The 125,366-nt window shown below is 41.7% G+C and overlaps 4 protein-coding genes and 2 long non-coding RNA genes across 19 annotated transcripts in view; 4 read left to right on the top strand and 2 right to left on the bottom strand.

Moving 5' to 3' along the window:
- Positions 1-12,516: 12,516 nt before the first annotated feature.
- Positions 12,517-27,942, top strand: klhl14 (kelch-like family member 14). The gene is made up of 9 exons (XM_042102516.1): positions 12,517-12,621; positions 13,485-14,382; positions 18,397-18,518; positions 24,217-24,306; positions 24,510-24,588; positions 25,163-25,353; positions 25,569-25,727; positions 25,814-25,974; positions 26,743-27,942. The coding sequence occupies exons 2-9, from the start codon at positions 13,508-13,510 to the stop codon at positions 26,881-26,883; spliced, it is 1,818 nt and encodes a 605-aa protein (XP_041958450.1). The 5' UTR covers positions 12,517-12,621; positions 13,485-13,507; the 3' UTR covers positions 26,884-27,942.
- A 4,373-nt stretch (positions 27,943-32,315) lies between these two features.
- Positions 32,316-36,030, bottom strand: pak1ip1 (PAK1 interacting protein 1). Its single transcript, XM_042102517.1, has 10 exons — positions 35,766-36,030; positions 35,369-35,531; positions 35,069-35,189; positions 34,883-34,957; positions 34,315-34,367; positions 33,980-34,125; positions 33,751-33,848; positions 33,563-33,662; positions 33,327-33,456; positions 32,316-32,465 (listed from the first exon to the last, which is right to left on the bottom strand). The coding sequence occupies exons 1-10, from the start codon at positions 35,841-35,843 to the stop codon at positions 32,338-32,340; spliced, it is 1,092 nt and encodes a 363-aa protein (XP_041958451.1). The 5' UTR covers positions 35,844-36,030; the 3' UTR covers positions 32,316-32,337.
- An 87-nt stretch (positions 36,031-36,117) lies between these two features.
- On the top strand, positions 36,118-49,853 carry abcd4 (ATP-binding cassette, sub-family D (ALD), member 4). 3 transcript variants are annotated; one of them, XM_042102513.1, is made up of 19 exons: positions 36,124-36,700; positions 36,965-37,083; positions 37,882-38,009; positions 38,225-38,364; positions 41,771-41,887; positions 43,578-43,703; positions 44,244-44,294; positions 44,398-44,492; positions 45,551-45,672; positions 45,950-46,041; positions 46,132-46,221; positions 46,765-46,970; positions 47,204-47,295; positions 47,374-47,410; positions 47,577-47,626; positions 47,853-47,905; positions 48,219-48,295; positions 48,547-48,662; positions 49,641-49,853. In XM_042102513.1, the coding sequence occupies exons 1-19, from the start codon at positions 36,591-36,593 to the stop codon at positions 49,707-49,709; spliced, it is 1,890 nt and encodes a 629-aa protein (XP_041958447.1). In that variant the 5' UTR covers positions 36,124-36,590; the 3' UTR covers positions 49,710-49,853. The 3 variants fall into 3 exon arrangements, with proteins under 3 accessions (XP_041958448.1, XP_041958447.1, XP_041958449.1); XM_042102514.1 differs by lacking the exons at positions 48,547-48,662; positions 49,641-49,853 and adding an exon at positions 48,411-48,432 and having other exon boundaries at positions 36,118-36,700; positions 48,219-48,335; XM_042102515.1 differs by lacking the exons at positions 36,124-36,700; positions 36,965-37,083; positions 37,882-38,009; positions 38,225-38,364; positions 41,771-41,887 and adding an exon at positions 43,193-43,216.
- Positions 49,854-58,951: 9,098 nt separating this feature from the next.
- LOC121678279 (voltage-dependent R-type calcium channel subunit alpha-1E-like) lies at positions 58,952-121,538 on the top strand. Of its 12 annotated transcripts, none has more exons than XM_042057700.1 (51): positions 58,952-59,054; positions 60,265-60,358; positions 71,212-71,666; positions 78,844-79,098; positions 81,125-81,230; positions 81,705-81,844; positions 88,841-88,944; positions 89,444-89,602; positions 90,660-90,850; positions 92,000-92,103; positions 92,358-92,473; positions 94,105-94,158; positions 95,275-95,355; positions 96,113-96,322; positions 96,616-96,728; positions 96,918-97,030; positions 97,208-97,339; positions 97,728-97,797; positions 98,529-98,646; positions 99,047-99,114; positions 99,247-99,311; positions 102,261-102,992; positions 103,244-103,524; positions 104,236-104,277; positions 104,984-105,122; positions 105,429-105,558; positions 105,665-105,724; positions 105,932-106,038; positions 106,412-106,423; positions 106,981-107,077; positions 107,845-108,005; positions 108,715-108,852; positions 109,458-109,659; positions 110,073-110,237; positions 110,666-110,776; positions 110,967-111,047; positions 111,222-111,344; positions 111,455-111,520; positions 111,760-111,851; positions 112,179-112,353; positions 112,667-112,794; positions 113,244-113,340; positions 113,659-113,770; positions 114,468-114,575; positions 114,886-114,986; positions 115,099-115,148; positions 115,403-115,496; positions 117,014-117,100; positions 117,673-117,808; positions 118,457-118,629; positions 119,235-121,538. In XM_042057700.1, the coding sequence occupies exons 3-51, from the start codon at positions 71,224-71,226 to the stop codon at positions 119,844-119,846; spliced, it is 7,254 nt and encodes a 2,417-aa protein (XP_041913634.1). In that variant the 5' UTR covers positions 58,952-59,054; positions 60,265-60,358; positions 71,212-71,223; the 3' UTR covers positions 119,847-121,538. The 12 variants fall into 12 exon arrangements, with proteins under 12 accessions (XP_041913634.1, XP_041913652.1, XP_041913625.1 ...); XM_042057718.1 differs by having other exon boundaries at positions 102,258-102,992; positions 111,225-111,344; positions 113,659-113,764; XM_042057691.1 differs by having other exon boundaries at positions 102,258-102,992; positions 111,225-111,344.
- On the bottom strand, positions 64,795-65,407 carry LOC121679304. Its single transcript, XR_006021332.1, has 3 exons — positions 65,318-65,407; positions 64,939-65,090; positions 64,795-64,842 (listed from the first exon to the last, which is right to left on the bottom strand). It is a non-coding gene; the product is annotated as an uncharacterized LOC121679304 (long non-coding RNA).
- A 3,461-nt stretch (positions 121,539-124,999) lies between the features above and the next one.
- Positions 125,000-125,366, top strand: part of LOC121679282 — a 933-nt gene continuing 566 nt past the window's right edge. The window contains exons 1-2 of the long non-coding RNA XR_006021330.1: positions 125,000-125,120; positions 125,364-125,366. The exon at positions 125,364-125,366 is cut by the window's right edge and continues 52 nt beyond it. This is a non-coding gene — a long non-coding RNA (uncharacterized LOC121679282). The remainder of the gene's footprint in view (positions 125,121-125,363) is intronic.

The following is a 125,366-nucleotide window of genomic DNA, read 5'->3' as shown; positions in this document are numbered from 1 at the left end:
TGGCCTAATCCCCAAGTGTCAGTATCTTAGAATTAAAATGATATTTCCACATAAATATTTAGTTAGTTTCCCTCTTACCTAATAGACCTTAGGTCAAGCCTATTGAGTTCTCTATGGCAGCCATCTTTGATTTGTCAGGTGCAGAAAATGTTCTTTGGACAGAATTTATGTTTTTGTTTTTTTAAATATCATTGGTTTGACATACTAGTAGCTTTTCACAAAATGTTTAATATTTCCTCAAGTGTTAAGAGTGTCCGTTACCTCACATGTCAAGTTAGTGTAAGAAACAAACCATAATACTTAAATGAAATTCACCCAGTAAATTTCAAAGTTGTTCACTGAAAAAAATATTTAGGAACTCTCTGGTTTATTTGGTTCTGGGATTACCCTAAATATATGGGTTAATGACCCAAAATGCTCTTCCTACAATCCAGACAGACCATTTAAAGGAGTGGTGATAATCTTGACTCATGAAGCATTTAGTACTGAGTGACAACTATCGATTACAGTAATTTACTGTAGGAACTCCAGTAATCAGTAATCTCACTCTGACTGAATGGCAGTGGCACACACAGTGTTTTGTGTGTGTATATATATATAACTGCCCAGTCTCTCCCTCAGACTGAGGCAGACCCCACGTCTGTTGGCAAGCCTCGCCACACTTAGCCGCAGCCCGGGCGATGAGACCACTCAGTCAGAGTGGTGCTGCATGGCTGCCCCTCAGCCTGTCAGGAGAAGCCAGCCTTCTGCATCTAACACCACCTCCACGGGCTTCTAACGGTGGCCATGGCTGCATCCGACCTCCAGGTACCCCACCATGGCCCTGAGGGCTGGGCAGGGAGGTCTGTCCTATATGCTCAGGAGTCTCAGGCCATTTGAACAGGGCCCGCTCCTCACTGTAGTTACCAACTCTCTGTGTTGTATGTTGGTTAAGCTGTGTGACTAAATTCACCTGCCGTGTTTAATTAGGAGACCAAGTATGCAAGCACTTGCCAAATCTGAGCACTTATAATGGTACTACCACTAATGGCAACTTTGTCATCTGCAGTAACATTGTTATGTTAGAAACCAAATAGGAAGGAATACGAACATTGACTTTCAAGTAAAACTCTTGTAGTTAGAACTTTGTGTACCTCTTAAAATATATGATGATCATGACATGGTATTTTCTGACCAGGCCCTTTTAACAAGTGTTTTTGACTGAATTCTTTGATTTCAACAGATTACCAGCAACAAATAATGCTGTTGTAATATAGCTAGGCTCTCACGTATCTGCAATAAAACAATAAAAGCCCTGCAGTGAAAATTAAGTTTTTAACCTTGTTAACTTGTCCGTATGGTGTGTGCTATATTTTAAGTCATATCACGAGCGAAATAAGCAGTCACTGCCGAGAATTTCTGCTTTGGATCTACAGTCGACAAATCACAGCCAAAGTATGTGAATTAAACTGCAGTCCTTTATGACTGTTATAAGGATACTGAACTGATCCCGAGTACCTGGGGGTGGAACAATTCTTCATAAAGACAGTTAAGATAGCTGAATTGTCAGCAGTAGAAGCCAGCAGGTGAACAGTGTGTGGAGAGAGGGTGGGGCCAGATAAATCCCAATTTCTGAAATGAGGAAGAAGGTGTAAAGCCATGAGGTTTTTTTTTCAGTCTTGTGGTCTAATATGGTGTGTGTGTTGGGGGGTGGGGATATATATCTTCCATCGTTAAATTGGGCACATGGTGATGAGGTAGAGTGAGCCCTACATAAATCTTCATAACCTTTAATTTTCTGTTATGTTTTCATATAGACCAGGAAATAGTCACCATGCCTCTGAACCACTAACCAAAGCAAATCCCTTTAAACAAACCTTAATTTAATCTGCAATTGGTGCATTGCTACAGAGACACTATTGTGTTTACACGTACACTACTATCCAGGATTATGAGGCTTATCCTAGTTTTGATCATATCCAGGATATGACATTTACATGAACACAGAGAAACCTGGTCATTGACATCCCTGTACTGTATAGGCTACATGATAAATACACCGTGTAAACAGTCAAGCTAACTCTAAATAACAATATTAACACAACTTAATCCTTGAAAAACTAAAGTAACTCATAACTTGTTATTTTTCTTTTAACTGGAAAGCAGAGTTATGTAAACATCACATCTGATGAATTGACTCTCATGATCCTTTGCTAGAAACGTTGAAATAATTAAATAGTTTCAGGGTGTGCATTTGACAGTATTGGCTGCACTGCATTACTAATGCAATGTCGTACTGGTTGTGTCCTTGGTGAACTTTGACATGTGGATTGTAGATGCAGTTAAATGTTGGTGAATGCTTGTTAATTGAATATTGTAAGGGCAACCATTGTGGAAATCGCCATTGGAAAAAAAACTGTGACTATTTGCATAGTTTCCATGTGGTGTCAATATGAAACTGATTATTTAGTAACTATGTTGTACATATATGTCTTTCCTGTTGACCTCAGTTCATTAAATATAAATATTTGAATGGTTATATATTAAATGCATTTAAAAAAAAAAAGGTAAGGTAAGGTAACCAGTTTCTTCAAATTTTTGAGTTCATTCAATTTGTCCAGATTTACAGTGTACTGTTATCCTGGTTACTGCACTCCAACTGTCAGAATCTGGTGTAAGGTGTATTTATGCAAAAGTGGCCTATCCTGTATCCTTTTTTTTTTTTTTTTTAAGAGTCCCTCCCACATAAATGGCCCAGTGCCCATGAGGACGCAGGTCCGAGTTAAGCCTGAGGTCACACCCCACACCCCATCTCTCTCCCACTCATTTCTTGTCTACTCTCCGTTGTCCTTTCAATAGACTAGAAAGAAGCCCAAAAATAACCTGAAACCTGACCTGGCTTATCTGGCTCTCAAAAATGGAATGCTTTAAACATTTGATTTTAGCTGGCATGCTCAATTCTATGTAAACACTTGGTTGTTAGAATAAGAGGATAGAATTACTAAAAACAGCATTAATGTATTTCATTCATGGATCTTTGTTAATAAAGACAATGAGGTGTTTGAAGAAGCATAAAAACACATCTTGAATTTGCTAGAATAAATGAGTTTTGTTTAAACATCATATGGTCAAAAAAGCATCTGAATGGTATTTCTCAAACTAATCCTGTCTGTTTGTCTCTTTTATTAAATGTTTTGTTCTTTAAGTCTGAAAGTAGGTCTTCAGGGTCAAATTGAACTGTTTCCTGGTGTTACATGATAACTTTGTGACATGATACTATTACATGCTACAAGAATTAGACTTTGACTGGAAGAGTGCATAGGAAAATAAGTATATAACAAGTTGCTGGACGTGCCACAAGGGTTATCCAATAAACTATGGTTATCATCTCCCCTCTGCATTGCTGCATGCATCATTACTGTGTTATTTTTCAGTGGGGGGATAATGGTGTCTCTCTTCTGCCATCCCCTGTATCTGGCCATAGAAGGTGTTTTGAAGGATGGGATGTCTGACTGCTATCTTTTACAGGTTGTGCAGCAATCTTTTAAATTAAAACACTTCCCAATCTCATTCATCTGCTTCTCCTGCCTCCAATCAATCCTCAAAATAAATGATAGCAAACCAGTGACTTGGCTGTCATTAAATCTCACAGGAAACATGCATCAAATCCCACAGTATGAACAGAGAGAGGGGTAGCAGGTCCTGGTTTGTCACATATACTGTGTACAGGGCAGGCAGGCTAATCATGATCATGTTTTAGAGAGTATCCATGGTAAGATGTATACAGTGTACCGTATATACTGTACATGGTATCTTTTATGTGTTATGTCTCTTCTCTATCTCTTGGTATGTCACTCACTAACTCAATATAATATTGTTTCTCAAAACAGCTCTTCCTAATGAAATTCATCTAATTCATCATTCTCTTTACTTATGCTGCAACATTTCCCCTCAAACTATGTATCTTGTCCAGAAAGGCTAAGGAAATTAAGGGTTTTGGTTCTGTGTTAACACAGCAGGTTATGGTGAAGGTGTGAAGTTGGGATGTTGTCTGAATGCCAGCCTGTCACACAGTTTTTGCCAATTCTATCATCACAGCTTAATTACTTCAAAGTGACAGGGTGGCTAGCCAAAACTGGATTCAATTTTGTTAATTGCAAAGTATTTGGTATTGGTAATGATTTGTAGGCTATAGTTTATCTACTGGCAGCTTCAGCTAGTACTCAACTAAAACAGTGGAGAAAGTGTGTAAACTCTCAACCAGAGAGAATGTCTTTTAAAGCAGTCTTTCTGAAGCCTTAACATTAATTTAGTTTCTATAACCTTACTGTGTCGAACTATACAATGTTGCATACTGTGTTAAACATTTAGCTCAGTGTTACTAGTGCACATCTCTAATGGGTTTGTTCCATGTTCACGCTTATGTAAACATATTAAACCAAAATGTCCAACATGCCAAAAAAAGGCAGCAGGTTACAAACAAATTCATCATAAAGTAATACATGTTCCCTGTGTTTCCACACTCTTGATTTCCAAGACATTTATCTTAACAGGATAATAATTTGTGAAAGTCTCTGACATTTGTGTCTAGCTAGCCTGATAATAAATCCATGGCTTGGAACAATTTTTAGTTAATTAGAGTCAATCAATCCAAACTTTGCTCACTTACCGGTGTGAATCTAGAGTATAATGAGCAGAAATCAACTCGGTGATTGGAAAACACAAATTGCAGCTGTTAAAAAGACACTATGGTATGTGCAGTCACTGTATGATATCTGGTGAACGCAGAAGTCTGCCAAGCATACCATTCTGTTTAACAGGTATTCGGGTGTCCTTTAGCGGTTGATGAATTTGAAAAAAATGAAGGGGTGAGACAAAGATGAAACTGGTGCTATAGCTTTATTGTCTAATTGCCTTAAAAGCTGTATGAATAATCTATTTATTATGTTTTTAGGAGAGGGATAGGCAAGTGTATTCTGGTTCAAATAGGAAAATTCATGTATTCACCTCACCTACCAGAAATGAAATGCACAACACTGAACCTCCAAGATAAGATAAAAGAGGAGACGGGTGGTGTTCCTATACCTTTGTGTGCATTGCTGTTAGGTTTGGTGGAAAAGCAAATAGGATCTCTCTCAACATTTGATGTAGCATAATGTGAGCTTTTCTCATTTGTCACATGTTAAATGTAATGACACAGACCAAAGAGTGACAGTCACTCTCTCTTTTAGTATATAAGCTCTACTCCAGTCACATCTTCACACATCCCTCTCGACTTCACAAACTTGTGGATATTTTTGTCAATGTTCAGCTCCTTGTGCCCTTTCTACGGTATATGTCACATACAGCTGACTCAACTCACATCTACGAGGCTTATGACACGGTGGGGCATTGCTGTGTCATAAGCTCTCAACTCACAGCCAGAACAGCAAAATCCCGTCTCTAGAGTTCTCAAAATGTAAGGACAGAGTTTGGGATCCCATGCTTGCTATTGTGTTAATTATTGTCAAAGTATCCAAAGGGTGAAGATAATACAAAATGCACTGGTTGGTTCCTCATTTGTTTCAGTTGTCACTGGAGTGAATAATTGGGAGTGCTGACCATATTAGACACAGAGAATTTTTTAAAATGGGGATGCAGGCATCAGAACAAAAGAAAGGGTGGGAAATTAAAGACTTAATGGCTGTGAATTTCAAATTGACATGGGGCAACATGGCTGGCTCATCTCCTCCCAGTGAATATTCTTGAACAGTTTAATACCTCCACCAATTGTGTCCCAGTGTTTCAGAGGCCACTGAGCAGTGCTATTCTCCAAATACCACCCTGTTTTGATGGTACAAAGGGAAGAATTTCTTAATTGATCCTGGTGAGAGTAAATGATTAATTTTAGCATCTTGGTGTGGCATAATTGGATGGTCTTTCGCCATTTCTTTTACTAACACAGTGAGGTATTTATTTGGTGCTCATAAACTGATCCTTTATTTCCAGGCCATATTGAGCTTACCATCGGGGTGGTAGTTTGACTAATAAATTCTCACAATTCTCTCAAGAAATAACCATCAGTCCTGCAACAACAGCTTTACCTTCCCCAGGTGATCGCGCCAGTGCGCCTCTGCCCGCTCCACTGCACCCCCCGCTCCACGGCTGCTGCCAACCCTGAGGGTAGCTTGTGCTAGCACGGCTTGGGAGTGGCACACACACACACACACACACACACAGGGACACAAGCATGAAAATACACACACCTAAAGGCACACAGACCCACATGGCCATATAGACACACAGACACACACACACTGCCATACAAACACATGAAATGGACAGGCAAAGGGATACACACACACACACACACACACACATACGGTCTGCTCCATTCTGCCATCATGCCTCGGTGCTGCCCTGCTGCTCCCTCAGGTGTATGTCACTCCACCATCTCCTTCATCTTCCACAACCGAACACACACACACACACACACACACACACACACACGTTCACTCCAGAGGATAGGCCGCCTGTTCCCTTTTCCACTCTCTCTTCTATCTCTCTCTCTCTCTCTCTCTCTCTATGTCTCTTGCCATCTCTCTCTTTCCTTTTGTCACGAGTGATAATCTGGTCTCAGAACAGCCGGGCCCACCTGGTCTCAGGGACTCAAACATCAGAAGCACAACAGTGGGAGCTGAGCGCTAATCACTTAGCATGCTCGCAATCCCTCAGCAAACTCCTTGTGGCCCTTTAGATTCCCCTTCTGCCTCCACCTTTCTCTCATCCAGTTGTGTGCATCCTCTCCATCACGTTTCAATGAAATGAGTGCCTTGGCTGCATGCTAACAGATGACAAGAACCCCAGTACCATCCGTAGGGCATCAACAAAGTTCTGTTCATTAGTTTGGAAACATTAACAATGAATTGTTGCATCAGAATAGTACCAGGTCTGATTTGGAAATGACATTGGAAATCAAATTAAGCCCAGTAAACAACGGGGTGCCACATAACTTGCAAGTGTCTTGTCACAACTGTGTGATTATCTTGAAAACAGCCATCCTCAAATCTTTGCATTTTTAATTGTCATTCCTTCATAATGTATAATATTGAACAAAAAACAGTTGGACTACCAAAGATATTGTGAATATTCTGCCCAAAACGGAATGATTTATGAAGACCAAATGCAAATGTAAACATGATAAGTAATTCAAATAATCCCTCCTCATACTGGAACAGAAATGTATTTCACAAAGATCATGATGTGATCTTAATTATTTGGAGGTCTTTACTCCTAAAGTTGGCTTAACACCTATTTCACAATGCATCCAGAGAGGGCTCTTCATGTATTTTGCTCTCCAATGTCTTAGTCAACCCTGCATTAACAGGCAGCCCTTTACCTTAGCTCACACTTAACCCAATGTCTACTCTACCTACGTACACATGGATTAAATGTAGCATCTTTTATGTTTTTATTGTTATATTGAAGTAGAGTGAATTTTACACCCTCTCACTGACAAAATTAAAACTTTGAAGTTTGTCGTACCACCACACTTAGTTAAAATATATATATTTTTATAAACAAGATGGTATCACGCACTCTATGATATTAATATGATATGTCCTCTGATCTGTAAACAGCTGGTTATCTTGCTTTGCCATGATAAGAGAAAGTGCTGAGGATTTCCAGTTTGTGAGCACATTTGGGCTGAATCTTTCACACGTCACAAATTGCAGATGGGAAGCAGTGATCTTGAACAGCCGATCACACTTCCGTGACCATCTGACACCTTCCATTTAGGAAAATAATACTTTCTATCTTAGCATACTCCCCACTGCAGCCTGCAGAAAAGGAATTATGCCCGGGAGTTGGCTGTGCTCAACTTCCAGGCTCTTTACTGGGCTATCCTTGTTCTTGTTATTTTGAGAAAGATTTTAACAACCTGTCTGTTTCTTTGCATGATTTTTGACTGCATAATCTCTGTGCGTGGTTCTAAGATCTTTTTCATATTCTATAAACTGAGCTCCTCAATATCTCCAAATGTTAGCCTATTACTGGAGCTTTTTATGATATAACCTTCACAATATAACTATATATACACAGACCAACGGGGTAGATGCCTTCTTGAAGTTATCTCTCTGTAAGACAGAGATAGGAGACAGAGCAATGCACAGCAGCTGACTGGTTGGTTTCTTTACCCATTGATTGGTTGATTGATTAAAATTGATGACGGTACTGACAAGGCACCTGTCACATGGACATCAAGCCCTCATATCGTAAAGGCTCTGCATATGCTGGTTTGTACTCAGACAATCCCCTGGTGTATACATGTAGCCAGTTCTATGACTTCCCCCCACAAGGACTCAGTCTATGTGTAATATGACAGATAAATATGAGTTGGTAGAACAGTTATAGAGAGAGTTGTAAATCACTGTAGTGTGATTCTCTGTCTCAAAGGGTTTAATTAGTCTGGAGATTCTTTTCTTATCTGATGAACCTTCCTGCACTCCTCCCTGTACCACAGAACAACCAGAGTGCCCTACAATTTGAAGTCCATTGGCCTCAGGAGACACAGTTGCTACACGGAGCTTAAAGAGTTGGAGACGGCCACTTCATATAACAAGTGTATCTCAGCAGACTCTTTTGCTGGTATGTGAATTTGAAATAGAAGCTTCTTTTTTAGAGATGAAATCATGATACAAGAAGGAAACTGTTTTCAGTAAGATAACTCAAGGTTAAGTTAATCCCTTTTCACTAATGAAGTGCATAACGTGGAAGTTAACATATGATGAAGTTTTAAGCTAGAGCTAAGGTGTCACAGGTGTGTTCATCTGTCATTTATTTTCACCATATACCAACAAAATTAATTGGCAGTTAATATCTACAATTGCATTGTAGTGGTTTACATTATGAATACATGCAAATTACATACTGTACTGTCGATGAACAAAACTTTACCTTGATATTCAAAATCATTGAAGAATTTAGGATTATGGTGTTGATCCAAGGATTACGCGCAAACAAAAGGGTATAAGCACACAGCCGTGGCTTACTGGTTAGCACTTTGGACTTGTAACCGGAGGGTTGCTGGTTCGAACCCCGACCAGTAGGCATGGCTGAAGTGCCCTTGAGCAAGGCACCTAACCCCTCACTGCTGCCCGAGCACCGCTGTTGTTGCAGGCAGCTCACTGCGCCGGGATTAGTGTGTGCTTCACCTCACTGTGTGTTCACTGTGTGCTGAGTGTGTTTCACTAATTCACGGATTGGGATAAATGCAGAGACCAAATTTCCCTCACGGGATCAAAAGAGTATATATACTTATACTTAGAACAAGCTGTTACCAAGGTACTAATGTAGTATATGGAATAAAGTGCCTGTATTCATTGAACTCTAGTGTTATTTGGAACTTCTATTCCATGTCTTTCACCAGCAGTGGGTGACTGCTGCAAGTCCCTCTCTGTTTAAAGACTTAAAATGCCTTCATTACAACAGCATGGTCATCCCTGGAGATGTCCTCAATTGATGTTTGTTTGTATTCAATCCACAAAGGCCTCAAACAAATTCAATGTGAGTCCAACAAGCACCAACACAACCATTTTGTGTCTCCAGGATGTTGCGAGTCATAAACTCTCTGAGATTTGCCCTTTATGACCTCCTACCATTTCTATAACTCAACCAGGGAAAATCACAATTCACTTATTCAGCAGGTGCTTGTTTTGGCATTAGTATCAATAAAACTAGAGTGTTTTTCTGTTCTGCGTTAATGGTAAAGGCACATTACACGTCTTTGTACAGTACTGTGACAATAATTGTGTCATACAATTAACACACCTGGACCTCATATAACAAAGTTTCCTTATAGAGTTCATTTGCACAGACTGCATTGTCATGATATCATACAGTACCTTTACTTGCCATTGAAATGTCCTCATTTCAAATGCTACATTGAGTATTATTAACCACTGGAAATATTCAGCAACTGAAGAACAATGCCACAGTATGCCTTAAATTTGCAATTGTTATTACGGTTGGTGTATTATCGCCATTATAGATTGTTTTGGAAGTTGCTTGGATAAAAGTATTTCATATACCGGCAAACATTACCAGATTTCTATCCATAAGAGGAAGTTCTCATAATACGAGAGCAATAGTATTAGTTGGGGAATCCTCATTTCACATGGTGTTATGGAGTTCTACTGCAATGCTTTCAGTATATCAGGACATATTAGTGGAAAGTATAGCCTACACAGCTGCAGAGAGAGTCAGAGGGTGTTTCATCAGTGGTTATGTGGATACGATCACAGACCATACAGAAGAAAGATGCATAGGCCTTTGCTGAGATAAAAGATTATGTTCTACTCGTGTTCAGAAGGTTTGATTCATTGCATGTGTTTGCACTTTTGTAAATGAGATATGTGTGATATAAGCCACTAATACAGTCCACTGCTTTAGGTGACATTCATGAGCTATACGGCCAGTTTGAAGCCATCTGAAAAGTTCCAGTTCACGGTGAAAACAGTGAATGTGACTTTATATAAGTGAGCAAATGGTACCACTGAGGCATTTGGGGATGAAAACAACAAAGCTGTCTTTAGATGGGCAACTATGGTATATACCCAAATATACCCTCTGAAAATATACCCACTGAAATATGCCCTCTGAAGTGCCTCGGCATAGCCTATTTCACGTGTTTACATTATATTACGTTAAGCTCCATCCTATATCATGTTAGTCATGTAGTTCTTAAGATCTGCCATATCCCACTCTTATTGTTGGAAAGGTTTTATTCACAGAGACACAGATCTATTACAAAACATATCAAAATGCCATGTCTTTTTCAGGAATATTCCATTTAATTTTTCAGGAATAAATTAAACATAACCTGATCAGTGTAGTTTACTCTGTTTGTGTCATATAATCTCATTTGAAGTAGACAGACACTGCTCAAGAGTTCTGATTTCCAATACTGTGACCTTGTCATTACATGAATGTGAATTGTAAGGCCACAGCAGAAATCAACACTACATGACAAACAAGACCCAGTGTACTAAAATACAAACATGTAAATATGGAAAACTTAAGCACTGTGGAAACCAGGAAAAGATAGATTGTCATTATGAATAGTGCACCTTAAAGTGCAATCAAATTACTCTTTTTTCCAGAGTAAACAGCATTTAACAGAATGCATGCTCGCATACAGCAACTGAACACATACTTTTCACATACTTCCACCGAATCCCTACAAAAAGCTCTTATGCTAAAATACTAAAGCAGCAGGCTGAGCAAGTAGTTGCTCACAAAGTTGTCTCTGAGATACTCAGAGACAAATAGTTGTATATGCATGCAGCTGTATATGTTCCCTGTCTTGAATGGGAGTGCATACCACAGGGGTGAGTTCTTGAAGGAAAGAAAGACAATCCCATGTGTTCTTAACACCACTTTGTTCACTGTATTGTATGGCACACTTAGACTTGGGGTTTTTTTTTGTAAGGGGGGGGGGGGGGGGGGGTCCTGTATTAACAGTGGAATGTATGTGCTAGGGGCTTTAGACTTACTGTAGAGAAGTGTTGCATTTTTGGATAACTTTGACAAGTGTTGCATTGAGTGCTTTAAAATGTCAGACAATCAGACAATGTGTATTTGGAAATGCATCACATTTTCCACAGAGTAGGCTTTTTTTTTTATCCCAGCAGTATAGGCTATCTAGGTTTAATTTCAGAGTCACATAAGACTGACTCACCTATATCTAATGAGATAAATATGCATAAATAATATTACTAAGGCTGCATAAAATATATGTGAAAACTATATGTATATATTATTTGTTAAAATATGGTGTGTTGATGCGCGTCAAAAGTTTGCTGGAAGCACCTTCTTTTTGAAGGACTAGCAAAAGGAGAATGAGAAGAGGGGTTATTTTGGCGATGGAGATTAAGGCTGGGGCTTTTTGTCATTTGTGCGAGACAAGCCATTCATCCATCCAGTTCACAGCCAAAAAAAGGCTGGTCCCAGAAATTAGCAGTTTCAGCTCAGCAGCAAAGTCGTCGGGCTGTGAAGGCAGAGAGAAATTGACTAATTAGCAATGCGCACTAAAACTTGACGGTTCTCTCTATAACAGCGAGGGAAAGACTCGCTTTTCTCCCCTTTCTCTTTTCTTTCTTCCATAGATGTTTGAAATCGCAGTCATTTACGCTCGACAGTTTTTACAATAGCCTTGAGCCATAATTTTGCGAGTCTCTCCAGCATCCATACCCCTGCATGGTCTCTCTCCACCGGCCATGCACGACCGTTTCTCTCCCCAACCGTGGATTTCCTATTACTCTCGTTACGACTCACTGAGCCCCAGGCCCAAGGATAATGATGTGTTGTTTCTTGGTAGCATAATTTGTCACACGTATATTTCTTCTTCTTCTTCTCTTGCAGAAAGCACAGCTCCCTCTCACACACTCACACACTTCTTGTTAATTCTGGAGAACAAATGATCAACGTCAACAAATAACGTGAAATAGTGTCTTTAAGAGTTGGAATCAATGTTTATTTTGAGGCATCGACCATAGTCTTTAAACAAAAAGGATATATTTAAGAAAGGAGAACAAAGGAAAGTCAAGTGAAAATACTGGGGACCTGAAGCTTACTTTCTTTTTTGTCAAGCTCGTAAGTCAGGTAAGTTTGGCTTGTGTTCTGAGGCTAGCTGCTCACATCATTTACTTGTGACAGGCGCTTTGAGAGAATGTGGCGACAGCGAAACTACATTGTAGCAAGCTCGTATCAAGTTTACAATATCAACGATAATATAATGTATCCGTATCATTGTTTTGTCGGATCGATATGATGGTATTTATTTTGCATTTGTCTTATAACAGCAGCGAATTTAATTTTAAGCCGGGCATCCTACAATAGACGCGGATGCACATCTAGGCTACTGTATGACGATACTGAGACAAACTAATTGCTTTTGTATCACCATGCGTTTTTGTGTAGGCTAATAGCCTATCTATATCTCCCCGGACAAGGAATATAGCAAGGATAAAGCAAAACGTGTTATCAAGCTGGAATATGCTCGAATACGGCATATTCCGTATTGCCTACCGTAGCCCTCCTTTTCCTCTCGCCAACTTAAGTTGCGTTATCGTAGCAGCCGCTGCAGTATCTCCTATCATACTTTGTTTTGACAGTAGCCCTTAAACCGCAGCGTCCATTTCAGTGTCGTCTCGACAGAGATAATTAGCACCTAAAGGTCATTAATGATGAGCGTGTGCGTAAAGTCACGACAACGGAATGTAAGTTAACATGAAACCGTGAAAACATTTACAAATTCCGAAAAGCGTTCTGTAGGCACCACTTGGTGGTCCCTAGTCTAACATAGCCCATGCACAATTATTTTATGGTTTGCTTCTTTGAAACTTTGGTAAGGATGAAACAGACCTGAAGTACTGCCTACTTAATTTCTACCAACAATCTGGTGTAGTTGTGCATGTATGATAGCCTACTTATTAGGAGAACTGACACGCATTGTTTATTTCTAGGTGGCGTAAGCAGTCCGGAAGTCATGTCCAGATCGGGTGATAGAACATCCACCTTTGACCCATCTCACAGTGACACCCTGCTGCACGGGCTCAATCTCCTGTGGAGAAAACAGCTTTTCTGTGATGTGACACTCACTGCCCAGGGACAGCAGTTCCACTGCCACAAAGCAGTGCTGGCGTCCTGTTCACAGTATTTCAGGTCTCTGTTCTCCTCTCATATGATCAACAATGAGGGGCTTGCCAGCAAGGATCAAGGCAGCAGTGGAACCCCCTCCTCTTCCCCTGACGACAAGCCATTGCCAAGCGCCCGACCCATCAACAACCTGGTGCTTCAGGGCTGCTCCTCCATTGGACTACGGTTAGTGCTGGAGTACCTTTACACTGCCAATGTTACCCTTTCCCTGGATACCGTGGAGGAGGTGCTCTCGGTCAGCAAGATCCTCAACATCCCACAGATCACCAAGCTTAGTGTGCAGTTCCTCAACGACCAGATATCTGTGCAGAACTATAAGCAGATCTGCAAGATAGCAGCCCTGCACGGGCTGGACGAGACCAAGAAGCTCGCCAACAAGTACCTGGTGGAGGACGTGCTCCTGCTGAACTTTGAGGAGATGTGTGCCATGCTGGACGCCCTGCCTCCCCCAGTGGAGTCCGAGCTGGCTCTCTTCCAGATGTCTGTGCTGTGGCTGGAGCATGACAGGGAGACCCGCATGCACTACGCCCCCGACCTCATGAAGAGGCTGCGCTTCGCCCTGATCCCCGCCCCGGAGCTGGTGGAGCGGGTGCAGTCGGTGGACTTCATGAGGACCGACCCTGTGTGCCAGAAGCTGCTGCTGGACGCCATGAACTACCACCTGATGCCCTTTCGGCAACACTGTCGGCAGACAGTGGCAAGCAGGTGAGCTGGCATGGCTGTGCTTTCACATGCTGTGGGTTGTCAAAGCAGATGCAGTCCACCCTGGACATGAAACAGCCCTGTGTTTAAAATTTAGTAATGTCATTATTTTTGTAATGGCTGTCTAAGTTAGGGTACAAAATTGCACTGATGTATGTGTTGACAAAAAAAATCAAGCACATTTTAGTATATCAGTTACCTTGCCAATTTCAATAGACCACTGATGATATGATACTTGTTCATTAAAGCTTGTGTAAAGAGGTATCTAATCAGTGGTTTAATGCTAGATCAAGGTTCATTTGGAAAGAATGTTGATACAATTTTTGGCTAATTATATGCAAAATGTAACCACTGAACACATAGGGTACTCGGATGTCTTTACACAGAGTAACAGGCAGCATTGGGGAGGGCACTTTAGAAGCATAGCTTTACCAGGTACAGTACCAGTACTCCACACTGAAGAAGTTGAACTACAGCAAAGCTACTTAGGAAAAAGTACTTTGTAAATAATGATAACATTTACAGTGTACATGTGATATGAAAATATTGCAAAATATACACACTAGTGCCTACTTGTTGACAGGTTATCCATAAACCACATGAAATATAACACCCCACTTTTCACAGGAAAGCACAAGGAATGGCAGCTTTAGTTTATATACTGTACAATGTCTATCAGGGAGGCTCCTGTCCTCCAGAGACCTAGAGTCCAGGTGGGGGTATCACATCAAGCAGGACTGGTAACTTGTTAAGATTTTGTAATTGAAGTGGTAGTGGGTGCCTGATGAATGCATGGCATGGGCACGCCATCACAATGGTCAGGATAAAAGAAAAAAGGGGGGGGGGGGCAGGTCGTAGAAGATTCAATTACAGCAGAAAAAAAATACAGCAGTTGTAAAATAGAAATGAAAGATAATACCTTTTCTTTTATGACCCAAAACTGGGTTAATTACTTAAATCACTATTTAAAAGAGAATGTAGCTGAACTACCATCAAGCTACAAAACGTTTTTAAAACAACTTACATGTAGTTCCCTCCAACACTGGTAGCAGTTGATGAGATACTGAAGTAAATTTAATGACTAATTGCCACATTATTTCCTCTCTGACTCTTCAGACATGAGAATTATCAATTAATCCTCTGTTGCTGCCAGTAGTTACAATGCTGTCAAATTATGCTGTCTGTATCAAGCATAGAATAGACATTCATTATTAAGTGGGTAACATTTCTGCAGTTATACCACTCAACTAACAGATTATGATATATATCATGTGGGCTATGTGTTTATGCTATATGCTGAAACTAGCTTTTATGAAGTTAACTTATCTTACACTCTCCAACGTGGACCTCCTAGGATATCAGTAGCTGTGCTCATGTTAACATTGGCTGTACTGGATCTATGGGCTCAGTATAACAATCCTAGTTTCAAAAGTGGTATCAAAGCGCCACGATCCATATACTTCCAGTTTGCCCTACAGTTTCATATTTTTAAGGATGGGAATTGTTTCAGCAGAGAGAGAGGAGTGATGCTATATTGACATGTTGATGTTATTATCTCACTCCTGCTCATTCTTATCTCACTGTTTTGGATAGGCTTGGCTCACTCCATCCCAGATGAAATTCAGTGAGCCTATAACCTGTCAGACATGCATTATTGCTATCATTTGTTTATTTGCTCTAGAATTTTGGCTCAATGTGATATCTAGCCTGTGGAAACGGCCGTGAGGATTTAACGCAGGAGACCCTCGTTAAACTATTTTGGGATGTGTTAAAAAATGCAGTTTATTGTGTTTGTGAGTCAGGGGTCAGACAACTTGTCTGAGACTGCTTGGTCCTTCCGCCAGACAGTCATGGCGTGTCGGTGGAGCGGGGGTAAGGCTTAAGGCAGGCAGGACAGGGGGCAGGATAAGCTCTGCGTGAGTTTAACATGCCCCAGTGGCACCATGAATAAATTAAAATATTTCCCTAATATATGTGGTGTTCTACGCATGTTGTGGGGCCTGCTGTATTGCAACCAATTAGCTCCAACCTTAACTATCCTTTTCACAGAATATACCTGAAATAAAAATAGCAGCACTGACATAACATTTTCAAGAAAGATTTTACAGATGGAAAAGCAAGTAATCCACAATATTTGTACACTTGCCTATGAATCTGCCAAAATGAACATAAGACAACATGTTGTAGTGGACAACACTGGGAGGGATGGCGATTTTGTGAGCAGAAATGATGTAGTGTGTGCTGAACCAGGGCTGCTAATGACATTCAAACGCAGTGTGACAAGTCTGCTTGAGAAATACTCTTGATTTCAAGTACAGTATTTTTGAGAATTCAAAGCGGTTTATCTGTTTATCTCTCATTGTTGTCAGTTGCCTATTTCAAATGTGGTTTGCGTTTATTGCCTATGAATGAGATATCTCCCATATGGTGCGTCTGACTCAGAGAGCAGGACACACATGGGGTGCCTTTTCATTAAGATAGCCCAGACCAGCCCGAGCCTCAGTGTGCGCCCCTCATGATCGTTTTTTAGACTCTTCATGGCTAATTGAATTAATATGTTTCAAGAACACCCCTCCCCCATGGCCGAGTGCCTCAGAGGTTGTTATAGAATGTGGATGTGAAGGGGCCCATTCAGCAGAATTGGATAGCAGTAGATTATGAGATTTTTTAATCCTGAACATTGAATGAATATGGTGATGTGCTGGGGATGTTTCAGATGAATTTGAGGGTGTTGGCTGGAAGATCAGAGGTTTGTCCTTGGTTTCTTAAAACTTTGCAGGGTTCAAAAAATCTCATTTAGGAAAGAAAAGATACTTGGAGCTGCGCTTAAGGCACCTGTATGTGTACTTGTTAACAACAGCGTCCAAGCTTAAAACCCCACTTCAGTATGACCTCAGGGCTCACCATCAGCATGTTTCAAGAAATACTTGTGAGAGATGTTTTGTGATAACTTTGCGATGAAGGACTAATATTATTCCTAGAACATTAAATGCAGCATTTCCCCTAAAACATTTGGAATATCTTATGATAATAATATTTCGCTCCTCAATATCTTGCCTAACTCCCTCTAAAACAATGTTGGATGGATTATTTTAGTTGCACCTACATCCTACTTTTATTGACTTTTATGCTCTCCTGCTAGGACTGGAGAGCATTGTTAAAGTATGTAGTAAGGTTGCTGGCACTAATTTTACTGACCTCCACCATATTTGTGACACCAGAACGACCAGGAAAGCTTATTCGGTTGTTGCGGACCCCAGCCCCCCCGCTGTTTGGGGAGTTTAGACTCCTCCCCTCAGGGCGGAGGTATACAATGCCAAGGTGAAGGAGTAAAAGGTTTAAGAATTAATTTGTCCCCACTGCCATTTCCCTGATTAACAAATAGCGTTAAACTACTATTTATACTTATATTTAACATTGCCTTGTTTATTTATTTGTCTCTGTGTGTGTCTTAAATATTATTTGTCTCTGTATGTGTCTTAAATGTTTTGATGTGTATGTCTTGTAGGATGTTGTATGGCATATTTGTTGGTACTGCTGGCTGTTAAAACCAATTGCCCCTCGGGGACCATAAAGTTACCTTACTGTACTTTACCTTACCTTACTTTACCTTACCTTACTTTACCTTACCTTACAAGGTGATAAACCTCTGTGCCATTCTCTGTGCCTGTTGATTTTAACGATGAACACACATTCATTTTTAATGCAGCATTGTACCAGGTCATGCATTCATTATGATGCCAGCATTGTTGTAATTTTGTGTCTATGTATTGTAGTTTGATAGATAGATAAGCACATTTATGTTTGAACATAGCATACATTAGCAACATATTGTTCTATGAAATGCAACCTTCTCAGAAAAGATCAAGAACAAATGAGTACTATATGGTGATTAGCTGTGTACAGACCAGGAAATTGAAGGGGTGATGTGTACTTTAAGTGGCTTTATGATACCTGGGGGGGGGGGGCAGAGAGGAGTGTGAGAGAACAGGAAGTAAGCATTTCTCTTTTGTACAGAATCCGTTCCAACAAGAGGATGCTCCTGCTGGTGGGAGGCCTGCCGCCGGGTCCCGACCGCCTGCCTAGCAACCTGGTCCAGTACTACGACGATGAGAAGAAAACGTGGAAGATCCTCACAAGTAAGTGGAGCTGGCCCTTCGCCTCAGTGACATGAAAGAAAAAACTCCTTCTGAGAGAAGCGTAGCTACTAAAGTTTTGTGTAGACTCATGCTCACCCACAGGATCCATCCACATCCTGGGGGTAATGATGTAGAACTATCACTTTTAATATAAGTTTTTAATCAGAGCGTGACTTTTACACCACACTGGAGCTCTATGCCTGGGTTCCCTTGTTTTTGCTGATATCTCCCAGCAAGATCCATTTTAATCTAATGATATTGTGAAGATGTATCATCAGAGGATGACATACACACTGTTGTTGAACTGCTCTATTAAAAAGAATGAACACTTGCTCGTGAACATTTGGGCTGGCATTCTTTTCTCAGCCAGAAACTAATTATGGATGCCTGTGTCAAGCCAATTGATTTCCTTCTAAATATTTTGGCTGCATTTTAAAAAATGGAGTCTTGTGGCTTTTGGGAAAATGACTTAAACTGCGGTTATAAATGGATGTGGTTAAATCATTTAGGAGAAACAAGACATTGTCAAAATAAGGAACAGTATCCCCAATAAATGAAATCACTCAAAGTAAATACCTCATGGTTGATGATATATTACCATTTACCAGTTGGTAGCCATGCTGGAATCTGAATTAATATGTACACATATACATAAGCCATGAGAGTATTCATATGTATAAAAACACCCTGCCATCTAATTCAGCATTATATGCATGTGTACATCTCATGTATGTAAGTATTAATGACTGTGCAGCACCAGATTATTACCAGGGATGAAATACCATCTCTTTCCTGTCTTCCTTGACCTTTGGCAGGGCCATTTGTCTGAAAATTGTAAAGGTCAGAAAAATGTTGCCTTTTCTCAGCATATTTGCTGTAATTGATCCAATGTCACTGAGCAAAAAAAGAACACGTGTTTTATAATATTTAACCGTGCACAGTCCTTGTATAAGCACAATTTTAGACGTTAGAGCAGTTCAATTGGCATTCGCTCAGGACAGCAGAGCTGTGGATAGTTAATAGAATATTACAGGAATGTTGAGCAGTCATGTGCATCCAGATTAGTCTCATAGTATATTCCCTGACATAGGATATAATATCAGCTGTAAGCCAACCGTATTACTGTATGTGTGAGTGTAAGATACATGTACTCCTTCCCAAAAGTCAGTCTAGTGTAGCCTGTTATCAGAGATGAAACACACCAAAGACAATTGTCCATCTGTGATATTCCCATGGCCCATGGTACAGACAGCGCGGTTACCATTATCTAACCGTTTGCCCATACATGCATGCAGTGGACAGTGGACATTCCCCCTGACTCTACCGACGGGAAGTAAAAAAGTGCCTTAATGAGAGACAATGATGATATCTCAGAATGGTGAAATGATAATTGCCATTGACCTTGGCTTCTAAGGGGGCCGGGAGTGTGCCAGAGTACACGCGCTCCGTCTGATTATGGAGGCACCCGCAGCCCTGGTCACTGGAGCTGGGCACTCAGGCATACAGGCTTCATTAGGTGTGCGATACATGGGCATCCGTTTGTCTTTTGGGAACATGATGAAAAATGATTCATCTGACCATATCACATTCTTCCACTCCCCAGTGGTCCATTCCTCAACCCTCCCTCTCGCTCCCCCTCCCCCTCTAAGTGATGGTGAGTGAGTGTGTGTATTATAACCTAACCGTGGCTTCTCTCTTCTAAAAATGCTTAAAGAGATTTTGATTTGGAAATTACACATGAGCTATTAACATTTCACTTTCATGACATGATTGATTTTTTTTCTTTACACATTAATGCATACATGCTTCTTTGTAAAGCTACAAGCCTCTGATTGCATTACTCCTTTAGAAGTCAGTGCCAGCAACTGTTTCTCATGAGACATTGGCATTTGGCATTGCCACAATCACCCCTTTTTGAAGTCATGAAGGTTTTGTTCTCTCTCTATGCCAGTTGAAACTGATAGGTGTTGTAATGGCTGTAGCACCTGGTACCTATTTTATTTGGAAAGAAATGGGATATTTATTAAGTGAATAAATGAAAGAGATTATTAGTAGTAGAAGGTCAAATAGAAAGCTTGTGATCCAAAGCACTACATGAATTGCAAAATATGAGTCATATTAGACATGAGTTTTCAGTTCTGCATAGTATGTGTTGAATTGAAATCTGGCCTTTGTGGAGTCTATAACTCGGACACTACATGCTCACATGCCTTTGTAGGCAGACATGCTGTAGTAAGGGATAGATGGAGTTAGTATCCATTCATCTGAACAACATAAAGGTGCAACAGAAAGCTGGCAGATAATTGAACACTCACTACATGCCGGTTGTGGCTATTATGGTGTAAGGACTTAGGGGATACTGTATGAGGTCTCTGTCCCACAAATACTTAAATTCAGTATGATCACAATGGAGAAACAGCCGGGTTGCAAAAGATCTCTGCTTACCTTAAACATTTGTTAGATAGATTTTGTTTAGACAGGTTTTTTTTAGACTGTTGATTGTTCATATCCCCTGACAGCTATACAGTACAAAATCCAAATGGTTGTTATGGTAGAAAATCATTCCCATTGTGAAAAGCACGGGGTGAGTTTTTAACTCTACCTAAGCCACACAATTTGTCAGACTTGGCACACTTTCTCAGAGCAGTCTGTGTTTATTAGTCCATCTAGCCAACCATAACATTGTTGGACTTGTAATGGACTTCAGCAATATTCTTTGATAAGTAAGTCACACATTTAGAATATGAATATTAATGCTAAACCATCTGTGGAATTGCATAAATGGGAAGACAAATCCATTTGCAGCCTTTTGTGGACAGCAGGTTATTGTAGCAGTTATATGTTCATGCTATGCATTTTTGGAGGGACAAAAATTATTTCATTACAACTGTGAGAAAATGCTGATAATTCATAGCCAGTTCAGACATTTAAGTGACCCTTATCGATAAAGGGTCATGATCTTATTAGACTCAATAAGTGCAGTTTAGGATGGATCTCCAGATGGACCTACAGTAATTCAGCCATTACTTGAATTCGTTTAATGTATTCTTTTGTGCCTCTATTCTCTGTGGGTGCAGGCTGCCATCTAGTGTAACCATGGTGCAGTTTTGCACTAGAGTGGAGAGGTACGGAAGAGGTGCTAAATGTGTCCCACGAAAGGCTGCTTAATATATAATATGTCATAGATATGTAATAATATCACATATATATATATTGTAAAGGTCAGAAAAAATAAATATATATGTTGTATGATATATACGATGATTGAACTGATTGAACGATGAGTTATATGACATATATATATGTCGTATAATATATACAATATATATATATATATATGTCATATAACTCATCGTTCAATCATTTTGATATTTTAAATATAGGGTAGTTCTTTTCAGGTCAGTTTTACTGTAGTCCTCTTTTTGCCAATGGGATCTAAAAAGGAACAGTTTTGGAAGTTTTATATTCATCATCACATAGCAAATCTGCTATATAATGTGGTTGCTCTATTTATCAAAATGTTTATGGTTACTTATCACATAATAGATGAATGTATACAGTATAAGTGTAAGTATATATACTCTTTTGATCCTGTGAGGGAAATTTGGTCTCTGCATTTATCTCAATCCGTGAATTAGTGAAACACACTCAGCACACAGTGAACACACAGTGAGGTGAAGCACACACTAATCCCGGCGCAGTGAGCTGCCTGCAACAACAGCGGTGCTCGGGGAGCAGTGAGGGGTTAGGTGCCTTGCTCAAGGGCACTTCAGCCGTGCCTACTGGTCAGGGTTTCGAACCGGTCCTAAGCACTAACCAGTAGGCCACGGCTGCCCATACTAAAATGTACGTAACATGAGAGTATCTACTACTTTACTACAGAGCTACTTTAAATCACTGCAGAAGTATGCACATTGTTTATAATATTGTTGTTATTCTAGCAATAAAACAAAACATGAGCGAGCAAAACACAAATTGTGTTTGGGTTGTAATGATGGATTTCTCTCAGAGGTGAGAAATCTCAAATTCCTGTACACACAGTGATATATGGATGTCTTACTCAGTAAAAAGGCCAAAGGCAGCATGAGCTGGTGTAAATAGTGTAAAGACTTTGTGACTGGTGGTATTTGTGTAGGAAGCAAAAGCATCTGTTCAGTGGCATCTCATCCAGGACTTGAATGGCAGTCCCTGAACACCAGGAGCAAATCTCTGTCAATCACACATGCCTGTGAAGTGCAGCGTAATCTCTCTCTCTCTCTCTCTCTCTCTCTGTCTGTCTTCCTCCTCACACTCTCCCTTACTCATTGTATCACACACATACACACACACATATGCGTGCGCACTCGCACTCGCACACGCACACGCACACACACACATATATACACACACACACACACACACACACACACACACAAACACATACACAAGAGAGACAGACACCCTACCACACGTAGACACACACACACACACACACACACACACACACACACACACACACACTCACGCACACAGACAAAACACCAACCAACACACACACACACACACACACACACACACACACACACAGAAAGAAGATAAAGTTGTATTATCCCTCACACTGAGACCAGTCTCAATGGAGGGCCTGGGCATGTCAGTCAGTGAGTTGAGTTAGATTGCATGGAAGAGGCCAATTGGAAAGGAATGAGATTCAAGGCTGTCTAATTTTACAGCAACTGTGATCCATCAGCCAGTGCTGAGGTGACAGTGGAAATGACTGATAGAGACAGACAGGTGGGCTTTGCCATTCCACTGATTTACACTCAAAAGCACAGAGGCCCTGAGATTTATTGAGTGAGCATGAGCATGTTCATTACGGCCATCTCTCTCCATTTCTGCAGGGAGGAGATGGGAACGGGGGAGGCAGAGTGTGTGTGTGTGTGTGTGGGGGGGGGGACAGGATTGGACAGAAGATGGAACATGAATGGGATAGACAAGTTGCCATCACTACTTTGTGTGTGTGTGTGTGTATGAAAAAACTAGCCTCATTTACCAGGTTAATAGCTATAATACAGACCTTAATGCAGATATATAAAAGCTTCAAAAGCCTGCCAAGCCTTTCAGAGGTGGGTACTGCAGAGGCGAAAACAAAGGGAGATCTGGAGAATTAACATTCTTTTCATAAACATAAACAACTTTTCATTCAAAAGCAGGTCTGTGTCGAAGCATCAGCCACACAGGGAGTGGCCTATGTGAGCAAGAAAAGATAGCAAAAACTTACTGCCATTTTAAGAGACTGTTGCTTGTACACACACACATAACGGATCCGTATACACACACATAACAGAGTTGAAATAATCTACCACAACTCATTCAGATGCTACACAGTGTTTCCCAGATAATTGAATTCCATTTGTGGTGGTTGGTTTGCAGAATTAACTTGAATGCAACAGTTTTTAACAGATTAGCACAGCGTGGTTATGATGCTAACCAGATATAAGCACAATTTAGTACAACCTGGAAAATTATTATGTGGTGGTCAATGTTGATATTGTGGTGGGCCGCCACAGTTAGGTCAATGTATGGGAAACACTGGCTACAATATTGTTATGTCATTGTGTTGCTTTATTTGGAACATTTCAAGCAAACTTGATGAAGTTGTAGCTAATATCAGTTAATCAGTTAATGATTTTTTTTTTTGCTTGTGTCTTTCTTGTTATAGTCATGCCTTACAACAGCGCCCATCACTGTGTGGTAGAGGTAGAGAACTTTCTGCTCCTGCTTGGGGGAGAAGACCAGTGGAACCCTAATGGTGAGGCTCTCAAAACAGCCACTGAAAGAATTCATATAAAATATACACAACACGTATGGTGTCTTTATGTTGCTCTGGATAAATTAGTCTGTCAAATGACTAAATGTGAATATATTTTTCTGCTAAAACCATGAATGAGAGGAGTGAATATAAGGTCCCATAAAAGTTTCTAGTTGCCTAAAGACAGGTGTCTTTTCTCACAGGGAAACACAGTACCAATTTCGTTAGCCGATACGATCCGAGATTCAATAGCTGGATTCAACTTCCTCCCATGCAAGAAAGGTAAATTGGTATCAGTTCATTATACTACAGTCAAGAGATGTTCTTCTTTTGGATAGCTTTCAGCTAGCTCAGTGTTTCTCAAACTTTTTCAGACGAAGGACCACTTAACCAATAAAGAAGAACCACCAGGACCACCTAGCTAAAAAAAGATTAGACCTACTTCAACAGTATATTAGCCTACACTATAGGACTACTCACTGAACCAACTTGCTTATTGTCAGAGGATTCATATGATTAAAACTGGCATAGGCTATCTTACATAGACAGTGTTGCAGAACTGTTTGGATTTACATGCAAGTTGGTTTAATATTGCAAACAACTCATCTATATCATATTTTACCATGTCTGCTCGCAGACCACTTAGGATAGCTTGCGGACCACCAATGGTCCCCGGACCACACTTTGAGAAACACTGAGCTAGCTCACACTAAGCAAATACTGTATATCTTAACATTGATTCCACATACAGAGTTAACAGTTATTAAATGAATGATATAATATGTGAAATAATATAATATTTAGTCTTTCCGAGATGAAGTGATTTAATCAATTTTCTTTTGTTTTTAATTTGTAGAAGAGCTAGCTTTTTTGCCTGCTGCCTGGACAAACACCTGTATGTGATTGGTGGAAGGAATGAATCAGGATACCTGTCCAGTGTGGAATCATACAACTTGGAGACCAACGAGTGGAACTACGTGTCGTCCCTCCCCCAGCCTCTGGCTGCCCACGCCGGGGCGGTGCACAATGGAAAGATCTACATCTCAGGTCAGTCAGACAGCTACCAGATTCTTTGCGACCCATCGGAACCGTGTCATGGTGCGCCGTGGTGATGACAAGTTTCTGTGAGGGAGTTAGATGTATGGGGTCATGAGTTTGTGCCTTAATGATCTTGAATACAGCAATACGACAACATGAATACAGCAGTCGCGTATGCACACTGGGCCCCTGTTTCTGAACCATCACTGCTCCTCTTTTTTCAGGGGGAGTGCACAATGGAGAGTACGTGTCTTGGCTGTACTGTTATGACCCTGTCATGGACGTCTGGGCCAGAAAACAGGATATGAACACAAAGCGAGCAATTCATGTCTTAGCTGGAATGAATGACCGTCTCTACGCTATCGGAGGAAATCACTTGAAAGGTAAGCAGTGGACCTGCATTGGTCTGTTGACAGTGCATGATGTAGTGCAGTGTGGAATGGTTTTGATTCTCCTTTCTTTGACATAGCAGGATTTTCCCACCTTGATGTGATGCTGGTTGAGTGCTACGATCCCAAAGCGGATCAGTGGAACATCCTTCAAACCCCCATTCTGGAGGGCCGCAGTGGCCCCGGCTGTGCTGTTCTTGACGACAGCATTTTCCTGGTTGGGGGCTACAGCTGGAGTATGGTGGGTATAAACACGCACTTCTCATAACTCATAACAACATGATGGGGCAGCTGTGGCCCACTGGTTAGCACTCAGGACCTGTAACCGAAGGGTTGCCGGTTCGAGCTCCGACCAGTGGGAACGGCTGTAGTGCCCTTGAGCATGGCACCTAACCCTCTCTAGCCCTCTAGCTCTAAGTTTACCTCTAGCCATCTATATTAATGGCCTCAATTAAACAGAAAAATATGCTGTCTCTTTATTATGTGTTCTGTGGTAACTGTTAATGTTTAACAGATTTTCAACTTCTACAGTCTAAAAAAAGTTGCCGGTTCGAGCTCCGACCAGTGAACGGTTGTAGTGCCCTTGAGCATGGCACCTAACCCCTCACTGCTCCCCGCTGTTGTTGCAGGCAGCTCACTGCGCCGGGATTAGTGTGTGCTTCACCTCACTGTGTGTTCACTGTGTGCCGAGTGTGTTTCACTAATTCACAGATTGGAATAAATGCAGGGATCAAAAGAGTATACTATATATACATACTCAACACTCTGCTTTTGTCTTTTACTCCATTGTTAAAGGAATCTCATGTTGAAATATGTTGATCACTGAGAGTGGCCTGATCCATTATTAAGATCATAAAACAACACTCTCCTGCCTCTACAATTCTGATTAAAACTTTCGATTGCATTTACAATTGTGTGTTTACAAGGCAGAATCTACCAACCATTCACTCTTGAGAGTGACTAGCAAGAAACCGTGATGGTAATTTTGATCCTGTTTTGTCTTCCGTAGGGGGCGTACAAGTCGTCCACCATCTGCTACAGCCCAGAGAAGGGCACATGGACCGAGCTGGAGGGTGAGGTGGCAGAGCCCCTGGCAGGCCCCACCTGTGCCACGGTCATCCTCCCAGCATGCCTGCCATTCAACAAGTGACAACCTGGAAAGCAGCGCAGAGTTACCATCAAAACTCGTGATGGCAAACAGACCGATCTTTGAAGAAATATAAATAAAACAAAAAAAAAAAAAAGAATTTGAAGAATGATTGGGGAGCTCTTCAGACAATAGGAAGTGTACAAATTATTTTTTTACTGGTTTGACAAGAGCACTTTCTTTATTGCGAGTTGAATGATGAAAAATAATCACTTATAACATGTACAGTGTGTGTGTTCCATCTGTGTTGAGAAACTGCAACTGTACATGTTCATATTCCTTTTTTTTAAATGGAAAGGTTTTTGCCTTATATGTTAAAGCACGCTTACTGTTCAAATGAATTGATATAACTGGCTTTATGTCCATTTGTATTTAGTATTTTTGTGGGAAACATCCCTCTTAAAAATAGTGTTTGATCAGAATATACCATTACTGTGGAGAGAGCATTATGATCATTTTTTTTTTTTTTTTTTTTTTTAGATCATATTAATTTGATCTAAAGTCATTGATGCTTGGTATGTTGTAGACTAGAATACAGCTTTTTAAAACCCATGTGCTTGTACTATTGCTCTATGATGTTTTTTTTAAGCTAAGACAAGATGCTCAGTTCAGAACACTATGGCACAGAGGCGTTAAATTTGATCATAACTGGGTTGTACAATCAAAAAAGTTTACCTCTAGCCATGTATATTAATGGCCTCAATTAAACAGAAAAATATGCTGTCTCTCTTTATTATGTGTTCTGTGGTAACTGTTAATGTTTAACAGATTTTCAACTTCTACAGTCTAAATAAATGAAGCAAAATACTGTAGATGTTTCCCCAGTCAAACAATCAAAATGTGCAAAATACGGTCTTACATGACATAATCAAAAGAGTGAGACTGACAAATTTCAGATTTATTGACATTTTACTCCGGTAACTGTTTTATCATATATGTACAGTACTGTAATGTTACTCGATGCCTAACTGAAGTAGGAGAGTTAAAATTACTTTCATGATTGTAAATATTTCATTTGGTGAAACATTTTTGTGCACTCAACATTGGATTTATTCTCAAATCCTATTCTGTCCTTTGCATTTTAGATTATGAAAATAAAACAAAGCACTTCTGGACCAAACTGGTCTTGTGTATGGGTATGTTACACTGACATCTATACATTTGGGATTTTCATATGGCCATGAGCAATACTGTATATTTTATGAGTGTGAGCTGTCCTCGATTAAAAAAAAAAAGCCACAACCTGCTAGTGTTATTTAAGCTTTTAAAATGGAAAATATTAGAATGGCAAACATTTAGACCTTAATGGGTTCTAATAGCTCCCAAACAGCTGGCTAAGTGGAGAAAAGCTCTCCCAATTTTTTTATTGCATTTCAGCAGTAGAAAAGAGGTCGGTTTGTCTGTACACCTTTAATTGCAGTGATAATGATATCATTTCACATCTACACACATCAAATGTCACCATATTAGGAATGTTTATCAGCTAAATAAATCTAAATGTCTCCAGCATCGTCACCACAAGACTGCTAGATCCAAAGCTTAAAGTGTAAAGCCCATTACAATGACATTAGATAATAGCCCGTCATGTTGAGACAATGGATTTATACCAAGTCCAGTAGGCGGGAAACCATCAGAAACCAGTGGAGGCTTGACTGGATCCTTCAGGCCGATGGAGCTGAAACGCTGATGAAGTCTGCTTTATCCGCTGGCTGAACGGATGCCGTCTTGTCATTAGAGACACATGCAGTGGTCCTCCCACTCTCCAGTTGCCAAATTTTATTTTCAAGCCAGTGAATCAGTCAAGAACAGTACAGTAAATAGTTGTGCTTGTGCTTTGTAGAACAAGGCATAGACATTGTGATTATCTGTAAGACCAGCCTAGAATAAACAGGGAGACACAGCTATGTTTGGAAATGCACCCCTGGGAGAAATCAGTAGTTGTATGTAAATATAGATAGATACAGATGCTCAGGAATGTTCTGTTCTGAAGAAGGGGACCAGGTGTGGGTTTATGATACCTATAGTACCTCAGAATGGTCTACTTTACATGTATGGTCTTCACAGAAGCTTTGTCAGATCTATTTATACTCAAGTCAGGAGATGTTCTTCTTTGGATAGCTTTTGGATAGTTCATATTAAGCAAATATACCTTAACATTTGATTCCTCATACGGAGTTAACAGTTATTAAATGAATGATATGTGTATGAATATACAATGTTTTGTCTTTCTAAGATGAGGTGATCCAATCAATTTTCTTTTGTTTTAATTTGTAGAAGAGCTAGCTTTTTGCCTGCTGCCTGGACAAACACCTGTATGTGATTGGTGGAAGGAATGAATCAGGATACCTGTCCAGTGTGGAATCATACAACTTGGAGACCAACGAGTGGAACTACGTGTCGTCCCTCCCCCAGCCTCTGGCTGCCCACGCCGGGGCGGTGCACAATGGAAAGATCTACATCGAACATTGCGACCCATCAAAAACGACTTGTGAGTGACCGTGTCATTTGCAGCCGTGGTGACAACGAGTTTCTATGAGGGAGTCAGATGGATGTGGTCTTAATGATCTTAGTGCAACAACATGAATACAGTAGCCTGCGTTTGCACGCTGGGCCCCTGTTTCTGAACCATCTCTGCTCCTCCTCTGCTCCTGCTTTACATGAATGGTCTTTGCACCTGTCACATCTATTTAAAACATCTATTTTTAGATCTGTAAAGACATGTTCAGATGAACACATGAAAGGCTGTTATGGTTTTGCCTAAATTACTATAGTATGTGCAGGATAATTGAGCAATTGTGATTTAATACCTGTCTTAAGATGTCTTATGTGAAGAGAAAGTGCTGTATTATTAAGATGAAGCTGTACACTCTAAGAATTCAAAGTACATCTCCACATACTCAAATAAGAAGTATGTTATTAATTTACTGTTATTTTATTTAAAGAATATTGTGCCTCAGCATTAGGCCACTTCAACTTTGATCTTTGACTTGTTGTCAGACCTGAGCAGTTGGAGCTTTATGACTTTGCTGCCCAGGAGGGCTCTAGACACCCTGACAACTGCATTGTTATTGTTCTTTCCCCAGACTCTGAGGAGGGAAACATATTTTTAGGATTATTTTAATATTACGGTTTATGGCTAAAATACCTATTGCCCCTATCAAAGGCTCACACTGAGTTGCAGTCCTGACACCATAAGATACTTACCATAGTACTGTGAATAATTGTTCATGTTAAGATCATATCACAGGTAATGAGAATGAGAACATATTTACTTTTAAGCGCTGGCACTTGTATGATCCACATAGTTCCATTGTAAATTTTTGACTTTACTTCATAACACTATATATAATTTAGGTATAACACTTATATATACCGCATAAGCATATAAAAGGCAAACACAGAGCATAAACACACTCACTTTTGCACACTTCTTTATGAACGAACAAACAATCAAAATCTAATAATGTGAAAAACTTTTCTCCACAGTATTAAAAAATCCAGTCTGTTTAATAAAAGAACAAAAAAGTACAAATATTATCTCACAAAAAAGTACAAATAGGACAAATATTATCTCACTTTGGCCATAGTCAACCAACTGAAGGTCAGATTCAGAGGTTATGGTGCATTTACAGCAGATGGCCAATTTTAATCTCTCACCATACATCCTCCGCTGAGAAACTGGGGAATTTAACTCATTCAAGACCTTGAAAAAAAAAAAGACCTTGTGATGTGCATGTGCGCTCGTGCATTTGTGCGTCCGTGCGTGCATCCGTGCATGCGTGCGTCCGTGCGTGCAGCTTAGCAATTTGCAACACTGACCCAACCTTTGCTGCACTTTTGAACAGTAATGTATTTCAGATACTGGGTGGCAAAGTATGCAAAAAGAGTTTTAAGTAGCAAGAAGCAGCAATTTCCACAAGCAGCCTCCTACAGGCTCTCTATATCGTTATCCTGATACAGGGGAGATGACATTGAGGGAATAAAAAGCAGAATACTCAGGGAAGAAATATATGTTCAACTGAACTCAATACTGATGCATGTACGGGACAACTCACTCACATGCACCTACGATGGAAGAGTGCAGGTCATAAGATGCAAAAACGCATCAAGAGATTTAATGACTAGAGGCCAAAGTGTTGCTGCAGTTACTGTTACAGTGCAGTCTCAGCAAATACTACAGACACTTTACAGAGACTTACACTCACATCAAAAGGATGTTTTTGGCAATAGATTTTTCTGCTCTGTTCTTCGTAGAGCTGTTTTTCTAGCTTGAAGAAGAGAGATGGGGAGTATAAGTATATATACTCTTTTGATCCCGTGAGGGAAATTTGGTCTCTGCATTTATCCCAATCCATGAATTAGTGAAACACACACAGCACACAGTGTACACACAGTGAGGTGAAGCACACACTAATCCCAGCGCAGTGAGCTGCCTGCATCAACAGCGGCGCTCGGGGAGCAGTGAGGGGTTAGGTGCCTTGCTCAAGGGCACTTCAGCCGTGCCTACTGGTCGGGGATCGAACCGGCAACCCTCCGGTTACAAGTCCAAAGTGCTAACCAGTGGGCCACGGCTGGGGAGAAGCTGAATAAGAGAGGAAGCAACTATTCTGGCTTTCTTATCATTTGACTGGAGACCATGAGAAGAGGCGTTGTCTCATCTCATACATCAGCATGGCTACAGTATGATTACCCTTTTTAATTCCTGTTTTTTTTCTTCTTTTTTTTGCCCATGAATCCTGAATGAGGTCTTTACATTTAAGACAATTACATGAAATTGGCACTGGACACCTTGCTTTTAGATGACATTAAAGTTTGGAGAGCTAAAGACCTGATATCCAAACACATCAGGTATTAACTTGAATAGAACATCATTATTTATTGAATCCAATAGAAGTCTCACATAGAATAACAAGAATTTTCATCTAATTGTAGCCTATTTACTTGTGATGACTCAGACTTTAGCATGCAAAATAGCATACATTACATTTACATAACATTTAATGGTCATAATAATGTGATTAAAATAGTTTGCCATTATATTTGTCTAGGTGTAGGATATATTTTATTAGGCCTATGAGGTACAAGTAGAGAAAGGAACATGTTGTTTAATCTGTGCTGCGTCAAAATCTAAGACTATAGCCTAAGCCTAATATGTTCATCTTCCAAACATAACATATCAAATATAAAAACGGTGCAACAATCTAATCTTACAATTATTTATGTCTGTGTGTGGTATATAGCCTACTTTGGATGCTTACATGCAGATGTCAAAGTTTTTCTATTTTCACACCCACAATGCTCACCGTTTTGTTCTTTTGTAAAGAATACAATGCATCACAACATTGATTATGAAGTCAGAGTAGTAATTGTTTAAAGTATTTGTGATAGGAGGGAACACACAGGTATAACTAGACAACAGAGGACAAACTCATTCATGACCTGGTGTAATACAGGATTTTATTGGGTCTTTTTCTTGTTACCACCCTTCTTGACCTTTTTGGTGCTACGCTCTTCTTCAAGAACAACCTCCTCTGTAGCAATCCTGACTCTCTTATTCTTGGAGGGTAAAGGCAGGTCATCTGTGGCTGCAAGACAAACGCCTTGAAATTAATTATTTTTGCCATTTTAAAACATTAAATAACAAAGAGTGGCATCCTGTTCTACAGTGGACTTTCGCTTGATTTTCAATCTGGACTATGGAAATGGTGCTAGAGCATCTATTTTGCCAATAATGTCCACTCAAATGGGTCATTCTGTGTCATATCAGCCAAATCCAGGATTGTGGTTGCCACACTGTCTCAGATTTTGCCTACAAGCTTGTCTACCTAATGTTCAGATCCCAAAACTAAAACCTGTAAAATATTTTTGCTCAATATCAAAGGTTTCCTATTTTTTGACCTAAGGTCAGAGTTATTACACTCAAAAAATGCCTTACCGATATCTTGGAAGCCATATTGGGTATGGCTTGATCATTAAAAGTTTGTACTACATGACCACTGATTTTATTTAAGGTCCTAAATTCAGAACAAGTTCAAAAAGAGGATTTTGAGGGCATTATAAAATCTTTTTTGTACCCACATGGCATCAATCAGTATTTTGTCTGCGAATACAATACTTTATTAATGTCGTGTCAATATTTTAGGTAGTGGTATACTGCTTGTGGAGTCAGTGATTATCTCATTACCTGAGCGAAAGAAGAATTCAGGTAATGCATTGACTGATATTTTGTAGGTCTTGGTCTTAGGACGCATTCACAATCTTGACGTAGTTTGAACAAAATTTAGACAGTGCAGCAGCAACCTCATCTGATTTGACACAGAATTACCTAAAATCAAAGCTAGTAGAGTGACTCCAAATGAAAACATAGGCTTACTAGATGACGCCTTCTTATTCCATTACTCCAGATACTACCTATGCCTGCTGTGAACCTGCAGTGACTACTGTACCTGTAGAAGAGGTCGGCTGAGGACTTTGTTTCTCTGTGGCCTCACTCTCCGCAGTCGGCTTGAACACAGTCAGACAGGTGAGCCTTGCTGTCGTGTTCACCTCCAACAAAAGCTTGGGAGGCTCGGGAAGCTAATGGACAAAAGCGACATGATTATTACCAGACAATGTGGAGTAGGTGAGTGAAAGGAGAGCTGTAAGATTTTTACCAGTCAAACTGCTGTTAAATATATATGACCTTGTCAAGATGCAGTTTCCACAATTTGATGAATCCATCATTTGACGCCGTCACAATAACACAGAAGTCATCCAGCATAAAACAATCCACAGCTTTTACCCTGCAAAAAAAAGTTTTACATCTGACTAAAGTTTCCCTCATCTATTTGAAATAAGTTGATTCTCTAACTTTTAAAAGGACAGCCATACCTATTTTCGTGGGCCTTGAACTCACATGTACACTTCTCTGTTGTGAGGTCAAAGAGGCGGACTGTCTCATCATCACCAGCCACAGCCAGACAAGTGTTCTAGAACACACACAAATCCAGCCAACAAATGTTATAGCGAAAAATCACAACTCTGAAAAAAAACAACATATGGTCATCAAAGAAAACGCCTATTAGTTAGGTCAATCACCAAAAAATATTTTGTAGTGTACCTGTACAAACTTGACAGATGATATTCTTGTGGGATTGGTGATGGTTGCAGTCACTGTGGCAGTGTCAAGGTTGTAAACATCTATCTTATCGCTGGTCACCACCACATATTTATCTCCCTCAAGAGACCACCTAACTATATCAGCATCTAGAAAATAACATTGGACATTACATCTCTACACACTGTGGGCAACAGTAATTCCTATGTGTTTCAGTACAAGTAATATAATCAGTCATTTTTCACACTACATCTATTTATGAAAACACTTTACAATAAATTCACAATTAAACTATTCAAATAATGTATTATGAGAAAACTCATGACAAGTTTCCTTACTCTGCTTGAGGTTTTTGATAAATGCTGATCTTCCATCGGTTAGATTCCATGTTCTATGATTTAAGCATGATTTAAGTAAGACCATCACATGACATTTGGTTCACTGACATTTTCAAACACAATTCATTCTGCACAAAATATAATTTGCAGTGTGTGATAACGGTTGTATCAGCGATTGCAGGCCCAAAAAAGGCCTAAACATAATGATCACATTCATCTAATCTTTCCTAACGATCCGCTAGCTGACCACCCCATAAGCAGGCGTCAAAAAAACGCGTCTCTGTAGGCAGCCTAGGCTCTGAGATCTGCACACAAAAACAATTGCTAACAACAAGTGTTGCCAACCACTCAAAGCCAAAATAAAGCGTTTCAACCAATAACCGACGAGATGCGTGTTCAGGATAGTTTCAATTGCACGGGAGGGAGGGGGAGGGAGTAGCGAGCTAGTTCTCTGTTTTGTTTGAACGTCAGCAGAAGTGATGTTACCCCGCCATTGCTGATACAACCTTTAACAAAACATTAGATGGTAGATAAAAGTATACTAAAGTTCAGATTAAATAAAATGTACCTGAGTGTTTTGTCTGTACCAACTGACAGAGCAAGTTTTCCAGATGGGTGGACCGATAACGAGGACAAGCGGCCCCTAAGGACATTAGTGAGAGGTCAGCTGATCAAGAATGCATAATAATACTGGTCAGGATAATAATTAGGGCTGCAACACCTAATAACACATAGATTCAGGTTCAACACCTACTTGTGTGCTTTTATGGTTTTCAGACACTCCCACTTCTTTGTCCTCCACACGCACATCAGTCCATCCTCTCCTCCACTGAGCAAGTGGGATGAGCCGTAGAACTCCAGACACGAGATGGTACCTGGACATGTCACATATTCATTTCGAGTTTTAGAATGGAACCTTCTCTTAACCTTAGTCACTACATGTTTCAGGGGGACATCTGAACAATAAACCTTACAGTGTAAACCACACAGTGTAAAAACAGATCACCACAAAGAACCAGGCAAGATCTTTCTCCAACTCATATTGTTGACATACCATCATGGTGCAGTAAGGCCCCCTGTTCAATCTTCTTCTTCATGTCATAAAGCTGAATGGTCTCGTCTTTACTGCCTGTGGCAATATACCTGTTGTTAGATGCTACAGCTGACAGGCTAGCTGTGTGTGCGTGATGAGTGAAGTCAGGCGTGGTTGTCCAGTCCTACAACAAAATGTAAACATCCTGATAGTGAGGATAGATAGATACTTCAGCCAGAAATACAGCTTACTTATAGATAGATAGATAGATATATTATCCTTGTTTGGCTAACATACATATTGCTAACGTTAAAAGTGCGTGTTGCCATAATAAAGAGAATGAAAGAACTATCAAATGCAAACACAAATAAACAACAAACAAATAAATACACTGAATATGTTACACTGCTAACGTTACCTCTCCATCTCTGCACACATGATAACCAAATGAAATCTGCTCATAACTTCCAGCAACAACCTCAACTTCAACGCCCATGTTTTGATATCCTTAGCAGCGTGGTTCGCTGTACTATAACTACTAACTCTATCCTTGACTTTAAATCGTGCAGCGAATGCCTTTAAACGAAGTTTTGTCTGCTGTAAATGTGGAACATAACAAACATTTCAGACAGTTTTACTGTGGCACACATGTACAAACAGCAACATGTGAGGAGTCTGCGACCCAGATGAAGTTTCACTTCCGGGTCAAGTTTTCATCAGATTTTGATTTTTGAATTAAGAGTCCTCTTCCGGTAGTTAGTAAGGTTTTGAAGACCTTGCAACTTCAAAATGGATTTTCAGTTAAATGTATGGTTTAATATGTATTTTGTTGAGAATAATCCCTTGAGGACAGTTTAAGTAGCCCATTGCTATTTTAAAGACATCAGTCAGTGGGAGGCGTAATAGCATTCTATTATTTTTGTCAGAGGAATTTGTTTCCCCCAACATCTCTTGACAGCAGCACCACCACCACGGTTGTTGGCGAGTGAGTAAGCGACGGGTGAGAAAGGTGTATGCAAGAAAGAGGTGAAGATAGCAAAGTCCTGCTAATGAAGGCTTCGTTGAATTGTGTTTGCGCGTCAACATGTACTTTATCGCAGAAGTGACATTCTTCGCTTCGACTCACCACTCCTTAAGAAAGTCATGACTTAATTTTTATGTCGCACTGTCACATGGATACACAAACTTTAGACCCAAGACATTCCCACACTGCACTTTTGGTCCTCGTGAACACATTGGTCATATGCCCATGCGTGTAAGCATTAGCCTACCGCATCGTAGTCTTTTTTGCTATTTTTTTGTTTGTTTGTGTTGGAAAATGTCTTCAGGTGGGCAAGCTAAAAGCCATAAGAGGTAGGCCTAATGCAGAAAACACACACATTCATTCATTTGATATGTTAAAGCTACTATTCTTAGATTACAGGTAGTTTCCCCCCATAAGTATTCATGTATTACACATCTATGGAGATTATTTTATCACTGTAATGTACCTTAGCCTACTATAGGAAACATTTCATGACGTTGACATCCAAGTGTTGCACATCCAAGTGTTTTCTAGCCTAAGTCTACTACTTTATTTCGAAATCTCACAAAGCCTATTCTTTTCTTCATTATTAGACCAAAGTTGGACCTAAAATGTCTTCAGAGATTTTGCAGCATCCAAAGGATCCTTTTCCCATGTTGGTCCAGTCAGAATGTCCACATGTTTGTGACCCTGCTTGGTGTTACTCTTTTAGGTAGGTTTTTTGAATCAACCAACACTGTAGAAATACAAACACACATCTATCCTTATAAGTGATTATGCAGTTATTTCTTTATCTAGGATTGTGACTAGTGTGTTGTCCATGGTGCAAATTCGTATGGTCTAAAATGGTAACTCTCATTCTCTACTATTAGTAGGCCTACTGTTGCAGGCGGTTACCTACAGAGCTATACCTATAACACAGTTGAGTTTCAGATAAGAAAGTATTCACCACAGAATGTTTGTCTAAAAGAAGACAATATGCATGATTGATCAAAACAAATGACCATGAAACTGTCCCCTCAACTAAATTGTATCTATTTTTGACTATAGTTTGCATTAGTTGTCATGACAAATGAACAAAAGTTCATTTTATTCAGTTAAATTATGAAACTAGCATATTCTGAACTGATAGCTGAAGAGTTAGTACAAGCCTGGCAGGTTGGATTGGACTGTCTAGCTGTCCTAGGCCGTAATCAGCGAAAGATAGACAAAGATGCCACTTGCCTACTACTGTGAAGGATCACAAGGGCTGGTTTCACTGAGCCTGGTCAAATTGATCCAGTCACTTACAGTTTGTATGGATACTCATTACCTGCATTGTTATCTTATGTAATTTAAGAGGATGTTTCCTGAATGGCGCTTAAACTGAAGTAACCAGCATATCCCCCCTGTAACCTAGTGCTGAGGAGGACATATTTTGGAATCATGATTTTTCTGTAAATGAACTGAGCACACTGTCTTTTATCTACAGTATAACAGTCTAACACAATAAATGATTCCTATGTTTCAGAACAGCTAGTCATTTACCAAGTGGGCATCATCCCCAGTCAGTTCTATAATGTTCTATCAGAAAAGAACTTTGAGACATTTAAATCATTGGCTTTTTTCGCAATTCTGCTGATCCTGATTAACTCATCAGTAAGTTCATTCTCATACTGTTGGCAACTTGGCAAATATTAATGGAGCTATTTTAATTTTTAATTGTGTAATGTTCTTTTTAGTTTTCCGTGGTGAAACCACGTGTTTGGAACTGTTTGTGGAAATAGTGGCAATAACAACACTTTTATATTTGTACGGATGTCTTTCACTTGTCTGAAGTAGCATTAATGGACATCTTTATTTTTTGTCTGCAGTTGAAGAGTCTAGACCAGTATATCTGTAATCGGTTGTATGTAAACTGGAGAAACTCATTAACTGAGTGCCTTCATAAGGAGTATTTCCATGGAAGGGTCTACTACACTCTTAATGTGCTGAGAAAGGATGTCGATAACCCGTAAGTATATGAATAACAATGCAGATGCGCACACACACACATACACACAACCACTCTCACACATACACATCAGTGTTTCCCCTACAATGTATTTAACAGCGGCGCAGCGCCGCCGCTGGATTTTCAGCGCCGCTGCAACATAATATCACGAGATTCACTTAACACACTGTAAAAGCACAACGGCCAACGTCATCTCGAAATTGTTTTCTGAAAGTCTTGAGTAAGTTATGTGCATCAAATCCGCACTTAGCCTCTCATTATTCAGGACATATATGCGGCATGATGTGTCAGGTGATTACAAGCCCAAAGACAAGTCTGCAGCCCATATGGCTAGCCTACGTTCTGAACACGGTTACATTGTTTAGCTATCCGACTGATGGGGTCTTGCTCCGCCACAGTGTAGCCTATGGTGTCATCGTTCACTTGTAGGTTACACAATAAATAGCCTACTTATAGGCCTGGTGACAATAAAAAATGATATTAGTTATATTTCATCACGAAGCTGTTTGTATGCCGTGAATTCGCTTGTAGCCTATGCCATATGTTAAGCTTGAGCAATTCCTCTGATCCAAAGCCTGCTTTGACACATTGACACTAATGTGAAACATGCATCCTCCTCTCCTAGCCTACATCAAATAAAAGAAACCAATTCATGATTACCGAAATGAATTTAACATGGGGGGAAAAACGTTTGTTGCGATTTAGCCTACTGTTGTGATGCGGTTCTTTCTGCTGATTGGATTTACCCCCGTGTCGTCAACTCTGAGAACTCTTGCTCCGGCTGACAATTTTATCCAGAGAGCTGATTTCCCAAAGATGAGCCTCCATCAACATTCAACGACAAATTATTAAAACGTAAGTAATGCAATAGAGTAAACCAATGTGCTACAAGGTGTATGGTCTTAACGTTAATTGTAGCCTAGACTTGTAACGTTAGCGTAGGGCTATATGTAATGTTTGCATGGGAAAGCTAGGCGAACACAGTCTAGGCCTGTTTAAACTGTCTGATAGTTAAAGGAAATATGAGCATATGTTGGCATATACGTATAGCCTAAATTCTGTCCACTTAGCTATAATAGGCTATCACAAACAGACCTTTTCTACGTTTACGGCATTAGACATATAGGAGCCTACATTCTCTTATCAGAAAGACGTGTTCTCATAACTTCAGCGTTCTCTTGACGGTGAGACGAACGGTCGCACTTCAATCAAGTAGCCTAGGTCTTTTTCGAGTTAATTGTGAGTGAGTTGTATGGTAACTGTGGGAGTGATGTAGAAGAAAAGTGAGTATTTACTTTTTTATACGTGGGTTTGTTGTTTTGGGACTGAGAAATAGACTACAAGGAGAGCATCTGGCTACGTGCATGCGTGTCAGCATTAATGCCCCCCCCCCAATTCAATTCAATTCAATTCAATTCAATTCAATTCAATTCAATTCAATTACCAAAGAGCCTTAGAGATGTTCTTTGAAAAGCCCAGAAAAATTAAGTGCTCGCAGATTGGGTGTGGTCTTTGCCATTAAGACAAATTTAAATAAATTGTAAATAATCTTTTTCTGGGTTGTGGCATTTCATTTTTCTTCTATAATTTTTAACCAATAATGTAAAAGAAAGCTGAAAATGCCCCCCCCCCCGCCAAGTAATAGCACCGCTGCTGGAAAAATTTCTAGGGGAAACACTGCACATACACAACCACTCTCGCGCTCACACACTGACTTTTAAGGACTTCACCTGGAGTGTTTCAGATGCTATTGACCGATAATTTCCTCTGAAAGCCAGCAGTTTTAAGTTCTACAGCTCAAGGCTACCTGTACCTAACTAACTAAAATAGAAATGAGTGGGAAAGTCAACACATTTTGACTTACAGTACCCTTAAAGATTGCTAATTGACAACAAATACACATACACAAGAAAAATCTCGGAAACCCTCAATTTGTTGCTTCCCTCTCAAACGTGATTGGATTGTGCAGGCGCCACTGATTGGGACAGCCTATCAGCAATCACCTTCAGCTTTCCGCCAAAGTCAACTCCATGGTCAGATTTAGATAAGACATGAAACCATGGACAAAACAATGGATGAAGATGCAGCAGGTCCATCCCGGGAATGTGCCAACCTGTGGCCCCACCTCGCCAGACTATTTCAATTTTCTGGACAATTTAATGATAGTTTTCGCTTCAACTGTTTCAATTACAAAATGGTATTTTGTATTTGAAATACATATTTTAAATACATGTATTACAGTAGAAATACTGCCCATCCCTGGCAACATGGTAAAAAGATGAAAATGACTTGATTTTACTTCCAATTCATTTTACATTCTCCAAGGTATTAACATTAACATTTTTCATAACTCCATGTAGGACGTTTCTGTACATGAATGTAAGCACTGTGGCAGTAGTAATGCAATATTTAGAAAATGTAGGCTACTCTTGTACTCTTGATACTCAAGTACTTTTAAAAACAAGTACTTCAGTACTTTTACTAGTCAGTAGACATCTGACTGTTGTACTTTTACTAGGGATGTAACGGTATAAAAATTTAACCTCACGGTTATAGTGACCAAAATTATCACTGTTTTCGGTATTATCACGGTATTTCTAAAAGTGTGTTCAGAAAGCACTGATAGGCCTACACAATCTGAAATAGTTTCAAAAAGTGTCCCGTTCACTTTTTTCTTCATGTTTAATTGGCTATGTGCTTATAGCTTAACTTACCCTACCACAACTTGGAGTTTGCTATTTCTGTTATTTGGATGCAATGAGTGAGACCAAAGTAAGCGTTCAAAATAAAACTTTAGGCTACTGTATTCTCTTGATAATGTGAGGGGAATGGATTTAATGTGGACGCGAACATAAAAAGACGCAGAGTGGCTACATGATACAGTGCACATTTTGCGGTGAAAAAGTTACGCCTTTTAAAATCAGGAGTAGCCTAATACGAATCGTAGTTAAAACCATCAATTAGACAACAGAATCAGTAGGGTACCAGTTTTGTTTCATTGTACCAGGCCTACTGTATGTCAAAAGCAGGCTCGGATGAAGCTGGGAAGGATTAAACACAAGGTTTCCACACCGCGGTAATCAACCGTGATAATCATGATATTTGAAATGAAAACGGTAATTGTTATCGTCAACATTTTTATCGCGGTTTACCATTATACCGGTAATCGTTACATCCCTAACTTTTACTTGTACTTGAGTAAAATTTAGCAAAGGGTATCTGTACTTTTACTCAAGTAATGAAGCTGTGTTCTCTGTCCGCCTCTGGAAATGGGCAGTTTAATGCAAGCCATTGAAATGGTCTTTTCCTTTGAGTAAGCTACATTTTAGCTGATACAGTTGGCAATGTCTACTGAGGTAATTATGGCAATTATTTGCACTGAATGCCTGCTCTTAAATCTGTACAGGGACCAGCGGATCAGCCAGGATGCTGAACGTCTGTGTAAGCAAATGAGCACCATTGCCAGCCGAGTCCTCATATCACCCTTCACCCTAGCCTACTACACGTACCAGTGCTACAACAGGTGAGAAACATGACCACTGAGGACTGCACTTCCTGAGAGCGTCATTGAGCAACCATGGTAACTAAGAGACCGTGCGTGATAAGATCTGTCCCTTTGTACCATTTGGCCATGGTAGTCAGAACCAGGGTTTTTGTCATTGTACTGTGATGCTACCACTGCTAATAGCTTTAATAGTTATGGCTTTAATTACAGTGCATTAAAATGCACTGTTCTGTTATCCGAAGTCTTCTTCTTCTTCTTCTTCTTCTTCTTCCCACCAAATTTCTGCGTCTCATTCAGCTTCAACCGTTTAACGTAGAAACTTCGTTCAAACTTTGTAATGTAGGTCTTGAAAAGGACACTTGAGGAATGTATTTTTCACTTTTGTAAACGTTATACTTTTTGAGATATTAACAAAAAACAAGCTTATTTTTCCCCATAGACTTTGCATTAGCACTATGACATCACAATGGACTAATTAACTTGATTTGCACCTGTATCAACTTCCAGCTGCTCAACTAGGTCCCATCAATAGGCCAGTTAAACTGATTGCACCTGTATCAACTGCTTTCTGCTTAACTAGGCCAACTCTCTCTGTGTCTCCATTCTACAAGGATATAAGGCACATTCCATCCAACTTTCTATCCATTCATCCTCTTCAAACCATTCACTCATCCACCCATTTAACTATCCATCAACATCCATTAAACAATCTGCCTATCAACATCCATTCAACTTTCTGTCTATCAACATCCATTACACTATCTACATTCAACTTTTAAACTATATACTCTGTCTCAGGCTTTAAGCATACAATCTGGCTCTCTTAAGACTACTATTTCCTCTGCCCACAACTGTTTCAAAATAAATATCCTCACTACAATAATTCACTATTAAATAATTTAACTATTTAAACTACTCAACTATTTAACTGTTCAGCCATTTCAACTGTCAGTTGTTATTAACTATGACTCCTGCCAACTGTTTCCAAATAAAAGTTTGTTTGGCATTTTATGTTAATATACATGTACAGTATGTTTATATTTTCATGCACTGGTAATTTCCTCGAAATTACATTTTCTAGTTATTATACTGCTTCTACTGAGACATTGATGACTTGTTTTTACTCAAGCTTTAATCTGTTATAACTTTAACTGTATTGTTGCATGGTTTGAAAGTATATACAACAAGAATAGACTTGGTAGACTTGTTAACATGGCCAATAAGATCACTAGGGGGAGTCATGCTCAGCTTTTGGACATTTACAACAGGCAGATTCTTAGGAGGCCTTCCTATTCTGGACAGTCCACAAGGAGTTTGAATTATTGTCATCAGGTCAGCGTTATTAAGGTGTGTAAGACGTGTTTTGTCTCCTTTTACTCCGGAGCTATTGAAATGCTTAATGACAGATAGAAACCTGGATGGAATCCACTACTTTGTACATTTGCACATTTGCATAGTTGCGCAATGCTTGGTTTGTATATTCTATTTCCCAACACACACGTTTGTACTCGGCACACTTGTGTACCCTGGCACTTTCCATTCAGTGTACCTGCTCTATGTTTTAGTGTGTTGTTTTCACAGATTGTGTATATTTTTTGGATGTGAACTCTAGCTGCAAATCACTTTTTTCTTCAAGTGGGACAATAACAGCTTTGAACCTTTAAACCTCCTTGACCAATGCTTCTTGCTCTCTTTCTACATTTCAAAGCACGGGCTGGATTGGCCTGGGCAGCATCTTTGGCTACTTTGTCGTTGGAACCATAGCCAACAAAGTTTTGATGGGGCCCATAGTCTCCACGTTGGTTGAACAAGAGAAGTTAGAGGGGGACTTTAGGTAAGATGTGTTAACAGCTTCATGAGTCTTGATGTCAAATTACACACACACACACACACACATACACACACCACATCACATCATTCAGATAGAATGCTGAATATTATTAGAACTGTGTAGGGATTGTATCAGAACACTCCTGATAATAACATTGTTAGGGTTGTAATGACTCATTATTAAAAACATTTCAGCATATTTATTCTGAACTGCCTCATTAAAGGTGGATTTGTATCCAATCAAATTGGTATCAAGACCCTTTGTATCAGATCAATTATTTCCTTAATTTTGTTCTCTCTCTTACCACTGCTAATTACGCCACAAGCCCTTCTGTATTTCATTTTCTTGTTTGATGTGCTTTTTAAATGATAAAAACCTAGTAAAACCATGACTTAGAGCAGGCATGTGAGGAGGTAGCATGGACCCATTTAGAAATTCTGTTATTAACACTCAACTCATCTTTTCTCCATGCATTATATTGCCATGTGGGTCTTATGTGTTCTTAATCTGTGTGTGTGTGTGTTTGTGTTAATCTCTTTCCAGGTTCAAACATATGCAGATTCGAGTAAATGCAGAATCTATAGCCTTCTACAGGTCAGTATACTATGCCCAGTCAATTCAAATAGGGAAATTGATTAGATGATTGTACAATTCCAGTTGTGTTTGTTTTAAAATGCCATGTGTTATGTGAATAAAGGGCAGGGAAAGTTGAGCACATTCGAACTGACAACAGACTTCAGGCCCTTGTACAGACCCAGAAGAGTCTCATGAACAAGGAACTTTGGCTTTACAGTAAGGCTCCTCCTTCTAATTTGAATTCAAATTTTAATCCTGCATATTTTTAACCTGACTCCGCCAGATGGATTTGCTCCGCATATCCATCTGGGAACTTTTCATTGAAGAACTTTTGGGAAGGGGCGGAAATACTGGTTAGCTGATTGGATAAACCATCTGTCTATGGTTATCGACGGGCCAAATCAACCAATTAGATGAACAAAGTGTTCTTCTAATGCATTCGTTTAACATAGGCCTACAATTAAGTTAGGTAACGCAACTAACGTTAAGATGTTTTAACTTACCATCTGTATGTGACATGAACCTAATCAACAACAATTCCCATCAAGTTTTCACGGTAGGCCCTACACTTCTGAAGAAAGTATATTCCTCCATTATGAACTGGAATCGGCCGTTGAGGATGTCTGTGTCGTTCATTCCTCCCAGCTGCATGGCTGAGACTCATAGCTTAATTCACAGCTTACCCAGGAATACTTTCTAATTTGAATTAGTGCGAAAACTTGCGCGATAGCTATGCTCATCTCATCTGTGGATGCCGTCATGTTGTTCATTGCGTCACACCTCAACCTGCCTCAAAGCCAACGCTGATTGGACGTTCGTTTGGTGAACTGCTCCAAATTCTCTTTAACGAAAAGTTGCCAGACTGATCTGCGAGTGAAACCTTGAAAGCTCGCGAGATCAGGATGGTCTCACGAGGCTAGCATATTTTGTCTGTGATTGTAGATGTCAATCATTTTCTTTTCTTTAATATGGGCTACGTCCAATCAAAAACAGAAGCTTTCATGGTGAAGGCAACAGCGAGAGTTAATGAACAATACTATGATTAAAGACCCTCTGATGACAGTTTAATCCAGTGTGTTAAGCCTGTGTGATCTGCAGAGGAGAGTTGTACTCCTCTGTAGTTGTACTTCTCTGGTGTCTCTGCAGAGCCTGGACTTTAATGTGACTGTGTTTCATTTGTAGCTCTCAGGTCTGTTAACCCGGGCCTTGAGCGCTCATGAATTAGTTCCCTCCACCCACGCCTGTGCCTTTGCTCTATCTTCCACTCCCCACAGTTGGAGTCAACACCTTTGACTACATGGGGAGCATTCTCAGCTACATAGTAATTGCCATCCCTATCTTTACCGGCGTGTATGAAGGGCTTACACCTGGTGAACTCAGTGCCCTCATCAGCAGGGTAGGTATATGGTCGGCTCATGCCCTCATCAGCAGGGTAGGTATATGGTCGGCTCATGGCCTCATCAGCAGGGTAGGTATATGGTCGGCTCATGCCCTCATCAGCAGGGTAGGGATAAGGTCGGCTCATGCTTACAGAAGCACACACAGACAGTCGCGCTTGTCCGTAAAATTGAAATCTCACCAGGAAGTCCTCTCCTTATTATACAGAAGATTTTATTTTTGATGAAAGAAAATGAGTCACATGAATGCTGTCTTTTTCTCTCATTTTTTTCCAGAATGCCTTTGTCTGTATCTACTTGATTAATTGCTTTACACAGCTAATAGATTTGTCTACTACACTCTCTGACGTTGCTGGCTACACTCACAGGTAATGGCTTTTGTGGCATTTTACAATGTGAAGAAGGCTGCCTATTAGCTCACAGCGTGAAGCTCAGACTTGTCTTATTTGTGGTCACAGGATTGGGGAGCTGAGAGAGGTGATGGAGGAGATGGGTAGGAAGCAGTGTGATTATGACCCTGTGTCAGGGGAGACATACGAGTTTGACAGGTACGGCGTGAAACATGTGTCAAAGCCAGGTAGTGCAATACTCATACTATGAAGTGCTTCTCTCTTCCTGGCCTCCACATCAATATATTCTGTCTGTCTTGATGGAATTTTTGCCTTAATCCGAGAAGCACTTGTTCAGGCATGTTGATTTGAAACACTAATTCTTGAACAGCAACATATGTTAATACCATGACTTGGTGCTAAAATGCACTTTGGGCAGATCACAAATGGACAGGGTTAAAAACACACGACACATTGTGATCCAATCATTCAAACCACTTACCAAGGTGGTCTGGGACACATTTGCCCACATACCTTTTGTATTGTAAATGCCAATCCTGATGTCCTGATGTGTCAGCAACAAGGAGACTTCTAGTGGAAGTAACATAGGCAGTAACAAAACCTGAACACAAGTGGCCAGCTGGACAACTTGGAGATTGCGTGATGGATGCAGATGCACAGCAGAAATGTATTTCAGGTGTTCGTTTGTGATCTGAGCCTTCAAGCCCTAGATGTACAGTCATTCCTCCTCTTTACTTCCAGTGCACTTGAGGTGCGAGACGTATCCATGGACACAGCCTTCATCCTGGATAAGCTGAGCTATAAGTCTCCCTTTTCAGAGGAGCTGCTCGTGGAGGACCTCAGCCTGCGGGTCTGCCAAGGTTCCCACCTGCTCGTGGTGGGCAACACAGGCACAGGGAAGAGCTCCTTGCTCCGGGTCCTCAACAGACTCTGGGAAGCAACTAGCGGTGAGGATTACAAATATAGCAGGGCAAGGACTTTATGCTGAAAGTGGGCTGAAAGTGTCGATGTACAGTAGCAGTATGCCTCATTGGATTAAGTGGAATGTCATGTTGAAATCATGTTAGAATATTCCAGCATAGAATATTTTGGTTGCTCAGTCCCTCTTGTAAAATAGTCTTGTTATTGTCATGTGGGAGACGTCTCCTGCAGTTAGTCTGTGTGGGCTCTCGTCTTGCAGGTTCCGTGGAGATGCGGACGTGCTTTGGGCCGAGGGGACTCATGTTTCTGTCTCAGAAGCCCTATCTGACAGATGGGACCCTGAGAGAGCAGGTGAGCTTTGGCTCTGCTGGTTGGCTTTCAAGGTAGGCTGACTGTTCTCTGATGCACTCTAATTTTCCTCCGCAACAGGTGATTTACCCCCTGAAGGACATTTATCCAGTTAAAGGTATTTTTGCTTTTAAGGCTCAGTTGCAATATAAATATTCTGCTCTATGTTGGATTCATGGCTATTTTGTATTCCTTTGTAATGTTGTTTTTGTTTGTGTGTAGTAATAGTATTAATGCACCTTACAAAATATTACATAAAGTGATTTGGTTATGTTTGTGCACAGGAGCCATAGATGATGAAAGAATCACACAATACCTTGAACTGGCTGGAGTGGTAAGGAGTCAGTAACCTTAACAGAACCAGTTGGTCTTTTTTTAATACTGAGTAATGAAGTTCTAAATAGGGTCCTTGCCATGATGAGCTCCCTTAATTGCCCTTGGCTAACATCTCTAGAAGGCGCAGTTTCATTAAATTAAATTAAATTAAATGCCTGCATTCTCATCTGTGTGCAGAGACTGGGGAGATTACTTTGCTCTGAGCCTTTTCATTTCTCTTTCAGTCCAGTCTCCTGAAGCGAACGGGTGGGCTGGATGAAGGAGTGGAATTGAACTGGTAAGAGAAACCCCTACCCCAACCTAGTCTCATCCACCTTGTCGTTGATTATTAGTGTGTATAGGGACCTGTGATAGCCCTATTCCTGTCGGTAATGCTTAACATGAAGAGGTCAGTGGGGAAGAAATAAGCCAGCCAACAAGAAGTATGGGGAAGGAAGGGACAGAAAAGAAAATGATAAGTTGAAAGGCAAATCTCCAACATATTTTTCCCTATTCATTCCAGTAGCACTTAAGTGGTCTTTAATTGGCACCTCTTGCTGGCTCAGCTCTGGCTTATGTCACATATTGTCCATCTTGCAATCTCCACACAGGTATGATGCTTTGTCACCAGGGGAGATGCAGAGGCTTTGCTTCGCACGGCTGTTCTATCTGCAGCCAAAGTATGCAGGTTGGTGTCAGTGGGCTGGATGTTCTTTTGTGATTTGGATGTGCTTTTTGTCATCATTTGCTGGTGTGCAACTGATCAATAAAATTAGCAAAAATGGTTGTCAACTCACACTCAGTATGTGAATGCACGGAATACCAACGTAAACGGTAAACTATGAATCAGTTTTGTGTCCTCAGGCAGTTTTGTCATCAATTTGGTTGGGATGTGTTCCTCTGTGATCGCTATGTGTAAAACTGTTGTGTACTTGTCAGTGTTGGATGAAGCAACCAGTGCTTTGACAGAGGAGGCCGAAGACCAGCTTTACCGCACCTGTAAACAGCTGGGCATGACTCTCATAAGTCTCGGTCATCGGAGAAGTCTTGAAAAGGTACCAGGTCTTATGTATTCTAGTGCAAGAACAAAACAAAAACAATTTGTGTTTCTGAAAAATATTTTTTTCTGAAACTCAAACAAGTCTTAAATCAGGTAAACGTAGATGTAGCAATAAAGCAATGTTAAACTGAGGTGAAGTGAATTGCATTACAGAGCCTAATACAGATTTGATTGCTTGTGTAATCTGGCAGAAGAATCTCGGTCTTCGAAGAGATGCAAAACAGTGGCACTGCCTGATGGTTTTGTTTCTTCTCTATGATAATAATAATAATAATAATAATAAGCTTTATTTTTATAGCACCTTTCATACACAGAATGCAGCTCAAAGTGCTTTACATTTGAAGCATGTAACACAATAATAGTCAGTCAGTCATTATCAATCACTTTTCTTCATTGCTGGGGCCGTTTATGATCCACTCAGCAACATATCAATCGTGATATATGCTGTAGAACATTTGGACTACATCCATTAGATTCCGCACATACCTGCAATCAAAGATTGCGTACCTGTCTCAGAAAGGTTTAACACTTTGCCATACTTTACGAATTATGACCCACCATACCCTCTATCTCCAAGGGTAACTTCTGGGTCTTTTCTGCTGAGGGATTGTTGCAGGACAATAAGCTTGTATTTTTGGCAGCTGACTTCATAGTCTGCAGTCCTTTCTGAAACCATAGTTACAGTGTGAAAAGCCCAGTGGCTTCTCACACACCATTCAGTCACTGCTGATGCAATCTGTAGCTTTGAGTCTTGGTGACCCCGTCAGATGGGTCCTCTCATGATGGAATGGGGTTTGGCTGGAGGTTAGCTTGACCCAGCCGTCTGAGTATCTTGACATGAAAGGAGATATTTGTATCCCCATCCCTTCCATCACCCCATTCCGCGGCTCTTCCGCTAAAGTCAGCTCAGCTCATGAAGCCTGATTGGATATTTGACTTGTTCCTTTATGCAGTTTTCTCCTCTGTCCTACAGTACCACGACCTGATGTTGCGGCTTTGTGGTGGTGGCCGCTGGGAGCTTGCCAAGCTGAAAGAGGATTGACTACATGTACACTGACCCCGCAGACTGCATTCAGTCATAAAAATGCCTTGCAAATATTGCATGGATTTTTTTTCTTGTTTTGATTACAATTATGTTTATGTGATTTACAAATAAAGTTGACCGCTCAATTTCGTAATCTGTTAAGAGTTGTTTGATATGTATCGTTCTTACTTTCAGTGCATACTGAAGAGCGAGAATGTGAGAATGGAGAGTTATTTCTCTACGCCTCTGTGGTAAGCAGTGATGGGCAGTAACGCGTTAGAAGTAACACGTTACCAGAGTGCGAATTACCCCACCATAATTGGGGGGTACTGCTCCTTCACTTCTTCTATGACCATCATGGTCCACTACCATATCAATCCCCATCGTGATCGCCAAGTGCAACATGTGTTGTGCAACACACATACAAGGTGTAAACATGCGACAAACTGATAATTAGTTGGCTACAGAATATCTCATTGTTATTATATCCAAAAGAGAACTGTTTTGATCAACTCTCAAAAGTTAGAAGTTAAGTGCACTGAAATACCATTCTAATTACTAGTAAAAGTAATACCTTTACAAGAAGCCTATTGCTTATTTCATGACATATTGATTTGGTTTATTTTTAGATTTCATGACCTGAGGGGTATTTCACAAAGGCAGAATTAAGACATCCAAGATAAGTGATAAAACGAGGTTTGACATAGCGTAGTCTGGTCATCCTAGCTCAACTCGTTTCACTAATGCCAATCCAGGATGAGTAGGAGCGACTATGTCAAGCCAGGTGTATGTAATTCAGAATGTGTGCGCGTTCTCGTTTCTGCTCCAAAGTGCCCCCGGTTGGAATAAAAAAAGACGCGGAAAATAGCGTCATTCACACAAAGTGAACAACCGCTTTTGATATAGACTAACAATGAAGTAAAGTTATCCTTTTTAGAATGGGGAATCATGGCTATTTCTGTAAAACAGCAGAAGTAGGCGTGGTAGACCAACTGAATGCAAATTTACCCACGTGTAAGTGCTTCCTTGTCTCGGCACACAACATCGTTAAGAAAGCGCTTGCTACTGCAAAGAATGCACATAGTATGATTTACCTTAATATTATAGTTGAAAATACCTTCGAAAACTTGCCCCTCCACTTCCAATCAACTACAGTAGGCTATTCATCAAACGTCTATCAAAATAAGCAAACAATAAGTAGCCTACCTAGGCCTATGTTAATAATTATAAGGTTATCACAATTAAAATAATAACTATATGGTAGTAGGCAGACAATCTGTTTTGTTTTGCGAGCAAATACATTTAGCAAATAGTTTATAAATGGAATAAAGCTCCTTAAAAATGAGCACGGAGGTCTGATGTGAATGACAGCTAGCTGAACCAATAAGACAACATAATTACCATTAGAATTAACTTAGCTTGGCCGTTAGCCTGGTCGGGACCAGGCTAGGTGCAGAGAATAAATCCCCATGGTAACTTATGTGCCATCTCTTTTGTGAAACCAAGTCAAGGCTAAATTCATCCAGGATAACCTAAAAATCCCAGCTTAATCCCTTATCTAGGTTTTGTGAAATACCCCTCTGGAGGTAAGATCCAACCCTCTAATATAGCCTAGCCTACTGTATAAACAGGAACCAATTTTCCATTGGTAGTCAGTGTCAAATCAGCACAATTGCCTAGAGATATGTGAAACCTAAGCAATCTTTAATGTGATTAAGGAGCATATAGCCTACTATGAAAAAACATACTACCACATAAGAACTACAGAGCGGTAACCTACAAGAATCCGATAACAGAATGTAAAAACAATAGACCTACCAACCAATTAAAAACAAATTCAAATACTAACATGTACTATTTAGCCTAGGCTACTTGGCTCTTTATGTTTCCACAGGTTTCACTAATGTTATGTAGGCTTAGCTACATCAGACCCTCTTGTGCATAATAAAAACAACACAGGATCTGTGCCAAACTAATTTCAAAATGGCACAATAATTTATTCAAGATAAAATGAGAAAAATTATCTGACCCCCCCAAAACTGATATTTCTGTCTCTTTGGGGTCTCTTTTCGAACTATGCACGTTACTGTAATCCAGTGGTTCTCAAACTTTTTCTTTCATTCCCCACTTTGATCAAGGGGGCATTCTCGAGCCCCACCTGTCCCTCATCGCTCTAAGAAAGTGGTAGGTCAAGCTTAAAATTGTCAAATTTATTGAAATAATGACAAGTTCTAAATATATCCTCTTCAACGGAGTTAAAATCAGCTGGTGCTGCAGATATAATAATAAACAAATACATAACACACATATTTCTGTTTTCCAGCAACATATTAGGAAGCATAGGCCATTTTACAGCATTGTACAAATTCAATGAAATACCTTGCTGCATTAAATGGATCCATAATCCAGTCATACTGAGCACTGCTGGTTGGGAAATATTTTTTAAATAAACTTTGCAGGGATGTGATGTAGGCCGACTGTTTAATACATGGGATCACAAGAGTGGCTCCCAATCAGACGTTTCAGCGATTTCGCTCAGAAATCTCAAAGGCATAATACTGTCGCGATCGAGGCGCCTGTCCCATGCTCAAGTTTTTTTGGTGAATGCAGTAATCTTATTTGCTAGGTGAGGTAGGTGCTTGTCTTTGCCTTGTAACTGGACATTTAACTCAAATGTATCGCTAAGATATATCAAATATATCGCTAAGATAGGCCAACTTCGTCAAGAAATGTTCATTAGTGAACGTGCTTGCAGATTCAAACATGCGCTCTTCCTCCAAGAAGAGGCGACTCGGAGCTCAAACACGCGCGACAGCACTTTACCTCGGGAAAGCCACCTTGCCTCGCTGTGAAACAGAACAGCCTTTTGGTCAGCTACCATCTCTTCGCAAAGTGCGGAGAATAGACGCGCTTTTAAGGGCCGGGTTTTGATGAAATTCACCACTCTCACAACAACGTTCAAAATCTCATGTAGGTCGGGACTAACTGCTGCCTTGATACGAGCGCTTCCCTGTGAATAACACAGTGCGTCCATTGCGCATCGGGTGCTACCTGGGCCCAGGCTACAGATAAAAAAAAAATAAAAAAAATACTGTTTTTCACGTCAGTTCGCGCCCCACCTGGCATGTCTCCGCGACCCACAGTTTGAGAAACGCTGCTGTAATCCCATTACTTTTTTCAAAAAACGAGTAAAGTAAGGGATTACAATTGCAAAAACAGTAATGAGATTACTTTACTTTCCTGCAAGCTGCCTGCGTTACTGCGTTACTAAACCGTGATTTTGCCATAGACAGTAAAATAATTTGGGATTTTGCTGTATGGATTTTGCTTTGTGAGACTAACTCGTGACAATGACGTAGCTACGCGACATAGATGTAAACTAGGCCTGTCAAACTCGATTCCTTTTAAGGATCCGGGTTATTCTGAGTCACTCACTAAACTGATCCGGGTTGAACGAGTCACTTGAGTCACTTGAGTCAGTATTGCTAAATCGCAAAGAAATTCAGTCCTACGTTCAAGCAGTGCAGTGGGGTGCTTCATTTCGTTAAGTGCCTTCTCATGTTGGATGTGGATCCTCCATGATTTGAAACCAGGTTTTTGCAGTACTTGCATTTAGCCTAAGAGTTTTGGTCTCCTGGTCAAAGTGCATCCACACATTGTTCATCTTTTTGGTGCTCATGTTCAGAAACTTTGATCTTATTGACAGGGAGGGTAGCCTATATTATAATAATTAATTATTTGTTGTTGTTTTGTTAACAATAGAAAATTTGCCTAGGTCTAATGCTACTCTGCTACAATGTTTATTACCACTACTATATACTAATAGTAGGCTACTAGGAATCTATTCTAATAAGTATTATAGGCAGCTAATAGGCCTACTAGGCAACTAATATTATTAGCCTATTAATCATAGCTATACATATATATATATATATATCATGTTAGGTAGCCTAATATAATATCATATATAATATAATATGATATAATATAATATAATATAATATAATATAATATAATATAATATAAAATAGCCTAATATAATAGCATCAAAATCTCCACCCACTCACGGGAAAGAAAGCAGTTTGAGCCAGACTGTTTATTTATTGTCTTAACCTAGCCTAAGCAATTGACTTTCAATGTAGACATAGAAACAGGAACGTAGAAATGCCATGCAGTGACTAAATTATTATTATTGTTATTATTATTATTATTATTATTATTATTACTACTACTACTACTACTACTATTCTCATTAGGCCTATTATTATTATCACCTTGACACGAGTAGAAACTAGGCTACTTGCTCGTCTACAGATCCACTCATGACAATGTAGCCGGCTGATTCGACTGACTCGCACTCATAACAACATAATGTAACCGGTCCGCCCGCGGCTGATCCAAATGACCCAGGTAGGCTAGCCTACTCAAGCAACTCCATACAGAGCTTGCAATGTTTCGGACATTGCAACTGTCTTCGCGACCTAATTGCATTTTAAAGTAGGCTATGCGTGCAGAATATATGTTATTTCAGAAGTGAACGCATGGCTTTTGTTGTGGATTTTCTTTTAACCTTGAGGAGGAGTTACTCGTTCCTCTAAAGATCCACTCATGACAACGTAGCCGGCTGATTCGGCTGACTCGCACTTATAACAACAACGTAACCGGCCCGCTTGGCTGATCCGACTGGCTACTCTCCATACAGAGCTTGCAATGTTTCAGACTGTCTTCGCGACCTAATTGCATTTTAAAGTAGGCTATGCGTGCAGAATATATGTTATTTCAGAAGTGAACGCATGGCTTTTGTTGTGGATTTTCTTTTAACCTTGACGAGGAGTTACTCGCTCCTCTAAAGATCCACTCATGACAACGTAGCCGGCTGATTCGGCTGACTCGCACTCATAACAACGTAACCGGCCCGCCCTGCTGATCCAACTGACCCGGCTAGCCTGAGCAGCTCCATACAGAGCTTGCAATGTTTCGGACTGTCTTCGCGACCTAATTGCATTTTAAAGTAGGCTATGCCTACGTGTAGAACATTGTATGCTATTTCAGAAGTGAAAGAATGGCTTTTGTTGTGGATTTGCTTTTCACCTTGACGAGGAGTTACTCGCTCGTCTACAGATCCACTCATGACAACGTAGCCGGCTGATTCGGCTGACTAGCACTCATAACAACGTAACCGGCCCGCCCTGCTGATCCAACTGACCCGGCTAGCCTGAGCAGCTCCATACAGAGCTTGCAATGTTTCGGACTGTCTTCGCGACCTAATTGCATTTAAAAGTAGGCCTAGGCTATGCCTACGTGTAGAACATTGTATGTTATTTCAGAAGTGAAAGAATGGCTTTTGTTGTGGATTTGCTTTTCACCTTGACGAGGAGTTACTCGCTCGTCTACTGATCCACTCATGACAACGTAGCCGGCTGATTCGGCTGACTCGCACTCATAACGTAACCGCCCGGCCCAGCGATCCGACTAACCCGGGTATACAAAGCAGCTCCATTAAGAGCGTGCAATGTTTCGGACTGTCTGCGCGACCTAATTGCATTTTAATATGCTACATCTATACACCAAATCTAAAGTATGCCTAGGCTACATGCAGAACATTGAATGTTATTTAAGAGGTGAAGAATGGCTTTTGTTGTGGAATTGCTTTTCACTTTGAGGAGGAGCTACTCGCTCGTCTACAGCCACTCATGACAACGTAGCCGTAGCCGACTCGTACTCAATGTAGCCTAACCGGCCGGCTGATCCGACTAACCCGGCTCTGCGGGAAGTTAACCAGTTATCTCAGACTGCCTGCTCACTCAGTCGCTTGAGTTGATTTGTGGAGTTGTGGTTATCCTACTTACGAAATTGTTACATTTTTGGCAGCTATGATGGCTAGTAGGCTAGCTAAATGTTGCAAGAGGTTTGTGTGTGGCGCTGTTTATCGTTTTAGATTGAATTGTAGTAGGACTCAACTGATCCGAGTTAATGATACTAGAGACTCGCGACTCATGGGTTAATTTAAAGATACGGGTGAAAGATCCGAGTGAATCACGACTCAAACAGGCGTAATGTAAACAACAGACACACGTGTGCAAGACATGGAGTGCGGGAGAGAGCGCGAACATGGAGCATTTAATTCATTGCAGTTCAGATTTACGAAAAAAACATTAACGCTGTAGCCTACACTCTGCGTGGGAAGAAAAATGTTGTCTACAGCGAAAAATTCCACCTAAAATCTGAGCAAGCACCTAGCAAGCCGGCACAGGAATGTGAAACTCATTGAGACACCCCCAGATCCCCCGACATGACGGCTGCAGCAACAGGTGAAAATAGACTCAAGAGGACGTCGCTGGTTCCCTGTAGCCTACTGGCCCGTTATAAAAGGAGACAATAATATTTTGTCTGCATTCACTGTGATTTGGAAAATGGACAAAAATATAATGTGGTCTTTGCCGTTTTGTAATGGGGCTGGTGAGTGTTGAAGTCTTCAATAGGCCTGATTCTTTTCCCCTAAACTAAGCATTTACATGAAGCACAGTAGTCTATGCCGATTGAAACACATTCCACTCAGATAGCCATCACTCTTAATTGCAAACAGAAAATGTCTAGCTAGCTGTTTATACCAACGTCATCATTATTGCTAATATTGTGCTAAATGTGGAGTTTGTGGACTAGCCAATGGCTTATATTTGAATGGAGCTGATGAGAGTTGTAGACGCTCTTAAAGTGACAGCGCACCATTTATAAATGAGTTAAACTGCATCAAATTAGTAATATTTCTTAAGAAATATTTTAAACTAAAATGACTGTCATTATTATCATTTAAATAATATATATTACAATATCATTTTATTTGTGCTTTGGGCACCAAAATAGCCAGCAACGGCACTGCACACACACAGTTCAAACATACTCTTCTTTGACATTAGAACAGCCTAAATGTGGCATGCAACAGCATTTTCTGTTTTGGTAAATGCATTAGGCCTACTCCTCTCTGCACTGCAACTGTTAAAAGATGTAAATGTTAATAGAGACTTTGGTTATTTTATTGCTGTATTTTATTTACATCTATTCGAATGAAGGAGTATACACACCAAAACGTTAAGATTGAAACTAATAAAACCAAGTTTTAAAAAAGCGTATAGGTTGTGTATAGCTAGTGTGTTTTTGAAAAGTAACTAAGTAAAGTAATTAGTAAAGTAACTGGATTACTTTCTTGGATAAGTAATCAGTAACTAATTACTTTTTCCAAGTAACTTGACCAACACTGGTGGTAAGAGCTTTATTCACGTATGGGAACCATGACGATAAATAGCATGGACTGTATTGTATGTCAGGCAGTGGAGTTATACAATGCCATGTCTTATGTGTCACAAAAGGGATGGGTTTAGAGGTTTTCCGTGGGCTCAGGTTGTAAAAACTTTTGTGTGTTTGCTAACACCGAACTTGCAAAATTGGCTCAGTATATATACTCTTTTGATCCTGTAAGGGAAATTTGGTCTCTGCATTTATCCTAATCTGTGAATTAGTGAAACACACTCAGCACACAGTGAACACACAGTGAGGTGAAGAACACACTAATCCTGGCGCAGTGAGCTGCCAGCAACAACAGTGGCGCTCGGGGAGCAGTGAGGGGTTAGGTGCCTTGCTCAAGGGCACTTCAGCCGTGCCTACTGGTCAGGGTTCGAGCCGGCAACCCTCCGGTTACAGGTCCGGAGTGCTAACCAGTGGGCCACTGCTGCCCCCGGCTCAGAATGCCCATATAAAATTCAGACAGATGTGATTAACAATAAACAAATAATCATCTTTTCTGAGTTTTAAATGTGCTCAGAAGTATCTAAGAGGCATTATGGATTTGCTCACTGGAAACCATCAAGCTAACTATCCAACAGGTTTGCCTTGCAAACAGCAGCACAGCAGGCTATGGACCCTTTCAAGAGAGTTCCATTATCAGCATCATAGTTGGCCCCACAAGACTTCCTTTTTAACATTCCATATGTTATCTTAATGCAGAGGAAGTAGATTGGGGCCCAAATAGAATGTTCAAGCATTGTTTTTGTTTTTATTGTTGAAAGGGTCTATAGTAAAAGCTATTTGGCTTGAAAAATTATGTAGACTATTTCCATGACATCTATTTAGGTAACATGGTCCTCTAAAAACTAAATATATGTGTCCATATACAGTATGTGTATAAAACCTTCATCCAAGCGATTGTCTAAAGATGTTATATCCTCAATGAAATACAGTTTTATTATCCGAAGAAATACAAAGTAGGAAATCCACATACTGTACTTTTAATACTTCCAAACTTTAAATGATCCTGATAGTGCAACTTTGTGGTGTTCCATTTGTAATTCTTGATAAAAGTGTGTGTACCTAAATAGGTAGATGTAAATGTATTCTTTTGGAATAGGGCACTTAATTTGAGAGACATGGCTGTAGGAATACTAAGTTTGAATGAGACACTTGAAAAAAGATGGTTCATATTTGCCTTTGCAACTTTATCACAATTCATAAGGAGAACCATCTTCAGATCTGCTCATCTAAGTAACAATAACAGTAGCCTGTTGTAGTGTAAAATTAAGTAGAGCTGATGGAAGACAGTTGACAGAGACTTGCTGACTTGTGTGGGAGGGGGCACAGGTTCAGAATTAGCCTACAAACCAGTATAGGGGCCAATCTACCTTCTTGTGACTGGGATACATATAGATGGGGGGGGGTAGATGTAGAAGAGTGGATTATTTTAGGCTTCTGGCATAATCCAGAGCTGAGCCAGCAAGAGGTGCCAATTAAAGACCACTTAAGTGCTACTGGTATGAATGCTCCTATAGGGGAAAATATGTTGGCCATACCAGGCTACTCATCTAGGCTATGTTGTAGATATTTTGATTCATGTATAACTTGTCTAATTGTTACTGGCGTGGGCAAACAATTTAATTTAGATTTGCCAAATGAAAATGTGTAAAAACCCTTAAAGAAAGTAAATAAAACAAACGAACTTTTAACATTAGACACGAAATATATAGGCTACATAAAAGTGCTAAATTAGCCTATAGGCTTAAATTAAAAATCCCCCGGTCAATGAATATTTGTCGCAGTATGCACTCATAATTTCTAGAGCGTTGCCATCACACGTGAAGTGAAAGAGATTGGAGGCGTTTTCATGAATCATTTCTGAGCCTGGTATTTACAATAGCGTGTAGCCGCTTGTCATCCTCGTGCGGCAGGCTACACCTGGCAACTGGCTCGGCACCTCTCACCGGGAGTCCACACTGGCTTATCTCTACTCTTAGAGGCATGTTGTAGGAAGCGAAGAAACATTTCAAGCCCCCGAAGTGTCAGAACGCAAGACGGACGCACTGAATTTACTTTTAGGTAGGCTAATTAATTTACAAATTGACGTGTTCAACGCTACGGGAATGTTTTGGCTGGTGATGTAAATGCTGTCTAGTAGGATGCTTTGGTCTGGGCTGATTGATTGAGTCACTGCGTTCTTGTTGCGTTAGACACCTAAGACAGATGCAGAAATAAACAGACTTGAGGAGCGCCCTCAAGTTTTACAGCGGTCTCATAAATATTGTCCTTCAAAGAACAGCGGTTAAAAAGTAACAAAGATCAGAGGAATGAATGGTTTGGTCTTTAGCCTATATAGCATGTTTTGTGTCGACGCCAGAAGTCGTTGAATAATGATCCTAGTCTAATTGGGGCATTAAAGAGTGGCGACTGTGGAATGCTGTGTTGCAGTTTTAAATTCAGCATTCAGACATTATTTTTCATTATTATTATTTACAAGATATTTGTTTTATTTTCTCCTTGCATGGGTACTTGCGACTCACCCTTGGATTTTGCGACTCACCCTTGTAGCGCAATTGATAATTCTTCATGCTTTACTTAAACCCATACCAGGTTGATGCAGTGGTATAATTGTATCACACTTACAAACTAACTTAGCTTACTTTCATGTGTAAAAGACTGCAGAATAATGTCTGCAATAGAAACGAATGATGACACATAATCACAAACAGCCTGACGTTTGGATCAGTTTGGCTCTGTGGGGGTGTAACTGAACACAAAAAGCTCTGCTTCTCTCCCGAAGGCAATGCAAGGCATATATTTTCACAGTGCCAATCTGGGGACAGAGTGGCGTTTGTAATGATAATGAAGATATCCTCCCCCATGGAATTCGGTTCGTCTTTACTAAGGTTTAGCACATTGAATTCATCCTGAGTGTCACTGTTGAATGCTTGATCTATCACTTCAGAAATAATGGCAGCCACCTGCATATGCTGACATGCATAATTGTGCATTTTGCATTATTCGTTTTGTGGGGGCATAGCATGATTGTGTTTTGATTCTGACAGGCTAATAAACAAGACACCTGTTGTACTTACCTGCTGAATTCTTTCCCTGTGCTTTCCCAAGTGTAAGGGGGGGGGGATCCAGTATTTTCCCCCACTTGATATCAAGTAGTCTACTATACCAAATAGCCTACTCTGTCTGCTGTGGCAGAGTATTCATGCTATTGACAATGTGCTCATGCAACTGACAATGTGTTCCTTAAACCTCGGGCTTGATTGCCTAATAGGTACGACAGTGGTGGGTTACGGCAGCGGTAGACTGGCAATTTCTCTGTCATTCCTCCAGCACACTCTCAGCCAGAAGAGCTCCGCTGATGATGAGTGAGTCACTTTCCCTCTCACCCACTCCTAATAATGCTCCTTTCAGCCACAGGTGAATAGCAATGGCCTTGGTGCCTCTGTCTCACCATCTCCGACATGCTGAAAGCAAGTGCCTCCACTGCTCACCCATGTTGGCACGTTGCATCCATGGCAAATACCATATCAAATCAGATTCACTTCCATGAATGATCAGATCACTCCTTCAGATCACTCCTTCAAAATTGTTTATTTCAGTTCCTTCCACCCCTTTTCTGTCTGACCTCAACTGAAAATATGACATTTTTCATTTTTAATCATTTTTTAATGTCATATTTCAGTGATATTTTAAGTTACTTATCTATCTGATAAATATAACATAATCTTATGTTGCTCAAAATTATCTGAATTTGAAACAAAGACACATTAGAATATTTTAGATCTTACTTCAGAGACAGCCTTATGACTGAGATAACATTGTAAGTGTCTCTTATAAGTGACTTTTTTTGCAAAGAGAAATTATTTGCTTTTCTTAAAAGGCTTTTTACGTTAAAGAAAAGTTCAGATATAGGGAGGTTAGAGTGTTTTGACCAAATGGATTGACAGTTAACATGAAAGCATGTTCTAGTTTGAGGGCACTAAAATACTTTGGGGGGGAAATGAAACATCCTTGAGACTTTCAGCACAGCTTTTCTGTGAACCAGCCAGGCAGTTCAATGTTGAAGCATTGCAAATTGAAAACAGAAATGTCCTCGAATCAGTCGTTGCACAAGTGTCCATTTAAGTGCTGATCTTTTGCATCAGCCATCTAAACGGATAGAAAGACTGAGAAAATAAATGGTGTCATTTTTATTGGCATGTTCTCATCCAAGTTAGAGTTGTGCTAAATTAGGGTTTTAAGGGTTGATAGTCAGGGATTTGAGCTGAGAGTGGTTTGGTGGCAGGAGAGAAGAGTTAAGAGAGCTGTCATGAAGTGTGGAAAACTAGCTGAGAATTGTTGGCTCTTTTGAAATCAGGTCTGGATATTGTTGATAAGGAAAGGAAGTTAAGTGATTTACGTTGAAGGAAGAATATAAGACAATCAAACCATCCATAATAACTTTAATAACTTTGTTCTAAAACATTCTGAAAATAAGTTTTAGAGCCATGTGAAGTCCCAGGCTGGATTATGAACCAGCAGGGCTATGGAGAGACTCGGGCCACGTTCCCTATGAGGCAGCAATCGCTGTGTAGATAGTTAAATAAACTAGAATAAAGGGGCAGAGAAAATTCTGCCTTTAAAATAAATGAATACATTCTTACATTCACTCAGTACATAGAAATATTTTTCCCTGTGGTTTAACACTGTGGTTTGTGGGAAAAACACAAGGTGTTTCATAGGAAAAAAGGATGTTTCTTCGGGACTATTGGGCACTGATCTTGTAGAGTGAACTTTGATGAGTCTTGAAGAGTGACTCTGAGCTCCTCTTGGCATATATTCTGTTTCAAAAGTCCATCCTACCCCCTAAATGTTAACACCCTGACTGGGATGGTTCTCAGAGGCATTCCCCCATACCGATTCTAGGGTTTCTCACACCTCAATTTCTTCCTGGCCCCAAGTTGTCTGAATACCAGAGCAGGAACAATAAGAATACACCATTTGGTACGTGATTGTGCATCATATCACTCTGAGGAATTTCATCGGGCAGGATGAAATCGTACAGGTTGGCAGGTGCACTGAAAGATGTCTCCGCAGCAGAAATGATCACCAGTGATGAGCCTTCCCTTTACCACAGACTCCACTGGGATGCTCTGGCACTCTTTAGAAGACTGGGATGCTCTGGAACTCTTTAGAAGACTGGGATGCTCTGGCACTCTTTAGAAGGCCGTCTGATACATATTTTGCATAGTGGAATAGAGTGGAATAGCATGGTCTATCATGTGAGCTTTTCCTACAACTGTCCAAAGTTGATTTTAAAAGTAGAGTCTGGGGGCCCTAATTTAAACGCTGAGCAAAGTGCAAAGTCAGTCGATGAGCAAAGGTCTTGTACATAAACTAAATCCATCATGTGGCGTGTGAGAGCTTCGGACTGACCCACCAGTGTTTGTGCTTAGGATACTGCTCATGACATTAAATTTGCAAATAGATTTAGCATAGTTATTAAATTATCTTTAGATAGACTTTAAACTTTGTACTTTGCCTGGCATTTGATTTAGGGCCCTGAGTTGAATTATCTCCATTCTATGCCCTCAACAAAAATTAATGGAAATCCTTTCAAATTTCCAATCAGCTAAATGAGTGCTGGTAATGTTATGAGGAGAATGGCATTTTTGGGTGCCTTTAAAGCAACACCAAAGCACTTTTCCTCTGTCGCACGCACACTATTTGTTTATCCAGCACCGGCTTTGGAAATAACAATGTCCACAGACAAGGTAGAGTATGTTGCATGATTTTATGAAAGTATTATGTACAGTATTGCGACATCAGAAGCAAGTCAAATTTGTAATTTCTTATGTCTCATTCCATCAAACTACAGATCCGCTACCCGATGTGGCAAACTTGCATAGTGCGGTTATAGCCGATAGAATGCATAAGTGCCGTTCACCTTGTTACGAGTTGATGAACCACTGAAACGATTTTGGAAACATTATTTTAAGGTACAAAATACTCTTTGGTATTGCTTTGAAGGTTTCAGTAGGTGCTGTTCTGACTGCCAATCTGAAGACTTTTCTGAGTTTTTCCTTTATGCTGGTTGAAAATGTAGATGAGCTACTAATGAGGTTGAATCAGAAGCTGGTCTACTTCAGTAGTAGAATATGGCAGTGTTAAAGGCCATCCAAATGGTCAGGCAGAGGCAGGTTACAGTGTAGGGTGATTGGGGAATCACACATGGCTCCTTTGAAGGCACTAGCAGCTGCGTGAACAGGGTGTGGTTTACAGCTGTGTGATTTAACTGCTTTTTCCTACTGAAGCTGGTCAAGGGGCAAACAACATTATTTCCCCCTGGAGATATTTCCCCCCAAACATACACATGCTAACTGACAGTATACGCACAGGCGAACATGCACACAGACACTCACACAGTACATACAGACACACACACAGTACATACAGACACACACACACAGACACTGACATACTGGCAGGGTATACAAGTTTGCACCGACACACACAATTACACACTAGCTCACCTGCGCGCACACACACACTGAAAAAAAAGTCTTTCAGATTTACATGAAAAAAGCATGGACATAAGTTGCACATTATAAAACCATGTTCTCTTAACCAGATTTAGTCATGTTAAATATACCGATTTTTTTCTTGCTAAACAAACATGATTCATTCATGTTATATAAACATGATTTTATGTAAAAAATAATGCATAAGGAGCCTTTATTTTTACATTCTACATAATTCTACATTATATTATACATGGAAATAAATAATGCATAAGGAGCCTTTATTTTTACATTCTACATAATTACATACATACAGTCTTTTTCAAAACACTTGACAGCAGATCCACTTTTGTCAGGCATTTCATTACATTACATTTGACACATTTTTAACCAAAGCGACTAACATGGTAAACAGTTTACGTTTTAAAGCAATTTTCTCAACAATTTTAGGACAATTTAAAAACGGTAGAGTACAGTAAGAATAAGTGCATCAGTGAGTGCTGTTTTTAAACAGTTGAGTGTCAGTTCAAGACGGGTGGTAAGTGCTAGGATCAGCAAGACTTGTTGTAAGTGGTGCTATGAGAGGAGATGTTCTCTAAAGAGCTGAGTCTGTTTTTCAGGAGCTGGGCTTTCTTAGACAGTGAACTACCCTCTAGCTCCATCACAACTTTCTGGAGCACTTCAAAAACTTAAGTTCTTTTGGGTAGTCAAGGTTTAAATAATACACTAAGCCAAATAACATGGCAGGAGCTAATGCTACGTTGTCCTGGTCCTGCTGTACCTGCTGACCTTCTAGGACAATCCCCATGCCCTCTGGTTTGCTGGTGGCATCATGCCTCACAACATAGATCCCCATCGTGGTTTCCTCGGTGGCTCCTTGATGGCATGAATTCGTCTTCTCGAACCAAGTGTGAGAACTTTATCTTTATATTGATATCTGACCCACTGGCTGGTTATTCTGTTTTTCTGTTTTTGGCAATGTTAGTTTCCAAGCAAAACTCACACACTTTTGGAGGTTTTTTGATAAAATAACCAAACCAGGATCATTTCAATAGCTCAACACAACTAAAACCCCAAATTCAACACAAAATACTACCAAAATGGCGTGGGAAATGAATACTGCACAGTCAAAAGTATTAGCACCCCTTCACAACAAGTGTCTTTCGTACTGATAAAAGCATCTCATTGTTCATCAAAAGCATCAAAAAACCTCTAAGTGTGAATTTTGCTTAAAAACTTTCGCTCAGCATGAAAAATGAAATAATTCTTACTCACCACAAACTCTCACACGGGATTTGCTGGGTCATCGCTGAGGTAAACACAAAGCCCCTTAAGAATGCATTCCCGGCCTGCATTGTCAAGTAGGATAAGAAAATGAAAACATGCATTTTTCTAAAACATATCGTACAACACTAAAATTGCCTTCCCATAAAAGTTTTTCTTACTTGACTCATTTGTGACGAAATGCTCCGTAGATTCTTGCCTATCTGCCCTCCTCTCTTTTCAAACAGCTTCAGAAGTTTGTCAGCAAATCTAGCTGTGAAAGAAACCAGACTGCAGGGGCAGGGGTTGTGATCCGCTTAAATTCTGTGTTGATCTGAAAACAAGAATAAGAACAGACAGAGAAATCGCTTAGTTATCACAGTGATTACTACAGACAACCTGAAAACACCATCTCTAAAGACTTCCACACATCAGGAGATTTTGGAAAGACTTGAGAAAAACTACCAACTCCCATCTTCAGACTACTTTGGGAGTTGCTGGTCTCATCCTAGTCAAAGACAAGTCTCAAGACTGTGATTTCACATTAAACGTATAGCCTACCTCATATACTTCAAAGAGTGCAGGCCATCTTGTCTTGAAGTCGTTGATCATGGGTGTCTTACGTACCACTTATTTTCTCTTGTATGCAAATGTCTTCCCTTCCACCTCCCTGTTGTTCCTCTTCTCAACATCAGAAAGACGTTTCACTCGCACACTCTCGACAACTTTGAACACAGAACAAGCCAAAGCCCTTGGAGTTAATTGACTTTTTTAAGACTTGCAATGACAAAGAGACTGATACCAACAACTGCAGCATCTCGTGTAGATTAATTTCAGACCAAGATATTTGTCTTAGCTTGGAAATTAAGCATTCAACAGCCTCTGAAATCGCGGTTGTCCATGTGTAGTTATAACGTGCATTTTTACAGTGCATAAAAATGCACTGTACTGTTCTTCCTAGGCTTCTTCTTATTACAGTGCATAAAAGTGCACTGTACTGTTCTTCCTAGGCTTCTTATTACATTGCATGAAAATGCACTGTACTGTTCTTCCTAGGCTTCTTATTCTTCTTCTTCTAACGTGTTTAATGCAGCTTCAACCGTTTAACGTAGAAACTTCATTCAAACTATGTTACTGTACGTAGGTCTTACTTAGGACAAGAGTGCTATGTATTTTTCATCTTTGTAACTTTTATACTTTTTAAACTATTAATTAAAAACTATCAAAATGTCCCCATTGACTTAACATTGCCCTTTATGACATTACAGCAATTAGAATCTTCTGCCAGGTGGCCAGGCCACCTGGATCAACTGTCAGTGTCTCAGGCTTTAAGCATACAAACTGGCTCTATTAAGACTACACACCCTGTTCAACTACTTCCTCTGCCAAAAACTTTCAAAATATATAAATAAAACAAATAAAAGTCCCCACTACAATATTTCACTGTTAAACAATTTAACCCTTTAAACTACTGAACTTTTTAACTGTTGAGCCATTGTAACTGTTACTTGTCATCAACTATGACTCCTACCCACTGTAGCTAGTTAGCATGGTTAGCATAGTTTACATGTTAGCATTGCTAGCATTTTTAGCAAAACTGCTAAAAATGATTAGCTAGGTTAGCTAAGTCACATGGTTAGCATAGTTAGCATGTTAACATTGTTAGCATTTTTTAGCAAAACTGCCAAAAATGATTAGCTAAGTAACATGGTTAGCATAGTTAACATAGTTAACATTCTTGCTAAAAATGAATAGTCAAGTTAGCTAAGTCATATGGTTAACATGTTAGCATTCTTAGTATTTTAGCATAACTGCTATAAATCATTAGCTAAGTTAGCTAAGTCACATAGTTAGCATTGTTAACATAGTCAACAGCATTAGCATTATTAACATTTAAAAAAACTGCTAGAAAACATTAGCTAAATTAACTAAGTTAAGTAACTTGGTTAGCATTATTATCTTTGTTAACATAGTTAGTATAACTGCTAGCAAACATTAGAGCCATTCCAACTGTCAGTTATTGTCAACTATCTACCTAAATAATTTAACCATTTAAACTATCCACCTATTTAACTGTTCAGCCATTCCAACCATATTAAACCTCATCTACCTAGCAACCAATATAGTTTGTTTTTACTCTGTATGATATTTTACATCATATTTTAGCATTTTCATGCACTGTATTTCCTTCAGGAAATGCTTTTCTAGTTTTCATTAGCTATCATCAGGTGGAGCAGCAAATTTGGCGCCTTGCTAGAAATAGTGCTACATTTCCCCATAGTAGAAGCTAAGCTACTACCCCATTCAACTAAATTAAAAAAGTTAGCTTCAAAGTTTTAAGTGTAGAGCAACAACAGATTTGAACTACACACATGTTCATACTATACAAACACATAGGCCTACTATAAGCAAGCACATTTCCAGAAACATTAGCCCTAATACTATGATGCATTTTGCACTAACCTAATGTAACGTTTATGTTAGCTAACTGAGCACTAACCTGCAGCACACTAGCTTACTCATGTTACTCGACGTTACTAGCAAATAAAACCATTGCCTTTGTGAGGGAAAATGTGTCTTAAGTACTTGGCAAACATTTTGTAAGATTGAATTACTTTTACCTTATACACAGCTCTCCAAATGAATGATCTTGAAATGGACCAACGGACAGCGCTTCCAACTTCTTGCCGAGGAAAAATGGTGGACACAAAATACTTTAGTAGTTCTGGCATTTTGGCATGCTGCTGAAAGCCAGTGGGCAGAGTCATTAGACAAAACATAATAATTTTCTTTTCGCCTAACATAACTTAAATTCCTACATTTGACATTTCTCAAGATTAAAATAGCTCTACACGATTAATACATGTTTGGAGAAGGAACATAAAATAATCATGTTAAATATAATAAATGCATTTTTGTAAATTCAACAACCCCCATTTCCCCTTTTTTTCAGTGCACATGCATGTGCACACACGCACACTACATGCACAGAGGCGAACACACACAGAAAATGTGGATACAGACGTGCATTTTTCTGTTGTTGCTCACAGGTCACACATCAACACACACACATTATGGTGAAGTTTGGTACATTAATAATTACACATAATTTTGTTATTTTATTACAGTTCAAGCACCTCAGTTAGTTGAGACTATGTATGCTGTTGAATTGCATTGTTAAACAATCCCTGAGTAACCAAGGGAAGAGGATGTAAGCCTTGAGGTGTACAAAGAGTTGCAGGGGAGTTGTAGAGGAGGGAGAAAACCTGGGATGTGTGCTTTATGTACTTTGTGTAGCAGGTGGCAAAACCATGGTGGTCATAGGCCTATCATGTACTGCTATGTGGTATGTACTATCTAGTTTTACCAGCATCTAGTCAGTACCCACCAAAGAATCTTTGGTACCCACTGCCTTTTTTCAAACTCCAGCAACAAACACTCTTATGTCAATACTAATAAGTGTCCACATTTTAAGTCGGTTTAAAAAATACAGAGTATGTTAGACATCCCCATACAAGCTGTCGAGGCCAGCATTTTTGGCTGCTGATAGCTTTAAAGCCAGTATCGCCCCCTGCAGCACACCCACCACCCCCACCCTCCTCTTCTGCTAAGCTTTGCCAAAGTAATGTCAGGAGATTTTTCCAAGTCCACCTAGATACAGCCAGCAGCATGATTTTTCTGTTGCTTGGTTAATGGGAGCCCAATGGGAGGTAATGATTTCTGTTTGCGACTGAACTCCAACTCCAAACAGCTCTATGTAGAGGACAGAGGAGCGATCTGGTCCAAAATCTTTTTCAGCACATTTGCGATGCATCTTGAAGAACAACTGAATAACTTATAATAAACATAAACAAATGTTTGGACTACTTTATTTGAAGAAGCATTTGCTCCAAAGGTACATGTATGCTAAGCACAATTAGCAAGGGACCCAAGAAATACAATGAATACAGTAAGTGCATCCTGCCCTGTAAGTTAACTCTTATGTCTCTATGATGTGACACATGCTCTGTTACTGCACACTTGTTGCCAATATCAGCTGAAAAAGTGAGTCATGCATGCCGCACCACTGTGACTTTCATATTCGTTGTACTTCTAAGAGAACATTATACCATGTCACTCTGGCATATGTTGTCCAAGTGTTTAAATGAAGCTGGATGTAATTTCACTATAATCAAAGTAGGCTACAGTGTGTCTTATAGCACTATGCACAATAATATGCTAAATGTGACATTTAAGGGTTCATATTATGTGTGGGCTCATAGGAGAACCTATAAATTCAACTGTTCAAGAGCCTTCAAAAAGCTCACTAACTATACATACAGTGTGTTTGCACTGAATGAATCAGACAGTGGGCGTCTTGGACTGAGCTGATGTTTGTCAATTGAGGCAAAAAATCCACAGGCATGGTTGTTGACGGAGGTGATTCTTTGTTTCTTGTTGTTTTTTTGCTGAATTATTGTGTTAATATGCATCAGTAGGTCTTGTCCGGGGTTTTAAAACCACACCAAAGTGTTATTCAGGTATGATATTTCTCATTATTCCATCATTTTAATAATTTCATACCTTATTTTGTTCAACATTCAGGTGGGTCTCCAAAAAAAAGAATATCGTGGAAAAGTTCATCCCACCCACCCACACTCTCCTAATTTATTTCAAAAAGTGAATCTTTCATTCTAGATTCATCAGATATAAAGTAAAATATTTCAAGCCATTTTTGGTTTTAATCTTGATGATTACTACCCTGACGAGCCAGACCCACATCAAGATGTAGGGTCTGGGAACTCACCATTCGCAGTGCTCAATCCGAGGGGCGGGATAAACGGTTTTCTTTCAAATTCCCTCTGCACGCAATAGGATAGCTCTACAACTCATGAGTCCCATGCGTTTTCCCGATGCACGATGTGATTGGCCTGATTGAAGTTCAGAACTTGATTTTTTCCAGCTCGCAAGCCAACGGAGAGTTGCTAGACTACCCTGGCTGCAAATTACATTTGCTGTCGCTAGGGTGCGTCTAGATTTCTAGGCTAGATGATTACGGCTTACAGCTCATGAAAACCCGAAATCAGTTTCTCAAAATATTAGAATAAAGAGGTTATAATACAGAAATGTCGACCTTTTGAAAATAAATGAACTAATCTGAATAATCTAAAGTACCGTAGTAGTTCGTTTATACACTCAATACTTGCTCGGGCTGATTTTGCACAAATTACTGCATCATTGTTGCATGGTATGGAGGCAATCAGCCTGTGGCACTGCTGAGGTATTGTGGAAGCCCAGGTTGTTTTGTTAGCAGCCTTAAGGTCATTTGCCTCTTGACAATAAACCATTATTCTCTATGGGGTTCACAGATGAGTTGTCTGGTCAATCAAGCACAGTAATACCATAGTAAGCAAACCAGTTACTAGCAGTTTTGGCACTGGAGGCAGGTGCCGAGTCCTGCTGGAAAAGGAAATCAGGATCTCCATAAAGCTTGTCAGCAGATGGAATCATGAAGAGCTCTAAAATCTCCTGGTAGAAGGCTGGACTTGATAAAACATAGTGGACCAGCACCTGACACCCCAAATCATCACTGACTGTAGAAACATCAAACTGGGCATCAAGCAACTTGGATTCTGTGCCTCTTCACTCTTCCTCCAGACTATTGGGACCTTGATTGGACCCTGATATCCAAATGAAATGCTAAATTTCAGTTTGGACCACTGAACAACGGTCCAGTTCTGTCTCTACTTAGCCCAAGAAAGATGCTCTAACCTTGTCTCTGATTCAAAAGTGGCTTGACACTAGGAATGTAGCCCATTTCCTGGACACGTCTGCACGTGGGGGTTCTTGATGCAGACTCCAGGCTCAATCTACTCTATGTGAAATTCCCCCAAGTTCTTGAATTGGGTTTACTTGACAATTCTCTCAAGGCTGCGGTTGCTTCCACACCTTTTCCTACCACACTTTTCCCTTCCCAGCACTCTGTGAACACCCTGCCCTTTCAGCAATGACCCTCTGTGGCTTACCTTCATTGTGGGGGGTGTCAATGAGTGTCTTCTGGACAACTATCAAGTCTGCAGTCTTTCCCGTGATTGTGGTTGTGTTTACTGAATCAGACTAAGAGATTGAAGGCTCAGGAAACCGACATTTCTGTAATATAACATATTTATTCTAATATTTTGAGAAACAGATTTTGGGGTTTTCATGAGCTGTAGGCCATAATCATCAAGATTGAAATATTTCACTTTATATCTAAAGAATCTAGAATAACAATTCACTTTTTTAAAAAGTAATGTAGGTGGAAAAAATGAACTTTTACCCACCTGCTATGTCTAAATACAACCCTAAGAAGTTCAGTGTTGAAGGTTTAAGGACTCTACTTATAACTTATATCTTACATATCTTCCAATAGAACATGAAAATGAACTACCGGTACTTATTCTAAAACTCTCTTGTCTGTCTTTTATCCTTCTCAGCACCATGGTGTGATGATGCAGTCTGCTAAGATGCATGGTGGGTCAGATGGTGCCCTCTCCCCTCGGCCAGACCCCAGTGGACCGCAGCAGCCTGGAGCCGGGGGCAGCGGGGGCAATGCGGGCAGCGGGGGCACCTTCCACCGTTCCTTCCTGGCCCTGCCCGAGCCCGAGGCCTGGCGGGTGGCTGGACGGCAGGGTCTGACGCCGAACTCGCGGTCCTGCTCCCTCCAGGTTCCGCCCACTGTCTCGGGGAGCGTGCCGCTGCTGCCCCGGGCCGCCACCTTCGACGTGGCGTACACGCGGGACGGGACGTCTGCAGGGCTCGGCGCGCCGCCCCTCAGCCCTGGCAGCATCATGCGGCGGCGCGGGGGCATCGTGGACCAGCGCGACGTGGTGCGGGCGCACCAGGCGCACAAGATCCAGAGTACGCCACAGGCACGCAGGAAAGAATGGGAGTGAGTACATGCGTCATGCAATCATATGCACAAGGTTTTTAGCTGTATCATACATAACCACAGCATATTTCTTTTGCTCAAAAAGATTGAGTTGATCTTATATGTGTAAACTCTTCCCATGTGATTTACAGTTATAATATACAGTATACCCATCGGTCCTTGTCATTGTACAGTATAGGTCAGCCAAGCCATTGTCTTTATTTCAGAACATGTGGAGTGACAATATAATACTCAAGCTTAAATATTCAATGTCACTGCATGCATAGTGGTATGAAGACAACTGTGACTATGCCACCTGTTATATTATAAACACACATTCTTGTGGGGGGAATGAGAGGGCAATAGAGAGAGAGAGTCATTTTATGCCAGTTAGCCAATTAGGTTGTTGTGACACTCTCAGCTGTACGTAGGTATTATCATTAGAGACATGATTTCCATATAGTACTAGTGTTCTGCCCCTCTTCTTGATTGCATTTCTCATTTTTTAACTCACCTTTTCAGTAGCCAGCTAGAGCTCACAAAGATTCACTTGTCATGGTAATATCAGATAGTCTTCCCCACAACTGTACATTTTTAGTGTTTTAATGTGCAGTATTATTGTCACCATAAGTTATAGTGGTTGTCATACGTGTCATTTATCTGTGCCAACGGCAGTTGATTTTGGTGTACTGCGGGACATGGGCCATAGATATGTCTAAATAGAGGTTTTTGGTCTTGTCACTCTTCCATGCCTCCCACACACATGGGAGTTGCATGCTTTACACCGCATGCTGTGAACACATGTCACGGCGTCTCTGAATAAAAGACTTAACTTGCGCCATTTCTACTGCCAATTAGACTGACCAGGAAATGAGAGTGAATCACCAAGACTGCTGTCGGTTGGATTCAGAGCATGAGCCTTGATTATGGCAACATTGCCATCTTGATATGGAGTAGCAGTTCATTGCAGTAGTAGCTCTGTCCTCCCCCACACCTGTCACCTGATTAGGAGCACAAATCCCCCCCCCCCTCTCTCTCTCTCTGTGGCCCTCTCTCTGGTTCTCTCTTGCTCTCTATTCTTCTCTTTCATATAAACGTAGGAGTACTCAAACAGGAAGGAATTATCATTGTTGACTGAGGGGATAAGGGTGCTCACAGATAATCACCACTGGAGGATGAGCACTATGTGGGCAGAGGCGTTTCAAACACAGGAAATTGATTTATGGCTTTTTGTGTTTTTTTAATTTTATTTCATTTTTTGTTATGTCTTGCAACTGTATTGAATGATTGATGATGATGTATTCAGGGTTTTGTGGATGACGCAAAAGTAATGGGACACATACATTGCTAATAATGACTCTTGCAGAAAATAAATAAATCAGAGGGAGGTGTCGTTCGTTGTGACCACTAGAGGACGCTATGGCACAAAAAAGCCATAAGCAGCTGCTGTTGCTCAGTTGGAAGAGTTTTGCCATGTGGCCAGAAAGAACATTTGCAAAAATGTTTTATCACACAACATTGTACAGGTGTTTTGATTATATCCAATTACTTGATGCTTTAAATACTGGTCCTCATACCAGCCAACTTCCAATTCATATGCTACATTTTTGACACATAATAACTATGCCAAAAGGGCCTGTGTCAAAGACTTCCACTCTGTAATTAATTTCAGAGCTATTATTGAGACATTGCTGGCATAAAATGTGTACTGAATAAAAGAATGGAAGCTACCCTCAAATACCTAAAACAGCTAGAATTCGAATTGGAGTGGCATTTACATTGTAGTGCTTGCTTCATGGAAATAAAACCACATTATTTTCCATGTTATGCCAAAATGATATTCAGGAATTCTGAAAAGGCCTAAGTCCTTCTTCAAAAGCATGGCCAATGGCAATGCTGGAATGTGTTGGTATGAAGGGGAAGACGAGAGAACTTCTTAGACACATACCTCATATGTCCCTCACGACTTTGTGAATGAGTTAAAGGCATGAGACCACCAGATATACTTCAAATTCCCAATGTGTAAAAATGTGATGGTGTTAGAAGATTGCTCTGGGTTTAGATTGTGATTATAACATGTGTGTTTATATAAGCCTCTGGTTCGGCTAGGATCATGCTGACGGAACTCCGAGATAGAGAGAGTCTGTTGCCAGGTAACAAAGTGGAAGAAAACACTGAAGCCACTCTAATCAGAGCTAAGGTGAAAACCTGTCGACAATTACATAAACGCTCTTCAGAGTTATTTGGAGATTCATGTGCTGATATCCGTTCAACTCGCTGGACTCTCATCTTTGAACATAGTTTTTGTGCCTTTTCTCCCAGGAATATCCAGGAGTAAATATTTAGGTGAGAGTAGGAGGTTGTAGGAGGCGTTTCAGGAAGTGTGGTCTCCTTGTTATCTTTGTTCTTCCCAAGGAAATTGATCATTTCACCCGATGCCAAGTTTCATGACCTAGTCCTTTTCTTAGAGGGATCTTGGTTATTTGAAGTTGTGCTATACTATTTAGCATTCTGTGTTTCATGATATGAACAATAGTCAACAGTAGCACTATAGGTTAACCAAACAATATGCACACAGAGTCAGAGATACATTGGAATTGAATATGGAAATACACTTCTTCCTCATTCCTTCCTTTCTATGGGACTTAACATGGAAATGTTATTGCATTGAAGTAAGATAGCAAAAGAGATGAAAATCCTTCTTCCTTGAAAACCTCCCTCAGCTTTCTGTCCATACAGAAGAATAGAAACCTTGACATTCCTAGCTAGATTGCTAGAACCACATTTGCCTCCAGGAAAAAGCAGACATTCTGTAGGAAGAGGTTGCTCTATTGTACAACACTTTCATTGGCAAATTGAAAAGAACATAGCAGAAATTCAACTGAGCCCTGTCACCATGGAAACAACTGTTAAGAGGAGAGAAAGGGAAATGTTGTCTATAGAAATCAACAAATATTTTCGGCTGTCATCATAGAAGAGAGAGAGCTTCTTAAGTAAAAATGTTTATTGAAGATGTTTTCACAGGTGCTTGGGAGAATGGCGTGCCAAGTGTACTAACAGATCTTATTTTGTATACAGAACCCATATAGCACTGCAATGCCTTTTGTTTTCAAAAATGAGTGAGAGCTTTTCACTTTGAAGATAAAATGAACTCATTTTATAAATAAAAGGGTTTTTTTTTTTCAATAGATGAGAGGGTGCTAACTGCATGAGATTTGACATGTTGTGAAATTCCATCCATGGCAGAGGTGGGGGGCTGTGCTGCAATATACACATTTCTACAGTATATCTCAAGAAGTTTTAAAATTAGGTATGCTTACATGCTCACATCTCGTATTGTTTAATTTGGCTATCTCAACAAAATGGGCAACAACAGTCAGTTAAAATTTAGTTTGTGCCAAAATCTTGTAGTGGTGTAAAGTGCATGAAATTTAATGATCCGATGATCACTATTTGTAGTGAGCATGTGTGCATTAAATCAGTTGAGGAGCAGCATCTAGTGTGTGGACCTAGAATTAAGTTAGGCCTGTGGCTTTGACAGTTACACATATACACACACACCAGCACACAAACACACACAGGTATACACACACAGACCCATGCACACACACACACACACACACACAAACACACACACACACACACACACACACACACAGTCATGTGCATGCACACACACATACACACACACACACTGTGTGCGCAAGTTTGTACACAAACACACATGCACACAGACACACACGCGCATATGTACAAACACACATACACGGAAGTGTACACAATGTACAATGTACACATACACGGTCATGGCCATGGCACTTTTTAACAAAACTAATATCATGCCTACCTACCTCAGTAGGCCACTCAACTCTTGGTACACGTCACGGTTATCTCTTGCCTTGATTATTGTAACATCCTGCAAACAGGCCTCCTGGCTTGCATGTTGAAACCTTTACGGATGGAACACAGCAGCACGTTTAATTTTCAATCTGTCAAAAAGAACATTTAATCATGGTGCTTAATGTGCTTCAATGGCTACCTACTGTATGTCTGCCTGCATCAAATAGAATGTTGCCTGGAACTGCTGCCAATAAACACACAACAATCTAGACTATTGCCATTTCTAGTTCCCCCGATAGTGGACTGAGTGATCAATCACTACCTGACTGTCACTTCAATACTTCCATGGTTGTCACTTAAACATCGGCACTATTGTTCTCTGATTATCACGTAAGGTAGTATTTAAAAGATCTGCACCGTTGTTCTCTGATTATCACGTAAGGTAGTATTTAAAAGGTAGTATTTAAAATATTTTATTGTTCTCTGATTATCACGTAAGGTAGTATTTAAAAGATTTGTCCTTACCCTGAGTTGCACTGTAGCTTGAATGTCATGCCATATTGTAAGTCACTTTGGATAACAGCGTCAGCTAAATTAATACATTTAAATCTAAATGCATTTGAGTGTCACCAATGTATACTTTGTCCGTTGTTGTAGACTTACCACACACAGGTGACATATACACACACACACATGTACATAGGTACACTGTGTTACAGATTTATACATTATTACTCTATGTAAATTTGTTACTTTGTTTTGGAGTTCAACATACTGTAGGGCCCTGTTGTTCGAGGTCACAGCGTATATTGTTGGTAGGAAAAAAATATATTAAAAAATGGTCCTACTTAGCTTGAGATATCTTGCTATGAGTTTGACGTTAGTATAGACTTTACAGGAAGCGACTTAGGGAAACACAGGTATGTGATTGCCAGTACAAACACTGGAGTTGTACTGTTTCTTCATAATGACTTAGTTAAAGACGCATAGTGGTGTCTCGTAAGAATCCTGTTCATGTTGCATAACACTTGCAATGACATTTTGTGTCTGTTAAGAGGCACAAACACAGTCTGAAATCTGCCCCCATGGCAAAGCTTTTTAGCTGCCTGGTTGCGCTTGCCACAAGCAAGATAACTCAAAGTTAGCACCAATATTTTTTCCTACCGACAGTACTCAGTGACCTTGAACAACAGGGCCCTTTGTTGAAAGCGGCTGGCACTCTCCTTTAATTCTGAACTCATGTGCTCTGAGTGTGACAGAAGTGCAGATGGGAGAATAAGTTTAACTGACAAGCGCATAACTGGAAGCGTGAAAAAGAGACAAATGAGAGAATACAACCCACTGTGTATATTATTGTATTCCACTGTCAAATAATCATTGAGTTACCAAGACTGGAGATTTACAAAGAGTTGCAGTAGCCTCGTCAGGTATTGGAGTAGGATGACTTGGTAAGAGTGCTTTATTCTCTTTGTATAGCTTGCAGGTGGCAACACCATGTGGCGGTGACATCATGTCGTACATGTACATAGTTTGGTATTCTGGTCTACGCAACCCTGTAAACTACCCTACATTGGAGTATTATCAGACTGAATGCTGTGCTTGTTGACTGCTTGTCACTTTAAATTCTGGTTTGCTACCTTGAAAATCCCCCTGATCGCTACAAATGTGAGGACACCCACACAAAATGATTCAATGCAGGCATAGTTGTACTGTACATGCCAGGATACAACCCACATGTTAGCAGTGGGTGATATTACCATGGTGATATTAACATATTAGCATAATATGACTTAAACTTCAAAGCAGGGGAATCACTATTGCTCTTTACTTAGCCCATAGTAGTTATTCAGAACTGGTCATTTTGAGAAAAGAACTAATGATAGTCGAGTTAACTGAATTGGTTTAGAATTAGTGGGGCACGTCTGGCTTCATATTACAGCATATAGTTTTTTTTCTTTTTCTTTTCTGTTTCTCGCTTTTTTTCTGAGTGACTTAAGAACTATTTCATGATCTATTTTAAATATGTAGGCCTATTATCGGCACAATGACCTGATTTCTAATATTCTTCACAGATGTACATCTCTGTTCAGCAGGAACCAGTTACAATACACCAAGTGATGTGCATGTTGCCGCCTCTGCCAGTGATTGAAGACGATGCCAGTTATTACAGTGATACCTTTGGAAAACTAAAGTTTGTGTACGATTGTGCCATTCGTAAAACAATTGCTATCTGTCCTGGTTCTTTATTATTGTCATGACAATATGTGCTAGTCAAGGAATTAACTGGATCTATATTGCCTATTGCGTGTAGGCCTACTGAAGGCATTTGCGCAATAGTGCGCCTATATGAACACCTCTCTTTAGTCAAGATGTAGCCTAACCGTTTTAGTGGGCTGTTTTAATTAAATTGTATTATTATTATTAAATTTAGCTGAGAGGTTTACTATCTGTGGATTTTGGCATATATGATGCAAATGCTGTGGAGAAAAAAATGTCTGCACTGATGTATCCTTCACTGGTCCAAATGTATTGCCATGGTTACGTTTTTTTCATCACTCATCCTCCGGGGAAATGCTCTGCCGAGGTACGTGGGAGAAAGCAGAGGATAGGAGCAGGAGGTGACGGTGGCAACGCGCGAGTGTTCGAAGCCTGTATCACAAACGCACTAAGGCTGGCCGTGTACTGTTCACTATTTTTATCATCCTAGTTGTTTTTTTGTTTTTTTTAGATTTTTTAGTTTCTGTATTGTATGTTCGAGCGTAAAGCGTAGTAAATTATTTTTTTTATTTTGTAACTTACTGAAAAGTTTAGAAGAGGAGTCGCGTGGTAACTCGTCGAAAAAAACTCGTCTAAAACGTCTTAGTCTATGTATTCGATTCTGTTAGAAGTGTAATATCTACGCTGTTAAATGGAGTTTTAAGACTACGTGTAGTTGAGGGCGCTGTCGCGAAAGAAATGATCTAGTGTAGGCTACTCCATACACGGGATGTTGGAAACTACAGTGTTGTGGGGGATTGTCTTTGAATCTTATGCAATAACACCGGTCCGGTGTTTCCCTTGCATGAAAATGCAGCTGTCCGTTCAGCGTTGTTTCGCATTTTCACTAATGGAGCAATAGTTTGTATTTCTGACACTGTGTGGTTTGTACGACCGTTCTGCAATGAAGGACCTGAAGACGGATTACAATTATGAGGATTTCGTCGGACACATTTAGTTTTTCTAAAAAGTGGTCTACAGTCAGAATAGGAAACGCTGACTATGGATTAATATTATTCGTCTTTTGTTTTACCTGATGCTTGTCATTTAAGAAGCTTGAAGACTTTCCCCCCCTGATTTTTGTCCCCGTTTCATGTGGCAGAATGGCCCGTTTTGGGGAGGACGTACCCAATGTGATGGAGTCCGGAGAGAGTGCCACGGAGCCCGCAGCGGAAGGTCAGGGAGACGCAGAATCGACGGGCGAAATGAAACAAGCAAAAGCACAGCGGGCTCGCACTATGGCCCTTTACAACCCCACCCCAGTCAGACAGAACTGCTTCACTGTCAACAGGTCCCTTTTCATTTTTGCCGAGAACAACATCATCCGTAAATATGCAAGGCGGTTCATAGAGTGGCCATATCCTTTCATGATCAGATAGGATATCGACTTTCTGTTCTTTGTTGCCAGTTACCTATGTACAAATAAGTTATGTGGCGTTTGGTGTACTGTGATAATTGTGCGACAAAGTGAGCTAGACTATTACCGTTGAAGTCAGGTTTCAGCACCATGGACAGCGCAACTGTGTATATCGGCCATTACACGGCCATTTGCTCCAAAAGTTATTAATAGTTATTACAGCTCTTGAAATGTTCAGCCAAAACCTCGTCATTTCAAAACTATTATGACTTTCACAGTTTGTGAGCTGTAACTGTCATGGAATGCTGCACCAGGCTACACTAATGTTCATTAATGGTGTTACTCTGAATTTCTTATCTTATACTGATCTGGCTTTGTTTGTGTGTGTGTGTGTGTGTGTGTGTGGTCTGGGGGAGGTTTGAAAGCAAAGCAGCATAATGCAGTTTCTCTAAATCAAAGGTGTATGGTGAATAAGAATACAGTGAAACATTTATTGATGTTTTGATTTATCATAGAATTAGAAAATCTCTGCTGGTTTCATCTGTGCCCCAGTCACAAGACAGATGACATGCAATCATAAGAGATGGACATTCAATTCACATTCATACATATATGATTCCATTTGTTATTATAATTGTTACTTCATCAGGCCTCTCTGAACAGAAAAAGTCGCTCCACAACAGCACTTTGTGTTGCGGTTTGTTTACGCGTCCTTGTACAGTTGAAGTTCTTGTCTATCATAGGCATTCTGCATGCCAGGCCTGTCAGGTGTGCAGAGACCTCCCCGATCAGCGGTATCAGTGATTCATCATTGCAGTGGCCCATCGGGAGGAGGCTGAGAGGAAAGCAGCTTTTTCTGCATTGCAGAGCACATTCGGTCAATATTTAGAAATGGTCAAGTGAGCCATGTAGCCAAGTAACATGCCTTCCCTGTCAGTAGTTGGCCTGATGTATGCCACAGCTAAAACTGGGTCATGCTGTATTTTGGGTGTTTGACCAAATTGTCAGTACAATTCATGATGGAGATCTGTTTGTTCAGCAGAGTTAGCCCATGAGTATGGGATCCTTCATACCCATGACTGCTTTTTCATTGGGCTAGAGTTTGATCCATCATCTCAGGTGGTGATTTTAAATGGTGACTTAGACTCATTACATCAGGATTAGGTCTTCTAAGGCATAGGCTGGGCACAGTAAGTGTTTTACTATGTGTGCTACTCTGGCTCCTGGAGGCTCTCGGGTATGTTGTCTATGGGATGCTGCTCTGTGCAAATGCTGGTGATGGGTTTGCTGGTCAGGATGAAGTGGATTGGATGGGTGTCCTTTCAGCCCCAGCTATTTATAAACCACTCACAGCCTTGCCCATGTGGGCTTCTCAATATGAGTCACCCAGGTTCCCAGACGCCCCCTTTAAGCCCCCTTAGTGAGTTAATGACACAATTTTCAGCTGAAGACAAGAAATTAATAATAGAAGACAGAACAGTTTTGCCCCAAAGACACAGATATTCACACACAACCTATTAATGGTGTGATTGGTGTGTGGTGTGTGGCATGGTTTCTGATGTGTTGATCTGTTGTGACTCCAAGTGGAGATAAATAGGAATAAGGACTTCACTGTTCATTTGACATGATGTTGCTACACATTGGTGTAGGTGCCTTGAAAAGCGCTATATATACGCAAATGCAATGTGTTGTTGTTGTTATTTGTTTAGAATTATTTATGTGTTGGAGTTACAGCATAACTGCCTCATACACTACATATACTTGAATCTGTTGGTTTTGGGAATTTGATTGTGTGTGTGTGTGTGTGTGTGTGTGTCTGTATCTGTGTCTGTGTGTGTGTGTGTGTGTGTGTGTGTGTGTGTGTGTGTGTGTGTGTGTGTGTGTGTGTGTGTGTGTGTGTGTGTGTGTCTTTGTGTGTGTTTGTGTGCATATGTTTCAGTAAGTCTAAGATTATCTGACCTCAGTGACATTGTACCCATGACCAAAAAGGACAGTGCTTTACCTGCCTTAACTCCCTTGCCCTTACTCCATTTGAGTACATGATCCTTTCCACCATCATTGCAAACTGCATCGTGCTGGCCCTGGAACAACACCTTCCTGGGGAGGATAAGACACCGATGTCCAAACGACTGGTGAGAAAAGCACATTTACAACACATGCAATAACAACAACTGCATGACTTGTGGCAATTGCTAATTATCTCTTCCATGAACATTTAATATTGTGTCATAAGTCTCAGCAGTAAAATGTCTCATAATACAATATGGCATTGAAGGGCTGTGAGCTTGTGGCTCTCTACTGCCATTCTATGCCATTCCACTCTACTGCCTCTCTATCATAGGATTACAGAAGCCTGTATGGTAGTCTAAGCAAATCACCTGTTCAGTATTTCACTGCCTGGGAAGAGGAGGACGAAGGTTCACACAGAACCACTAATTAAAGCCTCAACTCGACTCGCCTCATTCACTTATTCAGTGCTGTGTTGTATCTCATTAAAGGTCTATGTGTATTACCTCTGCTGTGTCACAAACATATGTGTCAGAAACATCCAGCCTCTGATACTGTACTGTACAGTCTTGAACTGGCTGTGTCCCTTCCTCCCACAGGAGAAAACAGAGCCGTACTTCATTGGCATCTTCTGCTTTGAATTTGGGATCAAGCTGGTGGCCCTGGGCTTCGTGTTCCACAAGGGCTCCTACCTGAGGAACGGCTGGAATGTTATGGACTTCATTGTGGTGCTCAGCGGGTTAGTAGTGCCCTATCCCTTTTTACCCAGACTGAGTGTGTGTTGCCGAGGTAGTCATGTGATCTATCAGTACACCATTCAAGAGCGCTAGAGGCCGTCCTGTATGGCTATAATTAGAAAGTGTGAGGGAGGCCCCAGAGCTGTAATAAAAGGCTCCCAAAAGTGCATTGGAGGCTTTGAAATTGTAACACAGTGGTGTGCAGGATGGTTATATTCTGTACTGCCTTCTTCCCATTCTTGTTAGTAAAGGCTGTCGATATTCATTCCAATAAGGAGAGATATGACATTAGTGAAGGTTTCTAGACCATGGGTTAGTGTTTTGTGAAGTAATTACTGTTGACAATTTTATCATAAGCGTTTTGGCCATCCTCAGCAGTTTTTCTTGCTGCTAAAAGGTGCAATATGAGATTGTGATCCAATACACATTTAGAAAAAATCAGCAAACTGAAGCTTGTGGTCCTCAAGCTGTAGCTCTCAAATATCAAACATTAGGGAGAACTGAACAGTAGGGAGAACTTTACAGTGTGCCTGTGTGTGTGTGTGTGTGTGTGTGAGAGAGAGAGAGAGAGAGAGAGATAATGAATTATGTCAACTTCCTGCATTCCAAAGGAGATGTATGCCTCCATCATGCACTGTACAGTAGGTGTAGGGGCAGCAGATAGGTGGGTGGATAAGTGGATTGGCAGTCATGTCTAAAACCTGTTACTTACTGCCTCCATGGTCCCTCTGTGCATAAACAGCACATGTAATTCTGCTAATCCCATGAGAGAGGTAGAGAGGAAGAGCACATAACACACCATAACTAAGTTCTGGCCATTTACTGAGTCCTCTGACTTGGGCCGGGATGAAATGCTGTGTAGTCGGATTAAAAGATCTAAGTGCATATATGAGAGCAAATACAGTATGTTGTTTTTTATGTGGTGAATCACAGTGCCTTTGACACCCACAGATCTGAATCTTATATAAATGGGACAGTGTAGGAAAGTGTAGATATTCGAAAAAGATTCCCATTTTCACGAACCTGCTGTTTGAGTAGCTTTGCATGCCTATTGTCCTGAGGGGGCTGTATACTGTATGAGCTCATAACAAGTGAGTAAGAACAGTGTGGAAGGGTGTTCATATTTTATATACGTCTTTCTCCAGTTCAGTAAATTTCATAATTCAAGCAGAAGAGAGAAAAGAGGACCTCATCACTATTCAAGAGACACTTTGCATTTCCCTGTGGCAGGCCTCTTATCAAAATGTTGGTTGTACCTGGCACAGCAGAATTTGAATCGCTAATGTTTAGAACAGATGTCGAGGATTTAATTAAATATCCATAATGCCATTCAAAACTAAAGTTAGCAAATATGAAAAACTTTATTATTTCCATCACCTTAAAGTAGTGTGACAGTGAAGTAGAATAATAATGTGTGATTAGCCTAAATTAAGTGTAATCTTGAAACTTGTTAATATAGATACCATTTAGGCCTGCATTTCTTGTGTACACACAGACCTGTCGACGGTTACCGGTATGTTATTGTGGATATGAATGACACTGTCCAGTGAAGTTTTGTCAGGGGAGTCATCTGTCCAGAGTTACATACCAGGACTATTTTTATCTGGTCTCCTTCACACGTCATCTGTCTTTAAGGGTCAAGAGGACATCATATGTAATCACTCTTACTAATAGGCTGTATCTGGATGTACCTCTTCACTTTCAAATGTCCTTGTGGACCTGTACATCATGGCTCTTCTGTAAAACAATAATGGCATGTTACAGCATAAAGACACATTTAGCTACAGGAAGGTTCAATTCAGGTTCAATGCATCAATTCAGAAGGATAATCATAATGATCAAGTAACATGAAATATATTTATTCATGCATCACCCATAATATCAACCTACTCTAAGAGCAAGCCTGTTGACCCAAACGATCTCATCACTTATACTAAGTCACATATAAGTCAAAATCCATTCCTTGCATCTCTGGAGTCCTCAGAAGGCCAGATTGTATAGCATTTGTGTTCTATCTGTATCAAAGTGCATACGTGGGGGTTGCAGTGTTGCACATGTTCTTTATGGGAGGTGTAAAGCTTGGCTGAAAAACTGTGTCATCTTGCTTGATGACCAGCCTGACAGGCCTGTTTATGGGTCAGTGTGGAAAAGGTCATTTGTGATACATTCAAGCACAGTTAGCAGATATTTCCATTATGCGTAATTGACTACAGTTTTGGAGTGAGGTGTTTCAGCACATTTGATACCCCTATGTTCAGAAGGACATTCAGTAAATGGGAGGCTATCCATCATATCACTCCTCATAAAGACTGCATACAGTCATACAGTAAACATCTCCTGAGAGGGAAAGCAAATATTTCATAGAGCCTGGATGACATATGATATACAAAGATATATCTGGAGCTTAACCCATTTTCCCCCCTCACATATCTGACACACTTTCACTTTAAAACACACATGTTCGACCTCGTCCAACAGAGAGAAAGTAAGTCAGACTTAAAAGAAAACTACACATGTGTCACTATGCCCCGCAAGGAATCCAAACAAGGCCAGTGGGCCAGAGCTTGCGGCGTTCATTTCATCAGAAATTAATGAATCGCTGGTGCAGGCTCCTCAGAGACGGAGTGTTCAATTAAAATCTTTTCCTCTCCCTAATCTTGGGAGTGTGTGTGTGTGTGTGTGTGTGTGTGTGTGTGTGTGTGGTACACGACACCTTAAAAGACAATTCAACACGTAGTTCTTTTATATTGGCTGTTATGGTGTGGTGAGTTGGCTCCCAGTGACCTTGCTAGGGACTTACAGTAGCAGCACAACTACCCACATCCTTTACTCATTTCCTACAGAGGCTCTGCGACTAGAGGTGCTGTGTCTGAATACTGTATGTTGTAGGGACTCCAGTCTGCAGTGGCATGGAGGATTGCTCTGACCTAGTGTGTCTAGTGTTCTTTGTTAGCGATTAGCTAAATGGCTGAATAGCTGCTCTTTAGCCACGATGAATAATTGATACAGTGGGTGGATGAGTGATTCATTAGCCATCTGGTATCAAGACAGCAGCTTCAGAGCAAGATTATGTTCGGTTAAGTCATTATGTTTTGTGTGTGTGTGTGTGTGTGTGTGTTTGCTTGTCTTAGTGTGGTGGTCATACATATGTGTTTTTAACTTTCTCTGTTTTTAGCTGTCTGCTTGTTTACATGATGTTTGTGTCTCACAAATAGTGTTGTCTACCAGTTCCAGCCAGTTGTTTTGTCAGTCTTCACTTGCCTCATTGTCCTACGTTGATGGTTATACAACCAAGTGGAAGTATCAGTGAGATTTTTCCACCTAGAAACCACCTATTTTCTACTTAGAAACAGATGGGATTTTGGAGGTACCTTGCCGTGTCATTGGGGTATGTTCTTGACTTTATACAATAGACATACCAACAGCATGTACCTAGACCTGTGGAGACCGTAGTCACATCATTTGTGTAAGATGTTCAATTCACTGCAAGTGGCTCTGGATAAGATTATCTGCTAGATGACAAACAATGTAATGCTATGCTAATGGAACTGGACACCCAGAACACTCAGGGATATTGCTCATCCTACACAGAGGAACTCATTTAATGTGATTTCACTGGTTAGCATGACATTCGACATGGGGAGATATTGTCCAAATAAACCTGTTGGGTTTGTAGAAAAAACCTCTTTTATTTATACAACAGCCGCACAATGAAATGATCCAGCAGCATGGCACGTTGGTGTACAATTCATTTGGACTACAAGGCGGTTTCTGGCATGCAGAGGAGATTACTCTACTAGCCTGTCGTTACACACATGGAGAGGTCCTGTCTCCCACCTAAATCTCTTAAACGAGGGGGGCAAGCTTTGTTCCTGGTCCTCTGAGAGTAATCCGCAAGCAAATATGGATGCAGCTATTTATTCAGTGACTAATAATGGAATCGGTGCCTCCCATGTTTCGAATTCCCGGGCGTCCTTGCTGTCAGCGGAAAAAGAAATGAATGAGACACAAGCTCCCCTTCTCGTCAAGGAGGATGTAATTGCCCTACAAAAAGTTCGAGGCATGATTGGCAGGCAGGTAGTTTTCACCACCAGATACCTGCATGTGCATGAACTAGACTAGAGCAGTTCTGTCTTTCATAAGGTGTATGACTGTACATCTCCTAAAGTATAATCAACAGTTAAGTGACTAATTATAATCACGACTGTTGCCTCTGATGTGTCAAGATAGTATTGGGCCAATGCTGGGGTTTTGTATTAGGTCGGTGAGTTGAATTAAAAACGCTTCATATTAGAGTTGGCCGTCTACACGGGTTCTCCTCTATAGTTTTCAGTGTTGACTTGATGTAAAATGTATTCATGATAAAGAGAAGCCGGGCAGATCTCTCTTTAGTCGGCATTCCTCCAGCGCTTCTGTCTATCAGTACCACAGCGTCTCTCTCTTTGTGTGTGTGTGGGAGGATGTGTGTGGGAGAGGGTGAGTATTGTTCATGCCATGAATCCAGCCACTTAAAAGTCAGGCCCGTGGAACACAGTGCTACAATTTGCTCCACAAGAATGGAGCTTGGTCAGTGAACAGTGCTAGTTGTTCGTAAAAGTCTGGGAAATCTCTTTCTCCCCCTCCTCTCGAACAATACGCACATAAGACACACATAGACACAAGAACACTTGCACACGCTCATTCAAACTTGCAAACATATACACACTTAGCACCTTTCTCACCCACTGCCTTGCCTTTTCTCTCTCTTGTGGCCTTCTCTCTCTTGTGGCCTTCTCTCTCTTTTGTGGCCTTCTCTCTCTCTTTTGTGGCCTTCTCTCTCTTTTGTGGCCTTCTCTCTCTCTCTTTTTCTTCTCTCTCTTTCCCTCTCCCTTTTCCTCTGGTCTTTGCTCCTATGATTGTGTGTGCGTGCGCGTGTGTGTATGTGTGCGTGTGTGTGTGTGCATCTGTGCGTGCGTGCGTGCGTGCGTGCGTGCGCGTGTGTGCGCGTGTGCGTGCGCGTGTGTGTATGTGTGTGTGTGTGTGTGCATCTGTGTGTGCGTGTGTGTGTGTGCATCTGTGTGTGCATGTGTGTGTGCGTGTGTGTGTGTGCATCTGTGTGTGCATGTGTGTGTGCCTGTGTGTGTGCATCTGTGTGTGCATGTGTGTGTGCGTGTGTGTGTGTGCATGTGTGTGTGCGTGCGCATGTGTGTGTGTGTGTGTGTGCGTGTGTGTGTGTGCATCTGTGTGTGCATGTGTGTGTGCGTGTGTGTGTGTGCATCTGTGTGTGCCTGTGCGCGGTTGTCTTGCGTGGGCTGGCTCTCGAGCTCCTGCCATTTGCTTTCTGCCTGCACGCCCACCAGCCCTCCCAGCCCAAGGGCACATTCACTCCGCTCGAGGCAGCACGGCTCCGCAGCAGCGAGGCCACTCCATTCCATTCCAGAGGCCACTCCATTCCATTCCAGAGGCCACTCCATTCCATTCCAGAGGCCACTCCATTCCATTCCAGAAGCCACAGTCACGTGGCGGCACCTCAGCGCAAAAACAAACACATCGTTAAATGCATGTGAAATCAGTCAGCACTCATGATGGTTATCTTGGTTGTTTTCATACAGTTGGTGTGTGGGTTTGTTTATGTGTAATATTACTCTGTCATGACTAAAAAGATGTCTATTGTACTTTACTATCTATTAGTGCTGTGGATTATTTGAGTCACTGAATTTGTTGATCATGGTTTCAACTGATGTTTTGTTTTCTTACATAAAGAAATGCTATACAGGACATTTTAAGTATAAGTATAAGTATATATACTTTTTTGATCCTGTGAGGGAAATTTGGTCTCTGCATTTAACCCAATCGGTGAATTAGTGAAACACAAACAGCACACAGTGAACACACAGTGAGGTGAAGCACACACTAATCCCGGCGCAGTGAGCTGCCTGCATCAACGGCGGCGCTCGGGGAGCAGTGAGGGGTTAGGTGCCTTGCTCAAGGGCACTTCAGCCGCGGCCCACTGGTCGGGGCTCGAACCGGCAACCCTCCGGTTACAAGTCCAGAGTGCTAACCAGTGGGCCACGGCTGAAGTGCCCCATTTTGAAGGACATCATGCAGTCATACTTAAAGTGTAAATTGACCCACAGTCCTGTTGTTCAAGCTCATCACATGCAGCCCATAGGAAAAAGAATGAGACAATTTGAGACAACATGGGCCAAGTTATGGACATGCAGCTTAAAGCAGACCCATGGGCCAAGTTATGGACAGGCAGCTTAAAGAAGACCCATGGGCCAAGTTATGGACAGGCAGCTTAAAGCAGACCCATGGGCCAAGTTATGGACAGGCAGCTTAAAGCAGACCCATGGGCCAAGTTATGGACAGGCAGCTTAAAGCAGACCCATGGGCCAAGTTATGGACAGGCATCTTAAAGCAGACCCATGGGCCAAGTTATGGACAGGCAGCTTAAAGCAGACCCATGGGCCAAGTTATGGACAGGCAGCTTAAAGCAGACCCATGGGCCAAGTTATGGACAGGCAGCTTAAAGAAGACCCATGGGGCAGTGGGGAGTTACTTTCAGTTTCAGTTTTGATGCCCCCATGGGTCTGCTTTAAGCTGCCCGTCCATAACTTGGCGTACGTTGTCCCAAATTATCTGATTCTTTTTCTGATGGGCTGCATGTGGTGAGCTTATACAACAGGGCTATGGATCAATTTACACTGAACTTACACTTTAATATAAGTAACATGTCTTCTGGCAATGTCAATATCAAGATGTAGCCAAGTAATGTGTACATCGATGTTGTAGCTGACTGGTGGTATATAAAATGAATATAAACTGGATATCTTGGGATGGTGTGTGTGTGTTTGTGTGTGTTTTGTGTGTGTGTGTGTGTGTGTTTGTGTGTGTGTGTGTGTGTGTGTGTGTGTATGTGTGTGTGTGTATGTGTGTGTGTGTATGTGTGTGTTTGTGTGTGTGTTTTTGTGTGTGTTTGTGTGTGTGTGTGTGTGTGTGTGTGTGTGTGTGTGCAGGATCTTGGCCACAGCGGGGGCTCACATGAACATCCCAGTGGACCTGCGAACGCTAAGGGCAGTACGGGTGCTGAGGCCTCTCAAACTGGTCTCTGGGATCCCCAGTGAGTGAGCTGCCATTCAAGCCAACAGGAGAAGGCTCTTATATGTGTCAGATTTGCAGTGACAGTCATTTGTCAATATCTTAAAACTCTGTTCAGAAAAGTACACACTATATGTAGTTGTTTTGACCACCCCACACACAGACATTTACTTTGCATTACTTTAGAGAGAGTTGGCTTCTTAAATGGGGGGTCACTGATCCAGTTCACACCATGCTTGCAGTTGATGTTTGTGAGAGTCAATGTAACTCTGTTATTATCCTACAGTTTTGATTAAAAACAACATACCTTTAAGCACTGAAAATTGCTCTCAAATTTATAATCCAGCTGATATTGATTGGTCATGTGTTTGTGTGTCAGTGGATTTAGCACTACATGGGATGTTGTGTATTGATAGTTCTAGCTCTGATAGTGATTGGAACTAAACTGTCATGTTGCGTCAGTGGTGCTTCTTGTTGCCTTGCCTTGCCTTGTCCCTCACCTCTTTGCCTCCCCGCTCCAGGCCTGCAGATCGTCCTGAAGTCCATCATCAAGGCCATGGTGCCACTGCTGCAGATCGGCCTGCTGCTCTTCTTCGCCATCCTCATGTTCGCCATCATCGGCCTGGAGTTCTATAGCGGCAAGCTGCATCACACCTGCCTGCCAGTTCCCGACATCCTCGGTGAGCAAGCCTCCTTTGTTTACTAGCAGCACGCTCATGTAAACAAAAACAAAAAGGCCTGTAATATCGCTATTGGTGCACTCGACAGATCTGTCCAAACATCCTCCTACGCTGCCCCCACCACTGTCATTTAGTATGGGACAACAACATAGGCACCAGTCAAAGCAACAATTAGAACAATTAGCTGCTTTGCTTTGAGTTAAATGCCCGGCCACATTCTTGCCGGCTGTTTGATGACTTGTCAAAACGCAAAGGCGGCAATAAGGTGCAGTTGGTTGCAGTTAGTTAATGTATGTGGACAGTAAGGTGCAGTTAGTTACTGTAAGTAACTGACTTGTTATGAACAGGAATAGCTGCTCACCAGAGCATAAGACTGTAAGCTGTAAATTGTAAGCTGTAGGCTGTAAGTTTGTATGTTTAAGACAGCAGAGGAAAAGATATCTAAGAAAGAAATGGCTGTAACTATCTATCTATCTATCTATCTATCTGTCTGTCTGTCTGTCTGTCTGTCTGTCTGTCTGTCTGTCTGTCTGTCTGTCTGTCTGTCTATCTATCTATCTATCTATCTATCTATCTATCAAGAGAGTTCATGTCATGGAACTGTGCCATTATCAGCTTATCAGCTGAAAGAATGTAAGTGAAGGATGCCCTTTTGATGTTAACTCGTTCCTTTTGGATCTCTTCCTGTTGAAATAAAACCCAAAATATCAATGCTAAATAGTGATAGGTCACAGGACATTCACTGTATTCACATGTGGGCTCAAGGCGTTTCTGGAATCAGGGCTGTTAGTAGGTAGCTTGTTATGGTTAAGAGGGATTGTTGTAGACTCCATGTGTTAGCACTTAGTGACAATACTGCCTGTAGAGCTATAGCAACTGTTATCATTGTTTTTAGGCTCTCTGCTCACAACAAAAGAGCTGAAACTCATTTCAGGCCACAGCAAGAATAATGCCCCACTTTGGATTCCCAAACCCCATGTGTGTGTGTGTGTATGTGTTCCTCTCCTCTTTAACCACCTCCGCTACTGAGCTCTCTCTCTCTCTCTCTCTCTCTCAGAAAATGAGACAGTGGACTCGTCAGAGGTGGATTTCGCCTGTGGGGTGAGGAACTGTCCTGATAAGTACGACTGCACGGGCTCATGGATCGGCCCCAATGATGGCATCACGCAGTTCGACAACATCCTGTTTGCCGTGCTCACCGTGTTCCAGTGCATCACAATGGAGGGCTGGACGGCTGTCCTCTACAATGTGAGTCACCATGCCAGTGGCCCTCCATGTTTCCTAACCCCCCCCCCCCCCCCCCCCCAAGCCCTTAGTGCCTGAAGAGGAGACTGTATTGTGTAAATGATACAGCTGCTGGGAAAAAGGAAAAATGATGTGAAATGTGAACATCTATATTAGACAGTGTACAAGTGCAGGAAAGAGTGTAAGTAAGACATCTTTTAATATGTGCATATCTACATTACTGGCACGCAAGATGATTTTTTTCCTAATAGTAGCACAGAAGAATGGCAACTAAAGAAATCTGAAATCAGACAAAGATTGCCCAAGCACTGCTCTGCTGCAGCGTATTGACCGACGCTTGCCAGCTTGTATTTTGGGAGCTCTGAAGTTGGGAGTCAGTGGCTGGCCACCGCGTCCCTCTTGTGTGTGTGCTCCAGATAGGCTGGTTGCAGTGGAGGAGTATTTTTGGTCTGCTTTCTCCAGGCATGTTTCATGTGTCCTCTTGCCTCTTGATGTAGCACACAAACCTGAAGGAAAAGAATGTCTCTCTAGCCAAATGGAAGCAGGCAATTCAGCATAAACATATCTATGTGTATGTTTAAAGCCTTGCTTAAGGGCCAAGAACGATAACTATAAAGATAACTATAAACAAATATCGTATTGTTAATATGAATGACGACATTCACACAAACTATAACGATATGAAGAACAATACCGTTGGGGATCACTTTCAGAGCCATTTTTAGAACGATAAAAAGCTAGCAGCCAATCAGAATCCATCAAACTTTAGCCATCACATTCATTAACACAAGGAGAGACTTTGCTTATCGTTGGTCAGTGTGAACGCTTTTATCGTTATGGTTATAGTTATCGTTCTTTATCTAGTCTGTTGAGTTACTTAGGGAAAGGTGATTGTGATCTGTAGTCAAGTAATTGTCATGACATTATAAGAAACACCATTCAAAGACTAGATAAAGTGTATTATCTGTGTTATGTTTTACTTCATCTCCAGGCTTACTAAAATAGTATCTGTCTTTAGTCTTTTGTCATGTGTTGTCATACAGGAATGCATGCTGTGCTATATAGAAAATGAACACTGTGAGCCCTGAAACAATATACCCATATGCTTTGTTCATTATTCATTTATTTATATTTATTTCTTTTTCCCTCCAGACCAATGATGCGTTGGGCAGTTCCTGGAACTGGATGTACTTCATCCCACTCATCATCATCGGTTCCTTCTTTGTGCTGAACCTGGTGCTGGGAGTCCTGTCTGGGTAAGTGGCCTTGTCCGCACTGCGAAATTTAGAAAGGGCGAAGGCCCCAGTGTGCAATTGTTCTGTCCCAGAGCCAGACTAAAAACCTCCACCCTCTGCATATTACACATAACTATTTTAACATGGGTGTCATGATTTTAACCAACAGGGGAATCACACATACAAAACTCCAGTCATTCTGTGTCTCTGTGACTGTCCTCTGGCGACTGTGTGTGTGTCTGTGGTCATCTCTGAGACCTGCTCTGTGCCTGTAGGGAGTTTGCTAAAGAGAGGGAGCGGGTGGAGAATCGGAGGGCCTTCATGAAGCTGCGCCGCCAGCAGCAGGTGGAGCGAGAACTCAATGGCTACCGTGCCTGGATCGACCGAGCAGGTATGGCAACCGTGCAGCTCTATTTCTGACCGACACTGATGTGTCACAACATACTGGCCTAAAGGTGGCCTTCAGAATGAAATAATCCTGTATGTTTGTTAGTGAGATGGATGTACTGTATTTGAGGCTGAGGCTCTGGATATCACACTATGTATGAGTAGTCAGACAAAGATTAGATCTCTATGTTTTGGTATTGGCAGCCAAGTGCTTTAAAATATAAACCTTAATGGGAAAAAATTGTGAAGGAACAGATTGTTATGGATATTGTGGTGGAGGAGAGGTCTCCACTGCAGTGCCTTTGAAGATGCTGATGATACTGTTTAATATTACGACAGTCAGCCAGTGTACAAGACTAAGATTCACTGGTTGGCGTACTTTACACATTCCCCTTTTCTGCTTCAGAACCTGCCAAGTCTCCAGTGAATGCCACCCCCAATACACAAACACACACACACACACACACACACACACACACACACACACACACACACACACACACACACATACATACATACATATATACATATTGTGTACACACACACACACACACACACACACACACACACACACACACACACACACACACACACACGCACACACACACACACACACAGAAGGTTGCACTTATGCGCACAGTGCATGCACACACACACACACACACACACACACACACACTTAGAGCGTTCAGGTGAACGGTTGGATGTACAGTAGAGCAGCTTTGTGAAGTTGCAACCCCACATGGCAAGATCTCTCTCTCTCTCTCTCTGACTCCCACACAGCTCAGGGTCAAGGAGAAGGTGAGCTGACTCACCAACCAAAAAGGTTGTGTTTGCAGAAAGAGTGGAAAGAGAGAAAGAGACAATATGCAATTGTGAGTGAGTGCACAATACGGTTATACAGTCATGCATACGCCACACAAGCCCTTCACTCCAGAGCGACACACGCTCATGATTTGGCATAATTAGGCTCTGTGTTCTCACAAACCCAACTTAATAGCTGTACAGTAGTTATGAGAAAGGGATTTCCGCTATTCCATGTACAGTGTGTGATTATGTAATTGTACCAACATGGCTGACCTGAGCCTACCCATCAGGTCACTGATGCCACTGCCTTGAGGTGGGTATGGAGTTGTTTCTCTGTTTTACCTCATGTAACTGAAAAGCCACTGACTTGTGACACTGAAGTCTATATGTCTCAATGTGCCACAAGTTTCTACAAGAACTCGGAATACGTAATTGTTACCTTTTAATCGTATAAAATGTTAGCATATTTTTAGACAGAACTGTTCTCTTTTCATAGGGCAGCCTATGCTCATAATTTGAATTCTTCAGTATGGTTTCTATTATAACTGGGAAATGGGGAAATGTCATGCTGCTATTTAACTACAGTATTAAGACAGGTTAACATTTTTTCTCAAATAAAATTAGGTGCTTAAACACCTTGCTTGATCTGAAAGCATAATGCATGTGTTGTGTGGACCTGGATTGACCTAGACCATAGTGTGCTATGAAGGGAGAACAGATACCCTGATGGGTATTTGGAATATCCAGAGTGTTTATCTGCATGCTTCAACAAGTGGAAACTGGCTGCATAGTGTCTTTAATGATGCAGTTCTCCTCCTTTGTGTTCAGAGGAGGTGATGCTCGCTGAGGAGAATAAGAACTCTGGGAGATCAGCTTTAGACGGTATGATTTGATCCTCCCCGTGGTGACCTAACACAAACAGGCCACACTCCACCTTTCCATTGACCTCTCTTCATTCTGATGTTGTCATGCCTGTTTTTTCCCCTGTCTGCTCTGCCATTATTGTACACACACAGTGAGAGGGAACTACAGCATACCATTCTAACTGACCTCCATTAAAGGAGCTGGCAGAGAATTCAAAATGGCAGCCAGGGGCCATCATGTGCTTCAGAGGATAAGGGGATGACAAGCATGTTCACCCTGCTTGCTGAGTACATCCATCATCATTGCCATGGTAACTGTGAAGTGAAGAGTTTTTTTCTCTCTGTATGACCACTTGTGTATCGTCTTGTAGCTGTTAGTCCAAGTCTTTTGATTTGGTCGTCTGTTTGATTTCTTCTCTTCTCTTTTTGTGTGGGTTTTTCATTTGTTTGGCGAAGCATCAGCACTCCACCCTTACACAGTGGACAGAGCAAGCCTGTTCACTGGAATTTAACCACCAAGTGCCATTCTGTTGTACTTCTGATGTTTTCTGATGGTAATCCATTAATGACAATGTACTCCATTGTACACCCACATAGATAGCCATTTTGAATGTTTTACTACTTCATGTCTATTTGTACCACTACATGTCTATTTGTTGAATGTACGGAGAGTTTAACACCTACCGAAGTCAAATGCCTTAAAAATGTAAGTATACTTGGCCAATAAAACGAATTCTGATGCCAGACGCAGCCTTCAGAGCTCACTTAACTGTTTAAACAGTACATACACAAGCCAGTCTAGCCATCAGACTCTTCTGGGGGGAATGGGACTCAGCCAGAATGTACAGTGCATGTGTGTGTAATGACTGAACTCTCCCAGCAGAATGTACAGTGCATGTGTGTGTAATGACTCAACTCTCCCAGCAGACTGCTGGGTCAGTTTTAATGGGATTGGAAGAGCTAAAGTAAATTGGCCTGCCTCTCCTTCTGTGAGGTAATGAATTCAGAGGTTTAATCCACGTTAATTTACACTCTGAACCCTTTGTCTCAGCACAGGGAAGCTAGCGGGTACCAGGGGAAAAGCTCACTTTCCAGATTGTGGTTTTACACTGTATCCCTTTGTATTTGCTTTCAGTCCTTAAACGAGCCACCAGTAAGAAAAATGCGAGGCGTCGGGGACCTGGAGAAGATAAATACTCGGAGATCTCTACTGTGGGTCAGTAATGAGCACCAGTGTCATTCTCATTTTAACACCTTGTTAATACAAACACAGCCACATCTGTTCACAGTGCATTTCAACCTTTTATCAGGCAATGTTTTCATCGCTAGCAAATTGCCCTTGAATTAGCAGGATATTTGAAGTCTCTGACTTTGAGCTATCAGATCTTTGCAGAAGCACATGTCTTGTTAAATAAAATTGAAGTGATGCTGAGGCATTCATCATTTCTCATAGCCAAGCTGGGCAGCCTATGGTAGGAAATCTGAACAGCACAAAGCAGCTTTTGCTGGCCATATGTCAAGCAACTAACAGTCAAGTGTCAAATGCTTAGCCTCAGTGAATAATTTGCATGTGAAGAAAAACACTAATCAGAGAAGCTGGGAAATATGGTGTGACTTTACAGCAAAATGACTTTTTTTTTATTCAAGACTGATGAGCATTTATGGATCTCAGAAGGATCTCATTTACATTTGTCAGTTTGTATTTTTATTTATTCAGTTACACTGTACAATATTCACTGCTGCAGAGGAGTCTTAAGCTTTGGACATTCCGTGCCTTGTTCTTATGTGCTTTTTTGAGCGTGCAGCTATGAACATTTCTTTGAACATGCACACATAACACCCACTTTCACAGTAGTTTCACTCACACAATACCAATCTCCTGTACTGGGCATAAATGCTTCCCAAGGCTGCACACAAAATTCCAGAAGTGACTGGTGATCATCAGGACCGTCTCCCTCTCACCTGCCTCTTAGGAGGGCCTCGTCCACGGGTGGGCATCCGCACGGCGCGTCGCGGTCCGGCAGCGTACATGAGGCGTAAGGAGCGCATGCTGCGCATCTCCATCCGCCGCATGGTGAAGACAGACTCCTTCTACTGGGTGGTGCTCAGCCTGGTGGCCCTCAACACCATCTGCGTGGCCATCGTCCACCACAACCAGCCCGACTGGCTCACCATTTTCCTGTGTGAGTCTGACGTTTCTGTGCGGGGGGGGGGGGGGAGCAGGGAGTTAGGATTTAGAGGGTTCCCTTTAGCCAGTTAGCTCTAGTTATTTGTTGCCAGTAGCTGGCTATCCTGGATGGACAAGACAGCCTTCGGCTTCCTTCAGTCACGTGCCTTACTCTTCTGTATTGGTGTAGTGCATGGGTGCTACAACATGGCTATAAAGTACAAGTATCTGTTGTAGCTTATGAGCCTTGTAGATGGCTGTGTTGAAGGTCTTGTGCACTGAAGACAGTTCTGTGTGCTGCACTTACAGACTATGCAGAGTTTGTGTTCCTGGGCTTGTTTCTCGCTGAGATGTTCCTGAAGATGTATGGCCTGGGGTTCCGCCTGTATTTCCACTCCTCCTTCAACTGTTTTGACTGTGGGGTAAGTAACTAGGCACTAAACACTCCCTGTAAAGTGTTTTATGATATGAGGGTCCTTTATTAATAGGATATGCTGATAATTATACAGAGATCATACAGAGTTCTAGTCAGATGCAAACAGCATCATACCCAGGATATTCAGGCTAATCTGTGTCAGAGTTGGCGATATTAACTGTTGTTGCTTGTGCAGGTGATTGTTGGCAGCATCTTTGAGGTAGTGTGGGGATTCTTTCGGCCAGGCGTGTCCTTCGGAATCAGCGTTCTCAGGGCACTTCGGCTCCTGAGGATCTTTAAAATAACCAAGTGAGTGCACTTCGTAATCATTTCAAAGTGGAGTTAAAGGACTGCAGAATTGTACAAACCGATAACGTTTTAAAATCTTCTCACACACATCTCAATGAACCCTCAGAGAAAACATTGTTTATGACTTTATCCATTAAAAGGCATGTTGCTTTTGCTTTGTGTTTTTTGTGTGCTCAGGTACTGGGCATCCCTCAGGAACCTAGTGGTATCTCTCATGAGCTCCATGAAGTCCATTATCAGCCTCCTCTTCCTCCTCTTCCTCTTCATCGTGGTGTTTGCTCTTCTGGGCATGCAGCTCTTCGGTGGCAGGTGTGTCCAAATCATTGCCCAGATTTTTTTTCATGAAGTTGCTGTCTATGAAATAGATATAGCATTTTACTGTTGCACATTAGAATACATTATACTGTATAACTCAAGAAGATTGTAAGCAATGTTTCACTAAACTGCAGTGCATGTACAGCCAATTATAAATGCCATTTTCAATTTACTGGTAATGCATTCTGCCAAATGCATTTCATACTGTGTAATTGCTAGTATGTATTGTCTTAGGGAGATGCACAAGCCAGCCAACAAAGAATATGAGTAACCGTGCAGGTGTATGAAGCACATTTCTCCCCTCTGGAAGACACACACACACACACACTCACACATACCTTTAGTGGTGTGTGTCTTTCATCACTGTCCTCCCTCCCTGCAGGTTCATCTTTGAAGATTACACCCCCACCAACTTTGACACATTTCCGGCGGCCATCATGACTGTGTTTCAGGTCTGGCACCCCTAATCCTCTTCAGAGCCTCTTGTCTGTGACGCGGTGCACTCTGGGGTGGGAAGCGCATACGGCCCCTGGCGAGGATCGAGTAAAAACAGCTCCACCCACCCACTCCCTCTCTTCATCCTGAGTCAAATACAAATTATGCAAAATATTCCTAACCATGATAAATGACTCAACCTCCTCAGTATATTATCTTTACTGAATCTTTCTCTGCCAGTGTAGTCATGTCTAATTATACACATTAATTTAGCATACCTTTTAGTCTGTCTGAATTAGTTATTGTGCGGTCTACTGAAGCAGTTGGATATCCTCAGCATTTGATATCTTGAGAAATAATAAAAGCACAGTGCCTATTAATGGCTGCGAAGTGAAGGAAGCAGCACATTCCATTACATGAATGAGGTCGTAGAGTCAAATTTAATTTGTTAGGCTGACATGGATTGGACCTTAACGTCTTTTGTGTGTCTGAAGGAGTGTGAGACCTTTCTTGTGTCTTTGTTGTAAACCTGTTTGTGTGTGTGTGTGTGTGTGTGTGTGTGTGTCTGCGCGCGCATTTGTGTGGCTATATGTTTGTTATGTGTGTGTATGTGTGTCCCCCCGCATGTCAGCCTATGCGTGTTTGTGTTTAAATAGAAACTGAAGCAACATTTAAACAACTCCTCCAGTGTGCGTCGGTGTGTGTGTTTACTGTACGTCACGTCTTCTGTTTACTTGCAATGCCACAGATCCTAACCGGGGAGGACTGGAACGAGGTGATGTACAACGGCATCCGCTCCCAGGGAGGTGTGCAGTACGGCATGTGGTCCTCCATCTACTTCATCGTCCTCACTCTGTTTGGGAACTGTATCCTCCGCCCTCCCCTCTCCACCCCTCCGTGTCCGATGGGGCCACACCGCACTCAGTGGAATGTCTAATTACATATAGAGCACCGGACCATTAGGTCAATGGGAAACCCACTTTAATTAAGTGTGTACAGTGTTGATTAAGGCACATCTCTGAATCACATGTTCTCCATGTGGTAAGATGGTTGCTTTTCATCTACAGCATAGTGGAAATTGGCCAGGGACAGGGCCATGCTATTCACTTTAGCAGAGTGTGTTGCTCGGTATTTGAATAACTGCTGTATGTCAGGTAAAGAACATTTGCTATTCTTACATTTACAATAGTTTATTTGCCACATAGCAGATGTTTTTGCCATTGCCAGAACCAGATATTTTATATGCCTTGACTGCACTTTGAATAGACACACTGCTAAATGTCTTCTTGGCCATCGCTGTGGACAATCTGGCCAATGCTCAAGAACTAACAAAGGTTTGAAAGGCCTTGTTATACCTTGTTATGTAGTGTGCAGATGTGCTGCAAGTCCAGCAATAGAGGCCCTCTGCTCTGTTGCACTGTAAGCATCCGCAAACCGGATTTGATCTTCTGCTCTGTCTGCTGCAGGATGAAGAGGAGGAGGAGGAGTTCTTCAACCAGCGGTTCAAGGGCCGAGAGTTTGGCTTGTCTGAGTAAGTAACTTGTGTCTAATCCCATCCAGGCTCCTTTGGTAACACTCTCTGTCAGGGTCGTTTGTGAAAACTCTTATGGAAAAAGTCAGACAATTTCTGTGCAGTCATTTTTATATTGTCTATATGATAACCATGTGTTGTGACACATAATTATTCCTTTCAGATTTACTATTGCATATGCAAGTATACAGTATACATACAGTATACTTTGTGCGATGTTTAGACATGAGGACACTTCCAGAAAGTTGTGTGTGATAGCAGTCAGACATTTCTGGACTTCTTGACTTAAAAGGAGAAAAAAATACCTTTACAGGCACCTGTCCGTTATCAAAATATATTATTTGATTCAGCATTGATGCATTCAAATTGTCAAGACATTTTATTTTGTTCTACCCAGGGGTCATTTTATAAAGCATAAAGCATAAGACTTGTTAGGTGCTTGCGGCTCGTTGCCAATTGCTGCTTGTGACAGACACGTGCTTAGGAGGCCTGTTGGGGCACTGTGAATGCCGTCATGAGCGAGCATGTGTGGACGCTTGGCCTGGCATGACCTCGCAGTTTCGTTTTCACTCTGGCAGCGGGTTGGGATGCTACTCTCAGTCTGTGCAAACTAGAGTTGTGAGGTGGTGAATGCTCACACAGTCCTACCATGCTCCGATAGCACCAACTCCAAGCCAGCATCTTTCACACACTAGTGGCACCTCCTGGCGTAAGATTCATGCTAATCTGTACTAACAGGACTAGGGGGGTGACTCAGAATGCTACAGAGCACCTGTACATGGTTGTTTTATATGCTAATGGCCTTCCAAAGTACAGAGGAGTATGTTAATTAGAGTGTTCCAGTTCTTGGTCTACTGTATGTGGAATTGTTGGTGCAATATGGGCAGCCCAGTCCAGCCCAGTGTTGTAAGTTGTTCTGCGGCATTATACAATGGGGCTGCAGTTATGTGTGATGCATTTTGGTGTTGTGTGAGATCTAGAATGACACACATGCTGTTGTGGTAAATGTACTTGAATGTACAATGATTATGCATGAATGCGCTTCAAAATCATTTTGTGTGAATTTTAGGGTTTTTTGCATTAGAGTCTTGTACTCGTATGTACCCAGAATCTTTCATTGCTGATTACCAGGTTGTGACTCACAGAATGTAAACTTTTTGAAAGTGAAAGATGTTGCATGATTATCCAGGAGAATGGGAACTCTGGCATGAGACATAATGTATGTGGGGCTTCAATGTCCTCCATCTAATGCATGGCATGGAAATGTTCTATCTATGGATGTAGAGAGGGATCCGCCTGCCTTGGATTGTAGCATTAATGTCATGATTTAATATTTGTTGAAACGTACCAGTATTGTCACATCTCGGTGCAAGTGAGTTCTCTTCTTGAGACTCAGAGTGCATTCAGGACATTGTTTCCACCCACACAATAGGAGATTAATTTATATGTTTTCATTCGAGTCAGTTATCAGTTCAGTTAAGGACTGTTCTCTTACCTATTCCACTGAAGTGACATACTGTTCTTCACATTTTTGTGCTTGCAACCTAGTATGGCATGATAGTCTGTCCTTGCCTGTGCTGGTATTTAATATTGCAAAACTTCTCGACATTACTGTTGATAGACTTTTTGGAGACACATTAGATACATACGCATTTATACCATATTGCACATATGCACAGAAAACGTTTCACACCATTGCAGTAATTAAAATAGAGAGGCTATATCACAATACAGAATGGCTTTGTGGATGACTACGCATAAAATCATATATACGTGTTTCATGTGTCACTTGTGCTTTTGACTGTGTGTCTGATATACTGTATGTGTCTGTTTGACATTTAGGACCCCTGCTGGACTGTCAAGATCAGACACGAGGCTCAAACCAGTTTTTCTGTAATATAACAACGCTTCCATCATGCTTTTGTGTTAGTATTTATGTCTGGTGCGACAAAGACCAAACACAGCTTATCTGTATGGTCAACTAATTAACCTAACCAATTACAAGAATTTTGAGGAAACTGCACTGTGAACAAACAATAATTCAGTCAGTCATTATGGTTGAGACTAACCTTGAGGATTTTTATGTTTTTTTCAAATGATTGGAATATGTTATTGACAGCAGTGCTTAGGCTTTATTAAGAAGAGATTCCACCAGATCTCTGTCATCTGTACTTAAATATTAGACGGTGTGATGCCAGCTGTTTTGTGTGTCTTCTGTGAGGTAAATACACTAATGTCTTGTTTTCACTCATTTGTCACATGGACTTCACAAGAATGTGCCTGTGTAAGTAAAGCAGCCTCTCTCTCTCTCTCTCTCCCTCTCTCTCTGCCTCTCTCTCTCTCTATCTCTCTCTTTGTCCCTCTCTCCCTGTCATGTTTCCATCCCGGAGCTACACCCGCCTCCTCTGTCTCATCTCTCCCTTGATATGACGGAAATTGCACTTCTTGATATTTTGACATATATTTGCCTTGTCCCCTTCCCACCCCCCTCCCTTATTTTTCCTTTGGTTTTCATGGCCTTTGTTATGTGACATTTCCTCCCAGGTACGTTTAATTATTTGGGTTTTGACTGCACGTCATTTTCTCTTGGGTGTTGTTTTGGTCTAATTTTACGAATCAGTTGAACCAGTTGAACCTTTTTGTTTCTAGTGTCAGTGTCGTTTCTTAAGTTGTGCTGTTTTGTTAAACAAGAGTTGCTTGTCTGGGTCCTCAGAATATTTCTGGGAACATTTGTCTCTCAAAGTCTCTCCTTGTTCATACATATTTGATTAAACTCACACTTTTGTTACGTCCTGATTTGCCACTAAGAAGTGCTCAGCTAAACAAGAGCAGGGTATTACCTTCATAGTGTTCCCTGTAAATGACTTGCCTCTTACTGATCCTGCTTTGTAAGGATGGACAGTCCTCTGCTGCCCTCTACTGACATCCCCCTGTCATCTCATGCAGAAGGAGACGAAGGCCATACCTATATAGGAAGCGAGCCATCCACCGAGGCCGGCCAGCCCCCGGCGAGGAAGAGGAGGAGGAGGAGAGACCCCCCCCCAGAAGGGGTAGGGGCCCGCCGCCAGCGCCTGAAGAGCCGTCCGGCAATGGCGGCTTCTCCAACCGCCGCGAGCGCCGTAAGAAGTCCGTATGGGAGCAGCGCACCAACCAGCTACGCAAGCGCCGGCAGATGGCTAGCCGCGAGGAGTTGTTCGGCAGCCCCACTGAGGACAACATGGACACGCCGACAGGCGGCCACCACCTGCCCCATGTGCCCTCCCTCTCGCCCGAGACCAGCCCGGGACACCTGCCCGAGTCTCCCATGTCCATGGCCATGCCCCTCCCCGAGCCGCCCATGTCCATCCCAATGCCCGAGCCCCCCGAGTCGGAGCCACTGCCGCTGCTGGCCTGCGTGGTCGAGGAGCGGTTGTCGTCGGGGGCTGGGGGCACCGGCCACCGCCCCAACACAGAGCGTAGGCACCGTGTGGCTAGAAAGTTCCGTGCTGCCGCCGTGGCAGCTGGCATGGAGGGCGGTGAGAGCCGGCACCGGAGACATCGGCACCGAGAGGCCCGCAGCCGAGAGTCGCCAACGCAGGCCGAGGGGCCGGACAGGAAGACCCCAGAGTCCAGCGTGGTCGAAGGAGCCGCTCAACTAGAGGAAGGAGCAAGCCAAGGCGAGAGGGGAGGAGATGGACAAAGGTGACAGCAGGACTCTTATACTCACTACTACAGACTGTTGTTATTATGATGCCATATTTTGCAGCACTTTGACCTGTATCATAGAATTTTCTGGAGACTACAATCTCCACTTCACACATTTCTGTGTGCATTTGTATGCCTGAAACGGTGCAAGAAATGTGTGTCTTAAAGCTGTGTATTGTAATTTGTATGTGATTCCCTGGACTTGACTGTCCCTGTGTGTGTGTGTGTGTGTGTGTGTGTGTGTCCAGCGAGCCCCTGCCTGATGTGGTGGGCCTGCAGGCATCTGCTGAGTGGGCGGAGGCCCAGCCCCTGATGGGGTCAGAGGGCGGGGGCGACGCCGTGCTGGACCAGCAAGGCCAGGAGGGGGCGCTGGAGCTAGCCTACCTGAGCAGCAGCGGCGGAGGAGGTGGCACCGTCAGCATGGAGAACTCCAGCGGCTACCTGAACCAGGAGGAGCCCCCCACCGACACCAGCGTGGTCATCGAGATGTCCAGTGCACAGCCACTGCTGGAGCTCACTCCCATGACCGGTAATGTACTGTTCAGCATCTGTGCTTTACTTCAGCATCTGTGCTTTAGATCTGAATCTGTGCTTTAGTTCAGCATCTGTGCCTTAGTTCAGCATCTGTGCTTTAGTTCAGCATCTGTTCTTTAGTTCAGCATGTGTGCTTTAGTTCAGCATCTGTGCTTTTAGATCAGCATCTGTGCTTTAATTCAGCATATGTTCTTTAGTTCAGCATCTGTGCTTTAATTCAGCATATGTTCTTTAGTTCAGCATTTGTGCTTTAGTTCAGCATCTGTGCTTTAATTCAGCATGTTCTTTAGTTCAGCATCTGTGCTTTAGTTCAGCATCTGTGCTATAGATCAGCTTCTGTGCTTTAGATCAGCTTCTGTGCTTTAGATCAGCATCTGTGCTTTAGATCAGCATCTGTGCTTTAGTTCAGTTCTTTACTGTAACAGCACTCAGAGAGGCTGGGGTGTTCTCTGGCTCTAAGTGAATGGAAATGCACCCCAGTCAGATGCTTTAGAGTTTGATTTCACAGAACTAATTGAGTTTGGAATGATGGTCTATGATAAGTGCTGGTCTATAAACACAATTTGTGTTATTTTACTCAGTAGAATTCACTGGATCTTCTGAAAAACATCTTTGCTTACAAATAAACAGATCTACAGTAAAGTTTGGATTGTATTTGTTCAATCTTGTGGATATTTTTACTCATGTGACTATACTCTATGCACAGTGGGTCATCCTAGAAAGACGTTAGGCCAAAGACACCAGAGAGGTAGACATCTACGGCTACTTCCAAATGCATGATCCTACAATTCCTACCTGAAAGACAGCCTGCGTCTTATAAACCGCATGGATTAGACACTACAATTAGCCATCTGAAAATACCTTGTAATTACAGCAAATTATCCATATCAGTTCATCTCATAAAGGGGTTGACTATAGATTTACTCCTATCATATTTAGAAATATTTAACCTAAGATGTGAATGTTGTTTTCAGGCTAATGAGAAACATGTGTGTGTAGGAAATGATGATGCATAATATGATCTGCATATTTTCATAACAAATGGAAATCTGTTGTAATTACAAGCGTTTCTTTTCTTAAAGTCTGAATGCAATCTATTTTCCTCCGTTGTCACTCTGTAATTGCCGTCTAATTGCAGAGTGAAACTACCGAGAGGAAAATATGTATGGTACGTGTTGGAGCTTAATTCAAATCTGAGGCTGGATGCACATTTAGCAGGATGGAACAGACAGTACTGGCTGTAGCAGTACAGTACTCCAGAGGAAATGGAAGGCTCAGAGCTTGTGGTTAAGCATGTAACCATTCAATTTGTTGAGCTCTTTCAATCTGTTATCATCCTCCATACCAGGCATCTGTTTGAATGAAGCAGGTATGACAGAACATGCTGGTGTGTTTTTTGAAACATCTGTACGTTCAAGTCTCAGTGTCTGCTCTCTCTATTACACTGACCACAGTGAACTTTAAAGAGATGGAGGTATCGCACTCGGACCGCAGTGAGAGGGAGGAGGAGGATGGCGAGGAGGAAGGGGAGGCTCCCAACCCGCCCAAACCAGTGGCGCCGGACAGCATGTTCATCTTCAAGGCCTCCAATCCGTAAGAGAGCACCTGCTTTGGTTGCATGTTTGACTCCCATTTGGTGTCATAAACACACAGCTCAGTTTGAGTTTTCCTGGGCTAGCTGAGCCTGTCGTCCTTTCGCTGTGTGATAGAGATGGCAGATGCCTCAGTAGATCAGAGGGAATCAGTGAAGTTGACCTTTGGCTTTTCAGGATAGGGAGGCAAGGTTGATCCCAGTTAGTCTCTACCTTATTTATTATTTTCTTATTTTACAGTGATAGAGGACAGCCGAACATGTCAAAAATCAACATTTTATGTGCTTGTGCATTTTTTTCCCTGTAGGCTGAGAAGGATATGTCACTACGTGGTGACCCTCCGCTATTTTGAGATCACCATCCTTCTGGTGATTGTGGCCAGCAGCATAGCCTTGGCTGCAGAGGACCCTGTCAGTACCAACTCGGACAGAAACAAAGTGAGACAAATCTTCACATCTGACCCTGACCTGATTTTTAACCAATTCCGATATGCATTTGTTATTGCTTCACATTTTAATTGGTGTCTGACTTTGTGTTTTTCAGGTCTTGAGATACTTTGACTATGTCTTTACTGGTGTCTTCACATTTGAGATGATTATAAAGGTGTGTGATTCTCTACTCTCTGTACTGTAGTGATGAACACAGTGTGGAAGTGGAAGAGGTCCAGCACTTTCACACCTTAAGCTTTATATCACGTCATGTGTATGTGAGGTAGAGGAGAGGTTGTTACACACACACACACACACACACACACACACACACACACACATTATTTTAATGTATAGATTTTCCTGTTTTTGTGTTTTCAAGATGATTGACCAGGGCCTGATTCTGCATGATGGCTCATACTTCCGGGACCCGTGGAATTTTCTGGACTTCATTGTGGTGGTGGGAGCACTGATAGCTTTTGCTCTGACGTAAGCACTTGTGTGTAACTAACAGAGACTCACCCAAGGTCACCACCTTTATACTATGTGTTGAAAGCTTTTCTCTGTTTGAGCTTCCTCAGTGTTACTAGTATGTGGTATATTAATCCTGTGTATTTAGACCCCATTCTATGGCCCTTATGATCTGTAGGTTTAGTCAGTCAGTTGACAAAGAGCAAATGTGTATGAATGTATCGATGATTTCTTGCTTTTGAATGTTGCTGTCACTGTAAATGTTACTTCTCTTTCTGACTCTGTGTGTAATCTGTCTCTCTATATACTCTGTTGGAATATATATGTTCCTTCTCTTTAATGCTCCTTTCTCTGTTGTTCCTATGGATTATGTCACTGTTGGGGATGACAGCAATGTGATGGGGTAAAACGTCCCTTTTCATATGTCACATTACTTCACAATACATGTATTTAATATTACAACTTTATTTCTGCAACTTTTTTTTCTGTTGAACACGTGGCATTGTAGAATGGCCATTCAGACAATAATTGCAGGTTAATGACAAAAAGAATTGTTGCAACATTACGTCATATGCCTTTTTTCTTATTCCGTTGTCATACTTTTGTTTTTATATGTTATGCACCTATAGATGTAGTGCGTGCGTGCGTGCGTGAGTGTGTGTGTGTGTGTGTGTGTATGCGTGTGTAATGATGTATGTATGTATGTGTGTGCGTGCGTGTGTATGCGTGTGTAATGATGTATGTATGTATGTGTGTCTGTGCGTGCGTATGTATGTGTGTGTGTGTGTGTGTGTGTGTGTGTGTGTGTGTGGTGTGTGTGTGTGTGTGTGTAACTGACTGCGCCCACACGCTCCTCTGTCTGCATGTGGGCATGTACATACAGTCTATAAGGTGGCGTGTCTCTTGTCCTATGCTCTTCTTCAGGGACGGTGGAGTTTAAATATTTGTCTTTGCCAACAGGAATAACAAGGGCCGCGACATCAAAACCATCAAGTCTCTGCGTGTCCTTCGAGTTCTCCGGCCTCTGAAGACCATCAAGAGGCTCCCCAAACTGAAGGTGCCAGCGCTACTGTTGTTCATGAATGAGTAGTTTTATGCGATGTTCAAAGAAGAGCTGAGTTTAGTTCCTACTGCAATGTTTATCATTTTATCCACTCCTGAGCAGCAGTCTCAAGACTCTTCTCGTCATTTCATCATTTGGCAGCAAACTGGCCGTTTTTAGATGCCTACATATAGTAACTGTATTTGCAATTCAGTATGTAACTAAGAACAGATCTGTTGTACTGACTACTGCAGTAAGATATATATGCTCTGTACAGTATATATACTGCAGTAAGATGTAGGTGTCTTGTAGTCAGTAGTCCAATGTAGTCTAAGGTACAAACATTTCCTCAGCAGGTCATATCTTTCCTCACTACTACGTACCTTTTTTGTGCCTCCTACTGTCAGTGCAGGAGCTGCATCTTCCTATGCGAGCTACTGTACAGTGCAGGAGCTGCATCTTCCTATACGAGCTACTGTCAGTGCAGGAGCTGCATCTTCCTATACGAGCTACTGTACAGTGCAGGAGCTGCATCTTCCTATGCGAGCTACTGTACAGTGCAGGAGCTGCATCTTCCTATACGAGCTACTGTCAGTGCAGGAGCTGCATCTTCCTATACGAGCTACTGTCAGTGCAGGAGCTGCATCTTCCTATACGAGCTACTGTACAGTGCAGGAGCTGCATCTTCCTATACGAGCTACTGTCAGTGCAGGAGCTGCATCTTCCTATGCGAGCTACTGTACAGTGCATTTGGGTTTTCAGTGTCCTCTCTGCCCGTACAGGCCGTGTTTGACTGCGTGGTCACCTCTCTGAAGAACGTCTTCAACATCCTCATCGTCTACAAACTCTTCATGTTCATCTTTGCCGTCATTGCTGTGCAGCTCTTCAAGGGGAAGTTCTTCTACTGTAATGATAGCTCAATGAACACGGAAAAGGAATGCCAGTAAGCCCAGACTCTCTCTCTCTCTCTCTCTCTCTCTTTCACACACACACACACACACATGCGCTCTCTCTCTCTCTTTCCTTCTCTTTCACATACGCTCTCTCTTCTACTGTAATGATAGCTCAATGAACACGAAAAAGGAATGCCAGTAAGCCCAGACTCTCTCTCTTTCACACACACACACACACACACATGCGCTCTCTCTCTCTTTCCTTCTCTTTCACATACGCTCTCTCTTCCTCTCTCCCTTTCTCTCTCTCTCTGTCTCTCTCTCACACACAGAGAGAGCGAGAGCCAAGTCTCTCGCATAGAGTGAGAGGGAAAAGGGAAGAGGGAGAGGAGTCTGATAGATAGATAGATAGATAGATAGAGAGAGAGAGAGAGAGAGATAGATAGAGAGAGAGAGAGAGAGATACTGTAGATAGAGAGATATAGATAGATAGATAGATAGATAGAGAGAGAGAGAGAGAGAGAGAGAGATTTTATTTATCCAGAAGGAAATAAAGTGTCCAGTGAATTGTCCAGAGGAAATTAAGGTGGAGATGTTTGACCATGTTGATTATATCTGATCTGTAGACCAACACTCAGTATCGATGAGGCCTGCATGGGTCCAGTCCTGCACTAACCCTCTGTGTCCATGAGGCCTGCATGGGTCCAGTCCTGCACTAACCCTCTATGTCCATGTGTCCCTCTCCCCTGTCCATCACAGAGGCTATTACATTGACTACTCCAGAGACAGGAAGGAGGTGAAGAGACGAGAATGGAGGAGGCACGAGTTCCACTACGACAACGTCATGTGGGCGCTGCTCACCCTCTTCACCGTGTCCACTGGAGAAGGCTGGCCGCAGTGAGTCAGACACGCACTCTTTACAAGTTGCACCTGCCCAGAGGCTCATGTTTCCTAACTTCCCATTCACATGTGCTGACACGAAGCTAACGTGCCTTAAAGCTCTCATTAACAGGGCTTACAGTAAAGTATGAGGAAGCTTTTCTGTAGCTTTGAAGATTGGGCAAGGACACTCCACCATAGAGGCCTCTATCTGTCTTCATAGACACACATGAGTTGGCCTCATGGATAATTCCTGTCATTTCCACCTCCACTAATGGCATTAGATTAATTCAGTGCGCTGTTTAGTGTTAAAATGGTATTAGAGCTGAGTTGAGATCACACTCATAAAACATGCTGCTAGACAGTTAGCATATGAGTGATGGAGAGCAAGAGAGAGAGAGAGAGAGAGAGAGAAAAGAGTGGTAATCGCTCTAAAGCACCAGATGGACTATTTTATTTGTGAGCCTGGATGTGTTTGTCACACTCTCCTCTCAGTGTTGACTGACTATTGATGTGTGTGATTGTGTGTGTGTGTGTGTGTGTGTGTGTGTGTGTGTGTGTGCGTGCGCATGCGTGCGCGTGTGTGTGTGTGTGTGTAACATATGACATCCATCGCCCCTCAGGGTCCTGCAGCACTCAGTCGACGTCACGGACGAGGACCACGGGCCCAGCCGCGGCAACCGCATGGAGATGTCCGTCTTCTACGTGGTCTACTTCGTGGTCTTCCCCTTCTTCTTCGTCAACATCTTCGTGGCCCTCATCATCATCACCTTCCAGGAGCAGGGCGACAAGATGATGGAGGAGTGCAGCCTGGAGAAGAACGAGGTGTCAGCTGTCCCACGGCACCGCTGTCTCATCCATCTCTTTTCTGCTTACCCTCAGCACTTCTCCTCCGCTTGTTTGGCCGATAAATCATATCTACCAACCCCCCCGTCCCCCCCGTGTCTCTCCTCTGCCTCTCTAGAATCTATTGACTCCTCACTTGTCATCTGACTCCTTTTCTCTCTCTTAATCGTTCTCCCTTTATTCTGTTCATCTCTGTAATGGTTTGTCTATGTGTCTGTCTGCATGTCACTCTCAATTCAGTTCAGTTGAGTTTTATTTCATATAGCGCCATAGCATACGGTATGAATATACCTTAAGGTGCTTTTAAAGAGGTTGAAATTGAAGCTCTCTCTGTCCTTCTATAACTCTCTGTCCTCTCTGCTTGTTCATGTGTCTGTGTGTGCTGCCCACAGAGGGCCTGCATCGACTTTACCATCAGCGCGAAGCCACTGACGCGGTACATGCCCCAGAACCGCCAGACCTTCCAGTACCGCATCTGGCACTTTGTGGTGTCGCCCTCGTTTGAGAACACGGTTCTGGTCATGATCGCTCTCAACACGGTGGTGCTTATGATGAAGGTAACAGTGTCTGGTTCACTCATACATTGGGGAGCTTCCTCAACGTGTCCAAAGCAAATCACATAGCGGTTTGTCATGATTGCACCATACCACAAATCTACCTGGAAATGTCATTAATAGATTATCATGAGTAGGCCTACCCACAAAACATCTATAGATGAATTAATTACATATTAGAACTCAGTGTTTCTCACTGGCCTTGGTTACTTAATAACCTAAAATATTTGTCCGTATCAAATGTGTTTCTTACATGGAATTCAAATGTCCAGAATCCACAAGATTCAGTGACAGCTAGCACATCTATTTTGACTGATTTCTTGTCTTCATTTCTGGCCATGAGCTGAGATGCAAGCAGAGATAGAATCCCTCATCATTCTAATGTAGAACCCTCCCGTCTCACCCGTGTGCTTTTCTTGCCTCCTGTGTAGTTCTACTCCGCTCCCCCTGCCTATGACACTGTCCTGAAGCACCTGAACACAGCCTTCACCGTACTCTTCTCGTTGGAGTGCATCCTCAAGATCATGGCCTTTGGCCTCGTGGTGAGCTGACCAGCTAAGCTAACGTTAGGCTAACGTTAACGCTAGTTCTGAATTTATTGTAGCACTATCCCGTATTAATGTGTAATCATAAGAAGTTCTGGCTCAGGAAAAAGCATTCCAGAACATTCCAGACTGTTAAAAAGCATTCCAGAACATTCCAGACTGTTCATAACTTGCTGTCCTCTTTCAGAACTACTTTCGGGACACATGGAACATCTTTGACTTCATCACCGTGTTGGGAAGCATAACGGAGATTGTGGTGGATTTACAGGTAAGGCCGGAGTCCTTTTTACACACGTACGCTATGGACAGGGGTCAGTGTTCCCTTAGATTACTCTCCAGGACAGGTCACACGTCCAACAAGAAGTGAGAGAGTCAGGCTCTCTGCACCCAGATTGGACTTTGCTGTCTATAATTTCGACCCTCTCTCTCTCTCTCTCTTCTGGAGTCCATCAACGCCTTCAACATGAGCTTCCTGAAGCTGTTCCGAACAGCCAGGCTCATCAAGCTGCTGAGGCAGGGCTACACTATCCGCATCCTTCTGTGGACCTTTGTGCAGTCATTCAAGGTGAGCGCAGCCTAACTTCTGATCAAACAGCAGGTCAACCGAACATCATTAATAAAATACCATAGTGAAAATGCCACGTGTTTTTGAACAGTGCTCTTCCTCTTCCATAGGCTCTTCCATATGTGTGTCTGCTCATTGCCATGCTGTTCTTCATCTATGCCATTATTGGCATGCAGGTAAGTGTGTTTAAAGAGTATGTTTAAATGTGTGAAGGGTAAGTGTATGTCAAAGCTGTGTTTAATTCCGTTTCAATCGAATTCAGAATTTTATTCAGTGTCATACTGTTTTTGGATATTTTGGAAAGAACTACCGACACGTAACTACCACTCAAGATCTGTCAAAGTTAAGTGTAAAATATGTATAAGATTTGCAGTGTGGGCAATTATCGTTGTGAAGAATGGATGTTTCTCCATAGGTGTTTGGGAACATCAAGCTGAATCATGAGAGCCACATCAACCAGCACAACAACTTCAAGACCTTCTTCGGCGCCCTGATGCTGCTCTTCAGGTGTGTAGCATCACCCCTCTGGGCACGCAGGCCCGGAATGTTCTCTCTGTCACAGTATTACCCTATTCTACAGCTATTCCCTTCTATCTCCTCAAACAAAGTGTGTGTGTGTGTGTGTCTGTGTGTGTGTCTGTGTCTGTGTGCACTTATGTGGGTGTAGGTGGGTGGTTGTATTGTGATATATTGCATTGTATTAAATTTGCATGTGTGGTGGATTACATGTGTGATACATTCACTCATAGATGATACAAATCTCTGTAAGCCCCTAATTAGTGTTTAATTGATGACCACTTTGTTTGCTGACCCAGTCCCTGTTGATCTGTGCAGGAGTGCGACAGGGGAGTCGTGGCAAGAGATCATGCTGTCGTGTCTGGCAGGGCGGGAGTGTGAGCCTGACCCCTCCATCGCTCCCCCCTTCATGTCCCCTGACCACCAGGGCGGCTGTGGCACCGACTTCGCCTACTTCTACTTTGTGTCCTTCATCTTCTTCAGCTCATTCCTGGTAAGTGCAGGCCCTCTACTAGACACTAAAGGGATGCACACACACACACACACACACACACACACACACACACACACACACACACACACACACACACACACACACACATTCCTGGTAAGTGCAGGCCCTCTACTAGACACTAAAGGGATGCACACACACACACACACACACACACACACACACACACACACACACAGTGTAGCTGCACATATACTACTCTGATAAACAGACAAAAGGCTCTGCTGGTCCTGTGCTTCCTGTCTTTCACTCTTCCCTCCATCAGTGAAACTGTTGTTTGTCTCCTCTGCTGTAGATGCTGAATCTCTTTGTGGCTGTGATCATGGATAACTTTGAATATCTGACCCGGGATTCCTCCATCCTGGGCCCTCACCACCTGGATGAGTTTGTGCGCATCTGGGGAGAGTATGACCGCGCTGCCTGGTAAGAGACACACACACACACACACACACACACACACAACCCTACTCTGACTTTTATTATTTCATTATTTAGAAATAATATTTCATTCATTGTTATTGAAGCTGATGTTAATCTGAGATCAATGACAGTTATTACAAAAGGATGTTTTGTGTGACAAACTAACTGTGTGAGTCATTTCTTTGATGTTATGTTTAAAGCCTCCAGTAGAGGGCAGTGTTTGATTTCTGATGTGTTCTCTGTACAGTCCACAAGGCACTGACATCTTTGCCTCTCTGAAAGTCAGACCCAGTATAATCAAGAGGTTGTTTTTGTTGTCTTGGGACTTCCATGATATTTTCACTCCAGTTCTGAACCCCATGTTTGTTCTCCTCCCCTTGTCCAAACATGTAATCTCCTGATCATTGCTTGCCCCTCTCTCCTCCCCCACCTACCCCTCCTCCTGTGTCCAGTGGCCGGATCCACTACACGGCCATGTACGAGATGCTCACCCACATGTCCCCTCCACTTGGCTTAGGGAAGAAGTGCCCAGCCAAAGTGGCCTACAAGGTAAAAGACATACGGTTCTCTTCATGAATAAGCAGAGGGATTGCAAAAGGTAAACAACACAGGGTTCTCTTCATGATTAAGCAGAAGGAAAATACTTCTGGAGTAACATGTGTACAGAGCTGTAGAGATCTCAGGCTAGACCACGTTAGATGGACTGATAATACATATACTTCTTGTAAGATTCCACTGCAATCTACCATGACTAATTTCATTGTTCTGGTTTGATATTTGTAGGCTATTAAAAAGGATTCACTGATGGAGTGGAGCTTTATGAATTCTGTGTCTTCTCATGGCGTTTGTTTGTGTGTTTGAGCACAGAGGCTTGTCCTGATGAACATGCCTGTGGACGAAGACATGACTGTCCACTTCACCTCATGTCTCATGTCTCTCATTCGCACGGCCCTGGAGGTCAAAATAGCCCGAGGTGTGTGTAAGTTTATATGTCGGTACGCGTGAGTATGTGTGCATGCATGTATCTTTCTATGATGTGTTTTGTCTTTGTTAATTATAGAGCACCTCATAGTCAATTGCTGCTGGTGTCGAGGGATCTGTGTCTATGTGAGAAATGAGAGATGAAAACGTAAGCATGCCACAATGAATGCTATGGACCCACTGTGCCACACAGGACCCCTGTGTCACAGCATGCCATGTCCTGGTCCAACAAATACAGTAAAAGCTTTTCATGCCGCGTCAGTGCACCCACAGGTGTCTGGTACGTTGCCCTCCTGATTCTGCCAGCACCCAGTTTTAACCTCCCCCCCCCCCCTCTAGGCACTTTCACAGACAGGCTTTCACATGTCTTCCAAGAGCTCACAGACAGCTCACAGACAGGCTTTCACATGTCTTCCAAGAGCTCACAGACAGCTCACAGACAGGCTTTCACATGTCTTCCAACAGCTCACAGACAGCTCACAGACTTTCACATGTCTTCCAAGAGCTCTGTTTCTGTGTCTCCCTCCTCAAGGAGCCCCTTGTCTCTGTGCTGTTGTGTGGACTGGTGCTGTGCTGTGTAAAGCGTGGTGTGGTGTGTTAAGCGTGGTGTGGTGTGTAAAGCGTGGTGCGGTGCGTTGCGGTGCCCTGCTCTGTGGTGTTGACATGGTATGGTGTGGTGTGGTGTGGTAACGCAGGCGGAGAGGACCGGATGCAGCTGGACACGGAGCTGCAGAAGGAGATCAGCATCATCTGGCCGCACCTCTCACAGAAGACGCTGGACCTGCTCGTGCCCCTCAACAAAGGTGAACAGAGATGCAGGGGTGTGGATGCTCACACACACAGCTCACAAACACAAACACTCACACGGCTCTCATCCAGTAACAATCACAGCCGTAGAATGTGTCTTTCTCGCATACCCAGAGTTATCGACACTCACTTGATTTCAAAGTTCCAAACCCATCTGATTGAACTCCATTAATTGTTAAGTAATCTATTAGGAATTACACGTTTGTTTGTGGTGTTTCGTTGTTGTTGTTGTTGTTGTTCCTTGTTAAATGCCATCATGCGTTGTCTGCTTGGCTGCCTTTGTTGACCGGTTGGATGCACATGCAGACACAGACATGACAGTGGGGAAGATCTACGCCTCCATGATGATCATGGACTACTTCAAGCAGAACAAAGCCAAGAAGCTCAGACAACAACTGGAGGAGCAGGTACAGGCAGGGACTGGGCTGGGGGACAGTGTCAGTGTGTGCAGTGGTAATCAAGTGAGGACATGGTAATGATGATAATGATAATCTACATGTTCTCGTCTCTCTCCTGCAGAAGAACAGTCCTACTCTGCCTCTCATCACACACAGTGCTGGCTCAGCCTTGTGAGTTGTGTGTGTGTGTGTGTGTGTGTGTGTGTGTGTGTGTGTGTGTTTGAATGCATGTCAATATATATCAGTGCTTAATGGAGTAAAGTAGTGTAGTGTAGTTATAGAGTATGCAAATAGAATTTAATTTGTGTGTGTACATTTGTATGTCCTCTGAGTTGAACTGTGCTTGAAGTGGCTGTCTGTGTGAACCGTATATTCTGTACTTGGTATTGTGTGCATATCACGATCTGTGTGTCTCCTGCTCCCAGGACGAGAGGAGGGTTCGTTGCTCTGAGCCCTATCTCACCACAGGAGCTGTTCATGCAGCCCATGACTCAAAACCTGGAAGACAGCCACTCTCTGGTAAGAGAAGGCACCGTTCACATGAAGCAGAAAGAGAAACCATGGTTTATATACTCTAATTATTCAAACTAAATTAATTGAGAATCAGTTCATTTGATTAAATAAAAGCCTGTGTGTTATTGACCACTCTTCATCCCCTGTTCACTGTAAATCCAATTATGCCATTTTTTATGCCATGTGTTCATTGGAGATGGCTGCTCAGTACATTGCATTCGACTACCTCCTTTCACTCTGTATGGCTAGTAACCATACCTCTCCGGGAATTAGAATTCTCATACAAATAATATCTAATAATGTTGACGAGGAATCACTCATTGTCATCACCAACACGATGCCTCGCTGTTAAGAAGAAAGCTCAAGTATGCAGAATTGTCTACTATTGCTTTTTCTCCGTTTCTCTCTCAGCCTTGAATGCTTGTGGTGTCCCTTTTGTATAATGAGTGATGTCTGTTTAGAGAATCCCATTTAAAGCCGTTACTAGGCTTCTGTTTGTTCTGGTTTCTATGGCGTTCTGAAGTCCAGCCTTGCCTGCTCCCGGGTGTTGGATCTCTGTCAGTGTCCCCTTCCCCGTTGTGATGCACACTGTTGATGAAAGGCATCTTGAAGGTCTGGCTTGCGGGCAGTTGACCCTAGCTTGTATTGTTTGTCTGGTATGTGCAGGAGTGATTTGAACGTGCATGACTACACTGTGGAATGTTTTCACAATGACGGGGTCTTCTACTTAGATACCGTATGTCTTCTCTGGACTCCTCTGGCCGCTGGCTGTGCTTGTCTGGCGTGGCGCCCTGTTTCTCTCTGGGGTCGGAGCACGGGCTTCTCCTGAGGGATGCTCTGATGTGTGGGGTAGAGAGGGCACGAAGGGTTGGTGGTTATCAATGGAAATGGATTCTGGCCCAACATTGCTCATCAGTGATCACCCATCAGACTTTTTTATAATCCTTTATGTTTTTTTTACCCTTTGTTTTGATTCAAATTTCTTCATAAATTGTATTCACATTATGAAGAAATGCTCACATACATCCTCTCACATGTATGTTTTATATTTATTAGAGTGTTATACTCAGTTCAACCTGATTTCTGACACAGTTTTGATTGGCTTAGTTTTTAAAAATTTTAGCTTCTATTATTTCAGTTTTCATGTCTAATTTTGAATAATTATTCCTTATTTGAATCTCATTTAAGTAGAATTATTTTGTGGTTATATTGTGTTATGCATTTCCCTGCAACCACCATTCCTTCTTTGCCTTTGACCCTGTAGTGTGTTCTCTCTCTCTCTCTCTCTCTCTCTCTCTCTCTCTCTCTGCTGGAATGTCTTGTTTTTCTGACTGGATTTGAATGGCCCTGGTTGCTGCTTATAGATGCCCTGCCAAGCCCGTTTTTACAATGGGCTTCGAGGCTTTGGACCGCAGCTCTTCCAGCAAGCAGATGACAGAACTGCCCTCACGGTCGGATGGTTTCATGGTTCCGGTCCTGCTCTCTCATGTCCTCTCCCTCCTCTCTCCTTTTTACCCCTTCAGGTGGGGGGCTTTGCGTCCCTGGTCCTCCCTGGACGGGGGCTGTTTATGCGGGCTTCCTCCATGCCCCGTCTGGCTGTAGAAGCGCAGGTACAGCCTCTGATACCCCACGCTCCTTCGTCCTCCACCGGGACCTCCGTTAGAAGCTTGGGCTGGCAGGGGGGGGGGGGGGGTGCTCTTTAGGGCGATTAAATCAGACTATCCGGAGTCGAGAGGCCTAGATGGCTAGATGGAACAAGAGTGGAAGTTCACGTGTTGGAGTGTGTTGACATGTTGAATTCTCAGTGGGTTGATTGCAGATGGTAACTGCTTTCTGTTGCCAGGGGTCACCACTCTATCTAATAGCCCTTAAACGAGGAGGTTGTCAAGAAGGTATACAAAGCCGGATTTTCGTCAAATCACACATAAAAGAGGAAATTTGAAATCTGAAGTTGCCCACATTTATGTTTATTTAGATACATCTGACTGAGCTGTGCGCTGGTTGCCTAAAAAAGGCTTCCCAGCTTGTCTGGGGCTTTCTGCTTGCATCTACTTTTGTGTTACCATTATGTCTCTCCTGCACTCTTCTCCTCCCTCTCTCTATTTCTTTCTTTTTCTCTTTCTCCATCTTTCTCTCTCTCTCTCTCTCTCTCCCTCCCTCTGTCCTGCTCTCCCTGGCTCAGGTGGACATGGACAGCAGCGTGATGAAGCGCTCGTCCTCCACGGTGGGGGAGCAGGGTGGTGTGAACGGTTTATGGCGGGAGGGCTGCTCTCCGGAGCGCGTCTACAGACCGAGACACAAGAGCTACAAGGCTGCAGGTGGGGCTGGAGGTGTAGTGCTCATGAAGTGTAGTGCTAGAGAAATATTGATTCGTGCTGCACCATCGCCAGCTTCAGACTGACCAATTCTGGATGCATAGTTTGAGTCTTCACATGATCTCAAATGAAGAAAAATAATGGAATTCTAGTTATACTGTTAAGTAAAATGCATAGATTGTTCCCAAAAGGTGTAGTTTAAAGTATTCATCACTATGTAACAATTTCAGGTATGTTTTCAGGATAGTTTTGCTATCAACTTCATTTTCACTTGGTATATGGTCATTACAGGTAAAAGACAAATAAACACACATTATGACCATATAACCATCACTAGCAGTATTGCCAAAAGATACCAGTTTTGATAATTTCTGCATGTCTTTTATGTAGTTAGTCTGCTAGTGTTAGACCAAAACTCCATATTGCTTCTTTATGCCAGATGGTGTAGTGACAGTTTAAAGCAGGATTCAGCCCCCGGGCTTTGGGCTCGTGGGTGCAGATTGTAATATTTCCTTCAGACAGACACGCTGAGCGTCTGCATGACTGACTACTGTGATGAGGACACCTCATGAGGTGTGAATGTCCTTTCTTGTCTGATCGCATTGCTTTCTGTTGTGGCCACTCCGCTCCTGGTGCTCCCGCCTCCCGCAGTGTCCCGCTCGGACCCGTGGCAGCAGGGCGAGCGCGAGAAGGAGCGCGGGCGATCTAAGGAGCGCCGCCATCTGCTCTCTCCAGACACGTCGCGCTGCAACTCGGAGGAGAGGAGCCCCCAGCCCCGCTCACGCTCCCCCAGCCAGGAGACACCGCGGCCCACCAACAGACAGGTAGCCACTCACGAGCCACGTGCTACACACGGATGGCACACACACACACACACACACACACACACACACACACACACACACATTATAACGGGGATACAGCTTGTAGCTTAATTTGTGGAATACACTTTTGTATTTGTGTGATTTTCTTAGATCACATCGGGCAGTTTAGTTGGCTAACCTTACCCTTTTAGCCTCGCTTAGTCACAAGGGGGTTGGTTCTGAGAAGCTTGATGTACACAGCCTTTCAGACTGATGTCCAACTACACTGACTGTCTCCAACAGTATACATCATCAACTGAGAATTAACAAGGTGCACTTTTGAGAAAATGTGGTTGAAATTCCAAATACAGATAATCATTTTATTTGATATTTTTACAAATGTAAAAATGTAAATAATATATATATTTTGATCTCATGTTATTATTTGGAGTAAAAACATGTCAGATGGAACTTGTTAATTCTCAGTTGACAATACATCAGATTTTTCAGAAGCAATAAAGTTCACCAGGGAGAATTTTCAGCAACCCCTGCAGGCTATAACTGAGCCTGTTACGGCTATGTCTTTCCTTGAATGACCGACTGGCATTGTGTGTCCATGTCCGCAGGGTAACAGCTCAGAGAGCCCTGTCCCCTCCACATCTGAGTCCAGCACCCCGAGCGGCCGGCGGCCCTCGTCCCAGACGCCGACGCGCTCACGGCCCCACATCTCCTACTCGCCACTGGTGTGCCGCACGCAGGCCTCCTCGCTGGCCGGTGCCGACGATGACGATGACGACGACGACGACGAGGGTGACGGGGGCACCCAGCGGACAGAAGTACGGATCAGGGAGGCCTCGTGGGACGCCGGAGGAGAAGAGGAGGAGGAGGAGGAAGAGGAGGAGGAGGAGACAGCCATGGGAGGGAGGGCGGACACAGACAGGGACAGTGATGACTACCTGTGCTCTGCGGTCCCACGGCGCTGCCCCTCGGAGCCCTTCCTGGCCCTGCAGGACGACGAGCACAGTCCCGACCCCTCGGGCGCCATGGAGACGCTGACCTTTGAGGCGGCCGTGGCCACCAGCCTGGGCCGCTCCAACACGGTCAGCGCCTCGGTGCGCACGCGCTCCCGCCTTGGCTGGCAGATCCCCAACGGACACTTCCGCAAGCGACTGGCCCAGAGCGCCTCCACGGCCAGCTGCGGGCACCTCAGCGACACGGAGGAGGATGACAAGTGCTAGAGAGGGAAAGAATGGACGGAGAGGAGAGAGAGAGAGAGAGAGAGAGATAGGGAGAGGGAGAGGGAGGTACAGCACACTTGTAAAATCAATTGTACTATCGGACTCAAACCAGAGCAGATGTATACTTAGCTATTAACACATGAGCAAACTCAAACTTAATACTAAGCTCGGGAGGAGTTGTATGTGGGCGCACAGGTATTCACACAAACCATCTTTGCAAGACTGATGTTTGGTCTGGAGAGCGATCGGAGAGGAGGGGCAATAGATACTGTTTGTACGAGTGACGTTCTGTGCAATATTGCTGTTGTTTGTGTCGGAGGGCTGCTGCCTTGGGCCTTAGTGTTGGTAGCTGTCTGAGAGAGATCGCCAAACACTATGACTCATTTGGAACATGGCATTGCACAAAAACGAATGCCCTTTAAATTAATAGTATCAAAAGATGATATCTTAGATGTAGATGTTGGATAGATTGAAGTACAATATTGCATTACATCAAGTTTATTTATTATTATAAATTGCAATTCAAATATGAAGGTATTCATGTAATATACTGCTTCAGGGTTAATGTGAAGAAATTGTTAGAGACTGTGTGTATGTGAATGTGTGTACGTGATTTTCAGAGAGAGAGACAGAGAGCTGTATGAGCTTATTTTGTGTTGTACATCACATAAAGGGAACTAAAGTCTAAAAGCCATTATTATGAATATAGCCTATAAATTTGCAAGCCATCTACCTGATTCGATCAGCAATCTCCATACAGAGCTTCAGTCAGGGCTGAAGCACATCTGCACACTGTTTAATTAGATATTTAAATGTGATGAAAAATTCACTGCCAAAGCACATCCACAGAGAATTCTTTAAAGCTGGAGTAATAAGACTGAATTCTGTATGTATAGATCACAGGTGAAATTCTTAATGAATGGTTCTTCATTTAACCTTGGTTGTGTCCATTGGTGAAGTTGGGCCAAACTTGCAATAGCCTTGTTCTGCTTGTTTTTGAGCGAGAACATGTATATACGTGCTTTAATTCCATGATTCCATATTTCCTTATTGTTTAATAATGAGATATTACTGCCCACTACTCCCCTATTAACCATCTGTACAGTGCCATTTTATGTGATCAATTTAATCAACAAACCCATACACATGTACGTATAAAAGCTAAGTGATTTTTGCCAGTTGTTTATTATAACATTTTGGATCTTAACTGTACAGTCTTGCACAATCAACAACATCCTGTGTCCAGGCTAGATGACCAGGGTTTCAGAACTTACGTCTGAGGTGTTTATCTGAAACACGGGGCTCAAAGGGACGACCTCAGCTGTTCACCTCATTCTACAGTATATAGAGATGTTACATGCTTGTTTTTAATCTGTGATACAGACAGTTGGTGCTCTAACTCCAGCTGTTCAAGAATGCAGTTCATTGCTTACTTTCCTGCTGGTTGTTCACAAGAAGCATGGAAGAATAATCCACTTGTTGATGACTTGTTGATGTTGGAACAGTCTACGAAGTACACTGGCACATTATAAAAAAGCCAGAAGACACTTTGACCTTGAAAGAAAAGGATTGTGCACTGCGAATTTAGAATATGTTTTCTGTGGTGATTCTGTGTTTCAGTTTTCAATGTAAAGGACCAACTAAGTGAATTGATAACCGGTAATAAAGTGAAAGCCCAGCTTGTTATAGAGACTGTGGTTTATTAATTGGAGGCACTTTTGCATCGATTAACCCAAAATTATGCGTTGCATGCTCTTACAAGGGATGGAATAAGCAAAAGTGCTGGCTTATGAATGAACCCCCTTCAACAATCTAATGTTTATCCTAGAATGGCATACAACCCTGTTTCCAAAAAAGTTGGGCCACTGTGTGTAAAATGTAAATAGAAAGAGAATGTGATTATGTTCAAATCTCGTAAACCCCTATTTAGTTGAAAAAAGGACATGTTGAAATTGTTGAAAATGACCATTTTGATTCTTTCAATAAAAATGAACAATGACCAAAACAATAAACAAATTCCCTTGACATCAAATTCAAAATGAACATATCTTTTTCAAAATGAACATATCTTCTTCAAAAAGACAAGAATTTATCTGTTTCAACCATCGATGTTGTCCTTGCATTTAGAAATCATCACATTCTGCTTTTATTTACATTTTACACGGAATCCCAACTTTTTTGGAGTCAGGGTTGTATGTTTGTGTATGTACGAGAGTAAGACTATTCAAGTGGTGAGCCAAAACTGTTGTTGGTGCCAGGCTACTGTTATACAATGTCCTAATGAACCTGAAACAAACAAAAAAACATTCTAGCATATCCCTACAATTGGGCATGATACAGTAACCATAGACATATGTCCTAACTCTCAATACATCAACTACAACTTGGTGAAAATAAGGCAGTGAGAGCATCAGTTAAGTCTGATAGATGCACAGCCTTGAGAAACATTAACATGTGGCCTGTAGGCCATTTCACCGCACTGGTCACTGACTCATGCCCTCCCCATGTGAACCAGCGAGGTCTCCAGCGCCAGCTGAGGCTTGTCGTCCAGCCAGCGCCTGAGGAAAGAGACATGGACACCCGGGAGCCACCGAGATGGACATCCATCAGTAAATGGAGGGACTTGTGGTCGTGACATACTTTTTAAAATAATCTCTTTTTAAATAGATCTGCTCTCACCTGAGGGTTTATTGGGGGTTCTATTGAGGACAAATATTATGTATAGCACCTGAAATAGCTCTGTGCATGACATTGTCTGTCACTGTCTGATGACATTTAGACTGAAGCTTGTCTGCTACTGTCACTTTGCTCCTAACTGTTTTTATAGTGTTATTTTCAGGAAGAGTATCACACCCGCTACACTTAAAGTACATTCTGAACCAACAAGCTGAATATAGATATAGAATATGGATGTATGTAGGGCTGTCAAAATAACTGATTAATTTCAATTAATTAATTTGAGAAAAAATAACTGATTAAAAAAGAAATAGCACAGATTAATCGATTCCGTATCACCTTTGACCCCCAGCCATTCTAGTCAGACTGTAGACTGTAAAATGAAGGAGAGAGAAGAAAATGTGCTGCCTAGATCATCTATTGGAACATTACTTTTAAAAAACGACCTGATGGTGTTGATAAAAATAAAGTGTTGATTAAAATAAAGTCCTTTGCAATGTCTGCAGCAAGGAATTTGCATATTACTGGGGTTTGTCAACTCTAAAGTCGCACATCAATGCAAAGAAAGTGTTGGCAATGAGGGAAGTGTTAATTTATTTTCATTGTGTCCCCTAGGTTATCTGTGGCCTGAAATGCCTTACATGTGAAAATAAAACTTCTTCCTGAAGCACTTTTGAATTTATTTCCTCAGCATATTATGCCATATCATAGATTATTATGACCATTATTTGAACAGTGAAAATAATAATAAAAGAGTTTTTGAACTTTAATGTCACTAATGCTGATTATTCAATGATTCGTTTGAATGTCAGGCTTTTGCCTATTTATGTAGATAGGACATTGGAGAGAGACAAGAAGTGAGTTGGAGAGAGAGAGATGGGATTGGATTGGGAAATGACTGCAGGTCAAAATCGTACCTGCATGGGCACTGAGACTCAGGTATGGAGTAAGGTGGTGCCCCTTGAGCCACAGCTATCTGTCTTCAGAATCGTACTTAAAATCATCATAAACCGGTGTAAAAGTGTATTTTTTACATTTGTTTGCTGACATTTTTTATAGGCTTAGTATCTTATCCCTCCCTTGAAATCTTAATGAGAACTCTAGGTTGCTGAGAATTGTGAATAACGAGTGCAGGAAGACAAGAACAAACTAAGAACTTAGTAAATGAGACCAAGACAGAAAACAGTAATACATTGTAAAACACCCAAACAAACACTACAGTAAAGAGAAGCGATTGATATAATTTTCCAAAAGCGTGTGAATTGTATTGGCAACATTGTAGTTTGGGGGAAGTATTTGAACATGTCAGATGCTTAATTACAGTAGAAAAGCCATATATTTATAATGAAACATCAAGGTGTCTAAAGAAATAATTTAGAAAATAATAAGAAAAGTTATGCAGCCCATTGAGGACTGTTGGAAATACCAATGCATAATTTCAGTGAGCGAATATTTGTCCTGAGCTGAAACAAATCCTATAAGCAGAACACTGCCATTACTAATGAAGGATTAGACATCACAGTGGCGAGGATTGGACATAATTTATTGTTTCCTCATGTTGACAGAGACCTGACTATGGGGACCATGGTATGGAAAAGTCATCTTTTTGTTTCAGGTTCTTGCTGCGTTTCTCTTTAGTCTTGTTCAAAACATTTCATAGTGACTGATGAACACAGAGGGCAAATGAGACCCCCAGGGCAAAGTCCAGCCCGGGGTAAAATGCATAAATGTAACTGCTGAGATCAGGAGGTACTGGAGCAAAGCACACATTAACCACAAACCTACAAAGGGGTTTTATATTTTTTTTAAAGGTTTTAAGTGGTGTGTGTGTTGACAGGATAAATTCGTAAAAACTAAATTAGTAGGTTTCCTAGATCATAATGCTAAGCTATAACTATGTCTTAAAGTCTTAATCAGTTTAAAGATACAAAGTGTTTGTGGATGAGGTTCAGACTAGAAGTCACTAACTGGAAACAGCCATCAAGGCTAGTCTTTTGCCTGTGAGCCTAGGCATGTTGCCTAGGCTCAGGTATGACAGGGACGCCTTTCAGTTTTCATGAGACTCTTGTTGTGCATGTAGCCTACTCCCTCTTCACAGCAGAGATGGTGGACTAAGGGAGTACAGAAGGGACCAGGGAAAGGTCAGCTCGGTATCACTCTCTGGCCGTGCACAGTGGCAGCCATCTTGAGTATATCTGTATCCATCTGCGACGCCAAATGTTTTCTGGACAAAAGATTGAGCTACAGCCAGAGATCCATCATCACAAACAGCAAACATTTCCTCAAGCAGTTTAGCATTCTTTCAGGGAGATCTAGTCTGGAACACCATAGTTCATAACAGTTTCCCTAACACAAGAAAAATGTCAGGCCTATCAGCGACCATAGGGGAATAAGTAATACGTTTTTGTTTAGATGAGCCAAATCATAGGAATCAGCTTTCATCTAGGCCTGTGTTTTGTGATTTGTCGTTTTTAGATGCTTTTGGTTTGCCTCATCCATTATGTCAGCAAAGAACAGGAGTGGGCAGGAAACATGGCCAACCAACTGGAGCACCCACAAGGCTCTTGTGAAGGAAGTCCACAAGCCTTTGTGCTTCAGGTCTGTATGTGTTGACAAATATGTCTTGCTTATGGTGATTGTCATTGGTAATATATTAGCATTTAACAATCACACAATGTCTTGTTTGCCCAAAATAACTACCAGGGAGGTGTTACCAAGACAGCTGCAGAGTGGCAAGACTGGGCTTTAGTAATATTTTGTCAGACAGTAAAGGATAAATAGTTTAATGATTTTTTTCATTTCTTTTGAAAAGGCATGCTGTCAATGCATCTCAAATTGAAGGAT

This window comes from Alosa sapidissima, chromosome 1, assembly GCF_018492685.1.
Source record: "Alosa sapidissima isolate fAloSap1 chromosome 1, fAloSap1.pri, whole genome shotgun sequence".
NCBI classification, from domain to species: domain Eukaryota; kingdom Metazoa; phylum Chordata; class Actinopteri; order Clupeiformes; family Clupeidae; genus Alosa; species Alosa sapidissima.
This window is presented reverse-complemented; position numbering and strand designations above follow the sequence as displayed.

Excerpts from the sequence above, each read along its gene's own strand:
- abcd4 (XM_042102513.1), top strand. The coding sequence starts at position 36,591 with ATGCCCATGCGTGTAAGCATTAGCCTACCGCATCGTAGTCTTTTTTGC. Across the intron at positions 47,296-47,373 it reads ATGGGACCCTGAGAGAGCAG|GTGATTTACCCCCTGAAGGA; the intron begins GTGAGCTTTGGC and ends CCTCCGCAACAG. Across the intron at positions 48,663-49,640 it reads ATCGGAGAAGTCTTGAAAAG|TACCACGACCTGATGTTGCG; the intron begins GTACCAGGTCTT and ends TCTGTCCTACAG.
- klhl14 (XM_042102516.1), top strand. The coding sequence starts at position 13,508 with ATGTCCAGATCGGGTGATAGAACATCCACCTTTGACCCATCTCACAGT. Across the intron at positions 18,519-24,216 it reads AACGTGGAAGATCCTCACAA|TCATGCCTTACAACAGCGCC; the intron begins GTAAGTGGAGCT and ends TTCTTGTTATAG. Across the intron at positions 24,589-25,162 it reads CTTCCTCCCATGCAAGAAAG|AAGAGCTAGCTTTTTTGCCT; the intron begins GTAAATTGGTAT and ends TTTAATTTGTAG.
- pak1ip1 (XM_042102517.1), bottom strand. The coding sequence starts at position 35,843 with ATGGGCGTTGAAGTTGAGGTTGTTGCTGGAAGTTATGAGCAGATTTCA. Across the intron at positions 34,958-35,068 it reads AAAACCATAAAAGCACACAA|GGGCCGCTTGTCCTCGTTAT; the intron begins GTAGGTGTTGAA and ends TAATGTCCTTAG. Across the intron at positions 32,466-33,326 it reads TCAGCCGACCTCTTCTACAG|CCACAGATGACCTGCCTTTA; the intron begins GTACAGTAGTCA and ends TTTGTCTTGCAG.
- LOC121678279 (XM_042057681.1), top strand. The coding sequence starts at position 71,224 with ATGATGCAGTCTGCTAAGATGCATGGTGGGTCAGATGGTGCCCTCTCC. Across the intron at positions 96,729-96,917 it reads TCAACTGTTTTGACTGTGGG|GTGATTGTTGGCAGCATCTT; the intron begins GTAAGTAACTAG and ends TTGCTTGTGCAG. Across the intron at positions 112,795-113,243 it reads GAGTATGACCGCGCTGCCTG|TGGCCGGATCCACTACACGG; the intron begins GTAAGAGACACA and ends TCCTGTGTCCAG.